At 36.3% G+C, this 144,179-nt stretch overlaps 4 protein-coding genes and 1 long non-coding RNA gene across 6 annotated transcripts in view; 4 read left to right on the top strand and 1 right to left on the bottom strand.

Annotated features, from left to right (window-relative positions):
* The window catches only part of LOC136269037 (ral GTPase-activating protein subunit beta-like), a 26,092-nt gene extending 6,199 nt beyond the window's left edge, over positions 1–19,893 (top strand). The window contains exons 2-10 of the mRNA XM_066064499.1: positions 339–441; positions 843–921; positions 3,910–4,002; positions 11,005–11,076; positions 16,537–16,707; positions 17,255–17,558; positions 18,865–19,192; positions 19,531–19,647; positions 19,705–19,893. Coding sequence (XP_065920571.1) covers positions 377–441; positions 843–921; positions 3,910–4,002; positions 11,005–11,076; positions 16,537–16,707; positions 17,255–17,558; positions 18,865–19,192; positions 19,531–19,647; positions 19,705–19,813 — 1,338 coding nt within the window. The 5' untranslated portion in view covers positions 339–376 and the 3' untranslated portion in view covers positions 19,814–19,893. The remainder of the gene's footprint in view (positions 1–338; positions 442–842; positions 922–3,909; positions 4,003–11,004; positions 11,077–16,536; positions 16,708–17,254; positions 17,559–18,864; positions 19,193–19,530; positions 19,648–19,704) is intronic.
* Positions 19,894–27,067: 7,174 nt separating this feature from the next.
* On the top strand, positions 27,068–46,693 carry LOC136269038 (ral GTPase-activating protein subunit beta-like). Of its 2 annotated transcripts, XM_066064500.1 has the most exons (9): positions 27,068–27,181; positions 27,583–27,661; positions 30,649–30,740; positions 37,893–37,965; positions 43,328–43,498; positions 44,046–44,349; positions 45,656–45,983; positions 46,321–46,437; positions 46,495–46,693. In XM_066064500.1, exons 1-9 carry the CDS (start codon positions 27,117–27,119, stop codon positions 46,601–46,603), a joined length of 1,338 nt encoding a protein of 445 aa, XP_065920572.1. In that variant the 5' UTR covers positions 27,068–27,116; the 3' UTR covers positions 46,604–46,693. The 2 variants fall into 2 exon arrangements, with proteins under 2 accessions (XP_065920572.1, XP_065920573.1); XM_066064501.1 differs by lacking the exons at positions 27,068–27,181; positions 27,583–27,661; positions 30,649–30,740 and adding an exon at positions 37,401–37,462.
* Positions 46,694–69,879: 23,186 nt separating this feature from the next.
* LOC136269039 (ral GTPase-activating protein subunit beta-like) lies at positions 69,880–72,316 on the top strand. The gene is made up of 4 exons (XM_066064502.1): positions 69,880–70,021; positions 71,287–71,612; positions 71,967–72,083; positions 72,135–72,316. Exons 1-4 carry the CDS (start codon positions 70,010–70,012, stop codon positions 72,241–72,243), a joined length of 564 nt encoding a protein of 187 aa, XP_065920574.1. The 5' UTR covers positions 69,880–70,009; the 3' UTR covers positions 72,244–72,316.
* Positions 72,317–84,262: 11,946 nt separating this feature from the next.
* On the bottom strand, positions 84,263–87,994 carry LOC136269042 (uncharacterized). Its single transcript, XR_010707202.1, has 4 exons — positions 86,191–87,994; positions 84,669–84,785; positions 84,531–84,618; positions 84,263–84,463 (listed from the first exon to the last, which is right to left on the bottom strand). It is a non-coding gene; the product is annotated as an uncharacterized lncRNA (long non-coding RNA).
* Positions 87,995–93,475: 5,481 nt separating this feature from the next.
* Positions 93,476–123,952, top strand: LOC136269041 (ral GTPase-activating protein subunit beta-like). Its single transcript, XM_066064503.1, has 7 exons — positions 93,476–93,596; positions 107,167–107,258; positions 115,009–115,081; positions 120,416–120,586; positions 121,211–123,253; positions 123,590–123,735; positions 123,792–123,952. Exons 1-5 carry the CDS (start codon positions 93,561–93,563, stop codon positions 121,253–121,255), a joined length of 417 nt encoding a protein of 138 aa, XP_065920575.1. The 5' UTR covers positions 93,476–93,560; the 3' UTR covers positions 121,256–123,253; positions 123,590–123,735; positions 123,792–123,952.
* The last annotated feature ends 20,227 nt before the right edge of the window (positions 123,953–144,179 follow it).

Raw genomic sequence — 144,179 nt, 5'->3', positions numbered from 1 at the left:
CGCTGTCTGGCAGTTTAGGTGGAGCCATGCCCACTAATCGAATCTAGTCTTACAGCAGGCAACTTCTGTCATGAGCCATACCAACTAGCATGTTTGGAGCCACAATAAGGTGTGTTCAAGTTTGAAAGTATCCACAAAATGGCTTGTCAAAACCAACTTCAAAAGCTTGGACATTGGACACACGGCACAAAAATATAATATTGGCCAAATTCGCCAAATTTAACATTCACCAATTCACTAAATTTAGTTACCATCACAATTTATAATTATTGTTGAATGATTCGTGGTAATGATGATAATGTTGTTCTATTTAATGCAACCTAATTCTCAAAACTTAGCCAGTGTCGACAGACCCCTCCCACAACCAGACGTCACAATGAAGTCTTCTGTGGATCATAAGATGTGGCCTGAAGGGATGGAAGATGAACCAACTGTCATGGCGTAAGTGTTGTGTGTGTAGTGTGAGGTAGTATAACCAAGTGGTTACACCGGCCAGCTATTTGTTAAGGTTCCAGGTTTGATCGTCTGTGATGCCCAGTTGTTGTTTTCTTGAGCAAGAAACTTATTCACATCTTGCTACATGGTAATGGGATCAATGGGTACCTGGTGTTAACTGAGGATGGAAATACTGAACTTTCAGGATGGCTAAGTGGGACTTTAGCCACGTTTCACTTGTGAGACATAGTACAGCTTCCTGCTGGATACTACATTGACTCAAACACATGAGTAGTACACAGTGGAACACAGCTAGAACAACAGCTTTGTATCATGTATTAGCATGTGTATTGTGTATGTTGTTGTGTCATTGTCTTAATGGCAGTCACTAATGGTTCATCTCGTAGGGACTACTCCATTCCTAGTTTGGATGACATACTGGATGAGAAGTCACTAGAACAACACAAGGAATTTGTACAACTGCAGGTTAACACTGTACACTCACTCTGTACCACACAATGGACACCTCAGTACATTTTGTGTCCAAGAAATTTAGGTCCATTATTATTGATTTTCTCTTTCAGAGGAAGAACTGTTTGGAGTCAAACGTGTTAAGACAAAAATATTATTGAGAGGTGTGTCCTTAATTTGAGAGTTTATCCCATTCTATATTATGAAGGAAAACGTTTGTTAGACTCAAACAGTGGCTATATACTTACCTCCAAGTTAGTACTACACACCTACATGTTTGCTGGGACCTGTTCCATTATCCAAACAGTTATATATATCACTAAATTGTTCTGTAAGTGAAGCCCGTGTTCATTTACTCTATTCAACTACTCTAATAGAACATACACCAGTGTTAGTTAAAATACTCTAATAGAACAATCACTTCTGGCATTCAGAGTTTGCTTAATTGTGATGGTCCTGCTGTATGTGAGTGTTGTAGCTACTACACAGCACTCCTACCTGTGGCTGATATTGACAATAACCATAGAAACATCTTATTGTAACATGAATTGTTGCTTGTGAAAATTACATCATGATATACTCTAATAGAGCAGTCAGAATTGGCTGTTTATTAAAGTGTATCTCTGTCCTTCATAGCCAATGGATAACTTTTCCACATACAATTCTTTGTGCCCAGCAGAGCCCATGACTTTATTTTTTGGGTGAACCACTGCTTAATGTTTGTAAACACTCTAGTAGAACAGTCACAAGCTATTTTTATTTTTATTGTGATAATCAAGTGGATAGCAAGTACTCTCATTATTATAACTTATTAGTAATATCTCAAGCATACATGCATATATTAGCTATGCAGGCATGCCATAAGCAAGACTTATTGTCGTCATGGGTGACCATTTGGCCATCACCTTAAGAAATGGAAAGGTCCAAATGCCCTTAGCATTCTCCAACTCTACACTTGTATATGTTGCCTTCAGTATCTTAAATTTTGAAGCCATGTATGTACCCAGAGCCCAGACATGAGCCTGGTTTCCTGATATAGTTTCCATAAAAGTGTGGGTGTCTGTGTCTGTGTGTCTGTGTAGGTGTGTCTGTGTGTGCGTGCGTGCGTGCATGCACACGTGTAGTGTGTGTCTGTGTGTGTGCGTGTAGTCTGTGTCTGTGTAGTGTGTGTGTTCCCATGTACATACCTATAGTATGTTTGTCTGTGCACACCACATGTGAGCGAAACCATCACATTGTAAAAACAACCATCATGCTAGATTTAAACAAGCTATAATAAACTTAAACTTTACTCTGAGGTGGTTTCTCATTGTCAGTTTAAAATGTATAGGTGTAGTAGCTCTCCACAGACTTAGTATTCCCATTGGGCTTAGCAGGTCTGTTATGGCCAAAAATAACAACACATAAAATTGTGCTATCAGGAGTAGGGAAAAGGTGATGAAATCATAGTACAGGAAATATGCACATGTGTTTGACAAAAAGGGGATCAAAGGTTAGTCCAAAATATTATGCAAACAATGAACTGCAAGTTGGCACTGCTGTTGCTGTTGATTGCCAAGTTGTCATTTTCATCCATGTCATCATCTAGGCCAGGCTGCACTTGGGGTGGTAGAGATTTATTCTTGCAGTACACCTGTGGTCATGCTTAAAAGCTTCGTATAGTGCCTGCCTTTGTGCTAAATTTGTTTCCACCTACAGTTCTACAGCCCTATGAACTTGCTTACTAACTTGACTGCGTCATTGAGCTCTTTCATATCGTGCCACAGAACCCTCTGGAGCTGTCAGTCGCTTTGCTTTGGTGTTAATAGTTGGTATTTAGTCTGGATTTGTCAGAGTATCAGACTTTTTCTTGGATATAAAGTGATCCGAACAAAGGCGGTCATCATCCCCTGGTTGCCATGAAGTTCCATCTGGGTTTCGCCAGTCCACAAAAGCTATCCATTGTCTTCGTCGCTCTACGTCGGGTGGAAAATCATAGAAACTAATACCACAACCCTTCAAATGCCGGTTATTATACCCATAAACCACACAAGTGGTTGGCATTGTGGTCTAAACAATACTAGAATTGTCTACTGAAAAAAATGTTATAATTTTTCGTGTAACTTACATGTTACGTGGAAAAGGTCTGTATTCATGTTATATGGGATTTACTATGACCTAGATGATATCAACCTCCTAAACATATTCTCAACAAGCTACATGTAGATTTCAAACTTGCACAATGACTTAAGGCAAAGTGCGATTATTTCAGTGGTACATAGCAAAATAGGGAGCTACCCTGTAGCATTTAAATGGTAATTATAATTAGTCAGTGGGATTTAGAAATACAGACATTACGTGCACACCATTTTTATAAGCTTAAATCTGATGTTCAGTTGCACTTCTTTCCTTTACCCTTTGGTATCCCATAGCTTTTGCTAAGGTTATGAGGAGGTCTTGGTGGCGTATAAGTGTTCCCACTCCTCTGAGATTGAATTAGGAAGCAATTTCAACTGAAACTTGCTAATACAAGTTGTACACGAATGGTATACAAATGATTAACTAACAAGTTGATGTTTTGCTACTTTTAAAAACCAGCTGTCCAGTTAATACTGAATTTAGTTATTACAAAATACATACCAACGACTAGCTAATTATTCTTTGTTATGTGTTAATATGTTCATACAAATATTTAATTATTGTATTACCAATTGTGTGGCATGTCAATTAGGTCCTGCTAAAATGTACTTCATGACCTCATCATAGTACATGGAATTTTGGACATACTTGCCATTCAAAAACCTTCCTCGGTTTTCCTTCTAAATACCTTGGTGGTATTAGTTAAGGCTAACTAACTGATTCCTTTAGCCAAGCATAACTCAACAATGCATAAGGCTACACAGGCTTGATTTTTTCAGACCTCCTCATTTTTATGATTCTATTATTGTGGCTTTCATTAAAGCTCCTATATGTAATTTAATTGTGTATTAATATGAGCAGTTGTTATATCAGATTTCTAAACAGGTGGAGTTAGAACAAGAGATACATGAGAATCAAGCAACCATCATGAGCCAACTGAAGTTCCCTAATCCAGCAGTGGCCTGTCAGCCTCCTGGTGTGTGTGTGTGTGTGTGTGTGTGTGTGTGTGTGTGTGTGTGTGTGTGTGTGTGTAGTGTGTGTGTAGTGTGTGTGTGTGTTCAATTAGAGTATTTTGTTCACATTCTCAGAATCCTGACCATTTTATTTGTTGTCAAAGACATGTTAAACTATTTTTAAAAGCTCTTTTCTCCATACGTTAACACATTGGAATGTTGTTAGCAACGTTAGGGAATGTAAACATTAAGTTAAGCACATTTTAAAACAGTTACTTATCAATTTTTCTAGGAGTTTTTCAAAACAAAGTACATAACTTGAAGCTTATATTAGCCCATTGATGGCCAAATTCTCAGGAACTTCTGGCCGAATTGCCGAATTGCATCATACTGGTCATCCAGTACACTGAGCTACTTAGTAACCATATATCTAAGTACTCTCTATAAACTAAGGAGGTAGACTATGTTGTTTTTATTTACATAACAGTAATCACAACAAAATTATCAAGCAACAAAGTCTAAACTTTGGTAGAAACCATTCTATACAGTTTACTTACAGTGTGATCCATTCCACAGCTGGTTTCTTTGTGATTTGTCCCGTTTCTGCTGTTGTACATGCATATATGCATACGTGTCCACCATACCATGTCTGGTAAGAGCAGCCAACTGTCGACTGTTCTTGTCTCCATCAATTTATAACAATCAAACTTTTCAACTCAAAGCTCATCTATTATGAAAGTTACACTTTACACTATTACATAACAAACGTGCACTAGTCTGGGAAGGATCTGATTATCCCAAAAACAGAACCTCTATGGGTGTGTCTGCTTCAGTAGTAGCGTATCTTGCTATGAAACATGTTTTACAAGTTGTAACATGGCAAAAGTTTATTCTATGGGTGAGTTATGATGCCATGCTTCCACATGGTAGCAGTGGCCATTAATGGGTTAACCTCTGTTTAAAACATTTGAAGTTTGTTTTGTATTGCCACTATTGAGACTCACAAAAATATTAAGTAGAAGAAAGCAATATCTCTAGCTACTCAATGGCCTACTTATCTAATGGTTCAAGACAAAATGGTTACCATGGTAGCAGCTACTGATGACATTATTTTAACAAGCCACATACAACTTTATCAGTACAAAGTGAAAAGATACTTGTGTAAGCTGTTCTAGTACAGTATAGATTATGAGGACCACAACACCAGTGGGACTATGAGGACCACAACACCAGTGGGACTATGAGGACCACAACACCAGTGGGACTATGAGGACCACAACACCAGTGGGACTATGAGGACCACAACACCATTGGGACTATGAGGACCACAACACCAGTGGGACTATGAGGACCACAACACCAGTGGGACTATGAGGACCACAACACCATTGGGACTATGAGGACCACAACACCAGTGGGACTATGAGGACCACAACACCAGTGGGACTATGCATGTTGATAGTATAATATATTGTGAGCAAACTGTCGTAATTGTGATATTTGTGCCACGTAAGCTATTATAAGTATGTGTTGTCTCTAAAACAGGATATCATATTATAAAAATAACTTACTAGTATTTGATCATACCGGAATGTGTAATGTGATATGGACTACACTCCCATAAGTGTAGAGTACAACTGCCATCCTGTATTATAGTAATTATTAGTGTACAACATCCTTTGTGAAACCAACACATCATGATAACAACCTACTGGTAAGATCTCTCTATTGTGAACTGTTAGGTAATATGATTGTGTGGAGGATTTAACACAACAAAAGGTTTTCAATAGTTTCAACTGCTTGACTATATACTAAAGTGGTACTGAACTATAAGCAAAATGGTAATGGTCGGGTTTAGAATGATCCTTTTCTTTACATACCACAAGACCACAGGAGCTACGACACACATTACGCACTATCAAAAGGAATTTGTGTTAATTGCATAATATGAGTTTTAAATAGATGCTTAATTTGGCTTTACAGGACTATGGATACCTTGAATACAATTTCCAGTGCTATCCTCTTTAATTGTTGCCATTTGCCCTCTGTTTTGTCTGATAAACTATTCATCACGCGATGACGTCTCCGATTGCCGTGTATGCTAATATCAAACTACTGGGGTTCACGCATATAAGAAAAGCTTTTGATTAGCACCTAGTTTTCAATGAAACCGTCCTAAAGCTTTTTTTTTTAATAGCTGTATGCAAATTCTATGAGTTCACATGAGTGCGTCATACCTCTTCTGCCATGAGACATGTTGTGTACAATTACTTAATAAGTGCCCACCTACATTTGTAAACCAACCCAGAGGAGTCGAGTCATCAAATATCAAGAAAAATATTCACCATATTAAAGTATCCTACATAATAATGTGAATTGGCAGGTCCGTGTCATATACTGATGAGTAGAGTCCTCAGTTCTCACAAACTTTTCAATACAGGTTAATAGATACAGTGGAGCCTCTCTTAACAAACTCCCTGAATTAAGGACACAATAGAAAAAACCTCCATAATAAGGACAAAAATTTTGGTCCCAACAGGTCTGGTCAAACATTTTTTACCTCTGAAAGAGGTAAACCTCTATATTACAGCAAAAAGTCCCAAAATGTCCACAATAGAGAGGTTCCACTGTATACTAATAAAACATCATAGTGTTCATACTACAGTTTGTTTTAAGAGAAATTGATTCAGTGTAATTTTGATTGATTGTTGAGTTGTGTTTAGTTCTACAAAACTTGGCAGCAACCTCTCATTTTCAAGGAGTTGGTTAACTCTTTGTCCATATGCTAGTTTTTTAAGCCGTTGTCTGTTATTCTATGTTGATGCTTCAATTCAACAATTTGTAGTTTTGTGTATCTTAATTCTGTTTATTAAAAACAACTCAAACTGCAAGGTCACACTTGGAAGGTGAATCAAATCCAACCATATCAATACCCCTAGCAGGTCCATTTTAAGGCAGTTTGTTTTGATCTGGTACACATTTACAAAAATCACATTTGCACTAGTTTGAGAGATAGGGTTTGAGAGATAGTGTTGAAAGGCTGTTAGCTGCTCCATGTTCCATACTTGTTATACAATGAAGGAAGTGTCAGTAAAAGATTGTGAAGTGTTCTAATTGCTTCATATCCTTATCAGATTATAGAATAGTTGATAATAATGTTGTATAGAATTGATTGTCCTATTGTAAGTATTCTCTTTATAAATATTGTAGGTGATGTATTGTGTTTAAAGATGTTATGATGGCTAATACAACAGTTTTGTGTCACCTGTCATAAAATATAGTGTTTTAGATGTGTTATGGCTTCCTAAATTGAGTTATTGTTTGTATTATAATTTGTACATTGTTACCATAAACAGTGAAAGTATAACAGTACTAGTGTTTGGTGTAATTTACCACCTCAAATTGCTGAATCACTTGACACAATGATGTGCTACATATCTTGCTAATCATTTAGTCATTTGTGGTGTGTGATTTCTCCTTGTTATAGGAAATGTATTTGATGTTTTATCATAACCAAATGATGTATTCTCCTAGCTTTAGTCAATCACTAGTGTAGACCTGATGTGTATTGTTGTAAGTCTAAAATTTGGCACGTCCTTAACTACAACTGATTTTACTAATTTTTCATACAATAACAATTTCTCAGAAAAAGAATGTCGAAGTAGACACAAATTAAGTATCAACATTTTTGTCATCTTTTAAGGAATATCATGGTTCACAACAGGTTCTTGTTATGTGCACACATACATATAAGGTATCAAGAATTAATTGCTAAAAATCACAAAGAACTATTATGGTTCCTTCAGTTAATCATTATCAACTATTCTTTTAGTACTAAATATGTCCAGTCTGAAGGAGTGATGATCTCGTATTACCCTATAATGATCTTACTATTATATCACAAATCATCAGCTGCTCTCAAATAACATATGAATCTTGTTGGTCACCTGATACTGAGGAGTACTATGGCTATATAGGAAATTTTTTAGAATAATATATAAGTTACATAAATGCAGGTATTCTAATAATTGGCGAATTGTTTAAATATTGTCAATGATTATAAGGATTAATGTTATTGCAAGGCTTCTATACAAATGAATACATTATAACCATCTTCTATGTGTCGTACTCTCCCATACACAGTGTAGCCATCAGGACAAGTACCTTAATGTTGTGATGTGACAGTTTACCTAGTGTAATATAAGATCATGACTTGTAATGTAATTTATGTACGACATGTCTAGTGAACTGTGTTATCATATGATGTTTAGGATATCTGTAGTTAGTTAAGGATTATGTGATGTGACTGTCGGAGCCTTGAGTATGTCTCAAAGGGACAAGAATATAGTACAGAGGTGTATACCCTAAATGTGATTTAATAGAATATTATAGCCTTTATAGTGGGTTTATTAAAGTCCAAATTAATGTGGTTTGCATGTGGCAGTGAAATAGTTTACTCATTACTAAAATAGTTAGTTTACTCATTATCACTACTTTTAGTGATAATACAATTGATTTATACCCACAAGATTATGGACTTTATCCACAATGATATCATGAACACAAGATGGCCACATTATTTGGGGGACCAATGTACAGGCACCTTGGAGAAATCGTTTGATTGATCATATTTCACTTATGAAGCAATCTAGATATGAGTATAAAGTAACAAAAAATATTACAAACGAACGTTGTCTCCATTTTCCAGCATGTTATACAAATAATTCATTACATTGTCTTGTAACCATACTGTACCTGCTGCTTAGAGCTCGATATCTCCTTCCCTGGCTGAAATATGATCGATCAAAACAATTTCTCCATAGGCGTCTGTACATTGGTCCCCCAAATAACGTGGCCATCTTGTGCTTGTGACGTCATTGTGGATAAAGTCCATTGCAAGATGTCAGTTTTCCTTATAACAGGCATGCAAAAATCAGACAAACGGTGGAACCTCTCTTAACAACTCTTCAAATTATAGACACAATAGTAATACCCCTTATAGGGACACAGATTTTGGTCCCAACAAGTCTGGCTCAAGATTATCTCTGAAAAAAATATAGCTAGGTCTAAAATTCTGTACCCAATGTGTCCTTTATAGAGAGGTTCAGGTCCTACCCTATCATATAAAATTCTGCTTTTCAGAACTTTCATAAATCATTACATGGTGTCTTTCAGTGTTTTAATCATTCGTTAGTTATTCTGTATATATAAGTTGCAACTAGAGTTGTCCAATTAAAGTCATTATATAAAACCTGTTATATGTGATGGCTAATTCCCACATCTGATCACATACAGGACAGACTTTTATTTTAGGCACTTTCATTTGATAGAAAAACTGGTCACTTTACAAGTCCTTCAATTTGGTTGTACATATATGGTAATAGTATAAGCTAACCCATAAATGTAGCTACTGCTATAGTTAGTGGAATTAACTTTTAGTGCCACGTTAGGATGATGATAATGATTTGTGTTCACACTAGATTAATCTCTAATTGTTCCGTTACTTCCATGATCAACCAATAATGGGTACTAACTATGAATTTGACCTAATTTGCAAAAAGGTGGTATTTTTTGAGTATTTTCTCACAATTTGACCCATGTTTTTTTTTGTGTGTGTGTGTGTGTGTGTGTGTGTGTGTGTGTGTGTGTGTGTGTGTGTGTGTGTGTGTGTGTGTGTGTGTGTGTGTGTGTGTGTGTGTGTGTGTGTGTGTGTGTGTGTCACTGCTTTTGTAGTGTGAAGCCAGCCACAGTATAGGATACATTTTGATATCATTCAGTACAAGGAGTCGCCTGCTTTACTTTTCTCAAGTCCAGTCACCAAATTAGGAAATTGCATGTACAAGACACATACTCTGCCTTAGGAGCAATTGAACCCAAACTGGTTGTATTGAATGTTATTAATGAGGTCATGAAGTACACATTGGTGACATTGTGTTCAGTACAAGAACTAGACAGTTTGATACACTGGAGTGTTTTGTTGTATAAATTGGAACTGACATTTGTTGTATATAGTTGTGTATAGTGTTTGTAGTTCTGCTTAGTTTTATTCAATTCTTAGTTTAGTAAGTTTTCTCTGTGTACAGATTGTAGCTAGTGGTGGATTATTAGTGACATTGTTTGTAAGCTGTAACCATACAAAGGCTTTCATCAATGATATCACTGCAGTACCTACACTGGTCAGCAGCCACCACTGTTTGATAATGGCCAGTACTCACAACTTTTGACCTGCACAATTGTTTGTGCTTTACAGTACATGTTGGGATTGTCTATTGTTGTAGTCCATGTTACTAGGATCATTGCTCAGATAATCCTGAGTGCATGGGTATGTATAGACTAAATGTTTTGTCTGCCATCCGGTATAAGCATCATAGACATAACCATCAAATCCTGAACAGTATTAACAACAATAACCCTAACCCTTATATGTGTGGGGTAGTCAATGACCATCTGTTGTTCTCTGGTGTGGAACCATACCATATGTTGTGGTATTGAATCATTAATTGGTCAAAATTATGAGCTATTAAAAACAAAATATTAATTTTATTTCACATGACTGGTCACGTACAGGACTGTATATATGATGCCAAGGATTTAAGGTACTTTTATTGATTTAAAAAAACTGGCCATTTTCTATATATGGCAAGTCCTTCAAATTTGGTATTAGCTACACAGCCACAGCTGTTTATATTGTGAATGGAGTATTAACTGTGTTAATTTGTCCGTGTTAATATGATTGTTCCTTTGTCATAAAAAGTGTTCACAATAGATTAGCTTGTTATATGGTCTGTGGGAAAATTATGCATCTTCCTTTTTTTCTTCTTTTTTTTGAACCTAACTTTGTTTATTTATTGTTTATTATTGGTCATAATTAAACAGTGTACCTGACAATAAATAAATATGTTATGCCTGAGGCATATTTCAGGTTGTTGTTGTTGTAAGGCTCCAGTCAAAGTGATGATATCAGTAAACTTTCCAATATCCTGTAATGTTGTAATCTGCCATGTCATTGTTCCTGTCTTGTTCCAGTATTTGCAGAAGCTACCAAACTGCTCGACTGGTATTGTCTCACTTGGGACTGGCCAGCACTGAAGCCTTACAGGTAACTAACAGGGGATTTTTGTGTAGTTTATTTTATTGAGATATGAAATGTTAATATGTATGGATTTTGAGTTTGGTCAAAATGTTTTTTTGGGGCATTTAGTAAAGTTGTGTTAATTTTTAGGCTATTTTATTTTAAGGTTTAATTTTTAGCATTTGGAAAATTTTACGCAATATATTTTTTTATTGTAATCTAGAATACAAATCTGTGGTGGGTAGCTAGTGAGTTGATAACCTGTGGGAAAGCGACAACCTGTGGTTGTTAACACATTTACCTTTCAATTTTGTAGTGTCAGCACTGCATTGTGCATTAGTGTGTTAGTGCTAATGTCACCTGTCTTGTCCACAAAGTAATCTCCCAGTAAGGCTATTTCATTGTTGGCTTACCATGATTTTTGCTTGATGAATATAGACTAGATTTGGCTCCACTTTGCTCAGGGAAATTTCTAAACACTTAGGCCTGTAGCCTCGGTAATTAAGTTGTGGGTAATAGTGTAGAAAAAACCATGTTGGCTCATTATTTTATACCCAGCTAAATAAAATATCATTGATAGTTTAACATGTAAACAAGGTTAATCCCCAACATGATCCCTAGTATTACAATTGACAATATCAACCACTGAATAAGGTACTTGAAAATATATTTCCTGACCAAATAAAGACAAGTATGCTGGACACACAGCTGTAGTGATAATATATCATGTGAAGACTTTTGAGGCAGTTACATGTAAAAGATTCGCAAGATTTTTATGAGGTGGAATGGCTTCTCTGGACAAACACTGTCACTGAGTATACAGCAAAATTGGAAACAGAATACTCGTGATAACATCAAACTGGCAGAAATCAGCTTCGGATATTGTGATAAGTGTTAGTAAAATCATATCGATGACCCTAACCATCCCATTATCATCGTTATTGCAACCAAACAATGGTGGAAATTTAACTGAAAATCACCAAAACTATATTACTCTCTGGCTAGCTAATCATGCTTCAGTGCATATTTAATTTTTTGGTTCCTACCATGCTAACTTAATTAATAATGATGTACACACATGTAGTCCCTGCCACCTCTCAAGTAAGGATGTTACAACATGGTCCCAACGTGTTTAGAGACAAATGGTTGCACTGAAGTTGAATTCAGTGTAGTCATTTACTGGAATTTGCAGCAGGAAGCTGTAGGTGATTTTTGAACATCTTAATAATAAACATTTATCACAAACCACAGAGAATTCTATGAAGGGAATCACGCTTGTTAATTCTTAGAACATGTTTAACATTGTCTGTTTAGTAACAAGTTATAAGTTGTGGCTACTTTGGAGCTTACCTCAGACTACATGTTCTGGTCTGGCTTTTTTTTGTTGTTGTTAAGCGTCAATCTCAGTGAATTTATGGGTTATCATCATCTTGATGTTTTAATCCTGTGTAACCTGTTGTAATCCTGTGTAACCTGTTATAATCCTGTGTAACCTGTTGTAACCCTGTGTAACCTGTTTGTTACATGATGTTTGCTCTCATTACTGGGTTAAGGGTAGGCAAGACATGTTTATTTACTGATAAAGATTGCTGCACATCAAGAATTGAAATACTTGTCACAGAATTTGTAATAACTGACCTTCCGCACACACCATTGAACCAGTAAAGTGAAGCCATCCACTGAATGATGCTCCACATTATTGGTAGTAGTAGCATGACTACCTCTTCCTCTGTTATGGACATGTACACACATACATACCATTGCAGCTTATATTTCAGCGCTGACCTGTTCCTTCACTAATATACCTTCTAACTACTGAGCTATTCACAAGAAAAGACAAAGATCAAATCAAATCTATAACTGCTGGAGTTCAGACTGTGAAAAATAGTTTGGTGTTTTATCCAGCTGAATTAGAGTGTGGTTTACCATATGACCCTGTACTGATGGTATTGGGAACACTTGGCATGTAGCCGTTATATTTTGGGCCTAGTACCATATACACGGTATTTTTCAAGGTATGTAATTTTGCAAACGCTCACTTTCCATCACTTTTGCACTTTTATTTTCCAGTATGGCACTGCCTGTAGTGTATTGAGATGTCTAGATATTCTAATATTTTAACTATTTTCATGATAAAAGATAATCCACTTGTTAAAAAATACCATATAGACAGTAACATGTTATGTCACTCTTTAATTTACCCACTGCCCACACCACACCTGTATGTGAGTATGACTGATACATAATAATAGTTGTGAATGGCTTGCCTTACCATGCATGAACTCTCTGCTCATAACCAGAGCCCCAGACAAGTTACATGTAACAAATTGGATAATATTTGATGATATTAGTGCTGAAACAAATAGCAATTTTTACTATTCCAATAGTTGTGAACAAAACGACTGATTATTCAATTATTCTTTAAGCATGAATAAATACTGATATCTTTGTTGGGCAAAAGCAGAGCTATTTTTATCTCTTCCAAAAGGAATTTTGTATAATTATGACCATAATACTTATATGGTCTCATGATCTATATGTTAATAACATAATGGCCACTACCAAATTGACACTTGCTATATGAAGTGTTACAATGATTCTTGTCAATGTTACTTGTAGTTATAAGAATTTCTCTGTAATATTTGGGACAAGAAATTTTAGTCCATTTTTGCTGAGGCTTAACTGTGATTGAATGTGACCACTCAACAAGATATTTAGTCATCCCTGCATGGCAGCTTTGTGTACCAATTGTGGCATTTAAATGCATGAATTATAAACAATAGAAATTAGGGCTCTACCTCTCTATCCATGTGTATGTGTGTCAGGCCTGCCAACTCTCACGGGTTTACTGTGAGTCTCACGGTTTCACTACCCTGCTCAAGGGCAGCAGATCGAATCTCACGGTTTTTGAGAAAAGTCGAGACCTTTTTTTTTTTTTTTTTTTTTTTTTTTTTTTTTGGTCTCAGCATAGCATCTACCAGTTTTTTTTTACTACACACTGCAATACTACAATAAAGGTACAGAAATCTCAAGATTTTTTTACTTTCCAGGTTGGCAGGCCTGGTGTGTGTATGTAGTTAGTGCGTGCGTGCGTGCGTGCGTGCGTGCGTGCGTGCGTGCGTGCGTGCGTGCGTGCGTGCGTGCGTGCGTGCGTGCGTGCGTGCGTGCGTGCGTGCGTGCGTGCGTGCGTGCGTGCGTGCGTGCGTGCGTGCGTGCGTGCGTGCGTGCGTGCGTGCGTGCATGTAGTGTGTGTGTTGTCTGCTAGAAGTGGGCCAGTTATAAAGTTGGCTTTTAATATGATGCTGATTTCTAACTTTATTACAATCAAAAATAGAATCCATAGTGCTTGATCAAGTTTAGAGTCTCCAAATAGGAAGTAAATTCCCAATCTAATGTTACCACCCGTTTTATTAAGGCAAGAAGGTTTGACCTGAAACCAGCCTTATAAGGTTTCACTGTATTACTACATCCCTACCCCTCACATGTACACACTATAAATGGTAAAGCGTTCCACCATAGATAATATACCCCCCTGGATTGGAAACTAGTAAGCTCCACTGGTTACAGGCTGGTTTCACGTTCCTTCAATAACAAGACAAGTTTCTCTGGGTGAAACAAGACTCACCACTGGTAAAGAGTTCTTTCTCAAGATGTTTTGGAAGCCAACAGTGAGTTTCGAGGCAAATTGGCTCTTTATTGTGTGAACGGTAGAAGCGAAACTGAACACAAGATGTGATGGTTTGGACACATTCAAGGAAAACATCGAAACCATGTACGCTACACCTTCACACCCAGACCATACCATAGAGCATTATTTGATGACTTTGTAGTATAAATTGTGTGGCGATACTGTTTAGAATCACAGAGAGAATATGCTTCCCGTTTTGCCAAATACACCATCTCAAAAAACTGCCAAAGAAGTTATGGGAAGGCGTATTATTTAGCCAAGGCAATTCTTTATAGCATAGTTAACCTTGTGATACTTTCTTTTTCTACCTACAGCACTTACTTTAGCCAAGAATGTGCTTCCCCCAAAGCATGTAATCCGCCATTGTAAGACTTCCAACCAAAAGTGACGTGAAGTGGTCTAACTAACCAAAGCAATTATCATAACAACACCTTAAGTCATTCTCGTTACAAAATATAGTCGTTAATGCCACCGTTCTGCTGTAATAGGATTAAATTTGAGGTGCGAAACCAGCCTAAGGACACTGGTTCTTGTACAAAGTCTATGGGTGCGCGGTGCAGTTTCCAATCCAGGAGGGTATATTATCTATGGTTCCACTAATGTGTTAGATCATAGTATATTATATAAGGAAATTTATCATCAAGTGATATCATAGGAATACTGGCCTACTACTTCCTATTAACACAGATATGTCTTATTTCATACAACATCAATTTTGTAGTTGTGTATATTTCGGTGAAGTTTCCTTGCTAATTGTTTGCTACATGGCTTAGTAAAGGTCTTGTGGTAATTCTAATTTGGTCATTTCTGAGCTATAGTCATGTTGATAATCCACAATGTCACAGTTATATTTGAGGCTAGCCCACATTCCTGTTCTTTCATGAAATGCATTCATTGTCTACATTATGGCATTATATGGTGACTGTTTGGTGGACGCCATACAAGGAATTGCTGTATGTTTTAAATATTTTAACTACTAATAAGGAAAACATGAGCAGACAGATAACATGTCGGTATTCCCCTACTTATTCAAATGACATTTTATTATCTTCCTCCTGTAGTCTGTAAATCTGATAACTTATTTGTGTATGTCTCTCTAACAAATGTTTCTGCCATATTTGGCATCATGTAATTAAGTGTACTATTATGATGAAGACATTAGCAGTGTATGGTCCAGTTGTTAATATAACTGAGTCATTAAGTATAGGGTAGTTGTTTTGTTTCAGTTTTTGGGATTAGTAGAAAGGTAAACAATAAACTAATTTTATAAAGTCATCTGTGGATTAAGACATAGCGTACTCTTTAGCAGCTTTCCTTAGTACAGTACATTATTGATTTGTGGGTAGCACGTGATAAATTCCTTGTGTTGACTTTCACATGTTGCCATAGTGACTGGATTGATTGCAGAGGCACTTCTCGTACTGTTCTTCATTTGTAGTGCCATATTATAACAGGTGGAACAAAGCTGAAAATGAAGCACAATGGCCACTTCACTTTCAGTAATTGATTGTCAGGACGTGCATTCAGACAAGAAATTAGTGTATCTATTGAAGAATGTACAGGTTCACCAGTCATAACTATGAAATTTACTAAGAAAAGTTATAGAGGGATCATAGAAATAAAAAGCAATGTAACAAGGGAGGTCATCTACACCTGTGACTATACTAGTTGACATAGAGTCTCTACTTCAGTATATTGACAAGCTACATATAAGACTGAAGTTGATTGTTTTGTTATTTTTATTTCTTCTTTTAAAATATCCTTGTAGCTACTTGTACTTGTCATGACTTGTGTTGTAGGCACAACAACCAACAGGACAGCCATCACTGGTGATGTTAGATAGCAAGCTACCAAACTTCTCAGCATCACTTGCCAACCTCGACCGACTACCATCACGTTACACTGACAATGTGTTCATGTTGTATGTGAAGGATGGGGTTACTAAGGTAGATGATATCCTAGCAACACAGGTCAGTAATTCATAAGAGTGCTGTTCATTAAATTATCATATCAAGCAATTACTACCTGAGAGACTGCACTGTTTTACATGATAATTATTGTCCTAAATGGGAAGCCCCTCCTTAATCACCACTGGTCATTGTCGCTATTACTGACAATATTATTACTTACACTCCTTTGTTTCCCATCTTGTAAGTAACCTATACAGTGTAGTGGCTTCACCATTGTTTGGTGATGATTTTCATCTATTCACTAACTGTCATGAAATGGAACTATTGAATACTAACAGACAACAGTGAGAATTTTAAAATAGCTGCCAATTCATGGAAACTTATAAGAGACTTAATGATACAATCTCTATAAGTACTACTAAGAACAGTAAAACAATCTGTGATGTCACATGATGTAGACTTCCTAGTAAATATTATATTGTAATTATATAATTGAGCTACTCACAAATTACTTCTCCTTGGAAAACACATTTTAACAATCCTTTGGTAGTCACTTAACAATGACATACAATATTGTGGTATATGGTGTTCTTCCCTTTCACTCTAGCAACAACAATTGGTAGCTCAACCTAAAGAGTTCCAGAAGTTACTACAAGGTCTAGGTTGGGTGGTGGACCCAGCTACTCACCCAGGCTTCAAGGGGAAACTGCATCCATTAAGTGATGATACTCAGGGTAGTAAGCCCCTGATAGTACAGGCTCAGATACCACATACTCCGTTCACTTATTACACTGACTCCATTCATGAGGTGGCCTTTGTCACTCCCGTGGTACGGAGTTCTGCCTGGAGTAATTCCAATTCCAGTGTCCGTTCCATGGACTCGTCTGATTCTGGTGGAAATGTTGGTTCATGTAAGTATCATCATTGTAGTCATATAGACCAAAATGATTAAGTGAACAATTTTTGTACAATTCATAATTTCTGCAGCTGTGCTCCACTGCTTGTTTTCATGTTACTAATAAGGCAAATATTATGGTCTCATTCTATATTTAGCATGATGTGTGTGCATTCTGTTGCACTATTTATAGAAACACTTACACTGCCATATATTACAATTAAAACAAATACACACCTAATTACGAACGTCCAATAGCAAAAACTTAATAAATAAATAATGATAGTTCCATACATGTATGGCTATATATCAGTATAAAGAATGGTTGCTAGGTAATACATATGGTTAAAAACTAAACAAAGCTTAGAATAGTCACATCCAGTAACTATCACAGATTAAGATGGTCTCTAAACCCCATAGTGCCAGGCTCATGGAGTGCTAGTTTCACACACAGGGTTATATGTAGTTTAGGCCCATTGGTAGCATCCTCATTTTCACAACACAAGAACTTTTGGGTTAATAATATTCTATAGAACTTTGTGTTTTGAAGAAGTCCAACTATATAGTAAGCATGTGCCATCATTATGTGGTGTAGGGATTGTATCATCATCATGATAGTACCCACATTAGGGGAAGTGTATCTGATAACATTTATAGAAAACTTGTAGTGTACTATTTCACTGGTTGTAGCTTCATACCAAACCTGTTAGATGATGTGGTAGTTTATAATTTTATAAGGAACTGTATTTTCTGCAAAGTGAGCAGAGTTAGTGGTTTATGGAGGAGGCAAATGTGTATACAATTACAGAACAATTATATAGCTATACTGCTAGTTAAAACCTGTGATATTCACCTTGTTGTAATGGCATCCATTTGTTACAAACAAAACAAATCGTAAGTGCTCGTTAAGTGTATGTGATACCTGGTTGTTGTTGTCGTTTCCTTGAGCAAGAAACTGTACTCATGATCAGTTGTATAAATGAGGACATGTTATTTGGCCCCAATTGTGTTAGGGGGACGTGGTGTTGACTAGGAAAGCTAATGCCTTCTGGTTGTATAATGGGCGAGGTTCAGGTGAGACTTCAAATGTTCACACCTTCACCCAGGACACATGCTGCCGCCTCTTGTGGGGTACTTCAGTAGTCTAGAATTTTACTACACTGACTCATAGCACTGGATTAGTACACAGGAGTCCCATTGCTCCATTGGGTATACATGTACACTACCAAAAGATTTTCTGGTTTGCTTTGTTTGCATATCTGTGTGTTTAGCAGTACCACTATTTGTACCACTGATGTTTGTCCTGTTTGTATATCTCACAGCCATGGTCCGTGTACCAGACTCTGGTGATCCCTCTCCAGCACGAGCAACAAAAGTCAAGGGTACAGAACAGTTGGAGACTCCAGCACGTCGTAGAGTCCACCGGCCACAAGACTGTGCCGTTATTGTTGCATGGTTGGAGAGGTTTGAAGATCGACTGGAGTTCCCTGTAGCTGAACTAACTGCCTCACTCCATTCACCAGTAAATGTCTCATCTGGTTACTTCTCAACACTGACTAAAAAAGGATCAGACTTCACCCTACCTGTTATATTCATTCATCCATTGTCATCAGGACTGTATCGTATTAGTACCCGTATTACATCTTATAGGTTAGAGGAACATTTGTTATTACTTTATTTATGGTCTAGTGTGCATTAATGTTTTTACTAATGATGGCTTCTGAGTATTTGACTTTGAAAACTTGTACATCTTCATAAAAGTCCCCAAGGTTGATGTTGTTAAGTTATTTTATTACTTCAAAGAAAACATATAAAAATATTTACTATTAAATTACCCAACAGAATCACCACATCATTCTAGACAAGGTGGTGTTTCTCACTTATCCTCATTGCTATAGTAATGTTATGACACCTACCCCCCACCCCCACATCTGGTTTATGATGTCATTGTTAAGTGAAGGTGTGACCAAGTGTTGTTTTTCATGTAGACACCATTATGTGGGCCCATTGTGTGATGGTATGATAGTCAGCCAGAGGATCCTTGCTCCACTAGTGAGACAAACTTGTCTCAACATTTGTAGTCGACACAGAATGGAGACAGAAGGGTAATTAAGATAACTCTTGGTTGTCTTGTTTACTTATTTGATTTCCTTCCTGGGCAGATATTCACCTCCTCATGTTCTAAGGAAGAAGTTGATTGAAGAAATAGCATTGAATTTTGCAAAGCCTCTGGATCCTTCAGACTTCTTTACTGAACTGTGTAATAGTTAAAACTTTACTATGACCACATGTCATGTATAATGTGTACAGTGAATACATTAATACTAGTTGTTACATATAGGATATAAGGAATGGTGGTTGAATGTTTGGTAGAAATGGCAGGATTTCCCTCTTCAAATCTGGTAATTATGGACAAGTCAAAATTAATGTTTTCTAGTAGATGATCAATTTTGGTGTTTTAATTACAAACACTATCACCAATCCTGGTTATCACCAATCCTGGTTATCACCGATTACCATGTAAGATTCACAGTAAACAATATCTATGTATACCACATAACGATCAATTACTGTACAAGCTATAACCTTATGGGAAAGAAAAAGGGACGAGGAGTGGAAGGAAACATTTCCCTTCTCGCTTTGTAAGATTGGTGGCCTCATATAGAGAAGATTACTATGGTGAGAGGTTCTCTAAACTGGTTAGAGACTAGTGCTGGGCAATATAATGAATATATTCTTTTGTATCGTGATATATATTTATGTCATGATATGATAGCTAGGAGTTATTGTCATATAGAACTGACGTGACCTATGTAAGCTTGTAAAATGGTGTGGTCTAATTTTGGCAAGCCTTGCACTGCATCCTCATTGAGAGTGTAGCTATACCATTAGATATTCTGGTATCATGTACTAGCATATATTATACTTTCTACCATTTTGAAAGGTGCTAAGTAAATACACAGATATGTTTACAATGGTCAATGCAATGCAGTGGGCAGTAGTTCAAAGAGTCAATGTAATTACACTTGTAATGGATAAAGATGACAAAGGTATTATCATACAGTTTCAACCTTAAGACTAAGTATTGTAACTTGTATGCTATCAACTGTTATGGGTATACTGTATATGCCCAGCACTACTGGGGAAGCTGAGGCTTAACTTGATATACTGCATGTGAGGGGTCTACTACTTGCTGTATGAGATTTTAAATCTTAATTCAATGTTTTGGTATAGATATCAGAACAAATGAAATCTTAGTTTCTGGAATTTTTTTGGATCATGTGATGTTTAATATCTGGAAAAATCATCACATCACGAGATTTTAAGTCTCTAATATTTCAGAGCAAGGCTATACAAAATTTGAGATTTGTAGACCTATGAAACAAGAACTGTACAATACTTATGGTAAGCCAACACGGTAGTAAGCCAGGATGTGGCCTTCAGTGCACTATACTCTTCCGTCAACATGTGCCAAAATATTAAAGCTTTTCTGAGACCTTCAAACCCCCCTCCTCATAGTTTTAAGATCTGTAAAATCACAATTCAACTTTTGAAGGATTAAATCCATACAAATTAAATTATACGTGACTCAGTTAAATTACCATAAATTTTTGTGGGACAAAACTTTTGCAACCATTGACAGCTTCTTGATAGTGCTACCACAATATAGAAAAACTCTATATCATATATCACCTATCACCAAAGTGTATGTCACGATATAGAACTAACTGCATGTATCATTTGCAAGACAGTTATATACACACCACACTACATGAACACATAACTTATTAAATGCCAACTGGCCTCTTCCACATCATTATACTAAGCGGCACTACTACTGCACAACATCAATATAACTGATTGACTATAAATTATCATATCACCACCTTGTTATATCGATACTATTGATGTATCGATATATCGTGGCAACACCACTTCTCGAAACATAATCATGAAATGTACAATACATAATAATTATGTTTTCTAGGTAAACAGTTTTGCAAATGTTTCATCCCTTAAAAATTTTGGCTACACAGTTACACAGTCAGCTATATAGTAGTTACAGGACTAATTAGTTATTATGTTGGAGTGCTCTGTTGAACAGGAGATATCAGGTTGATTTATCTGATGAGTATAAAGTAAATTGGTTGATAAAGGTTACCATAGATGGGGTAAACCCTGATAAGTTGATGTTGCTGAAGGTCCATCACTGCTGTTAGATAATAGCTACATCCACATGATGATATTGGGTATCAGAATTACTGCATGTCTAGCCTCTAGAACAATCTTCAAGTGTAAACTCAGAGGATATTGGAGTGGCTTAATCTTCCCTATAATTTGGTCAGAAGCAACAGTGTAAATAGCCTTGTTATCTCACAGTCTTCCTTCCTTTCTTCTCCAGAATATAGGAGCCAATGGTAGGAAAAAACTATCTGGCTAAAGCTTGAGAATCCAAATAACTGCATATGATATATATTTCAAAGAAGTTTTGTAATATTCAGTCGCACCAAAACTGTTATGCATTAGGCAAGCCCACTAAGATAACTTTGTATGTATGGAACTAGTACTCTTGCCTGGTTCACTATTACAGTGCTGTCACTGTAAAGAGGTACCATAGGTGTTAAAGTGCTGGACAGCTGGAAAGACCAGCAATCAAACAAGGCCACTAGACTCCAAGCGATTATAAGGTGGTCTTATTAATGAAGTCATGAAGTACATATTAGCTATGTTTGGGATCTATTTGATGGTCACTATAATGAGGTCATGATGTATACCTTAGCCGTGTTTTGGACTTGATGATAGTCGTACATCACCATACTGAGGAGTAGTGTTCCACCGATAATCAGATCAGTATCAAATCAGAGCTGATATTAGGCATTTTGATATCGATCGATATACTGGTAGGTCTTTTAGGTGTTCTGATACTGATTAATAGCCACTCACCTCAATCGTCATCATCACATCATCACAGAGTAACTGCTATACTAACCTTGTTTGCATGAAAACATCAAAATACTTTAATCAGTCACTGCACAATAAATATCCTAATAGAGCAGTCACACAAGCTAACTTGACACGTGTGTAAATTGTATGGCAATTATCAGTATCTGTATTGGTGAAATTTATTGCTAGGTATCAGATAGGTATGTATCAGTGGAACACTACTGAGTATATACATGGTGTATATAGTCTACATGTTAAGCTAGTTGTCATACATTAGGACAAGCCCAAGTGAACCGATAAACCATGCACTTTGGCAATGCTTTAAAGTATTTCACATGATCCAATGGTTACTGTACAAATTAAATATCAGTAAAGAGGATAGATAAGGTTTAATAGATATTTGATATCTGCTGTGTTTGTACTTTACTATGGTGTGATTTTCATGAAGAAAAACAAAAGTGTTATAAAGAAATCAGCTATGGTGGACATATAATATATTCCTAAAGAGAGATAGAAGAATCCATTTCTTTAGTAGTGCTAAGGGCCTTATGTAATTCCATTTTCAGTTCACATGGGCTTATCGTACCCCCTGGCCATATAATTTTCCCTTAACATCTCCACCAAAAGTAATCCATTTACAATCCATTTACCCAGTCTTGTGTATAAGGAAATAGTTCAATAACACTAGTCTAGGTGCTGGCTGTTATTTTGACTGGTGTGTAAAGGAAGGGGATTTTATGTGTATAGAATTGTTGTTTAACATTTTGAAATCACTTGAGAATTATTCTAATGCTATATGTAAACAGATATGATGTTTAATCCCTACAATAATGAAGTGTGAATATGTTGAAACCTTTTTGTGTGGATAATTCCCAAACCTTTAATCCTACTGTAAACCTCCTCTTATATGGTTTGGTCCCAACCCATTGTGGCCCATATATCATTGCAGCTAATAGCCTATGATGGTGGTGGGTGGCATTTTGCTTCCATTACATCCTGACAATAAGCATAGTCCATGTAGTAGCTATATCTTACCTTGCTAACATGAGCCACCTGTCAAATATTTAATAGTGCTGTGAAGCCCTATAATGTTGTAACTGTTTATTGAAAAGCTCTTTGATACAGCGTGAGAACAATGACCTTTAAAGTACAGTTTCCCATACGTTTTGCTTTAGGGCAAAGTAGGACATGTAAGTATGTAGTGAACATGTTTTTAACATGAAACCATGATTGTTGTGGCTGTTTTTTTGCCATGTGCTCATGGGAACAGGAGCTTTTTTAGTACTGGGTAAAACTGTCGGGGGGTGCATTACTCAGACCTCCCTCTAGCAGACCCATCGTTCCTACTTTATGTCTCCCTCAATTTTTGGTATCCCTAATACACTCTTTCTCTGTTGAGGGTCAGTCTATATCACAAGTAGAACCTGTTAATGGTGGACTGAGATTGTATTGACTCAGTATTGCTGAGGTTTCCTCTTTCTGAGTTTAAAAATGGGAGTGTATAAACAGTGGAATGGAATACTGGAATGGTGGAATACTGGACTATGGTGGAATGGAATTTTTTAAAGTTCAATATCATTTTTTACATCCAAATAAGTACAACTCCTCCCCTTATGTATACAAATAAATAGGATTTCCCTTGAAGTCAGCTTATTTAGCATAATTCATCTCACCATAGACAAAGTTTACCAATATATTGTAGTGTAAAGTCAGTTATGAACATGCGCAATAGCAGTTTATTGAGAATACCAAGAAGACTCCTGACTTTACCCTTGTTCCCAAATGATAAAAAGTTAGTGATTACATGAATGCATTGTAAAAGTACATTCACTGTACAATGAAGTATTCATTTATTAGCAACTTTATCAGTTAGGCACTGGAGGGCTAACACAGAAGGCAGAGCCTGTACAAGGTGTTTACCACTACCCTAGGAACCTAAGCGAAAATCTTTGGGAAAAGTGAAATGCGACTATCTTGTAAGCATTTACAATGAGCCTTTTCCACAATTATGTCAGAAAACAAAATTTAAGCCAAAGTTCATTGTGGCAGTACCACACTGCACACTGAACTGAACCACAGTTAGTTTCACACAAGTAATAAAGTATTGAGTTATAAGTCATACAAGTGTTGTGGTGAGGAAAAGTATGTTGACTTCAAGGGGAATCCTATTTATTTGCATACATAAGGGGAGGAGTTGTACTTATTTGGATGTAAAAAATGATATTGAACTTTAAAAAATTCCATTCCACCATTCCAGTATTCCACCATTCCAGTAGTCCATTCCACTGTTTATGTACTCCCGTTTAAAAAGTATGGAGACAAACTTGTTGTACCAAAGTCTTTGTCCTTATATGGAGGTGTCCATTGATAACATTATGAGGTTTCATATGTGGTATTATGTGTAACAACAAATATTGGCCAAACTAATCAGGAGATTGTGAATATTCAAAAACACATGGATAACAGAAGCAAACGTGATAGTGTTGAAATAGAAGAATTGTAAAAGACCAGTACAGCATGAAAAACAAAGATAACTGTAATACAGAGATAACACAATGGCAATTTTTGCCAATGGAATGTTAGAAAAGCAAACATGTGGTATGTATTTGGATAGAGAAACCATCACAAATTATGAAAATATGCACAAATAAATACGCACGTGGGCCCTCGGTCAACATGCGACCACAAAAAGGGCCTCAAATGGAACTAATGTGGACATGGCAAGGGAAAATACAAAAAAAAATACAATTATATGGATGTTACTTAATTAGGGTTCCACTCCCTACAGTCCTTCGCCAAGAATAATATTCTCCTGGATGCCAACATACTGGCAGAAGCAGCAGTATCTAGAAGTTTCTTGATGGCTGACCTTGATGGTTTCACTACAGGATGGACAAAAGTTAATAAATTCAGCAGATTCGTGACTGTGGATGGTTGGTAATGGCCTAGGACAGATATCTCAATTGCATCATAATAGTTAGAGATGTTTAGACAATCAAATTCAGCTAACAATTGGAGATACTCCACTTTATTCTGCTTCCTATCACGGGCAGCCTGAATATACTGACTGGAGTCCAGAGGGCAGGTTAATTCTAGGAGGGTGATAGATGGGCATTTGGTGTTGTATATCACAATGTCAGGGCGGTAGGAAGTAATTAGAAGATCAGATGGGATTGTCGCCTGGGGGGCATCATTAGCATAAAAATTTGGTAAATCTGCAAACACTTTGACAAATGGAGTATCAGCAAAGATATCAATAAGTGACGAGGCCAAAATGGAAAGGACTTGATTATGCCAGAAAGTATATCTTTGTTGGTTTAAAGCAGTAGGACAATTGCTTAAAACATGAGCTGTTGTAGGACGATTTGAGTCACAAAGAGAGCACTTAGCTTCACATTGAATTGACCACCGCTGTAAATTAACATTAGTGGGCAGAGTATCAGATGCTGCATGCAATAGAAAGGATAGTTGGCCAGAAATATTTGCAGAACACGGAGAAGAAGAGTATTACAGTATTATAAAGTACTGCAGTGTGCCTTTCGTGTTATAATTGTTTATCATCATGTACAAAGTTGCTCGAGGGCGGGTTGCTAAGTGAACATGTGTAGGTGACTAAGTGAACATGTCAGGTGACTAAGTGATTTAGTAAACCTGTAAATGAGCCATATCATAGTCTAATGTGATACTATCAATACATAATTGGATATCCAAATACTAGCAATAATTGGATGACTGCTAGTAATATCGTGATGTAGTAGTTACTGTCAAATCATGATTATGATAGTTGTACTATCGCTCAGCTCTAAAACAGTAATTTGCTAACAAAAAAAAGTTGGTGTAATTTTAATTTTAGTGAAATGTTCTCATAGTCGTGTAATTTCATTTACTGATAAATTGGCAATTGCACGCAAGGTTGTACATGTTGTAAGCTGACAGAAAGACAAGCATGTTTGCTGTGCAATCCTTCTTGTGTGGAAATGTCTACCTTGTGATCTAGCCATGATCAGTCACTGCATGCATCAGTAAGCAGGCTACACCTGGTCACTTTCACAGTTGAAACTAGGTCAGGTCATCTGCCTGCTTTATAGAATATTTGGATCACATGTGTAATGGATCAATTAGTTTGTGTTAGCCTAGTCCTGCTGCAGCCCAGTTTCTTTCATTGTACACGCCCACTTATCAGGATTATGTGTTTCTGTCTGTAGACAAACGTGGAGCCTCACCCATTTATTTATAAATGAGTGTGCACAAATCCGCTGTCTGGCAGTTTAGGTGGAGCCATGCCCACTAATCGAGTCTAGTCTTACAGCAGGCAACTTCTGTCATGAGCCATACCAACTAGCATGTTTGGAGCCACAATAAGGTGTGTTCAAGTTTGAAAGTATCCACAAAATGGCTTGTCAAAACCAACTTCAAAAGCTTGGACATTGGACACACGGCACAAAAATATAATATTGGCCAAATTCGCCAAATTTAACATTCACCAATTCACTAAATTTAGTTACCATCACAATTTATAATTATTGTTGAATGATTCGTGGTAATGATGATAATGTTGTTCTATTTAATGCAACCTAATTCTCAAAACTTAGCCAGTGTCGACAGACCCCTCCCACAACCAGACGTCACAATGAAGTCTTCTGTGGATCATAAGATGTGGCCTGAAGGGATGGAAGATGAACCAACTGTCATGGTGTAAGTGTTGTGTGTGTAGTGTGAGGTAGTATAACCAAGTGGTTACACCGGCCAGCTATTTGTTAAGGTTCCAGGTTTGATCGTCTGTGATGCCCAGTTGTTGTTTTCTTGAGCAAGAAACTTATTCACATCTTGCTACATGGTAATGGGATCAATGGGTATCTGGTGTTAACTGAGGATGGAAATACTGAACTTTCAGGATGGCTAAGTGGGACTTTAGCCACGTTTCACTTGTGAGACATAGTACAGCTTCCTGCTGGATACTACATTGACTCAAACACATGAGTAGTACACAGTGGAACACAGCTAGAACAACAGCTTTGTATCATGTATTAGCATGTGTATTGTGTATGTTGTTGTGTCATTGTCTTAATGGCAGTCACTAATGGTTCATCTCGTAGGGACTACTCCATTCCTAGTTTGGATGACATACTGGATGAGAAGTCACTAGAACAACACAAGGAATTTGTACAACTGCAGGTTAACACTGTACACTCACTCTGTACCACACAATGGACACCTCAGTACATTTTGTGTCCAAGAAATTTAGGTCCATTATTATTGATTTTCTCTTTCAGAGGAAGAACTGTTTGGAGTCAAACGTGTTAAGACAAAAATATTATTGAGAGGTGTGTCCTTAATTTGAGAGTTTATCCCATTCTATATTATGAAGGAAAACGTTTGTTAGACTCAAACAGTGGCTATATACTTACCTCCAAGTTAGTACTACACACCTACATGTTTGCTGGGACCTGTTCCATTATCCAAACAGTTATATATATCACTAAATTGTTCTGTAAGTGAAGCCCGTGTTCATTTACTCTATTCAACTACTCTAATAGAACATACACCAGTGTTAGTTAAAATACTCTAATAGAACAATCACTTCTGGCATTCAGAGTTTGCTTAATTGTGATGGTCCTGCTGTATGTGAGTGTTGTAGCTACTACACAGCACTCCTACCTGTGGCTGATATTGACAATAACCATAGAAACATCTTATTGTAACATGAATTGTTGCTTGTGAAAATTACATCATGATATACTCTAATAGAGCAGTCAGAATTGGCTGTTTATTAAAGTGTATCTCTGTCCTTCATAGCCAATGGATAACTTTTCCACATACAATTCTTTGTGCCCAGCAGAGCCCATGACTTTATTTTTTGGGTGAACCACTGCTTAATGTTTGTAAACACTCTAGTAGAACAGTCACAAGCTATTTGTATTTTTATTGTGATAATCAAGTGGATAGCAAGTACTCTCATTATTATAACTTATTAGTAATATCTCAAGCATACATGCATATATTAGCTATGCAGGCATGCCATAAGCAAGACTTATTGTCGTCATGGGTGACCATTTGACCATCACCTTAAGAAATGGAAAGGTCCAAATGCCCTTAGCATTCTCCAACTCTACACTTGTATATGTTGCCTTCAGTATCTTAAATTTTGAAGCCATGTATGTACCCAGAGCCCAGACATGAGCCTGGTTTCCTGATATAGTTTCCATAAAAGTGTGGGTGTCTGTGTCTGTGTGTCTGTGTAGGTGTGTCTGTGTGTGCGTGCGTGCGTGCATGCACACGTGTAGTGTGTGTCTGTGTGTGTGCGTGTAGTCTGTGTCTGTGTAGTGTGTGTGTTCCCATGTACATACCTATAGTATGTTTGTCTGTGCACACCACATGTGAGCGAAACCATCACATTGTAAAAACAACCATCATGCTAGATTTAAACAAGCTATAATAAACTTAAACTTTACTCTGAGGTGGTTTCTCATTGTCAGTTTAAAATGTATAGGTGTAGTAGCTCTCCACAGACTTAGTATTCCCATTGGGCTTAGCAGGTCTGTTATGGCCAAAATAACAACACATAAAATTGTGCTATCAGGAGTAGGGAAAAGGTGATGAAATCATAGTACAGGAAATATGCACATGTGTTTGACAAAAAGGGGATCAAAGGTTAGTCCAAAATATTATGCAAACAATGAACTGCAAGTTGGCACTGCTGTTGCTGTTGATTGCCAAGTTGTCATTTTCATCCATGTCATCATCTAGGCCAGGCTGCACTTGGGGTGGTAGAGATTTATTCTTGCAGTACACCTGTGGTCATGCTTAAAAGCTTCGTATAGTGCCTGCCTTTGTGCTAAATTTGTTTCCACCTACAGTTCTACAGCCCTATGAACTTGCTTACTAACTTGACTGCGTCATTGAGCTCTTTCATATCGTGCCACAGAACCCTCTGGAGCTGTCAGTCGCTTTGCTTTGGTGTTAATAGTTGGTATTTAGTCTGGATTTGTCAGAGTATCAGACTTTTTCTTGGATATAAAGTGATCCGAACAAAGGCGGTCATCATCCCCTGGTTGCCATGAAGTTCCATCTGGGTTTCGCCAGTCCACAAAAGCTATCCATTGTCTTCGTCGCTCTACGTCGGGTGGAAAATCATAGAAACTAATACCACAACCCTTCAAATGCCGGTTATTATACCCATAAACCACACAAGTGGTTGGCATTGTGGTCTAAACAATACTAGAATTGTCTACTGAAAAAAATGTTATAATTTTTCGTGTAACTTACATGTTACGTGGAAAAGGTCTGTATTCATGTTATATGGGATTTACTATGACCTAGATGATATCAACCTCCTAAACATATTCTCAACAAGCTACATGTAGATTTCAAACTTGCACAATGACTTAAGGCAAAGTGCGATTATTTCAGTGGTACATAGCAAAATAGGGAGCTACCCTGTAGCATTTAAATGGTAATTATAATTAGTCAGTGGGATTTAGAAATACAGACTTTACGTGCACACTATTTTTATAAGCTTAAATCTGATGTTCAGTTGCACTTCTTTCCTTTACCCTTTGGTATCCCATAGCTTTTGCTAAGGTTATGAGGAGGTCTTGGTGGCGTATAAGTGTTCCCACTCCTCTGAGATTGAATTAGGAAGCAATTTCAACTGAAACTTGCTAATACAAGTTGTACACGAATGGTATACAAATGATTAACTAACAAGTTGATGTTTTGCTACTTTTAAAAACCAGCTGTCCAGTTAATACTGAATTTAGTTATTACAAAATACATACCAACGACTAGCTAATTATTCTTTGTTATGTGTTAATATGTTCATACAAATATTTAATTATTGTATTACCAATTGTGTGGCATGTCAATTAGGTCCTGCTAAAATGTACTTCATGACCTCATCATAGTACATGGAATTTTGGACATACTTGCCATTCAAAAACCTTCCTCGGTTTTCCTTCTAAATACCTTGGTGGTATTAGTTAAGGCTAACTAACTGATTCCTTTAGCCAAGCATAACTCAACAATGCATAAGGCTACACAGGCTTGATTTTTTCAGACCTCCTCATTTTTATGATTCTATTATTGTGGCTTTCATTAAAGCTCCTATATGTAATTTAATTGTGTATTAATATGAGCAGTTGTTATATCAGATTTCTAAACAGGTGGAGTTAGAACAAGAGATACATGAGAATCAAGCAACCATCATGAGCCAACTGAAGTTCCCTAATCCAGCAGTGGCCTGTCAGCCTCCTGTGTGTGTGTGTGTGTGTGTGTGTGTGTGTGTGTGTGTGTGTGTGTGTGTGTGTGTGTGTGTGTGTGTGTGTGTGTGTGTGTGTGTGTGTGTGTGTGTGTGTGTGTGTGTGTGTGTGTGTAGTGTGTGTGTAGTGTGTGTGTAGTGTGTGTGTGTGTTCAATTAGAGTATTTTGTTCACATTCTCAGAATCCTGACCATTTTATTTGTTGTCAAAGACATGTTAAACTATTTTTAAAAGCTCTTTTCTCCATACGTTAACACATTGGAATGTTGTTAGCAACGTTAGGGAATGTAAACATTAAGTTAAGCACATTTTAAAACAGTTACTTATCAATTTTTCTAGGAGTTTTTCAAAACAAAGTACATAACTTGAAGCTTATATTAGCCCATTGATGGCCAAATTCTCAGGAACTTCTGGCCGAATTGCCGAATTGCATCATACTGGTCATCCAGTACACTGAGCTACTTAGTAACCATATATCTAAGTACTCTCTATAAACTAAGGAGGTAGACTATGTTGTTTTTATTTACATAACAGTAATCACAACAAAATTATCAAGCAACAAAGTCTAAACTTTGGTAGAAACCATTCTATACAGTTTACTTACAGTGTGATCCATTCCACAGCTGGTTTCTTTGTGATTTGTCCCGTTTCTGCTGTTGTACATGCATATATGCATACGTGTCCACCATACCATGTCTGGTAAGAGCAGCCAACTGTCGACTGTTCTTGTCTCCATCAATTTATAACAATCAAACTTTTCAACTCAAAGCTCATCTATTATGAAAGTTACACTTTACACTATTACATAACAAACGTGCACTAGTCTGGGAAGGATCTGATTATCCCAAAAACAGAACCTCTATGGGTGTGTCTGCTTCAGTACTAGCGTATCTTGCTATGAAACATGTTTTACAAGTTGTAACATGGCAAAAGTTTATTCTATGGGTGAGTTATGATGCCATGCTTCCACATGGTAGCAGTGGCCATTAATGGGTTAACCTCTGTTTAAAACATTTGAAGTTTGTTTTGTATTGCCACTATTGAGACTCACAAAAATATTAAGTAGAAGAAAGCAATATCTCTAGCTACTCAATGGCCTACTTATCTAATGGTTCAAGACAAAATGGTTACCATGGTAGCAGCTACTGATGACATTATTTTAACAAGCCACATACAACTTTATCAGTACAAAGTGAAAAGATACTTGTGTAAGCTGTTCTAGTACAGTATAGATTATGAGGACCACAACACCAGTGGGACTATGAGGACCACAACACCAGTGGGACTATGAGGACCACAACACCAGTGGGACTATGAGGACCACAACACCAGTGGGACTATGAGGACCACAACACCAGTGGGACTATGAGGACCACAACACCATTGGGACTATGAGGACCACAACACCAGTGGGACTATGAGGACCACAACACCAGTGGGACTATGAGGACCACAACACCATTGGGACTATGAGGACCACAACACCAGTGGGACTATGAGGACCACAACACCAGTGGGACTATGCATGTTGATAGTATAATACATTGTGAGCAAACTGTCGTAATTGTGATATTTGTGCCACGTAAGCTATTATAAGTATGTGTTGTCTCTAAAACAGGATATCATATTATAAAAATAACTTACTAGTATTTGATCATACCGGAATGTGTAATGTGATATGGACTACACTCCCATAAGTGTAGAGTACAACTGCCATCCTGTATTATAGTAATTATTAGTGTACAACATCCTTTGTGAAACCAACACATCATGATAACAACCTACTGGTAAGATCTCTCTATTGTGAACTGTTAGGTAATATGATTGTGTGGAGGATTTAACACAACAAAAGGTTTTCAATAGTTTCAACTGCTTGACTATATACTAAAGTGGTACTGAACTATAAGCAAAATGGTAATGGTCGGGTTTAGAATGATCCTTTTCTTTACATACCACAAGACCACAGGAGCTACGACACACATTACGCACTATCAAAAGGAATTTGTGTTAATTGCATAATATGAGTTTTAAATAGATGCTTAATTTGGCTTTACAGGACTATGGATACCTTGAATACAATTTCCAGTGCTATCCTCTTTAATTGTTGCCATTTGCCCTCTGTTTTGTCTGATAAACTATTCATCACGCGATGACGTCTCCGATTGCCGTGTATGCTAATATCAAACTACTGGGGTTCACGCATATAAGAAAAGCTTTTGATTAGCACCTAGTTTTCAATGAAACCGTCCTAAAGCTTTTTTTTTTAATAGCTGTATGCAAATTCTATGAGTTCACATGAGTGCGTCATACCTCTTCTGCCATGAGACATGTTGTGTACAATTACTTAATAAGTGCCCACCTACATTTGTAAACCAACCCAGAGGAGTCGAGTCATCAAATATCAAGAAAAATATTCACCATATTAAAGTATCCTACATAATAATGTGAATTGGCAGGTCCGTGTCATATACTGATGAGTAGAGTCCTCAGTTCTCACAAACTTTTCAATACAGGTTAATAGATACAGTGGAGCCTCTCTTAACAAACTCCCTGAATTAAGGACACAATAGAAAAAACCTCCATAATAAGGACAAAAATTTTGGTCCCAACAGGTCTGGTCAAACATTTTTTACCTCTGAAAGAGGTAAACCTCTATATTACAGCAAAAAGTCCCAAAATGTCCACAATAGAGAGGTTCCACTGTATACTAATAAAACATCATAGTGTTCATACTACAGTTTGTTTTAAGAGAAATTGATTCAGTGTAATTTTGATTGATTGTTGAGTTGTGTTTAGTTCTACAAAACTTGGCAGCAACCTCTCATTTTCAAGGAGTTGGTTAACTCTTTGTCCATATGCTAGTTTTTTAAGCCGTTGTCTGTTATTCTATGTTGATGCTTCAATTCAACAATTTGTAGTTTTGTGTATCTTAATTCTGTTTATTAAAAACAACTCAAACTGCAAGGTCACACTTGGAAGGTGAATCAAATCCAACCATATCAATACCCCTAGCAGGTCCATTTTAAGGCAGTTTGTTTTGATCTGGTACACATTTACAAAAATCACATTTGCACTAGTTTGAGAGATAGGGTTTGAGAGATAGTGTTGAAAGGCTGTTAGCTGCTCCATGTTCCATACTTGTTATACAATGAAGGAAGTGTCAGTATCAGCACTAGACACCATATTTGGTTGTGTGGACACACATGCCAGTACATCACAGAGATTGTGAAGTGTTCTAATTGCTTCATATCCTTATCAGATTATAGAATAGTTGATAATAATGTTGTATAGAATTGATTGTCCTATTGTAAGTATTCTCTTTATAAATATTGTAGGTGATGTATTGTGTTTAAAGATGTTATGATGGCTAATACAACAGTTTTGTGTCACCTGTCATAAAATATAGTGTTTTAGATGTGTTATGGCTTCCTAAATTGAGTTATTGTTTGTATTATAATTTGTACATTGTTACCATAAACAGTGAAAGTATAACAGTACTAGTGTTTGGTGTAATTTACCACCTCACATTGCTGAATCACTTGACACAATGATGTGCTACATATCTTGCTAATCATTTAGTCATTTGTGGTGTGTGATTTCTCCTTGTTATAGGAAATGTATTTGATGTTTTATCATAACCAAATGATGTATTCTCCTAGCTTTAGTCAATCACTAGTGTAGACCTGATGTGTATTGTTGTAAGTCTAAAATTTGGCACGTCCTTAACTACAACTGATTTTACTAATTTTTCATACAATAACAATTTCTCAGAAAAAGAATGTCGAAGTAGACACAAATTAAGTATCAACATTTTTGTCATCTTTTAAGGAATATCATGGTTCACAACAGGTTCTTGTTATGTGCACACATACATATAAGGTATCAAGAATTAATTGCTAAAAATCACAAAGAACTATTATGGTTCCTTCAGTTAATCATTATCAACTATTCTTTTAGTACTAAATATGTCCAGTCTGAAGGAGTGATGATCTCGTATTACCCTATAATGATCTTACTATTATATCACAAATCATCAGCTGCTCTCAAATAACATATGAATCTTGTTGGTCACCTGATACTGAGGAGTACTATGGCTATATAGGAAAATTTTTAGAATAATATATAAGTTACATAAATGCAGGTATTCTAATAATTGGCGAATTGTTTAAATATTGTCAATGATTATAAGGATTAATGTTATTGCAAGGCTTCTATACAAATGAATACATTATAACCATCTTCTATGTGTCGTACTCTCCCATACACAGTGTAGCCATCAGGACAAGTACCTTAATGTTGTGATGTGACAGTTTACCTAGTGTAATATAAGATCATGACTTGTAATGTAATTTATGTACGACATGTCTAGTGAACTGTGTTATCATATGATGTTTAGGATATCTGTAGTTAGTTAAGGATTATGTGATGTGACTGTCGGAGCCTTGAGTATGTCTCAAAGGGACAAGAATATAGTACAGAGGTGTATACCCTAAATGTGATTTAATAGAATATTATAGCCTTTATAGTGGGTTTATTAAAGTCCAAATTAATGTGGTTTGCATGTGGCAGTGAAATAGTTTACTCATTACTAAAATAGTTAGTTTACTCATTATCACTACTTTTAGTGATAATACAATTGATTTATACCCACAAGATTATGGACTTTATCCACAATGATATCATGAACACAAGATGGCCACATTATTTGGGGGACCAATGTACAGGCACCTTGGAGAAATCGTTTGATTGATCATATTTCACTTATGAAGCAATCTAGATATGAGTATAAAGTAACAAAAAATATTACAAACGAACGTTGTCTCCATTTTCCAGCATGTTATACAAATAATTCATTACATTGTCTTGTAACCATACTGTACCTGCTGCTTAGAGCTCGATATCTCCTTCCCTGGCTGAAATATGATCGATCAAAACAATTTCTCCATAGGCGTCTGTACATTGGTCCCCCAAATAACGTGGCCATCTTGTGCTTGTGACGTCATTGTGGATAAAGTCCATTGCAAGATGTCAGTTTTCCTTATAACAGGCATGCAAAAATCAGACAAACGGTGGAACCTCTCTTAACAACTCTTCAAATTATAGACACAATAGTAATACCCCTTATAGGGACACAGATTTTGGTCCCAACAAGTCTGGCTCAAGATTATCTCTGAAAAAAATATAGCTAGGTCTAAAATTCTGTACCCAATGTGTCCTTTATAGAGAGGTTCAGGTCCTACCCTATACACATATAAAATTCTGCTTTTCAGAACTTTCATAAATCATTACATGGTGTCTTTCAGTGTTTTAATCATTCGTTAGTTATTCTGTATATATAAGTTGCAACTAGAGTTGTCCAATTAAAGTCATTATATAAAACCTGTTATATGTGATGGCTAATTCCCACATCTGATCACATACAGGACAGACTTTTATTTTAGGCACTTTCATTTGATAGAAAAACTGGTCACTTTACAAGTCCTTCAATTTGGTTGTACATATATGGTAATAGTATAAGCTAACCCATAAATGTAACTACTGCTATAGTTAGTGGAATTAACTTTTAGTTCCACGTTAGGATGATGATAATGATTGTTGTGTTCACACTAGATTAATCTCTAATTGTTCCGTTACTTCCATGATCAACCAATAATGGGTACTAACTATGAATTTGACCTAATTTGCAAAAAGGTGGTATTTTTTGAGTATTTTCTCACAATTTGACCCATGTTTTTTTTGTGTGTGTGTGTGTGTGTGTGTGTGTGTGTGTGTGTGTGTGTGTGTGTGTGTGTGTGTGTGTGTGTGTGTGTGTGTGTGTGTGTGTGTGTGTGTGTGTGTGTGTCACTGCTTTTGTAGTGTGAAGCCAGCCACAGTATAGGATACATTTTGATATCATTCAGTACAAGGAGTCGCCTGCTTTACTTTTCTCAAGTCCAGTCACCAAATTAGGAAATTGCATGTACAAGACACATACTCTGCCTTAGGAGCAATTGAACCCAAACTGGTTGTATTGAATGTTATTAATGAGGTCATGAAGTACACATTGGTGACATTGTGTTCAGTACAAGAACTAGACAGTTTGATACACTGGAGTGTTTTGTTGTATAAATTGGAACTGACATTTGTTGTATATAGTTGTGTATAGTGTTTGTAGTTCTGCTTAGTTTTATTCAATTCTTAGTTTAGTAAGTTTTCTCTGTGTACAGATTGTAGCTAGTGGTGGATTATTAGTGACATTGTTTGTAAGCTGTAACCATACAAAGGCTTTCATCAATGATATCACTGCAGTACCTACACTGGTCAGCAGCCACCACTGTTTGATAATGGCCAGTACTCACAACTTTTGACCTGCACAATTGTTTGTGCTTTACAGTACATGTTGGGATTGTCTATTGTTGTAGTCCATGTTACTAGGATCATTGCTCAGATAATCCTGAGTGCATGGGTATGTATAGACTAAATGTTTTGTCTGCCATCCGGTATAAGCATCATAGACATAACCATCAAATCCTGAACAGTATTAACAACAATAACCCTAACCCTTATATGTGTGGGGTAGTCAATGACCATCTGTTGTTCTCTGGTGTGGAACCATACCATATGTTGTGGTATTGAATCATTAATTGGTCAAAATTATGAGCTATTAAAAACAAAATATTAATTTTATTTCACATGACTGGTCACGTACAGGACTGTATATATGATGCCAAGGATTTAAGGTACTTTTATTGATTTAAAAAAACTGGCCATTTTCTATATATGGCAAGTCCTTCAAATTTGGTATTAGCTACACAGCCACAGCTGTTTATATTGTGAATGGAGTATTAACTGTGTTAATTTGTCCGTGTTAATATGATTGTTCCTTTGTCATAAAAAGTGTTCACAATAGATTAGCTTGTTATATGGTCTGTGGGAAAATTATGCATCTTCCTTTTTTTCTTCTTTTTTTTGAACCTAACTTTGTTTATTTATTGTTTATTATTGGTCATAATTAAACAGTGTACCTGACAATAAATAAATATGTTATGCCTGAGGCATATTTCAGGTTGTTGTTGTTGTAAGGCTCCAGTCAAAGTGATGATATCAGTAAACTTTCCAATATCCTGTAATGTTGTAATCTGCCATGTCATTGTTCCTGTCTTGTTCCAGTATTTGCAGAAGCTACCAAACTGCTCGACTGGTATTGTCTCACTTGGGACTGGCCAGCACTGAAGCCTTACAGGTAACTAACAGGGGATTTTTGTGTAGTTTATTTTATTGAGATATGAAATGTTAATATGTATGGATTTTGAGTTTGGTCAAAATGTTTTTTTGGGGCATTTAGTAAAGTTGTGTTAATTTTTAGGCTATTTTATTTTAAGGTTTAATTTTTAGCATTTGGAAAATTTTACGCAATATATTTTTTTATTGTAATCTAGAATACAAATCTGTGGTGGGTAGCTAGTGAGTTGATAACCTGTGGGAAAGCAACAACCTGTGGTTGTTAACACATTTACCTTTCAATTTTGTAGTGTCAGCACTGCATTGTGCATTAGTGTGTTAGTGCTAATGTCACCTGTCTTGTCCACAAAGTAATCTCCCAGTAAGGCTATTTCATTGTTGGCTTACCATGATTTTTGCTTGATGAATATAGACTAGATTTGGCTCCACTTTGCTCAGGGAAATTTCTAAACACTTAGGCCTGTAGCCTCGGTAATTAAGTTGTGGGTAATAGTGTAGAAAAAACCATGTTGGCTCATTATTTTATACCCAGCTAAATAAAATATCATTGATAGTTTAACATGTAAACAAGGTTAATCCCCAACATGATCCCTAGTATTACAATTGACAATATCAACCACTGAATAAGGTACTTGAAAATATATTTCCTGACCAAATAAAGACAAGTATGCTGGACACACAGCTGTAGTGATAATATATCATGTGAAGACTTTTGAGGCAGTTACATGTAAAAGATTCGCAAGATTTTTATGAGGTGGAATGGCTTCTCTGGACAAACACTGTCACTGAGTATACAGCAAAATTGGAAACAGAATACTCGTGATAACATCAAACTGGCAGAAATCAGCTTCGGATATTGTGATAAGTGTTAGTAAAATCATATCGATGACCCTAACCATCCCATTATCATCGTTATTGCAACCAAACAATGGTGGAAATTTAACTGAAAATCACCAAAACTATATTACTCTCTGGCTAGCTAATCATGCTTCAGTGCATATTTAATTTTTTGGTTCCTACCATGCTAACTTAATTAATAATGATGTACACACATGTAGTCCCTGCCACCTCTCAAGTAAGGATGTTACAACATGGTCCCAACGTGTTTAGAGACAAATGGTTGCACTGAAGTTGAATTCAGTGTAGTCATTTACTGGAATTTGCAGCAGGAAGCTGTAGGTGATTTTTGAACATCTTAATAATAAACATTTATCACAAACCACAGAGAATTCTACGAAGGGAATCACGCTTGTTAATTCTTAGAACATGTTTAACATTGTCTGCTTAGTAACAAGTTATAAGTTGTGGCTACTTTGGAGCTTACCTCAGACTACATGTTCTGGTCTGGCTTTTTTTTTGTTGTTGTTAAGCGTCAATCTCAGTGAATTTATGGGTTATCATCATCTTGATGTTTTAATCCTGTGTAACCTGTTGTAATCCTGTGTAACCTGTTATAATCCTGTGTAACCTGTTGTAACCCTGTGTAACCTGTTTGTTACATGATGTTTGCTCTCATTACTGGGTTAAGGGTAGGCAAGACATGTTTATTTACTGATAAAGATTGCTGCACATCAAGAATTGAAATACTTGTCACAGAATTTGTAATAACTGACCTTCCGCACACACCATTGAACCAGTAAAGTGAAGCCATCCACTGAATGATGCTCCACATTATTGGTAGTAGTAGCATGACTACCTCTTCCTCTGTTATGGACATGTACACACATACATACCATTGAAGCTTATATTTCAGCGCTGACCTGTTCCTTCACTAATATACCTTCTAACTACTGAGCTATTCACAAGAAAAGACAAAGATCAAATCAAATCTATAACTGCTGGAGTTCAGACTGTGAAAAATAGTTTGGTGTTTTATCCAGCTGAATTAGAGTGTGGTTTACCATATGACCCTGTACTGATGGTATTGGGAACACTTGGCATGTAGCCGTTATATTTTGGGCCTAGTACCATATACACGGTATTTTTCAAGGTATGTAATTTTGCAAACGCTCACTTTCCATCACTTTTGCACTTTTATTTTCCAGTATGGCACTGCCTGTAGTGTATTGAGATGTCTAGATATTCTAATATTTTAACTATTTTCATGATAAAAGATAATCCACTTGTTAAAAAATACCATATAGACAGTAACATGTTATGTCACTCTTTAATTTACCCACTGCCCACACCACACCTGTATGTGAGTATGACTGATACATAATAATAGTTGTGAATGACTTGCCTTACCATGCATGAACTCTCTGCTCATAACCAGAGCCCCAGACAAGTTACATGTAACAAATTGGATAATATTTGATGATATTAGTGCTGAAACAAATAGCAATTTTTACTATTCCAATAGTTGTGAACAAAACGACTGATTATTCAATTATTCTTTAAGCATGAATAAATACTGATATCTTTGTTGGGCAAAAGCAGAGCTATTTTTATCTCTTCCAAAAGGAATTTTGTATAATTATGACCATAATACTTATATGGTCTCATGATCTATATGTTAATAACATAATGGCCACTACCAAATTGACACTTGCTATATGAAGTGTTACAATGATTCTTGTCAATGTTACTTGTAGTTATAAGAATTTCTCTGTAATATTTGGGACAAGAAATTTTAGTCCATTTTTGCTGAGGCTTAACTGTGATTGAATGTGACCACTCAACAAGATATTTAGTCATCCCTGCATGGCAGCTTTGTGTACCAATTGTGGCATTTAAATGCATGAATTATAAACAATAGAAATTAGGGCTCTACCTCTCTATCCATGTGTATGTGTGTCAGGCCTGCCAACTCTCACGGGTTTACTGTGAGTCTCACGGTTTCACTACCCTGCTCAAGGGCAGCAGATCGAATCTCACGGTTTTTGAGAAAAGTCGAGACCTTTTTTTTTTTTTTTTTTTTTTTGTCTCAGCATAGCATCTACCAGTTTTTTTTTACTACACACTGCAATACTACAATAAAGGTACAGAAATCTCAAGATTTTTTTACTTTCCAGGTTGGCAGGCCTGGTGTGTGTATGTAGTTAGTGCGTGCGTGCGTGCGTGCGTGCGTGCGTGCGTGCGTGCGTGCGTGCGTGCGTGCGTGCGTGCGTGCGTGCATGTAGTGTGTGTGTTGTCTGCTAGAAGTGGGCCAGTTATAAAGTTGGCTTTTAATATGATGCTGATTTCTAACTTTATTACAATCAAAAATAGAATCCATAGTGCTTGATCAAGTTTAGAGTCTCCAAATAGGAAGTAAATTCCCAATCTAATGTTACCACCCGTTTTATTAAGGCAAGAAGGTTTGACCTGAAACCAGCCTTATAAGGTTTCACTGTATTACTACATCCCTACCCATCACATGTACACACTATAAATGGTAAAGTGTTCCACCATAGATAATATACCCCCCTGGATTGGAAACTAGTAAGCTCCACTGGTTACATGCTGGTTTCACGCTCCTTCAATAACAAGACAAGTTTCTCTGGGTGAAACAAGACTCACCACTAGTAAAGAGTTCTTTCTCAAGATGTTTTGGAAGCCAACAGTGAGTTTCGAGGCAAATTGGCTCTTTATTGTGTGAACGGTAGAAGCGAAACTGAACACAAGATGTGATGGTTTGGACACATTCAAGGAAAACATCGAAACCATGTACGCTACACCTTCACACCCAGACCATACCATAGAGCATTATTTGATGACTTTGTAGTATAAATTGTGTGGCGATACTGTTTAGAATCACAGAGAGAATATGCTTCCCGTTTTGCCAAATACACCATCTCAAAAAACTGCCAAAGAAGTTATGGGAAGGCGTATTATTTAGCCAAGGCAATTCTTTATAGCATAGTTAACCTTGTGATACTTTCTTTTTCTACCTACAGCACTTACTTTAGCCAAGAATGTGCTTCCCCCAAAGCATGTAATCCGCCATTGTAAGACTTCCAACCAAAAGTGACGTGAAGTGGTCTAACTAACCAAAGCAATTATCATAACAACACCTTAAGTCATTCTCGTTACAAAATATAGTCGTTAATGCCACCGTTCTGCTGTAATAGGATTAAATTTGAGGTGCGAAACCAGCCTAAGGACACTGGTTCTTGTACAAAGTCTATGGGTGCGCGGTGCAGTTTCCAATCCAGGAGGGTATATTATCTATGGTTCCACTAATGTGTTAGATCATAGTATATTATATAAGGAAATTTATCATCAAGTGATATCATAGGAATACTGGCCTACTACTTCCTATTAACACATATATGTCTTATTTCATACAACATCAATTTTGTAGTTGTGTATATTTCGGTGAAGTTTCCTTGCTAATTGTTTGCTACATGGCTTAGTAAAGGTCTTGTGGTAATTCTAATTTGGTCATTTCTGAGCTATAGTCATGTTGATAATCCACAATGTCACAGTTATATTTGAGGCTAGCCCACATTCCTGTTCTTTCATGAAATGCATTCATTGTCTACATTATGGCATTATATGGTGACTGTTTGGTGGACGCCATACAAGGAATTGCTGTATGTTTTAAATATTTTAACTACTAATAAGGAAAACATGAGCAGACAGATAACATGTCGGTATTCCCCTACTTATTCAAATGACATTTTATTATCTTCCTCCTGTAGTCTGTAAATCTGATAACTTATTTGTGTATGTCTCTCTAACAAATGTTTCTGCCATATTTGGCATCATGTAATTAAGTGTACTATTATGATGAAGACATTAGCAGTGTATGGTCCAGTTGTTAATATAACTGAGTCATTAAGTATAGGGTAGTTGTTTTGTTTCAGTTTTTGGGATTAGTAGAAAGGTAAACAATAAACTAATTTTATAAAGTCATCTGTGGATTAAGACATAGCGTACTCTTTAGCAGCTTTCCTTAGTACAGTACATTATTGATTTGTGGGTAGCACGTGATAAATTCCTTGTGTTGACTTTCACATGTTGCCATAGTGACTGGATTGATTGCAGAGGCACTTCTCGTACTGTTCTTCATTTGTAGTGCCATATTATAACAGGTGGAACAAAGCTGAAAATGAAGCACAATGGCCACTTCACTTTCAGTAATTGATTGTCAGGACGTGCATTCAGACAAGAAATTAGTGTATCTATTGAAGAATGTACAGGTTCACCAGTCATAACTATGAAATTTACTAAGAAAAGTTATAGAGGGATCATAGAAATAAAAAGCAATGTAACAAGGGAGGTCATCTACACCTGTGACTATACTAGTTGACATAGAGTCTCTACTTCAGTATATTGACAAGCTACATATAAGACTGAAGTTGATTGTTTTGTTATTTTTATTTCTTCTTTTAAAATATCCTTGTAGCTACTTGTACTTGTCATGACTTGTGTTGTAGGCACAACAACCAACAGGACAGCCATCACTGGTGATGTTAGATAGCAAGCTACCAAACTTCTCAGCATCACTTGCCAACCTCGACCGACTACCATCACGTTACACTGACAATGTGTTCATGTTGTATGTGAAGGATGGGGTTACTAAGGTAGATGATATCCTAGCAACACAGGTCAGTAATTCATAAGAGTGCTGTTCATTAAATTATCATATCAAGCAATTACTACCTGAGAGACTGCACTGTTTTACATGATAATTATTGTCCTAAATGGGAAGCCCCTCCTTAATCACCACTGGTCATTGTCGCTATTACTGACAATATTATTACTTACACTCCTTTGTTTCCCATCTTGTAAGTAACCTATACAGTGTAGTGGCTTCACCATTGTTTGGTGATGATTTTCATCTATTCACTAACTGTCATGAAATGGAACTATTGAATACTAACAGACAACAGTGAGAATTTTAAAATAGCTGCCAATTCATGGAAACTTATAAGAGACTTAATGATACAATCTCTATAAGTACTACTAAGAACAGTAAAACAATCTGTGATGTCACATGATGTAGACTTCCTAGTAAATATTATATTGTAATTATATAATTGAGCTACTCACAAATTACTTCTCCTTGGAAAACACATTTTAACAATCCTTTGGTAGTCACTTAACAATGACATACAATATTGTGGTATATGGTGTTCTTCCCTTTCACTCTAGCAACAACAATTGGTAGCTCAACCTAAAGAGTTCCAGAAGTTACTACAAGGTCTAGGTTGGGTGGTGGACCCAGCTACTCACCCAGGCTTCAAGGGGAAACTGCATCCATTAAGTGATGATACTCAGGGTAGTAAGCCCCTGATAGTACAGGCTCAGATACCACATACTCCGTTCACTTATTACACTGACTCCATTCATGAGGTGGCCTTTGTCACTCCCGTGGTACGGAGTTCTGCCTGGAGTAATTCCAATTCCAGTGTCCGTTCCATGGACTCGTCTGATTCTGGTGGAAATGTTGGTTCATGTAAGTATCATCATTGTAGTCATATAGACCAAAATGATTAAGTGAACAATTTTTGTACAATTCATAATTTCTGCAGCTGTGCTCCACTGCTTGTTTTCATGTTACTAATAAGGCAAATATTATGGTCTCATTCTATATTTAGCATGATGTGTGTGCATTCTGTTGCACTATTTATAGAAACACTTACACTGCCATATATTACAATTAAAACAAATACACACCTAATTACGAACGTCCAATAGCAAAAACTTAATAAATAAATAATGATAGTTCCATACATGTATGGCTATATATCAGTATAAAGAATGGTTGCTAGGTAATACATATGGTTAAAAACTAAACAAAGCTTAGAATAGTCACATCCAGTAACTATCACAGATTAAGATGGTCTCTAAACCCCATAGTGCCAGGCTCATGGAGTGCTAGTTTCACACACAGGGTTATATGTAGTTTAGGCCCATTGGTAGCATCCTCATTTTCACAACACAAGAACTTTTGGGTTAATAATATTCTATAGAACTTTGTGTTTTGAAGAAGTCCAACTATATAGTAAGCATGTGCCATCATTATGTGGTGTAGGGATTGTATCATCATCATGATAGTACCCACATTAGGGGAAGTGTATCTGATAACATTTATAGAAAACTTGTAGTGTACTATTTCACTGGTTGTAGCTTCATACCAAACCTGTTAGATGATGTGGTAGTTTATAATTTTATAAGGAACTGTATTTTCTGCAAAGTGAGCAGAGTTAGTGGTTTATGGAGGAGGCAAATGTGTATACAATTACAGAACAATTATATAGCTATACTGCTAGTTAAAACCTGTGATATTCACCTTGTTGTAATGGCATCCATTTGTTACAAACAAAACAAATCGTAAGTGCTCGTTAAGTGTATGTGATACCTGGTTGTTGTTGTCGTTTCCTTGAGCAAGAAACTGTACTCATGATCAGTTGTATAAATGAGGACATGTTATTTGGCCCCAATTGTGTTAGGGGGACGTGGTGTTGACTAGGAAAGCTAATGCCTTCTGGTTGTATAATGGGCGAGGTTCAGGTGAGACTTCAAATGTTCACACCTTCACCCAGGACACATGCTGCCGCCTCTTGTGGGGTACTTCAGTAGTCTAGAATTTTACTACACTGACTCATAGCACTGGATTAGTACACAGGAGTCCCATTGCTCCATTGGGTATACATGTACACTACCAAAAGATTTTCTGGTTTGCTTTGTTTGCATATCTGTGTGTTTAGCAGTACCGCTATTTGTACCACTGATGTTTGTCCTGTTTGTATATCTCACAGCCATGGTCCGTGTACCAGACTCTGGTGATCCCTCTCCAGCACGAGCAACAAAAGTCAAGGGTACAGAACAGTTGGAGACTCCAGCACGTCGTAGAGTCCACCGGCCACAAGACTGTGCCGTTATTGTTGCATGGTTGGAGAGGTTTGAAGATCGACTGGAGTTCCCTGTAGCTGAACTAACTGCCTCACTCCATTCACCAGTAAATGTCTCATCTGGTTACTTCTCAACACTGACTAAAAAAGGATCAGACTTCACCCTACCTGTTATATTCATTCATCCATTGTCATCAGGACTGTATCGTATTAGTACCCGTATTACATCTTATAGGTTAGAGGAACATTTGTTATTACTTTATTTATGGTCTAGTATACATTAATGATTTTACTAATGATGGCTTCTGACATTTGACTTTGAAAACTTGTACATCTTCATAAAAGTCCCCAAGGTTGATGTTGTTAAGTTATTTTATTACTTCAAAGAAAACATATAAAAATATTTACTATTAAATTACCCAACAGAATCACCACATCATTCTAGACAAGGTGGTGTTTCTCACTTATCCTCATTGCTATAGTAATGTTATGACACCTACCCCCCACCCCCACATCTGGTTTATGATGTCATTGTTAAGTGAAGGTGTGACCAAGTGTTGTTTTTCATGTAGACACCATTATGTGGGCCCATTGTGTGATGGTATGATAGTCAGCCAGAGGATCCTTGCTCCACTAGTGAGACAAACTTGTCTCAACATTTGTAGTCGACACAGAATGGAGACAGAAGGGTAATTAAGATAACTCTTGGTTGTCTTGTTTACTTATTTGATTTCCTTCCTGGGCAGATATTCACCTCCTCATGTTCTAAGGAAGAAGTTGATTGAAGAAATAGCATTGAATTTTGCAAAGCCTCTGGATCCTTCAGACTTCTTTACTGAACTGTGTAATAGTTAAAACTTTACTATGACCACATGTCATGTATAATGTGTACAGTGAATACATTAATACTAGTTGTTACATATAGGATATAAGGAATGGTGGTTGAATGTTTGGTACAAATGGCAGGATTTCCCTCTTCAAATCTGGTAATTATGGACAAGTCAAAATTAATGTTTTCTAGTAGATGATCAATTTTGGTGTTTTAATTACAAACACTATCACCAATCCTGGTTATCACCAATCCTGGTTATCACCGATTACCATGTAAGATTCACAGTAAACAATATCTATGTATACCACATAACGATCAATTACTGTACAAGCTATAACCTTATGGGAAAGAAAAAGGGACGAGGAGTGGAAGGAAACATTTCCCTTCTCGCTTTGTAAGATTGGTGGCCTCATATAGAGAAGATTACTATGGTGAGAGGTTCTCTAAACTGGTTAGAGACTAGTGCTGGGCAATATAATGAATATATTCTTTTGTATCGTGATATATATTTATGTCATGATATGATAGCTAGGAGTTATTGTCATATAGAACTGACGTGACCTATGTAAGCTTGTAAAATGGTGTGGTCTAATTTTGGCAAGCCTTGCACTGCATCCTCATTGAGAGTGTAGCTATACCATTAGATATTCTGGTATCATGTACTAGCATATATTATACTTTCTACCATTTTGAAAGGTGCTAAGTAAATACACAGATATGTTTACAATGGTCAATGCAATGCAGTGGGCAGTAGTTCAAAGAGTCAATGTAATTACACTTGTAATGGATAAAGATGACAAAGGTATTATCATACAGTTTCAACCTTAAGACTAAGTATTGTAACTTGTATGCTATCAACTGTTATGGGTATACTGTATATGCCCAGCACTACTGGGGAAGCTGAGGCTTAACTTGATATACTGCATGTGAGGGGTCTACTACTTGCTGTATGAGATTTTAAATCTTAATTCAATGTTTTGGTATAGATATCAGAACAAATGAAATCTTAGTTTCTGGAATTTTTTTGGATCATGTGATGTTTAATATCTGGAAAAATCATCACATCACGAGATTTTAAGTCTCTAATATTTCAGAGCAAGGCTATACAAAATTTGAGATTTGTAGACCTATGAAACAAGAACTGTACAATACCTATGGTAAGCCAACACGGTAGTAAGCCAGGATGTGGCCTTCAGTGCACTATACTCTTCCGTCAACATGTGCCAAAATATTAAAGCTTTTCTGAGACCTTCAAACCCCCCTCCTCATAGTTTTAAGATCTGTAAAATCACAATTCAACTTTTGAAGGATTAAATCCATACAAATTAAATTATACGTGACTCAGTTAAATTACCATAAATTTTTGTGGGACAAAACTTTTGCAACCATTGACAGCTTCTTGATAGTGCTACCACAATATAGAAAAACTCTATATCATATATCACCTATCACCAAAGTGTATGTCACGATATAGAACTAACTGCATGTATCATTTGCAAGACAGTTATATACACACCACACTACATGAACACATAACTTATTAAATGCCAACTGGCCTCTTCCACATCATTATACTAAGCGGCACTACTACTGCACAACATCAATATAACTGATAGACTATAAATTATCATATCACCACCTTGTTATATCGATACTATTGATGTATCGATATATCGTGGCAACACCACTTCTCGAAACATAATCATGAAATGTACAATACATAATAATTATGTTTTCTAGGTAAACAGTTTTGCAAATGTTTCATCCCTTAAAAATTTTGGCTACACAGTTACACAGTCAGCTATATAGTAGTTACAGGACTAATTAGTTATTATGTTGGAGTGCTCTGTTGAACAGGAGATATCAGGTTGATTTATCTGATGAGTATAAAGTAAATTGGTTGATAAAGGTTACCATAGATGGGGTAAACCCTGATAAGTTGATGTTGCTGAAGGTCCATCACTGCTGTTAGATAATAGCTACATCCACATGATGATATTGGGTATCAGAATTACTGCATGTCTAGCCTCTAGAGCAATCTTCAAGTGTAAACTGAGGGGATATTGAAGTGGCTTAATCTTCCCTATAATTTGGTCAGAAGCAACAGTGTAAATAGCCTTGTTATCTCACAGTCTTCCTTCCTTTCTTCTCCAGAATATAGGAGCCAATGGTAGGAAAAAACTATCTGGCTAAAGCTTGAGAATCCAAATAACTGCATATGATATATATTTCAAAGAAGTTTTGTAATATTCAGGCGCACCAACGGCACTGTTATGCATTAGGCAAGCCCACTAAGATAACTTGTATGTATGGAACTAGTACTCTTGCCTGGTTCACTATTACAGTGCTGTCACTGTAAAGAGGTACCATAGGTGTTAAAGTGCTGGACAGCTGGAAAGACCAGCAATCAAACAAGGCCACTAGACTCCAGGCGACTATAAGGTGGTCTTATTAATGAAGTCATGAAGTACACCTTAGCTATGTTTGGGACCTATTTGACATGGTCATTATAATGAGGTCATGAAGTATACCTTAGCTGTGTTTTGGACTTGATGATAGTCGTACATCACCATACTGAGGAGTAGTGTTCCACCGATAATCAGATCAGTATCAAATCAGAGCTGATATTAGGAATTTTGATATCGATCGATATACTGGTAGGTCTTTTAGGTGTTCTGATACTGATTAATAGCCACTCACCCCAATCGTCATCATCACATCATCACAGAGTAACTGCTATACTAACCTTGTTTGCATGAAAACATCAAAATACTTTAATCAGTCACTGCACAATAAATATCCTAATAGAGCAGTCACACAAGCTAACTTGACACGTGTGTAAATTGTATGGCAATTATCAGTATCTGTATTGGTGAAATTTATTGCTAGGTATCAGATATGTAAGTATTTTTCTGTATCAGTGGAACACTACTGAGTATATACATGGTGTATATAGTCTACATGTTAAGCTAGTTGTCATACATTAGGACAAGCCTAAGTGAACCGATAAACCATGCACTTTGGCAATGCTTTAAAGTATTTCACATGATCCAATGGTTACTGTACAAATTAAATATCAGTAAAGAGGATAGATAAGGTTTAATAGATATTTGATATCTGCTGTGTTTGTACTTTACTATGGTGTGATTTTCATGAAGAAAAACAAAAGTGTTATAAAGAAATCAGCTATGGTGGACATATAATATATTCCTAAAGAGAGATAGAAGAATCCATTTCTTTAGTAGTGCTAAGGACCTTATGTAATTCCATTTTCAGTTCACATGGGTATATCGTACCCCCTGGCCATATAATTTTCCCTTAACATCTCCACCAAAAGTAATCCATTTACAATCCATTTACCTGGTCTTGTGTATAAGGAAATAGTTCAATAACACTAGTCTAGGTGCTGGCTGTTATTTTGACTGGTGTGTGTAAAGGAAGGGGATTTTATGTGTATAGAATTGTTGTTTAACATTTTGAAATCACTTGAGAATTATTGTAAACAGATATGATGTTTAATCCCTACAATAATGAAGTGTGAATATGTTGAAACCTTTTTGTGTGGATAATTCCCAAACCTTTAATCCTACTGTAAACCTCCTCTTATATGGTTTGGTCCCAACCCATTGTGGCCCATATATCATTGCAGCTAATAGTCTATGATGGTGGAGGGCGGCATTTTGCTTCCATTACATCCTGACAATAAGCATAGTCCATGTAGTAGCTATATCTTACCTTGCTAACATGAGCCACCTGTCAAATATTTAATAGTGCTGTGAAGCCCTATAATGTTGTAACTGTTTATTGAAAAGCTCTTTGATACAGCATGAGAACAATGACCTTTAAAGTACAGTTTCCCATATGTTTTGCTTTAGGGCAAAGTAGGACATGTAAGTATGTAGTGAACATGTTTTTAACATGAAACCATGATTGTTGTGGCTGTTTTTTTGCCATGTGCTCATGGGAACAGGAGCTTTTTTAGTACTGAGTAAAACTGTCGGGGGGTGCATTACTCAGACCTCCCTCTAGCAGACCCATCGTTCCTACTTTATGTCTCCCTCAATTTTTGGTATCCCTAATATACTCTTTCTCTGTTGAGGGTCAGTCTATATCACAAGTAGAACCTGTTAATGGTGGACTGAGATTGTATTGACTCAGTATTGCTGAGGTTTCCTCTTTCTGAGTTTAAAAATGGGAGTGTATAAACAGTGGAATGGAATACTGGAATGGTGAAATACTGGACTATGGTGAAATGGAACTTTTTAAAGTTCAATATCATTTTTTACATCCAAATAAGTACAACTCTTCCCCTTATGTATGCAAATAAATAGGATTTCCCTTGAAGTCAGCTTATTTAGCATAATTCATCTCACCATAGACAAAGTTTACCAATATATTGTAGTGTAAAGTCAGTTATGAACATGCACAATAGCAGTTTATTGAGAATACCAAGAAGACTCCTGACTTTACCCTTGTTCCCAAATGATAAAACGTTAGTGATTACATGAATGCATTGTAAAAGTACATTCACTGTACAATGAAGTATTCTTTTATTAGCAACTTTATCAGTTAGGCACTGGAGGGCTAACACAGAAGGCAGAGCCTGTACAAGGTGTTTACCACTAACCTAGGAACCTAAGCGAAAATCTTTGGGAAAAGTGAAATGCGACTATCTCGTAAGCATTTACAATGAGCCTTTTCCACAATTATGTCAGAAAACAAAATTTAAGCCAAAGTTCATTGTGGCAGTACCACACTGCACACCACAATTAGTTTCACACAAGTAATAAAGTATTGAGTTATAAATCATACAAGTGTTGTGGTGAGGAAAAGTATGCTCCTAGAATCCTATTTATTTGCATACATAAGGGGAGGAGTTATACTTATTTGGATGTAAAAAATGATATTCAACTTTAAAAAATTCCCTATTTATTTGCATACATAAGGGGAGGAGTTATACTTATTTGGATGTAAAAAATGATATTGAACTTTAAAAAATTCCCTTCCACCATTCCAGTATTCCACCATTCCAGTAGTCCATTCCACTGTTTATGCTCTCCCGTTTAAAAAGTATGGAGACAAACTTGTTGTACCAAAGTCTTTGTCCTTATATGGAGGTGTCCATTGATAACATTATGAGGTTTCATATGTGGTATTATGTGAAACAACAAATATTGGCCAAACTAATCAGGAGATTGTGAATATTCAAAAACACATGGATAACAGAAGCAAACATGATAGTGTTGACATAGAAGAATTGTAAAAGACCAGTACAGCATGAAAAACAAAGATAACTGTAATACAGAGATAACACAATGGCAATTTTTGCCAATGGAATGTTAGAAAAGCAAACATGTGGTATGTATTTGGATAGAGAAACCATCACAAATTATGAAAACATGTACAAATAAATACGCATGTGGGCCCTCGGTCAACATGCGACCACAAAAAGGACCTCAAATGGAACTAATGTGGACATGGCAAAGGAAAATACAAAAAAATACAATTATATGGATGTTACTTAATTAGGGTTCCACTCCCTACAGTCCTTCGCCAAGAATATTCTCCTGGATGCCAACATACTGGCAGAAGCAGCAGTATCTAGAAGTTTCTTGATGGCTGACCTTGATGGTTTCACTACAGGATGGACAAAAGTTAATAAATTCAGCAGATTCGTGACTGTGGATGGTTGGTAATGGCCTAGGACAGATATCTCAATTGCGTCATAATAGTTAGAGATGTTTAGACAATCAAATTCAGCTAACAATTGGAGATACTCCACTTTATTCTGCTTCCTATCACGGGCAGCCTGAATATACTGACTGGAGTCCAGAGGGCAGGTTAATTCTAGGAGGGTGATAGATGGGCACTTGGTGTTGTATATCACAATGTCAGGGCGGTAGGAAGTAATTAGAAGATCAGATGGGATTGTCGCCTGGGGGGCATCATTAGCATAAAAATTTGGTAAATCTGCAAACACTTTGACAAATGGAGTATCAGCAAAGATATCAATAAGTGACGAGGCCAAAATGGAAAGGACTTGATTATGCCAGAAAGTATATCTTTGTTGGTTTAAAGCTGTAGGACAATTGCTTAAAACATGAGCTGTTGTAGGACGATTTGAGTCACAAAGAGAGCACTTAGCTTCACATTGAATTGACCACCGCTGTAAATTAACAGTAGTGGGCAGAGTATCAGATGCTGCACGCAATAGAAAGGATAGTTGGCCAGAAATATTTGCAGAACACGGAGAAGAAGAGTATTACAGTATTATAAAGTACTGCAGTGTGCCTTTCGTGTTATAATTGTTTATCATGTACAAAGTTGCTCGAGGGCAGGTTGCTAAGTGAACATGTGTAGGTGACTAAGTGAACATGTCAGGTGACTAAGTGATTTAGTAAACCTGTAAATGAGCCATATCATAGTCTAATGTGGTACTATCATTACATAATTGGATATCCAAATACTAACAGTAATTGGATGACTGCTAGTAATATCGTGATGTAGTAGTTACTGTCAAATCATGATTGTGATAGTTGTATTATCGCTCAGCTCTAAAACAGTAATTTGCTAACAAAAAAAAGTTGGTGTAATTTTAATTTTAGTGAAATGTTCTCATAGTCGTGTAATTTCATTTACTGATAAATTGGCAATTGCACGCAAGGTTGTACATGTTGTAAGCTGACAGAAAGACAAGCATGTTTGCTGTGCAATCCTTCTTGTGTGGAAATGTCTACCTTGTGATCTAGCCATGATCAGTCACTGTATGCACCAATAAGCAGGCTACCGCCTGGTCACTTTCACAGTTGAAACTAGGTCAGGTCATCTGCCTGCTTTATAGAATATTTGGATCACATGTGTAATGGATCAATTAGTTTGTGTTAACCTAGTCCTGCTGCAGCCCAGTTTCTTTCATTGTACACGCCCACTTATTAGGATTATGTGTTTCTGTCTGTAGACAAATGTGGAGCCTCACCCATTTATTTATAAATGAGTGTGCACAAATCCGCTGTCTGGCAGTTTAGGTTCAGCCATGTCCACTAATCGAGTCTAGTCTTACAGCAGGCAACTTCTGTCATGAGTCATACCAACTAACATGTTTGGAGCCACAATAAGGTGTGTTCAAGTTTGAAAGTACCCACAAAACGGCTTGTCAAAACCAACTTCAAAAGCTTGGACATTGGACACACGGCACGAAAATATAATATTGGCCAAATTCGCCAAATTTAACATTCACCAATTCACCCCCATTTAGTTACCGTCACAATTTGTCATACACTACATTAGTACATATAATTATTGTTGAATGATTCAGTATGTGGTAATGATGATAATGTTGTTCTATTTAATGCAACCTAATCCTCAAAACTTAGCCAGTGTCGACAGACCCCTCCCACAACCAGACGTCACAATGAAGTCTTCTGTGGATCATAAGATGTGGCCTGAAGGGATGGAAGATGAACCAACTGTCATGGCGTAAGTGTTGTGTGTGTAGTGTGAGGTAGTATAACCAAGTGGTTACACCGGCCTGGTATTTGTTAAGGTTCCAGGTTTGATCGTCTGTGATGCCCAGTTGTTGTTTTCTTGAGCAAGAAACTTATTCACATCTTGCTACATGGTAACTTTCAGGATGGCTAAGTGGGACTTTAGCCACACTTCACTTGTGAGACATAGTACAGCTTCCTGCTGGATACTGCATTGACTCAAACACATGAGTAGTACACGGTGGACCACAGCTAGAACAACAGCTTTGTATCATGTATTAGCATGTGTAGTGTGTATGTTGTTGTGTCATTGTCTTAATGGCAGTCACTAATGGTTCATCTCGTAGGGACTACTCCATTCCTAGTTTGGATGACATACTGGATGAGAAGTCACTAGAACAACACAAGGAATTTGTACAACTGATAGAGAAGCAGGTTAACACTTATACACTCACTCTGTACCACACAATGGACACCTCAGCACATTTTGTGTCCAAGAAATTTAGGTCCATTATTATTGATTTTCTCTTTCAGAAGAAGAACTGTGTGGAGTCAAACGTGTTAAGACAAAAATATTATTGAGAGGTGTGTCCTTAATTTGAGAGTTTATTCCACTCTATATTATGAAGGAAAACTTTTGTTAGACTGAAACAGTGGCTATATACTTACCTCCAAGTTAGTACTACACACTTACATGTTTGCTGGGACCTGTTCCATTATCTAAACAGTTATATATATCACTAAATTGTTCTGATAAGTGAAGCTACTCTATTCAACTACTCTAATAGAACATACACCAGTGTTAGTTAAAATACTCTAATAGAACAATCATTTCTGGCATTCAGAGTTTGCTTAATTGTGATGGTCCTGCTGTATGTGAGTGTTGTAGCTACTACACAGCACTCCTACCTGTGGCTGACATTGACAATAACCATAGAAACATCTTATTGTAACACAAATTTTTGCTTGTGAAAATTACATTATGATATACTCTAATAGAGCAGTCAGAAGTGGCTGTTTATTAAAGTGTATCTCTGTCCTCCATAGCCAATGGATAACTTTTCCACATACAATGTTTTGTGCCCAGCAGAGCCCATGACTTTATTTTTGGCTGAACCACTGCTTAATGTTTGTAAACACTCTAGTAGAACAGTCACAAGCTATTTGTATTTTTATTGTGATAATCAAGTGGATAGCAAGTACTCTAATTATTATAACTTATTAGTAATATCTCAAGCATACATGCATATATTAGCTATGCAGGCATGCCATAAGCAAGACTTATTGTTGTCATGGGTGACCATTTGACCATCACCTTAAGAAATGGAAAGGTCCAAATGCCCTTAGCATTCTCCAACTCTACACTTGTATATGTTGCCTTCATATCTTAAATTTTTAAGCCACACGTGTACCCAGAGCCCAGACATGAGCCTGGTTTCCTGATATAGTTTCCATAAAAGTGTGTGTGTCTGTGTCTGTGTGTCTGTGTAGGTTTGTCTGTGTGTGCGTGCGTGCGTGCATGCACACGTGTAGTGTGTGTCCGTGTGTGTGCGTGTAGTCTGTGTCTGTGTAGTGTGTGTGTTCCCATGTACATACCTACAGTATGTTTGTCTGTACACACCACATGTGAGCGAAACCATCACATTGTAAAAACAACCATCATGCTGGATTTAAACAAGCTGTAATAAACTTAAGCTTTACTCTGAGGTGGTTTCTCATTGTCAGTTTAAAATGTATAGGTGTAGTAGCTCTCCACAGACTTAGTATTCCCATTGGGCTTAGCAGGTCTGTTATGGCCAAAAATAACAACATATAAAATTATGTTATCAGGAGTAGGGAAAAGGTGATGAAATCATAGTACAGGAAATATGCACATGTGTTTGACAAAAAGGGGATCAAAGGTTAGTCCAAAAAATTACGCAAACAATGAACTGCAAGTTGGCACTGCTGTTGCTGTTGATTGCCAAGTTGTCATTTTCATCCATGTCGTCATCTAGGCCAGGCTGCACTTGGGGTGGTGGAGATTTATTCTTGCAGTACAACCTGTGATCATGCTTAAAAGCTTCGTATAGTGCCTGCCTTTGTGCTAAATTTATTTCCACCTACAGTTCTACAGCCCTATGAACATGCTTACTAACTTGACTGCATCATTGAGCTCTTTCATATAGTGCCACAGAATCCTCTGGAGCTGTCAGTTGCTTTGCTTTGGTGTTAATAGTTGGTATTTAGTCTGGATTTGTCAGAGTATCAGGATATAAAGTGATCCGAACAAAGGCGGTCATCATCCCCTGGTTGCCATGAAGTTCCATCTGGGTTTCACCAGTCCACAAAAGCTATCCATTGTCTTCGTCGCTCTACATCGGGTGGAAAATGATAGAAACTAATACCACAACCCTTCAAATGCCGGTTATTATACCCATAAACCACACAAGTGGTTGGCATTGTGGTCTAAACAATACTTGAAAAAATTAGAATTGCCTACTGAAAAAAAATGTTATAATTTTTCGTGTAACTTACATGTTGCGTGGAAAAGGTCTATATTCATGTTATATGGGATTTACTATGACCTAGATGATATCAACCTCCTAAACATGTTCTCAACATGCTACATGTAGATTTCAAACTTGCACAATGACTTAAGGCAAAGTGCGATTATTTCAGTGGTACATAGCAAAATAGGGAGCTACCCTGTAGAATTATAATTAGTCAGTGGGATTTAGAAATACAGACATTACGTGCACACTATTTTTATAAGCTTAAATCTGATGTTCAGTTGCACTTCTTTCCTTTACCCTTTGGTATCCCATAGCTTTTGCTAAGGTTATGAGGAGGTCTTGGTGGTGTATAAGTGTTCCCACTCCTCTGAGATTGAATTAGGAAGCAATTTCAACTGAAACTTGCTAATACAAGCTGTACACGAATGGTATACAAATGATTAACTAACAAGTTGATGTTTTGCTACTTTTAAAAACCAGCCGTCCAGTTAATACTGAATTTAGTTATTACAAAATACATACCAACGACTAGCTAATTATTCTTTGTTATGTGTTAGTATGTTCATGCAAATATTTAATTATTGTATTACCAATTGTGTGGCATGTCAATTAGGTCCTGCTAAAATGTACTTCATGACCTCATCATAGTACATGGAATTTTGGACTTACTTGCCCTTCAAAAACCTTCCTCGGTTTTCCTTCTAAATACCTTGGTGGTATTAGTTAAGGCTAACTAACTGATTCCTTTAGCCAAGCATAACTCAACAATGCATAAGGCTACACAGGCTTGATTTTTTCAGACCTCCTCATTTTTATGATTCTATTATTGTGGCTTTCATTAAAGCTCCTATATGTAATTTAATTGTGTATTGATATGAGCAGTTGTTATATCAGATTTCTAAACAGGTGGAGTTAGAACAAGAGATACATGAGAATCAAGCAACCATCATGAGCCAACTGAAGTTCCCTAATCCAGCAGTGGCCTGTCAGCCTCCTGGGTATGTGTGTGTGTGTGTGTGTGTGTGTATGTGTGTAGTGTGTGTGTGTGTGTGTTCAATTAGAGTATTTTGTTCACATTCTCAGAATCCTGACCATTTTATTTGTTGTCAAAGACATGTTAAACTATTTTTAAAAGCTCTTTTCTCCATACGTTAACACATTGGAATGTTGTATAGCAACGTTAGGGAATGTAAACATTAAGTTAAGCACATTTTAAAACAGTTACTTATCAATTTTTCTAGGAGTTTTTCAAAACAAAGTACATAACTTGAAGCTTATATTAGCCCATTGATGGCCAAATTCTCAGGGACCTCTGGCCGAATTGTCGAATTACATCATACTGGTCATCCAGTACACTGGGCTACTTAGTAACCATATATCTAAGTACTCACTATAAACTAAGGAGGTATTTACATAACAGTAATCACAACAAAATTATCAAGCAACAAAGTCTAAACTTTGGTAGAAACCATTCTATACAGTTTACTTACAGTGTGATCCATTCCACAGCTGGTTTCTTTGTGATTTGTCCCGTTTCTGCTGTTGTACATGCATATATGCATACGTGTCCACCATACCATGTCTGGTAAGAGCAGCCAACTGTCGACTGTTCTTGTCTCCATCAATTTATAACAATCAAACTTTTCAACTCAAAGCTCATCTATTATGAAAGTTACACTTTACACTATTACATAACAAACGTGCACTAGTCTGGGAAGGATCTGATTATCCCAGAAACAGAACCTCTATGGGTGTGTCTGCTTCAGTAGTAGCGTATCTTGCTATGAAACGTGTTTTACAAGTTGTAACATGGCAAAAGTTTATTCTATGAGTGAGTTATGATGCCATGCTTCCACATGGCAGCAGTGGCTGTTAATGGGTTAACCACTGTTTAAAACATTAAAGTTTGTTTTGTATTGCCACTATTGAGACTCACAAAAAATATTAAGTAGAAGAAAGCAATATCTTCTAGCTGCTCGATGGCCCACTTATCTAATGGTTCAAGACAAAATGGTTATCATGGTAACAGCTACTGATGACATTATTTTAACAAGCCACATACAACTTTATCAGTACAAAGTGAAAAGATACTTGTGTAAGTTGTTCTAGTACAGTATAGATTATGAGGACCACAACACCAGTGGGACTATGAGGACCACAACACCAGTGGGACTATGAGGACCACAACACCAGTGGGACTATGAGGACCACAACACCAGTGGGACTATGAGGACTACAACACCAGTGGGACTATGCATGTTGATAGTATAATACCATTGTGAGCAAACTGTCGTAATTGTGCCACGTAAGTTATTATAAGTATGTGTTGTCTCTAAAACAGGATATCATATTATAAAAATAACATCCTAGTATTTGATCATACCGGAATGTGTAATGTGATATGGACTACACTCCCATAAGTATAGAGTACAACTGCCATCCTGTATTATAGTATTTATTAGTGTACAACATCCTTTGTGAAACCAACACATCATGATAACAATCTACTGGTAAGATCTCTCTATTGTGAACTGTGATTGTGTGGAGGATTCAACACAACAAAAGGTTTTCAATAGTTTCAACTGCTTGACTATATACTAAAGTGGTACTGAACTATAAGCAAAATGGTAATGGTCGGGTTTAGAATGATCCTTTTCTTTACATACCACAAGACCACAGGAGCTACGACACACGTTACGCACTATCAAAAGGAATTCGTGTTAATTGCATAATATGAGTTTTAAATAGATGCTTAATTTGGCTTTATACACTATGGATACCTTGAATACAATTTCCGTGCTATCCTCTTTAATTGTTGCCATTTGCCCTCTGTTTTGTCCGATAAACTGTTCATCACGCGATGACATCTCCAATTGCCGTGTATGCTAATATCAAACTATTGGGGTTCACGCATATAAGAAAATCTTTTGATTAGCACCTAGTTTTCAATGAAACAGTCCTAAATTTGCTTTTTTAATAGCTGTATGCAAATTCTATGAGCTCACATGAGTGCGTCATACCTCCTCTGCCATGAGACATGTTGTGTACAATTACCTAATAAGTGCCCACCTACATTTGTAAACCAACCCAGAGGAGTCGAGTCATCAAATATCAAGAAAAATATTCACCATATTAACGTATCCTACATAATAATGTGAATTGGCAGGTCCGTGTTGTATACTGATGAGTAGAGTCCTCAGTTCTCACAAACTTTTCAATACAGGTTAATAGATACAGTGGAGCCTCTCTTAACAAACTCCCTGAATTAAGGACACAATAGAAAAAACTTCCATAATAAGGACAAAAATTTTGGTCGCAACAGGTCTGGTTAATACATTTTTTACCTCTGAAAGAGGAAAACCTCTATATTACAGCAAAAAGTCCCAAAATGTCCACAATAGAGAGGTTCCACTGTATACTAATAAAAGATCATAGTGTTCATACCACAGTTTGTTTTGAGAGAAGTGTAATTTTGATTGATTGTTGAGTTGTGTTTAGTTCTACAAAACTTGGCAGCAACCTCTCATTTTCAAGGAGTTGGTTAACTCTTTGTCCATATGCTAGTTTTTAAGCCGTTGTCTGTTATTCTATGTTGATGCTTCAATTCAACAATTTGTAGTTTTGTGTATCTTAATTCTGTTTATTAAAGACAACTCAAACTGCAAGGTCACACTTGGAAGGTGAATCAAATCCAACCATAACACCCCTAGCAGGTCCATTTTAAGACAGTTTGTTTTGATGTGGTACACATTTACAAGAATCACATTTGCACTAGAGATAGTGTTGACACTGTTAGCTGCTCCATGTTATACAATGAAGGAAGTGTCAGTATCAACACTAGACACCATATTTGGTTGTGTGGACACACATGCCAGTACATCACAAAGATTGTGAAGTGTTCTAATTGCTTCATATCTTTATCAGATTATAGAATAGTTGATAATAATGTTGTATAGAATTGCTTGTCCTATTGTAAGTATTCTCTTTATAAATATTGTAGGTGATGTATTGTGTTTAAAGATGTTATGATGGCTAATACAACAGTTTTGTGTCACCTGTCATAAAATATAGTGTTTTAGATGTGTTATGGCTTCCTAAATTGAGTTATTGTTTGTATTATAATTTGTACATTGTTACCATAAACAGTGAAAGTATAACAGTACTAGTGTTTGGTGTAATTTACCACCTCAAATTGCTGAATCACTTGACACAATGATGTGCTACATATCTTGCTAATCATTTAGTCATTTGTGGTGTGTGATTTCTCCTTGTTATAGGAAATGTATTTGATGTTTTATCATAACCAAATGATGTATTCTCCTAGCTTTAGTCAATCACTAGTGTAGACCTGATGTGTATTGTTGTAAGTCTAAAATTTGGTACGTCCTTAACTACAACTGATTTTACTAATTTTCCATACAATAACAAGTTCTCAGAAAAAGAATGTCAAAGTAGACACAAATTAAGTATCAACATTTTTGTCATCTTTTAAGGAATATCATTGTTCACAACAGGTTCTTGTTATGTGCACACATACATATAAGGTATCAAGAATTAATTGCTAAAAATCACAAAGAACTATTATGGTTCCTTCAGTTAATCATTATCAACTATTCTTTTAGTACTCAATATGTCCAGTCTGAAGGAGTGATGATCTCGTATTACCCTATAATGATCTTACTATTATATCACAAATCATCAGCTGCTCTCAAATAACATATGAATCTTGTTGGTCACCTGATACTGAGGAGTACTATGGCTATATAGGAAAATTTTTAGAATAATATATAAGTTACATAAATGCAGGTATTCTAATAATTGGCGGATTGTTTAAATATTGTCAATGATTATAAGGATTAATGTTATTGCAAGGCTTCTATACAAATGAATACATTATAACCATCTTCTATGTGTCGTACTCTCCCATACACAGTGTAGCCATCAGGACAAGTACCTTAATGTTGTGATGTGACAGTTTACCTAGTGTAATATAAGATCATGACTTGTAATGTAATTTATGTACGACATGTCTAGTGAACTGTGTTATCATATGATGTTTAGGATATCGGTAGTTAGTTAAGGATTATGTGATGTGACTGTCGGACGGAGCCTTGAGTATGTCTCAAAGGGACAAGAATATAGTACAGAGGTGTATACCCTAAATGTGATTTAATAGAATATTATAGCCTTTATAGTGGGTTTATTAAAGTCCAAATTAATGTGGTTTGCATGTGGCAGTGAAATAGTTTACTCATTACTAAAATAGTTAGTTTACTCATTATCACTACTTTTAGTGATAATACAATTGATTTATACCCACAAGATTATGGACTTTATCCACAATGATATCATGAACACAAGATGGCCACATTATTTGGGGGACCAATGCACAGGCACCTTGGAGAAATTGTTTGATTGATCATATTTCACTTATGAAACAAGATACTGACCAGTAGCCAATAGATATGAGTATAAAGTAACAAAAACCATTACAAATGAAGACTGTCTCCATTTTCCAGCATGTTATACAAATAATTTATTACATTGTCTTGTAACCATACTGTACCTGCTGCTTAGAGCTCGATATCTCCTTCCCTGGCTGAAATATGATTGATCAAACAATTTCTCCAAGGTACCTGTACATTGGCCCCCCAAATAATGCAGCCATCTTGTGCTTGTGACGTCATTGTGGATAAAGTCCATTGTAAGTTGTCAGTTTTTCCTTATAACCGCATATACATGCAAAAATCAAACTAACAGTGGAACTTAACAGCTCTTCAAATTATAGACACAATAGTAATACTGCTTATAGTAACCCTAACCCCTTATAGTAACCCTAACTCCTTATAGTAAGGACACAAAAATCTTGGTCCCAACAAGTCTAGCTCAATTATTTAAATTCTGGGTCCCAAAGTGTCTTTTATAGAGAGGTTCGGGTTCCACTCTATACACATATAAAATTCTGCTTTTCAGAACTTCATAAATCACTACATGTTGTCTTTCAGTATTTTAATCATTCGTTAGTTATTCTGTATAAGTTGCAACTTATACAACCTGGATAATTCCCACATCTGATCACATACAGGACAGACTTTTATTTTAGGTACTTTCATTTGATAGAAAAACTGGTCACTTTACAAGTCCTTCAATTTGGTTGTACATATATGGTAATAGTATAAGCTAACCCATAAATGTAGCTACTGCTATAGTTAGTGGAATTAACTTTTAGTTCCACGTTAGGATGATGATAATGATTATCATTATGTTGTGTTCACACTAGATTAATCTCTAATTGTTCCATTACTTCCATGATCAACCATTATGGGTACCAACTATGAATTTGACCTACTTTGCAAAAAGGTGGTATTTTTTAGTATTTTCTCACAATTTGACCCATGTGTTTTTTGTTGATTATTATTATTACTGCTTTATGTAGTGTGAAGCCACAGTATAGGGTACATTTTGATATCAGTCAGTACAAGGAGTCAACTGCTTATTGTGTTTTGCATCTAATATGTGGAAGTATCTTTACAGGACACATACTCTACCTTAGTAGTCCCAACTGGTTAGCTACAAAATACACTATGATCTTATTCATGAAGTACAGTTTGGGACCCACTTGACATGGTCACTATAAAGAGGTGGTCTTATTAATGAGGTCATGAAGTACCCCTTGGTGACATGGTCACTATAATGAATTATGTTCAGTACTAGAACTAGACAGTTTGATATACTGGAGCGTTTTGTTGTAATTTTGTAACTGCTTTTTGTTGTATAATAATAGTATCATGTATAGTGTTTGTAGTTCTGCTTAGTTTTACTAATTCTTAGTTTAGTAAGGTTATCTCTGTGTACAGATTGTAGCTAGTGGTGGATTATTAGTGACATTGTTTGTAAGCTGTAACCATATATCACTGCAGTACCTACACTGGTCAGCAGCCACCACTGTTTGATAATGGCCAGTACTCACAACTTTTGACCAGCACAATTGTTTGTGCTTTACAGCACATGTTGGGATTGTCTATTGTTGTAGTCCATGTTACTAGGATCATTGCTCAGATAATCCTGAGCACATGGGTATATAGACTAAATGTTTTGTCTATTAAAGTGTATAATATTAACAACAATAACCCTAACCCTTATTTGTGTGGCCATATGTGTGGGGTAGTCAATGACCATCTGTTGTTCTCTGGTGTGGAACCATACCATATGTTGTGGTATCGAATCATTGGTCAAAATTATGCAAAATTTTGAGCTATTAAAAACACAATATTAATTTTATTTCATATGACTGGTCACATACAGGGCTGTACAAGGTTTTTATTAATAAAAAACTAGCCACTTTTCTATATATGGCAAATCCTTCAAACTTGGTATTAGCTAAACAGCCACAGCAAATTGACACAGTTAATACTCCATCCACAATATAAACAGCTGTGGCTGTTTATACTGTGGATGGAGTATTAACTGTATCAATTTGTCTGTGTGTTAATATGATTGTCATAAAAGGTGTTCACAATAGATTAACTTGTTAAATGGTTTGTGGGAAAATTACGCATCATCATTTTTTTAAACTTTAAGCACATATTATTAAGATGTTTATTATTGTACATACTAACAGCAAGAGTACAATTATTTACTCTTGCTAACGACAACAACAACAACCTGAAACATGCCTCAGACATAACATGTTTATTTATTGTCAGGTACACTGTTTAATTATGACTTGTTGTTGTAAGGCTCCAGGCAAAATGATGATATCAGTAAACTAACTGCCAATATCCTATAATGTTGTAATCTGTCATGTCATTGTTCCTGTCTTGTTCCAGTATTTGCAAAAGCTACCAAACTGCTTGACTGGTGTTGTCTCACTTGGGACTGGCCAGTACTGAAGCCTTACAGGTGTAGTTTATTTTTATTGAGATATGAAATGTTAATATGTATGGATTTTGAGTTTGGTCAAAATGTTTTTTGGGGCATTTAGTATAATTATAGTCATGTTAATTTTTAGGCTATTTTATTTTCAGGTTTAATTTTTAACACTTGGAAAATTTTATGCAATATATTTTGTTATTGTATTCTAGATTACAAATCTATGGTGGATTACTAGTGAGTTGATAACCTGTGTGACAACCTGTGGTTGTTAACACATTTACCTTTCAATTTTGTAGTGTCAGCACCGCATTGTGACATTAGCATGTGTTAGTGCTAATGTCACCTGTCTTGTCCAAAAAGTAATCTCCCAGTAAGGCTATTTCATTGTTGGCTTACCATGATTTTTGCTTGATGAATATCGACTAGATTTGGCTCCACTTTGCTCAGGAAAATTTCTAAACACTTAGGCCTGTAGCCTCGGTAATTAAGTTGTGAGTAATAGCTTAGAAAGCACCTTGTTGGCTGATTACATCACTTTATTTTATACCCAGCTAAATAAAATATTATTGATAGTTTAACAGGTAAATCCCCAACATGATCCCTAGTATTACAATTGACAATATCAACCACTGAATAAGGTGCTTGAAAATATATTTCCTGACCAGATAAAGACTAGTGCACTAGACACACAGCTGTTGTGATATCATGTAAAGACTGTTAAGGCAGTTACGTGTAAAAGATCCGCAAGATTTTTATGAGGTGGAATGGCTTCTCTGGATAAACACTGTCACCAAGCATGCAACAAAACAAAGACAACTTGTAACCACAATACTATATGTTTTGCCTGATAATATCAAACTGGCAGAAATCAGCTTTAGATATTTGTGATAGATGTTAACCATGCCATTATCATCGTTATGGCAACTAATGGTGACAATTTAACTGAAAATCACTAAAACTTTGTTACTCTCTGGCTAGCAAATTATGCTTCAGTGCATATTAATAATGATGTACACACATGTAGTCCCAGAAACCTCTCAAGTAAGGACATTCAGTGTAGTCATTTAGTGGAATTTGCAACAGGAAGCTGTAGGTGATTTTTGAACATCTTAATAATTTGTCGTTAAATGTTTATCGTAAACCACAGAGAATTCTACGAAGGGAATCACACTTGTTAATTCTTATAACATGTTTAATATTGTCTCAGTGCTTTGTAACAAGTTATAAGTTGTGGCTACTTTGGAGCTTACCTCAGACTACATGTTCTGGTCTGGCTTTCTTTTTTTTTTTTAGTTAAGCATCAATCTCAAAATCAAGTGAACTTGTGGGTTATCATCATCTTGATGTAACCTGTTTAATTCTGTGTAACCTGTTGTAATCTTGTGTAACCTGTTGTAATCTTGTGTAACCTGTTGTACCCCTGTGTATGTTTGTTACAGCGTTGAAACCAGGTCGGGTCATCAGGGTCACATTTTCTCCGGGTCATCCGGGTCAGACCTGGATAAATTGTAAACCGGGTCAGACCCGGTTTACAATTTATCCAGGTCTGACCCGGATTGGATCACGTGAGAAACGAAATTGTTCGTTTGATGACGTGGAACTTATTAACGCTATCGCGTAGTTCTTTCGTGAGCCACGCCCACTTATCGCATTACCAACATATGCTCAGCCACGCCCATTTGTTAGTAAGTGCAGTATGTAGCACGAAACTGAGGGTATCTATGGTGAGGGGTAGCTATTGTCAGTAGGTGAAGACCTTTTTTTTTTTTTGGTCTTCAACCTACAGCTAGGCTGAAGTTGCAATATTTACTCAACACGAATCGAACGCTCAAAATGTAGACTCGTTCGCTCGCTCGAGACTAGCTGAAATACGTCTCGGCTTTAATTAAACCGGGTCACATCCGGGTCAAATCCGGGTCTGACCCGGATTGCTATCCGGGTCAGTGGGTCATCTGGGTCAGCAGTAGTGACCCGGTTTCAACGTTGGTTTGTTACATGATGTTTGCCCTGATTACTGGGTTAAGGGTAGGCAAGACATGTTTATTTACTGATAAAGATTGCAGCACATCAAGAATTGAAATACTTGTCACAGAATTTGTAATAACATACCTTCCTCACACACCATTGAACCAGTAAAGTGAAGCCATCCACTGAATGATGCTCCACACTATTGGTAGTAGTAGTATGACTACCTCTTCCTCTGTTATGGACATGTACACACACACACATACATACATACACACACACACACACACACACACACACATACACATACACACACACACACACACACACACACACACATACACATACACACACACACACACACACACACACACACAAACACACACACCAATTGAAGCTTATATTTCAACACTGACCTGTTCCTTCACTAATACACCTTCTAACTACTGAGCTATTCACAAGAAAAGACAAAGATCAAATCAAATCTATATCTGCTGGAGTTCAGACTGTGAAATAGTTTGGTGTTTATCCAACCGAATTAGAGTGTGTTTTTCCATATTCTATAGCTTACCATATGACCCTGTACTGATGGTATTGGGAACACTTGGCATGTAGCCATTATATTTTGGGCCTAGTACCGCGTACACAGTTTTTTTCAAGGTATGTAATTTTCACAAGCACTCACTTTCCATCACTTTTGCAATTTTATTTTCCAGTATGGCACTGCCTGTAGTGTATTGGGATGTCTAGATATTCTAATATTTTTAACCATTTTCATGATAAAAGATAATCCATTCGTTAAATTTGTAAAAATTATGCCCCTCAAAAAATACCATGTAGACAGTAACATGTTATGTCACACTTTAATTTACCCACTGCCCACACCACACCTGTATGTGAGTATGACTGATACGTCAATTCAACCACATGAGTTGAAATTAATAATAGCTGTGAATTTGAATCACTCAACAAAATATTTAGTCATCCCTGCATGGCAACTTTGTGTACATCAGTTTATAACCAATTGTGGCATTTAAATGCATGAATTATAAACAATAGAACTTAGGGCTCTACCCATGTTGTGTGTTTGTGTGCGTGTTGTCTGCTAGAAGTGGGCCAGTTATAAAGTTGGCATTTAATATGATGTTGATTTCTACATTTATTGCAATCAAAAATAGAATCCATAGTGCTTGATCAAGTTTAGAGTCTCCAAATAGGAAGTAAATCCCCAGTTTAATGCTACTACCTGTTTTATTAAAGCAAGAAGGTTTGTCCTGAAACCAGCCTCATAAGGTTTCACTATATTACTACATCCCTACCCATCACATGTACACACTATAAATGGTAAAGTGTTCCACTAATGTGTTAAATCATAGTATACCACAGGTAAAGTTACAGTAGAATAATACTACAATACGTTTAGTTGCTCTGTAAAATTAATGCCAAATTGAACAAACTGTAATAACAGGAATAATCTAGCATAATTCTACAGAACAAAAAACCTATTGTAGAGTTTTTATGTATAATTTCACTGTGCCTTTTCCTGTGTACAGACTGAACCCTTATATAAGGATATGATATTATATAAGGATACCATAGGAATACTGGTCTACTACTTCCAATTAACACAGAGATGTTTTATTTCATACAACCATCAATTTTGTAGTTGTGTGGATTGATCCGATTATCGGTACAACTCTACTGTGATAATTGGTAGTTTCTTAGGTGGTGGACACCATATAAGGAATTGCTTTATGTTTTAAATATTTTAACTCCTAATAAGGAAAACATGTATGTAGATGAGCAGACAGATAACATGTCGGTATTCCCTACTTATTCAAATGACATTTTATTATCTTCCTCCTGTAGTCTGTAAATGTGATAAGTTATTTGTGTATGTCTCTCTAACAAATATTTCTGCCATATTTGGAACCATGTAATTAAGTGTACTATTATGGTGAAGACATTAGCAGTATGGTCCAGTTGCTACACTGTTATTATAACTGAGTCATTAAGTATAGGGTAGCTGTTTTGTTTCAGTTTTTGGGATCAGTAGAAAGTAAAACAATGAACTAATTTTATAAAGTCATCTGTGGATTAAGACATAACGTACTCTTTAGCAGCTTTCCTTAGCTACATACAGTACATCATTGTCACGTGTTGCCATAGTGACTGAATTGATTGCAGAGGCACTTCTCGTACTGTTCTTCATTTGTAGTGCCATATTATAACAGGTGGAACAAAGCTGAAAATGAAGCACAATGGCCACTTCACTTTCAGTAATTGATTGTCAGGACGTGATTCAGACAAGAAACTAATGTATCTAACATCATTCTTTTGAAGAATGCACAGGTTAACCAGTCATAACTATGAAAAAGCAAGTGTATTTACTAAGAAAAGTTAGAAATTTACACGAGTAGGGATCATAGAAATAAAAAGCAATGTAACAAGGGAGGTCATCTACACCTGTGACTATACTAGTTGACATAGAGTCTCTACTTCAGTATGTTGACAAGCTACATATAAGGACTGAAGTTGATTGTTTTGTTATTTTTATTTCTTCTTTTAAAATACCCTTGTAGCTACTTGTACTTGTCATGACTTGTGTTGTAGGCACAACAGCCAACAGGACAGCCATCACTGGTGATGTTAGATAGCAAGCTACCAAATTTCTCAGCATCACTTGCCAACCTCGACCGACTACCATCACGTTACACTGACAATGTGTTCATGTTGTATGTGAAGGATGGTGTTACTAAGGTAGATGATATCCTAGCAACACAGGTCAGTAATCCATAAGAGTACTATTCAGTAAATTATCAAATATCAAGCGATTACTACCCGAGAGACTGTACTGTTTTACATGATAAGTATTGTCATGAGCAATTCTATAGAGGGAAGCCCCTCCTTTCTCCTTGTATGTCAGCTCTATAATCACCACTGGTCATTGTCACTATTACTGACAATATTATTACTTATACTCCTTTGTTTCCCATCTTGTAAGTAACCTATATATACAGTATAGTGGCTTTGCCATTGTTTGGTGATGATTTTCATCTGAGAAATTTAAAATAGCTGCTGATTCATGGAAACTTTAAGATTTGATGACACGATCTCTATAAGTACATAATGGATGTACTAAGAACTGTAAACACTGAACTGTGATGTCACATGATGTAGACTTCCTAGTAAATAGTATATTGTAATTATATAATTGAGCTACTTACAAATTACTTCTCCTTGGAAAACACATTTTAACAGTCACTTAACAATGACATACAACAGTGTGGTATATGGTGTTCTTCCCTTTCACTCTAGCAACAACAATTGGTTGCTCAACCTAAAGAGTTCCAGAAGCTCCTACAAGGTCTAGGTTGGGTGGTGGACCCAGCTACTCACCCAGGCTTCAAGGGGAAACTGCATCCATTAAGTGATGATACTCAGGGTAGTAAGCCCCTGATAGTACAGGCTCAGATACCACATACTCTGTTCACTTATTACACTGACTCCATTCATGAGGTGGCTTTTGTAACTCCTGTGGTATGGAGTTCTGCTTGGAGTAATTCCAATTCCAGTGTCCGTTCCATGGACTCAACTGATTCTGGTGGAAATGTTGGTTCATGTAAGTATCATCATTGTAGCCATATAGACCAAAATGATTAAGTGAACAATTTTTGTATAATTCATAATTTCTGCAGCTGTGTTCCACTGCTTGTTTTCATATACTTGTTACTAATAAGGCAAATATTATGGTCTCGTTCTATATTTAGCATAATGTGTGTGCATTCTGTTGCACTATTTATAGAAACCTTACTCTGCCATATATTACAATTAAAACAAATACACACCTAATTACGAACGTCCAATAGCAAAAACTTAATAAATAAATAATGATAGTTCCATACATATATGGCTATATATCAGTATAAAGAATGGTTGCTAGGTAATACATATGGTTAAAAACTAAACAAAGCTTAGAATAGTCACATCCAGTAACTATCACAGATTAAGATAGTCTCTAAACCCCATATAGTGCCAGGCTCATGGAGTGCTAGTTTCACACACAAGGTTATATGTAGTTTAGGCCCATTGGTAGCATCCTCGCTTTCACAACTCAAGAACTTTTGGGTTAATAGTATTCTATAGAACTTTGTGTTTTGAAGAAGTCCAACTATATTGTAAATATGCACCATCAGGGGATTGTATCATCATCATCATGATAGTACCCACATTAGGGGAAGTGTAGAGAACTTGTAGTGTACTATTTCACTGGTTGTGACTTCATACCAAAACTGTTAGGAGATGATGTGGTAGTTTATAACTTTATAAGAAACTGTAGTTTCTGTGAAGTGAGCATAGTTAGTGGTTTCTGGAGGAGGCAAATGTGTAAACATGCAATTACAGAGCATGCAATTATACAGCTATGCTGCTAGTTAAAACCTGTGATATTCACCTTGTTATAATGGCATCCAATTGTTACAAACAATAACAAATCATAAGTTTATGGTTGTTGTTGTTGTTTCCTTGAGTAAGAAACTGTACTCAGTTGTATTAATGATAACCTGATGTTATTTGGCCCCAGTTGTGTTATAGTATGGGAACCTGGTGTTGACTAAGAAAGCTAATCCCTTCCACATAATGTGTGAGGCTCAGGTGAGACTTCAAATGTTCACACCTTCAGCCAAGACACATGGTACAGCCTCTTGTGGGATACTTCAGTAGTCTAGAATTTGACTACACTGACTCATGGCACTGGATTAGTGCACAGGTGTTCCATTGGGTATTCGTGTACATAGCTACCAAAAAAACGTTTTAATTTTGCTTTTTTTTGTGTTTGGCAACCACTATTTGTACCACTGATGTTTGTCCTGTTTGTATATCTCACAGCCATGGTCCATGTACCAGACTCTGGTGATCCCTCTCCAGCAGGAGCAACAAAAGTCAAGGGTACAGAACAGTTGGAGACTCCAGCACGTCATAGAGTCTATTAGCCACAAGACTGCCGTGATTGTTGCATGGCTGGAGAGGTTTGAAAATCAACTGGAGTTCCCTGTAGCTGAACTAACTGCCTCACTTCATTCACCAGTAAATGTCTCATCTGGTTACTTCTCAACACTGACTAAAAAAGGATCAGACTTCACCCTACCTGTTATATTCATTCATCCATTGTCATCTGGACTGTATCGTATTAGTACCCGTATTACATCTTACAGGTTAGAGGAACATTTGTTATTATTTTATTTATGGTCTAGTGTACATTAATGATTTTACTAATGATGGCTTCTGATATTTGACTTTGAAAACTTGTACATCTTCATAAAAGTCCCCAAGGTTGATGTTGTTAAGTTATTTTATTACTTCAAAGAAAACATAAAAATATTTACCATTAAATTACCCAACAGAATCACCACATCATTCTAGACAAGGTGGTGTTTCTCACTTATCCTCATTGCTATAGTAATGCTATGACACCTAACCCTCCCTCCTCCCCCCCCACCTTCTACACACATCTGGTTTATGATGTCATTGTTAAGTGAAGGTGTGACCAAGTGTTGTTTTTCATGTAGACACCATTATGTGGGTCCATTGTGTGATGGTATGATAGTCAGCCAGAGGATCCTTGCTCCACTAGTGAGACAAAATTATCTCAACATTTGTAGTCGACACAGAATGGAGACAGAAGGGTATTAACTCTTGGTTGTCTTGTTTACTTATTTGATTTCCTTGCAGGGCAGATATTCACCTCCTCATGTTCTAAGGAAGAAGTTGATTGAAGAAATAGCATTGAATTTTGCAAAGCCTCTGGATCCTTCAGACTTCTTTACTGAACTGTGCAATAGTTAAAACTTTACTATGACCACATGTCATGTATAATGTGTACAGTGAATACTTTAATACTAGTTGTTACATATAGGATATAAGGGTTGAATGTTTTGGCAGGATCTCCCCTCTTCAAATCTGGTATAGAGGTGAAGTGTTTGTATAGTTACAGTTACTCAACTGTAAAATTAATACACCAAAATCAATCATCCACTATTTGTTTATTTGGTTGTCAAGGTTTCTTATGGTTTCAATTGTTGTTTCAAAAAAATCATTGCTTCAAGTGTTTTCCCTAAACCTCAACAGTTGACACAGGAACCAAACACAGAGATGTTACATACTTAATAGGGTGTGACAGTTAAAGATTCAAACTTTAAGATTTACTTCAAATGATGTATATACACAAGTGGTGTCTGGTATCAGAAATTTCTCATCATAGATGATGTCACAATAAGAGCCCACATGTAGTAATAAGGTCATATACATGTATGACAATCAGTTGGAATGAATCAAATCATCAACAAAATACATAAAATGACTTGCAACTTATATAATTTTATGAATTTTAGTGTGTTTATGTCTATATGGAATTATGGATATATATATATATGGCAGTTGTGAATCATTTTATAAATATGCACTAAACTAGTTCAGCTTAATTATTCATTTGCAACTACCATGTTGCTAGTCAGCTCTTCAATTTCATATAATTCATTATCAATTAACTCATAGTTTAGTGACATTTGGTTGCATCAACCTTTGATACAGTTTTACTGATCATGCATGATGTCTTGAATCAGTTTACATTGAGTACATACATCAGCTATGGCCCTACATGTCTGTATAGTTTGTGTGAGAGTTGTGTTATATGCATAATAGTAGGGTAGCTTAACAAAATTTTTGTTACGGAGCGGATAAAAGCACCATTTTTGGTATACAAGTTTTTTATGGTGTACTTATCAATATTAGAAGGGGTGCCCACCAAACCTAATTATGTGTGGGCTGAAAACAAAATGGCCATCAGCAGCCCCAATATAGTACATTCACGGTATATATATAGAGTGAAATATACACTTAATAAGCCACTCCAAGAAAATTCATTGTTTCCCATTTCCCACCAACATACAGATTCTCTTCTGCATGGTCATTCATTATTGGTGTCAACTGAACATTTTATTCATTATTTATCCTGTGATTGCATAGCAGTCAGCAACTAGTTTAGCATTCAGAAAGCCCATTTAGCTAGCTTTTCACTGTTTCAGGTTCTTAGTTTAAATATTTCTACTGTATTCTTACCTGTATACCATCCACCCGCATGTATTTTGAGGTCAATGAAATGGGAAACAAGAAATTTTCTTGAAGTGGCCTGACGTAGTTTTCCTATTATTTTTATATTTTGCGTTCAATATATACAGACTTGTCAAATGAATTAGCAAATGACACTGTAATTTTGCATGTGTGCAATTTGAATAGCCTTCTTAGACCAGTTAGTGACCAATGTTTAAGATCTTGTTCACAACTGTGCTGTGGTCAATGCATCAACAGGCATTTGGACTATGTAACACACAATTTTTGTCTCAAGCTACAGTGTATAGCTCATGCACACAGTGCAGTTTGGTGAAGACTGTTAATGTTAGACTCATAGAGAAGACTACTCATTGCAAATTGCATACATGCTAAAGATAACTTACACTACAAGTTACTGATTCATTTGACAAGTTTGTACATATTGAATGCCAAATACAATTCAATAAAATAGGAAAACTATAACTCCACATTGTATGGCATACCATTAATGTACTATGCCGGGGCTACTTGATGACCATTTTGTTTCCAACCCACACATAATTAGGTTTATACATCATTCCCAGCACCTTTTAAAGCTTCGACCAATGTAAAAGATTTATAATTAGTATTGTCGTTATGATAAGAATGCAAGGGTAGATTTGCTGAACCTTGCATCTTTAAACTTAGTCTCGCCAGCCAGCCTGTATTTTTTCTTTTGTCATTTGGTCGAAAATAGACCAAATCCCAAATCTTTTTCCCAACCAAATGACAAAAGAATGAAAATACAGGCTGGGCTGACAAGACTACTTTGAAGTAGAGACAATACTAAATCTTGAAAACTTTAAAAAGTGCTGGGAGAGATGCACGAAATTTTAGACAGCTTTCTTGGATGACTATTATAACTACACTTGCCACCAAATATACATTCTTGCTTTCCCTTTGCTTTTTAGGTTGTGGAAAAAAGTCTGTAACATATAGGCTTTTTTCAAAATTCCCTTAAAATTTTAGAGAATGTGTCAGCACCAGCCCCTAAGCAAACTAATAACATATCAATGTTTGAGTCACAACTGGCTATACGTAGCTAATTAGATGCACTATACTACAATATTACATTTCAAGCATTTGCCTTGCATTGGTCTGCAAACCTATCCTGTCTGCATGTTGTATTATTACCATGTAACATATTAAGCACCACAGAGCCACCACCACTTTAGAATAGATTGTCATGATACAATGTTCACTAGTAAACTTGCTTGCATGGAGGATCATAAGCTCTGACGTAACCACACGGACAATTCAGCCTGTTTACTACTTTTCATTTCAAGTACAGTGAAACCTGGTCACTGCATAAAGAGGTCACCTGTCTAAACTGGCCATTATAAAAATCCCCACATGTGCTAACTTTGTACAAAGTGACCTGTTTAATGCAGCCACCTCCTTAATGAACTAAGAAATTTTTGTCCCTATGATGACCAGAATAGACAGGTTTCACTGTACCTCCATTATTATAACCAGGTATGTAGATTTGTTTGCTGAGATATACTGTATGTTTCTGCATGCATCTTTTTGAATCTTGGGTTACCATGTAGACTGTCTATTCAAGTGACACTCTATCGTGTCATCTAAAATTCCATGGTAAAATTGCATTCTGTACAGTCATAACAGGGTGGACCAACTCCAGGAAGTTGTAATCAATTACTACGCTATTCATGACATGTATTAGCTGAATGTAATTTTAAAAACTCAAAAAAATGCTTATAAACTAGACTCCCCAGCATGATAGGTTTCTAGATCATCAATGTGATTATGTCACATATAAACGTTAGTTGTAAGCACTGACACCAAAGATGTAAACTGTTACAATATGCTGTCCTACCATGAGATTGGCAAGTTTAGGGGCAAACAGGTTGAAAATTAGACTTACTGTACACTTAACAAACAACTTAAGAAAAGCCAAAGAAAGTGTTGTTTTCCTTATCCTTGTATTTGTAACGTGCAGCGTGGGGATAGAGTAACTTTGAAAATGAAATTACACAGTGAAGTTTGAATAATACAGCACATTTGGATGCCATTCTGAGGTCTAGGGTTATCTTCCCCAGGAATATTATAGATTATAGAAGATCTGCTATGACAATTTAGGCTGTTTTTATTGTGATAAATTATTAGCTACAAGCCTACAGCTTATTAAAGGAGATATTTACAATATATCTGTTAGTGGTTGACTGCTCTATTAGAGTATTTAGATTTTTTTGCGATAAACAGTGACCAATAATAATGAGGGCGTGGCACCCCTTCTAAAAATGGTCCAAATGCTTCAACAAACTTTCAGAAAAAATTGGTGCTTTTATCCGCTTCGTGATGATTTCCTCAAAATTTGATGCTAAGCTACTCTACTATAATGAGACTTTGGGTGACACCTGTGAGACATAGTGCAACTTTATTTTATTCCTGTGAGGTTCCCGTAGGACTGCACTGACCTTTAGTACCTGTGTAGTACACAGATGACATTGGGAAAAGAAGTAAACTGCAGCCACAGGCTTGCTTGCTTTTTAAATTATGCCAGTGTATGTATACCAGCTGCAGCACATGTTGCTGCAGACCTTCAGTGCTGGTCACTGTAAAGCATTAATACAATACAATACAATACAATACCACTAATAATATGTAGTTCTCAGATGCTGGTAGACTGCTTCTCAGTTAAAGCCGCAAAATTTTCTGTTCACTTTCTGTATCCATTTACTGTTTGCATTTCTTGCACACTGTTAATAGGAGTCCATAAACACTACAAGAAGTGGCTCTTGTGGGCTTCTGCTGTTAATGTATACAGTCAAAATGGTACATGTCAGTGTGTTAACAAGTTGTCATTACCACAACTTGGAAAGACAAAGCGCAACTGTTTGAGTGAGCTCACTGGTTGCGTTGAAATACAAGCTGAGTCCTGAAGAGAATACCCAAAAGCAATACTTATGTGATAAAACTAGACTACCTGGTGATGCAGGATGGGGGAAACAAACAACCTCACAATAAACATATGTGAAAAATTTAATTCACAGATTTGACCAGCTTTGCATTTTGAAATTAGGTTCTTCCAATTACAGCAGTTTCATGGAGTGTTTGATAGGGTGAAAGATTTTATTCTAGAAATTGCAGATTTCCTGTGCCTTGTGGTAGTAAACACACAACTTCCTGTATGACTTCCTGTATGACTTTCCACACTACATTCCTCCTTGCAACAATAGGTTAATAAGATTGTGTTTGGTCTGAAGGATTGTTATAGTTACCAGTTTACAGAGATAATCAGATGGTACATATATTAATAGCTTGAGCTGGGCCTGGCATATGTACAAGCAATATCACTGATAATTTTATTATAGAACAATAATGACACTCTAATAGCACATTCACTCAATGAACTAACTTGGATATGATGAATGTATGCATTGGTTACGTTATTGTCTAGAAGAGTATTATAATCGTGATGGGGAAATGACTACATAAACATGAAGACGAGATGGTTGTGTATTGTCTTCACTTTCCATAATCTGTTGAGAAGAATATTAGCTATATTAGTTGTACTGAGTTGTTATAAATTGTATGGGTTCCTTTTTAATAGGGTGATTGTAAATATAAACAATGTTCTCTGTAATAATGTGTTAATGTATGTAACATGACATGCTGTGCACTATAAGTGTTGCAGTTTGTAATGTGCGCCACAGTAAGGAATCAACTTGGTTAAAAGGAAAATAATAGCACACCTGCGCGCAGCTTTGATCAGGTGTACAATATGAAAACTATAGTACCTGTGACCTAACCTACTCAATATACAGTAAGTAATGTAGCCATTTCAGATTTATTAAGAAGAGTGGTATTTTTAATTAACCTCAAACTGTGAATGGAAAATGATTTTGTTCAATCATAATATTATGTAGCTTTTTGCTGACTGTCATGTTTTTGCTTTTTCTTTATGTGTTTTGTAATTATACAACCAAGTACTAAGAATAATACGAAATGCGTAAACAACAAGGTAAAGAGTATGTTTCAATGTTTTACTTTTATTGTACATCTTCACTCTTCACCTGGCTTGCTAGCTGGCATTTTTCCACCTTTAACTGCTATAGTCTGTTGCCACTAATCTGCAATCAACAAGAAGATGCAGTGCTGTATGTCGTGTATGCATAATATTATAGACTGTGATCACTAAGCCAACTAGTGCCAATGCCAGACCACTGATTTACTGGCACATCACCAGGGGTTTCTAGTTACAACAGAGTCTATTGGCTTGATTGGGATCATTTATCAGTTGTGTCTTCACCACCTTGTTGTATCACTTCATTGCTGACTCATCTTCAGAGACATGTCACACCTACAATATACACAAATCAATTAATTCCACTATAGCTAACTTAACTTTCTTGTCAAGTTGCATTAATTATTTTTAGTATTGTGATTTTGTGATGCCAGTTAAACTCCCTTGCCTGTGTACGTATGCTATAGTATCATTTCCATAGGCACACACACTGCTCTGAGTGCTGATACCCAATCGGGTTGCAAAAGTTGGTGCATGTACTTGGCTCAATGTTTGTACATCGTGTTTCCAGGTTGCACAGCGAGTCCCAAGTTGCTGCAAGACAATTTCATCCTTCACCTGGCCTGCTAATAAAATGATTTTCCACCATCAGTGTTGCTAATAATACAGTACATTGCTGCATACACTACTGCTTTAATGTGTATCTCCAGTATGTCTTCTATGGCTCAGTATGTTGTGTATGCACCTAGTGTGTACATGTCAGCTACACCACTGATGTACTGGCGCTTAGCTACTGGTTGCCTTTAGTCTGTGCCATATTGGGATCATATGCTGATTGTGCTGGCCTTTACCACTTTGTCATGCGTAGTGGCCTTACTTTTTGATTGAGTCTCTTTAGGTAAACAAATCACTTAATGTCACTATAGTTCGCTCGTTTTTACATTTTAGTATTGTGATTTTCTGATGTCAGTTAAACTCTTTCCTGTGTATGCATGCATATTATTTCTGCAGGTACGCCCTCTGCTCTGAGTGCTGGCTATGGCATTGTTTATACATTCCCTAAGGGTAGGTTGTCACATTGGTGTATGTACTTGGTTGTATGTGACCCAAATAATAATAATAAGAATAATTAAACTATAATACATACATAAGAAATAATTATTTGAGAGTTAGTACCAGCTTAGTGTTACTGAAATTATGCTAGCAATGTATTTTGTTCTTTGACCTGGGACATAATTTTGAAATGGTTGTAATGATGATAATCAGTTCACTAACTAATTAATAACCTGTATAGCTACAGTTGACCATAAAATATACTATGCAGAAACTATGGAATTTTGTGTATTTTTCAGCTAAAGTTTTGTAGTCATCAAACTTCCAGGGTGACATTATCATATCATATACATGTTCAGAATTATTTTATTCTGTGTAGTTCAACCAAAATGTAAGCAGCATGCTACTGGAATTTTCTTAGTAACACTCTAACTAACTAATTACATATTAGTTAAACAAATGTAACCAACTAAGCAGTAGATAAGATAGTCCAGTCTGAATGAGTGAGGATCACATGTGACCCTACAATAATCGAGTATCTAGTTATACACTAATCTGAAAAGATTAAAAGTTAGGGCTAGATGTCATGTACCATAATCCAGTCGGTTAGTACATGACGACTGGTCATTAATGTGCGTTAAAGTTACTTGGGAAAACAACTGTTGTGTGTATTTTTAGCAGCTGGGATGATCATCCCTTTGTCATTATTCTTTATGTCCACACCAGATTAATTCCTAACTGTTCTGTTAACTGATCCTGAGTTCCTTCCTTCATTAGTGATCAACAATAGAGGAATAGACAGAGTATCATGTTACAACATTTCCCAAAAGATTTGTATAGCTATCATTGTTTATTTTGTTGCTAAGCAATTCTTTAGGATGTTTGTAATTTTAATTTGTATTGTTATCAAATACAATCAGCTCACTATATCATTAGTATGCTATGCCATGGTCTAAAAATGAGGTCATCTTGTTGTGGATATAGTAAGACATACTGAACATGGCTAATGGGCTGGTCATCATAAAGGTTTAGTATTCCCATAAGGAATTTTGACTATTTCAACTTCCATACTGTTTGGTTAAGGAACTACATCATCCACTAACATTCTATATGGCTCCTCTTTATTTGGAGTTCATATACACACAGATGTGACAATGATTTGAATGTTCAGTACTAGAACTAGACAGTTTTGTATGGTAGGATATGACTGGAGTTTGTGATATAAATTCTGGTACTTTTGTATCACAACTGAACTTTTGTTTATTTTATAATAAATTGTTGGTTCAAACTTAATAAGGTTTTTCTGCAGGATAGTGGGCTACAGTTAGTAGGTAGTGAGATTTTTTATGTTGATAGCCATGTGTGGCATATCAGGGCTTCGATGGTGTAAGTGTTTTGGCTGTTGAATTGAGGTAATTGGTTGGCTATATTTTTCTCTTGGCCAAGTCTGCACTACTGTCATTATTTCGCATTGCTGGTGCTCTTTGAAGAATTATACAGGTAATTTCTTTACCGCGTGTAGTATGTACAATATTTGGTGAAAGAGTAATTTTCAGTAGATTCCTTGCATTGTTTCACAAGAGCATTTTAGCAATGTTACATATCCTGATGATGCACTTTAACTGAGATTGTTGTAAGGCTCCAATATCAACAAAGCACATCCTGGGATGTTGCAATCTACTCCATGCCACGTCATTGGTTCCTGTCTTTTTATATATAGTGTTTGTAGAAGCTACCAAATTTGCTTGACTGTCAGATATGGAAGCTGCATGTACGGGTATCAGGGAATTTTTGTGCAGTTTATTGAATTGTGTCTTTGTTTAGTGTTAATAGTAACTCACACAATCAATGTTCAATGCATGGTAAGGGGAAACTTTAGCACTTCAACTTTTAAACTGAAAAAGTAGGTAAAAATTCCCAACTTCTGTATATCACTATAGGGTGTTTTGTGTATAAGATTTATTACTTGAAAGTAAATAGCAGAAACAAATAGCATTAACAAAAACTTTATTACCAGACACCATTGCTGGAAAACTCTCTCATAATAATTCAAAATTTTAAGCTAGCTAGCTACATGCATATTTTGTGTATAACCACTATAGGCTTGCTATAACATAATACCAGTAACAATTCACTAGTGGCTATTGAGATAATTATATATCAACCATCTCTATGGAACTGTAATGGGCACTGAGAACAGCACTGAAAATGAAGTGGCTCATATTACGTACCAACATTACTCTTACTGCAGTGCATATAGCATTTCTGTGCCACTATAGCTAACTGAATGTGATAAAAGGTATATAAATTTATTGATGTTATACAATTTTCTGTAATTTTAAAACAATATCGTGCACCACTCCAGCTTGTTTCAGTACTTTTTATCATCAAGTCATCCACAACTAGTTGTTGTGATAACAAAGTTTATTAAGGCTTTCAGAGTGTGACTTGCAGAACTTTTGTATCTTGTATAAGGTCTCCAGTTCTACAGAAAATTTTCCCACATTGACATGTGAAAGTTCCACCTTCAATTTAATTGTTGGCAGCGCACATATTCTCTCCAAATGCTGTGTGCTGTACACACACACACACGTGTCACCCCACACATATACACACACATGTTCACCGCTCCACCCCACACATACGTATACACGCACATCACACATTTACTGAGTCACAAGCTTGCTAGCTCTGTTGCTATCATTTAACAGTTAAGCAAGCCAAAACTGGCCACTATACCCGTCATAACTTCATGTGGACTGCTAGGCCTCTTCATTCTGAAGTATCTTAAACACTGAATTGAGTTTTGGCAACTCAACAGCCTGTTGGACAATCCATTAGAGGTCCTTCAGTTGCTCTATGCAATGTTCATCTCCAGTTTCATTGAGTGGGCTTATAGAGTAGACAATATACATGTTTGAGGTCATCTGTTTGCTATACTAACATTGCATCAATGCAGAAAAACTCTTTGAGTAAGTATGTACGTGGGTTAAATAAACTACTTCCTAATATAAATGCTTACCCTGTTCTATATATAGAATAGGGATGATGCTGTAACTGTGCATGTGTATGTCATGAGGTAGAGAATACAGTTAGCTGCAATAATTAGACAATTCTTTTTACCTGTTCTGTGACCCCTCCTTTGGCAGCAACACCCACAACATCTACTCTATAACATTGTATAAAATTTGAGAACAAAAAATTCCTAACAATCTTATTAAGATTTAACACAGTGTATGCTATTATTACTGTCTGTGCTATATACCCTTATAAGGTATTTCATATTCTTTACACTTTTGCTACCATAGTAACCATACAGTGGGTTAACTATGCGTAGCTATATGTGCAAAACAGCCAAAATGGCCTCTAACATAATTTCTGTCATTGCTAAATCTAATTATATGAGTCACAAACCATTTCTCCGTATAATTTATTATGGCATTATGATGAAAATTTTAGAATCAATATGTTGGCAAATTACTGTTCACCTAATCTTCCAGCAGATATTTTGCAAACTCTTGAGACTTTTGGACCTCATGGCTTGCATGCCTAACTGGTAAAGTAGATAAAAACAACAAACTCCCCTACTTAGCTGGCCTCCCTGGTTTGACCACCAAGTGTGACACTTAGCCAGTATCCAGGTGGCCTGTGGATTAAACTCAGGCTAGGGTTGGATTTTTTCAAACCCCTAGAAGTATTTGTCAGTTAAAGATTTTTGCTTAGGTTTCTTGGCTTGTGGTAATTAAGCACCTTGTATGGGCTGTGTTCACCTTCCATTGCTTAAAACAAACAAAAACTCAGCCAAGTATGTCAGTGATCACATGATATCTATGACAAAAATAATAAAGCACCCCTAAGATAATAGCACGCTTTATATAACTGAGTTAGGGTAATACATTCATTCTTTTGAAATTCCTTATTCTTAACATTCTTGTGTACCGTACATGCATGGCTACATACACTATTGGACACATGACTTGTGGGTATGTTCTGCTGATAAGATACAAATCACTAGTAGTGACAGGAAAGTTTAATACAACCAGAATCTATATATAGCTACAATAATTAACTACATACAGCTACACATAGTACATGTACCCTCAATGGCAGCCATATGCATCATTTGTATGTGTGTTGTCTGATAGTTTCAGTGGCAGGTCTAAAAATTTTCAGAGTGGGTTTCAGATTGAGGAAATTTTTGATAACTGTCAGGGGTGGATCGAGACTTTTTGAAAGGGGAGTTCCACTCTGGAACTGCAACTTCAGCCTAGCTTTAAGTCAAAGACCAAAAAAACAAAACAAAACAAAAAAAAGGTAACTACCTGCTGTCGAACACTGTAATGGTGATTTCAAAGACGAAAGTATGACGTTTTACCAGTTGAAAGTCCTAATATAATACACCATGTATAACTCTGACCCACATGAATTGTAAATAAATTAGGGATGTGCACACTATTTCAGACGGGTTTCAGCTAAACCATTGCAACCCCCCTGTATCCACCACTGAGTTTTCAATATTTCTGTAAAAGACATAAGAATATAGTAGGAAAGAAGACAAAATCAACTAGAGGAAACACCAATAGCTACCAGATGTTGATGAAATATATGCATAGCGAATTCCAAAAATTTTTGCTGTGGAAGATTACTTGAATAGCTCAGTGATGGTAGACAAGTACATGTAGTTATGCAGTAGTCACAGTTGCATATGCACATATTACACATATGTACATACAAACAGTTTGTGTAGATCTGCCTGTAATCAGTTGCAGAACTATGTGCCCTACTGTATAACTTGAGATGATTTTTATGTATATAGCTACAGTATGTATCTAATTATGGTAGCTTACTACAGTATGTATCTGACTATGGTAGCTTACTACAGTATGTATCTGACTATGGTAGCTTACTACAGTATGTATCTGACTATGGTAGCTTACTACAGTATGTATCTGACTATGGTAGCTTACTACAGTATGTATATGACTATGGTAGCTTACTACAGTATGTATCTGATTATGGTAGCTTACTACAATATGTATATGACTATGGTAGCTTACTACAGTATGTATCTGACTATGGTAGCTTACTACAGTATGTATCTGACTATGGTAGCTTACTACAGTATGTATCTGACTATGGTAGCTTACTACAGTATGTATATGACTATGGTAGCTTACTACAGTATGTATCTGATTATGGTAGCTTACTACAATATGTATATGACTATGGTAGCTTACTACAGTATGTATCTGACTATGGTAGCTTACTACAGTATGTATCTGACTATGGTAGCTTACTACAGTATGTATCTGACTATGGTAGCTTACTACAGTATGTATCTGACTATGGTAGCTTACTACAGTATGTATCTGACTATGGTAGCTTACTACAGTATGTATCTGACTATGGTAGCTTACTACAGTATGTATCTGACTATGGTAGCTTACTACAGTATGTATCTGACTATGGTAGCTTACTACAGTATGTATCTGACTATGGTAGCTTACTACAGTATGTATCTGACTATGGTAGCTTACTACAGTATGTATCTGATTATGGTAGCTTACTACAATATGTATATGACTATGGTAGCTTACTACAGTATGTATCTGACTATGGTAGCTTACTACAGTATGTATCTGACTATGGTAGCTTACTACAGTATGTATCTGACTATGGTAGCTTACTACAGTATGTATCTGATTATGGTAGCTTACTACAGTAAATTTGTTTGGCCGGAATTAGCTACTGATGTCACATCAACACATATGAGGTGAATTTAGTTAATGTGATGATTATGATAAAAGAACTGAAACCATTGGGAAGATTCCGATGGCATGTGTTGAGACGAGGCAGATAATTGTTGTACATCTGTGACTAGAGAGATAGATCATATAATAATCTGATGTTCATCACTTCTGAACATGTGACTATAGTTACATACCTGTTAAAATTTGAATTTCATTTGAATGAGTAGGAGTCAGAATACCAACATGTTGTCAGTCCATGTATCTGCATGAATACATGCTTTCCTTATAAGGAATAAACATAATTAAAAGATTAGCAATTCCTTATATGGTACCTTGTTAAGTGATCACAATGTGTGGGAAATTCCTGAAAGTAGTAATCACCATAGATAAAGAATATTCTTTTATTAGTCCTCAATCAGATCACATAGTTGCAACCTGTATAGCTATGGCTGTAACAAAATTATTACGTACAAATGTTAGTGTGTTATCCAATATATCAATCAAGCATACAAATACTTTCTTCGAGTCTGGTATGACAAGTGTGCAACTCACAATGTAGGTATATGTAGTGTGTGTATGTAGGAGGAAACAGGGGAATATATGTATACATACCTAATGTGATCATGAGGGCAGAACACACTGAGCCCTCATGATCACATTAGGTATGTATACATATATTCCCCTGTTTCCTCCTACATACACACACTACATATACCTACATTGTGAGTTGCACACTTACCAGACTCGAAGAAAGTATTTGTATATGTATTGGTGTGTGACTGTCAGTTGTTATCTATTAGTGTACACATGAACTATATGTCCAGACCATGATAGGATATCTAGCCCACAGACACTGCTGGTGTATACAGCAATAGCTGCAGATTTAGGATTTGTCAAGCAAACAAATCAATGATATAGTATACTAAAACCATTCTGTGATGGACACTGAGTCAGTGTTTTACTTTTCCTTTCACAATATTGTTGGTACTGTAGACTTTAGGGAGAAAGTTTCAATATTTACTCTGTACATGTACACTACAGTCCATCACTACATTTAGATATACAGTAGAAACCTTACATATTAAACGGAGGAGACATCATGACATGTACCCAATATTGCACTAGCCCATATACTCTACTTGACATAACTTAATTAGCTGAGACATTTATGTCTCTTATTTGCATGCAAGTGATTCTTCCATATTTGGTGTATCCTTTATGGTGTACTGCGAGTCTGCTGTGTCGTCAGCAGTTAGTATACAGAGCCAGTATGTGTTATGATGTGTAGCATGCTGTGTCAGTCTTTAAGTTTCTTAAACTGCTGATTATGTTTTATCTCAGTTATTGGGTTGACATGACTGCAATATTGTGGAGAGTCACTGAAGAAACCTGGCATGAAACATGTTGTGGCATGTAACTTTGTTGACCTGTCTGTACTGTGATATCAATGTTGTTTGATATTGGAGATGACCTGCTAAGTGGATCTGTAAGGTTAGGTGGTGTTGTGATGCGATTCAAAATTTAAGGAGGGAGACTTCAAAGCATGCCAATATGATGTATCCAATTATGCACATCATTTATGTTAAAGACAGGTGGCTTACAATACCATGGTAACAAGATGATGCAATAGGTTTAGTACATCTTCATCATTAACTGTGGTACAGTCCCTACAGCTGCCATTTCTTAGCACTTACCCACAGTAAATATTAAGATACTAGTAACTATCATTACATCTGGTAACACAAAACAGATTTAGCTATAAGAAATTGGATAAGTAGCTATATAGTCAACACTTCAATATAATTTCCAAAGAACATTACAGACAGCTGAGAAGATAATAATGAGAAACATCACCTTAGTGTCCAGAGTGATCTAGTGATTCTGTTGGGTAATTTGATATCGGTGATAGTAGCTGCTTCCCCAATGCCTCTATAAATGTGTCTGTAATTTAAAAAAAATGCAAACCAGCAAGTCTTCGTAAAATCCTTAAGGGTAATAATGTAATAAACTGGCTGTTATTTATTATTATACACTTCAAAGAAAGTAGTAACTGATATGTATGAGAAGTCTTATCAGAAAACCATAAACAATGCACATTGTCTCTAATGTAATATAGAGAGATCAGGTGAGAATGAATCAATGGATGAATAATCATAACAGGTGGGTGAAGTGTGATCCTCCTTGGTCAGAAGAGACGTTGAACATTGGCAGCTATGCAACAGTCCAGTGTTTATTCTAGGATTTCTCGAGAATCAGGAAGTTGGAGGGGGGGGGGGGGGGGAATCGCATTGACCATCATTGTTTGATACCACAAAGCACTAGCAAATTGCATGAGTGGATGTCTTCCAAGAAACAATTTAAAACTTAGGCTATTTGAAATTGAATATTGGGTCCTTATGTAGCCTGAGTAAAACAAAATAAAATTTAAATCAGGCTAGTTTCTGAGATTAAATCTGAGGTATTTTTTCTGGCTGTACATGCCATTTTGAAAGTAAACTGGCTAGAATTTTTGCAAAATTAAAATACACTCTCTGGGTTGAATTTAAGGATGAGTTAAGCATACTATTTACTAAGAAGCACTGAATATAAACTTTGACTCTCAGATATTGAATAGTCATCACTTTATGTAGGAATTTTTGTGAGTCGTGTACTGTATATAGGATGAGATTTAAAAAAAATAATGGTTTGATACTGTAATTAAGAGTATCTTTAAGGTTTTACTTGCAATTTTAAACCTGGCTGTGAAATGTTTACTTATTTAACACTCTGAGATTGAATCTGAGAGCATTTTTGATAAGTTTTGTGCTCAAGTATAGTGTAGTAATCACTCACAATTTTAGGGGATGAGTCTGAGATTTTAGGGGGGCCCTAGAATAAACACTGCAGCCGCATTGAATCACAGCACAGTCTTGTGGTTCACAGTGGTTGGTTGACTCTACAATGTTAAAGAGTCTGTACTCTTGACTACATTGCTGTTACTGAGAAGGTATAATTATGGGCACTTGAGTCTAGCTACCCAAACTTCATCTGCTATGTGAAACATGGACAATTGGAATTGGAATTTGCTTCCCCACTTTCATTCTACACATACGTACGTAATCATACACACACACGCGCGTGCACACATGCACACACATAGTTCAGTTAACATGAGTACTGTATAATTTTATTTCATCTTTTGTAAGAATTGGATGCACTTTAGTCAATATCATACCACCACCAGCATAGCTTAATAATTACTCTGTAATTGTCTACACATTTCTCTCTTCCATAAACCACCATCAACTTCACAGAAACTACAGTTCCTTGTAAAGTTATCAAATATACCACATCATCTAACAGTTTTGGTATGAAGCTACAACCAGTGAAATACTCTATAAAATGTTAATCAGATAAATATTACACTTCCCCTAATGTGGGTACTACCATGATGATGATACAATCCCTACGCCAGATATTGATGGTACATACTTGGTAACATAATACACAACAACTAATCTGTGATAGCTAGTTACCAGATATGTGAGCTTTTTCTAGTTCTCAACTGTGTATATTGCCTAGCAACCACTAGCAACCATTCATTATGGAACTCTCATTATTAAGTTTTAGCTAATGGTTCTTTGTATTAGATGTGTATGTATTGTTTTTACTGTAATGTATACATTATATAGCTGTATACGTGTTTCTATAAATAGTACAATACAATGCATACATCATTCTAAATATAGAAGCAGACCAGCTAACTGAGAAAAATGAATTAGCTAGCATAATAAGTGTACATTGGTAAACTTGATGACAAGTATATTGAACATAATATGATTACCTTACATACGTCATGTCCATGGAGCAGACATTGGAAATGGAATCACTTTAAGTAAAATTCTGTTAGCCCTGTCTGTAATTTCTCATTTCTCATTTGGCTAAAATAATTTTTCTCAATTAAATGGCAAAAGAAGAAAAAATAATATAGCAATAGGATGGCTAGCACTCCACACCACAGGAGTGACAAAGGCCTCCTCATGGAGTCTGAACGGAGTGTGTGGTATCTGAGCCTGTACTATCAGGGGTTTACTACCCTAAGTATCATCACTTAATGGATGGAGTTTGTTGTTATCTCCAAGTTAACAATCCACCAGCTGCAGTGCAGGATTTAAACTAGTGTGATTACCAAGGGCTCTATAGCTATCAGATATAGAATTCAAGTAGGTATCTGATTATAGGCATAGCTATAGTCCTGTTGATATGTGTACAGTTTCTGATCTAGTAAAACTGATGTGTAATATCTGTAAGGCTTACAGAGATCACATATCATATGTTAAATCAGAAACTATGTGACAAGTCATACATTATAAGTCTATGGTCAGACATTTGACATTTTGTCATCACAAAAGGTATCACAGCCATGTATGTTATTACATGTTCTTACATAAAGGATTTTCAGAAACCACACATGCTTCACTATAACAGCTACTACACATATTTAAGAGATTCCATCAATTGGGATGGCTTTAGATGTCGCAGTTATACATTATTGTGGTCTTCCTGTATCACTCTAGTAACAAGAAAATACCTGAAAATGAAGCTTATACATTTGGAACCAATGCACATGTACAACAATAATTACAGTATAGTCAGTACATGACACAGTCTAAATGACAACATATGGGATCTACAGGGAATGGACATGAGTGTTTCAACTAATCTAATATGGACATGTTGCTATAGAGACCAGTGAACGGGCACAACAAAATTATATCAAAACTAGCCCATTTACCAAGTGTTCCTTTTAGTGAGAAATATTACAACATTGTATTCCTTTATATATATATAATGCATTACACATCATCAGGTAATAATGGAATTGACTATCCATACCAATTAAAATTTCATGGCATTTTCTTGGCAATATTGTTGTGTTATGTATATATGCACATTCAGTATAATTTCTGCTCAAAAACACAAACTGCATATTATGCTATTATATACCATTCTTTTGTGCTATACTTGTACCTACTGGTCACCACTCGGCCAGTGCTTTTCAAACATTACACCACCATATTTGTGCATCATGAACTGAGAAAACTCAGCAGCAGTTTTTAATTTTGCTATAGCTAAGTATATAGTTAGCTATGATCGTGTGAATATAGCCGGTGTGCTCTTTATGGAGGAATGTTTTATGAATACACATTGTAGCTAACTTTTATCCAATACAATAGAAGTTGCTGCCCAACTTCCTCCTAGTCATATACTCCCTGACTCCCTTGTACAACTTTCCCAGGGGTAACATTACCTGAGCATAGTCACTGTATTATGTAATTCAAAAGCAACTTACACAATTTCTAAACACATCCTAAGTTTCAGGAAAATTGTACAATACAACAAAGTTTGCTACATGTGTTTACAATTGAAATGTGAACTTTAGTTAATTGCAAGTATGTTCCATGTACTAATTGGTTAAGTTCAGTTATAACTTTCTATTGTTTCACTATACCAGTATGGGTGCTTCATATCAACTAAAATATGGTATGATTAAGTCATGATTCATCATCAGCTAATAGTACAAGTTACCATGTAAGATTCACAGTAAACAGTAACTAACTATCAATTACTTCCAATAGATGTACAGGCTAGCCTTAAAAGGGACGAGGAGTAAAAGGAAATATTTCTCCTCCTCAACAATATTGCTATGTAAGATTGGTGACCTCATATAGAGAAGATTCATCACCAAGTTTAAAGATTCATTATATATACTACATCATCAAGGTTGATGCTCTTCCATTATAATTGCTATTACAATAATCTGGGTTCACCAAATGCCAGTGAACGTAAACAATGCATCCTATATTGTAAGTCAACAAACTGATTAAATATTTTTAACATTATTTTTTCTCCTATTAAACACTGTTAATAATTATTTAATCAGTACTTATTTCATCAATTAAGAATGTAGTTACAGATCTATTCATTCATAGAACCTTATGAGTGCTATGGTGTTATGACACATTCAATGACATCATCTTTATTGTATGAGTGACTGAGTCGCTCAATAATTGTGAGAATTTATATACTATGTCACTATACATGTGCTTAAAATGGTGTTTACAAAGACTTGAATTGTGGACACTTCATAGTTTGCAGCATTTAGACCCCTATACCTCAGTAATGTGGACACCTTGATAATCAGGACACTTTTCCATGGTCCCATTTGTATTAGTGTACACATATTTTAGACCTCCAAAAATCAGGACACCTCACTAATAAGGACATGCACCTTGATAATCAGGACACTTGTCCATGGTCCCATTCAGTTTGTACATACATATTTTTACCCATGAAATCAAGATCGGTGCTTCACTACTAGTACAGCACAATACCAAAGGATCTGGAATCCACAAAGAGTCAGAGTTTCTGTATAACTGGACATCAGAAATGGAGAATGATATAGTAAATATAGTGTACCTAAGATGTACAGGACTTTTTCATGCAATGATCATTATTCATGTACGTATACATATTGGCTACACTACACTGCATGGAGCATGTTCCACTTTGACTGATTCTTTGTTAGATCATTAGTTTTGTGATTATAGAAAACTAACACATGAAGGTAGCTAACTCTTTGATGATGTGGATAGTACCTGATCAAAGAACTAAAAGTGATAATTGCTACATTTCAGAGGTCAACATCCTAACATACTATAGTGGTGATATGTACACTCCTTAACTACAAGGATACACATGTAGTTGAAGAGATTTGAGGTCATGTTATTACACTGGATGGAGTATAGGACAGATGATTCATATCATTACGTATAGATGTAGCTACATATACAACTATATGATAATTATTCCTATGGTAACTTAACTATTCCTCAACAGAAATTTGTGACAGGAATGAAAAAGGTACATTACATCACCAACTTTAATTTCTGGTTCATCAGTACATTGTTATGCTACTAGTTTATCTGTTGGACCATGAGATAGCTGAAATATCTCAGTTATGCAGGAAGATATGTAGCTAGCAAACACTTCAACTATGAGAAGGGATATTAGCTACATGCGTGTCTATACATGCATTTTTTTTCAGAGTTGTGTGATCTATGTATACAAATGGCTTCTGTGTAATGACTGACAAGTACTCCATATTAGGAAATTAAGGTAACATGTTTAGTGGCAATTGTTGGTGATATCATATTAAAGTTACTAGATCACTGTATAGATACTGGAGAGGTTCACCCTCTACAATTATGTACCAGACATAAGAGACTGAAGGATGGTATAGTAGCACATGAGTGTATACACACAGGAACATGCTGTGTGTCAAATCAGTAGGTTTTTAAACACAAAATCTTGAGAGATAGCTACACACTCGACAAGTTGGAATACGTATTAGTAGATTTTAGAATTTTCTGCATCAGCATATCCTTAATTAGCTAAATACTGTATTACTACTATTCAGTGAGGAGCTGTGCGAAGGTTAGCTAATGTCTATGACAGCATACATATGTGTAAATGGCATGAAAACAGAAAATTTAACTTTCTGTCTGTAATGGATCACAGGGGCTGATCCAGGAGCTGGCAGGGGGAGGGACACAAACAGGCTGATTTGTAAGTGGTTCAAGAGAACAGATTCTCATGTTAGTTGCTTTATATTTTAAGTAGGAGTGATCACTTCTTAGTAGGTTGATTTTTTTGACATTATGGCCTTTTGTAGATGGTTGTGAAGTCTTAAAAAGCTGTAAAAGGCTATAAAGTATTAACACCAGCAACACGATGATTATTTTTAGAGGGGCTTAGTACGTATGAAGGTGCTGGATGACACTTTGACAGCTGTTTTAATTTTAGTTTCAGGTGAGTTAGCAATTAATAGTGGTAGCTAATATGCAGTTTTCATGAGTATGATTGATTTTGGTCTGACAAGGTGTATAGTATTTTTATCAAAAGAGTAGCTATAGCTCTTCAGAAATGGAGGGAAAGTGGGGAGGGAGGCACCATTGGATCATTGAGAAGATAGGGCAGGACACAGGGCAGTATAGAAGATAGGACACAGGGCAGTATAGTTGCAGGAGTGAAGCCTTAAGATATCTAATGTATGTATGGACATCGGCTCTATTTACAATTGTGCACTTTGTTTTCAGCAGTGAATAGTTCTTAAACATACAACCAACTCTTTAATCTACATGCCTATCTGGGAAACTTTACACTAGTGATGTCATATCCATGGGTAAATACATCGAATTGTGGACACTTATGTACTGAACAATAACACAGTAACTATGACCATACAAAGTGTAGATTGAGAATCACAGATTATTCACTGCAACGGTTTCACTATAACTATGGGAGGGAGTTTAAACTAACTGTTTATGATAGCGTAAGGCATCACTCCCAAGCAATTTTAAATAAGTGCAAATTCCCTTCCTATACAAGGGATAAATAACAGCCTACCTAAATGGGTTGTTTATTAAGTAGCTTTTGACTGTTACAAGACATGATGAGCTTAAAATCACCTGCCTTTGTTTATCGATGCGTGTGTGTGTGTCACACATGTGCATAGCCAAGTAGCCATAACCAAGTGGCCATAGAGCACCAGTTTGGCAATCAAAAACACACACATGCCTGCATACACACACACGCACTTTTTACTAATTTACTTCTTCTGAATGTTCCTAATTACCTAAATGGCTGTCCAACATTCTGTCCAACCCCCATGAACTGGGCCACCAACCTACTCATTTACAAACCAGGTGAGGAAAGCTCCAGGACAGTGGGTATGGTGGCTTTTACTGGATCATTGATCTGGTCTGACTCCTTCTGTAAAAGTGCCATTGGAGTGTATGTGTGATGTAATTCCACATTACTGGCTTGTGAAGGCCAACATGGCAGGAATTCCCTGCCCCACCTGGTCACATTAGTTTCACTATCAACAGGTAACACACACACCTTCAGTTCTGGTCACTGTAAAGCTTTAATAACAATAACACACACAAGATCCAAGACCCGCCAGTTTTGAGTTTACGGAAAATTACTGAGATAGCAATAAGTGTACAGCAAGTCTTACTTTGTCTCGTGCCCAGACTGCTTTTTTTCTTTTTGTGTGGGGGCGGAGAAAAAAAAAACTTTTTTTTTCCGCCCCCACACAAAAAGAAAAAAAGTGGTCTGGGCACGAGACTAAGTCTTACTCACCTGACACATGTGACGCCGGTCCACCAGACGACAACTATATGTTAATTGTGTCCACACCAGACAAACGCGATGATGTAAGTAATATTTGTTCGTATACTTTACTATCATACTTCGTCATGTACTCCATATTTCGACTACTTGCGGCTTGTCAACAGTTAGTACCGTGACACGGAACTTGCGGCAAGTTGGGCCAGTGGAGTACATTTATGAGTGGAGTGTGCTGCCATAACTAAACGCCCACGTTACACAGCGGGTAAGTCCCTGAGATTCTGCACCATAGTGTAGAGTTAATTAATTCTGATACAGAGTATCTAAGACAGGGGCGTAGGAAGATATGGTGCCCAGTGGTAAAACTGAAGACCAAAACAAAACAACAACAACAAAAAAGGTCGCGAGTGTAACTACTTCATTAGAGTCATTGACTGCTCTATTAGAGTATTTCGATCTTTTCAGTAATATGCTGACACCCATTAGTTACGCCACTGGAAATATTTATGGGTGCCCAAGCACCCATGCTTCCTACGTCCCTGTAAGATATACTTTAACTTCGTCAGCAGCTAGTTAGCCATGTGATTTATCTGGCTTTTCAGCTTCACCGTGACGCAAACAGTAGGGCCATTGTACATAGAACTGATATAACCAGTCTAGCCAGTGTTTAAATTATTGTGAGGTATAGGTCAGATTACATATATGAAAGCTCCATCAAGAGCTCACACCATGTGTCCATAACTTATGTATATACTGATCAACGTTAGGCCACTCCAAGAAAATTCCTTGTTTCCCATTTCATTGACCTCAAAAATACATGCGGGTGGGTGGTTCATCATCCATTATTCATTATAGATATTTCCACTAATTTTTGAAATTCATAACTAACTTACAGCATTACAGGTAAAAATACAGTAGAAATATTTAAACTAATAACCTGAACAGTGAAAAGCTAGCTAAATCGGCTTTCTGAATGCTAAACTAGTTACTGCTATGCAATCACAGGATGAATAATGAATAAAATGTTCAGTTGACAGCAATAATGAATGACCATGTGAGAAAAGAATCTGCATGTGGGTAGGAAATGGGAAACAATGAATTTTCTTGGGAGTGACCTTGTACAGGTTGATCAAAGTTACTTGAGAATGTGTTATGTAGGGTGATATGTAACAACACGATAACTGCAAGAACAAAAATTAAACTAATCTATAACAAATAGCTATATACTAACTTAACTACGAGAACTCTTGCTTATAAAACTTACTTTACCACCTATCCAAAGTGATATTATAGTGATGACATACAGGGTGGGAGCAGCATGGATGCTGTTGTATGGCTGTAGTATCAAGTAGCATTTCAAAGGGTCTGTGGTGCACCGCCCAGAATCTGCAGGCTTTTGCAATTTAAGGTTTGAAAATGGATGCTGAAACAAAAAATGAAAATGGATGCTGAAACAAAAAATGCTAAAACTACGAAACAGTGCCAATCTATACTGCAACTTTTCCCTAAGACGTACCCCCATGTACACTTATCATATATGATCAGGTTTAGAAAAATTTGTCTTACTGTATATTCATTCCCCTGCTGGACAGAAGGTACCATTGAATTTCTTTTTGATGTAACCAAAGTTGTCACCTAGTTCATGATTTGTGGCTTGGAATTCCTTTGTTTCTTTTGTCACCCTTGTGTATTTGCCTATCTGTTATTGATCAATCTAATGACTATCTCCTACGTAGGTTGCTCCTAAAGCCCCCCATGTATCCAGCGTCATAATGTACTGGTTTCTGTAGTACACAATCCCTTACTTCAAGATCACTCCTGGTGTACTCCGGGAGCAAGGTAGTGCATCTTCCAACTGTTCTAGTCCATGGGACATTTACCATCTGGATATCCATCTCAGTCATCCTGCTTATTTTGACCTTTCTGTCAGATGTTACTGTTATTGCCTCTGCTGCTTTTCAAGCTGGGGTGGCTGCTGCCACCAGTGAGGAGGTTAAAGGCAGTCGTTACAATGTGAACAGTCAAGGAGGGGATTTGTTTCCTCTAGGTTGTGAGCCTTTTGGAGCTTGGTCTCCATTTGCCCTATCAACTCTATGCTCTATTGCTGATTGTACCACAATAAAGAATGGTTTACCCCCAAAGTTAGCTAAGTGTCAGCTGCTACAATATTTGTCTGTGACTTTATGGCATTAGAATTCTAGGATGATCCTCAGACATTATGCTCTTTTGTTCAGAGGTGTATTCTCTAGTAACTATATGACAGTCCTTCAAAATAAACATATCCACAGGCTGTTATTTAACTATAAGGAGGAATGTAGTTCACAACTTCATACAGGAAGTTATACAGGAAATTGTGTTTACTACCATCAAGTCAATAATAAGGTACATTTCCTGGAATAAAATTGTTGCACAGAATAGTCTGCTACATGTGAATTCTTCATATCCCACATTTCTTTGGTTAAATGCCATACCTTCAGCACTTGAGTGGTGCCACAATTGATTTTGAAAATAAGGACTTAAGCATTATATTTCAAGCATTGAATAGAGGTCAAGTTTGAATAATCACGTACCACATCGATTTTTTGATAAACACTGTGGCAGTACCTTTCTGCACTATTTTAAGTATAGAACATTTTTCCTCATGTACCTATTGTAATTACATCAACACTGCTTTTTATTTTTGGGCTAATGTGTATATAATGCTATACCTCACCCAACCCCAGGTCAGGCAGTGGGAGAGGATGTTTGCAGTAATCATAGTTGTTGGTGATTCCCAAGTAGGGGAGAAAACTGTCCCCAGAATTAGTCTTGGATTGTTAAGAAGTTGTCTTCTTTTATGGGCTGCTTTTATGGGCTGCTTCTATGGGCTGCTTCTATGGTAGGCCGTGATGGAGCTTTAGCCAATTTGGAAATAGCCCATTTATTGGCAACTCTGTGGAGTTGATTAAAAACTATTCAAGTAAATCTTTCATGTTGTTAAGTCTATATAGTTGCCCACATTTTTGCATAATGCACTTCAACGTCTTCTTCTTTTTCATTAAATTACACCTGCCCTTCCATGTGAATAGAGCTTGTTTGATACATACAACCTTACCAAAAGTATCTATGTACCTGCACAGTGAAATAATGCCTTGTAAAATACCTAGTACACATATTCCAATCATGATGAGTCAGAAAACACTGAAAAATGTTAGGAAACAAATGATAAGACCAGTTTCCAAGAGACAGTCACATCATAGCCGGGATGTCCTCTTCCTTTGCTGATATAATTACCCACAATAATATAACCACAGCCTGTCTACATATTTAACATTGACTGAATAGTTATGTATGCTCCTACTATAATAATCACCTATGCAACAATGCCAGTGACTATAAACATCATTGTTACCTTACAGTTCCCAGCTCTGTCCACTCACAGTAAGTGTATGTCTTCCGCCATTTGATGAACTACTAATCCATATCATGTGCGATTCTACTGTTCTATAGCGTTATGTATTGTTTATAATTTGATACATTAACTAGAGAGTATTAAATTATTGATCAATAAGTACACTAAACTTTATAGTACATACACTTTAATAAATTAAATCTGTTACTAAAATTAGTATGCTGCTAATGTTATATAATACCCTTAACTACACCTGAGATATATTTCAAATTGTTTAAAGGCTCACTAATTCATCAAATTGGTGATATCATTATAGTAATGATAACTAACTACCAATATCCTGTATACTGGACTGTCCATAAAAATTGTGCAGTTCATATAATTCCCTGTGAGGTATCTACCTAAGTTGATATTGAACATGCAATTCCAGTTAACAGCAGCTGTAGAATTTGGTTGCTTTATCTAGCTGTATCAGGAATGAAGATGTTATGACTGCACATTTGAGACAAGTAATTCACTACTCCAAAATAAATGTGGCTCTCCCTTTGGTTAATAACAGACATCATTTTACAATAGTGTTCTCTTTCTTGTTCCTAGAGTGCTTAGGATATGACAGAGTAAATAGTTATACTCTTAATTGTTGTTTCAGGTTCTTACAAGATTAAATGGTTGGAACATTTCATGGAAAATAATTCATTCTATATAGAATAGAAAATTGTTTATTGTTTGCATGCTGAAAATTGTTGTTCAAAAGTCCAAACAAAGAGTGCAACAACGAATAAAATAAAATATTTCTATAACTAAAATGGGACCAACATGATTTTGGGGATCTTCATTGCTAACCAACTAATTAACCAATCAATAAACAGCACTTGGTTTCTGATATTATATAGATCACTAATTGTTGGTGTTATATCATCTCATCAAAATGAGTAATATATAGCTGAGATCATTACTCATAAATTCTAGTGGAGTAATCAATGATGATGTCTACCTTGGTTAAATGAAGCGAAAAGTTAAATGTTTCGATGTACAGTTAGTTTATAAAATTTTGAAATTCACCTGGATTTCGTCTGCTTGCCTGCTGTAAGACCCAGATGTGCTAGGTGTATGGCTCAGAAATTTCAGACAGCCAAGGTAATGACGGCAGATTCACAAATCTGTTGTTCCGATTATGTTCTGTTTACTGCACCATACTGTTAGCTTTCGCCTCTTTGTTCTTCTCGAAGGATAATTAATAGTTGTGACGCTAATCACAACCCAAACATGTGATTTTATGGAAGTGTGAGTATGTGTGCGTAAGACAAGGATGAACGAGTGTAGTACCCAAGGAGTTGTCTTTAGCAAATAATGCTGGGTAGTCGTTTTATAATCTTACAAATTTAGCTTTTTTTTGCGAGGTAGTTAGCTAATAATGCCTTTGAGGGGCGGATCCACCTCGGGATCCAGACTTCTAAAAGCGAGGGTTCCACTCTTAATGGTGGACTCTCCAGCAATGTTCTCCTGTTAAATCATCAACATTTAGGCCATTAGAAATGCAGCTGAAACCTTTAACAGCTGCTGTAATAGCTTTAAAAGACAAAACGATTATTTTTAGAGGCACTTATTGCGTACGAAAGTAAAAGATACCATATAGTCTAAATATTTTGAGGGATAAATTTTTTGATATTGAGCAATGTTGCTAAAAATAAAAATTTCGCTGATTTGCAAAATGTATTAGGCTAAATGGAGGCCTAAAAAGTTTTCGCTGATAACACCCAAAACCACGAATCAGCAAAAATTTTCCTCCTTGAAATATTTAGGCTATACAGTAGCTGCTTCAAGTGATCTTATACTTATGACATGCGAGTACGCAACAAAACTTGGTGGTGTTAGGCTTCTTTAGCTGGGAAAACAATATGTTGCACTAGCTAAGAAGGTTTATAAGGGCCCTGGAACACATTTAACATTGATATACAATCTGTCTTTTAAAACACTTGGCATTGATAAATGACACGACATTGTTGAATTAGCTCACAAGATGAATTATTACGAGTGACCAACTTCTTTTGATTTGTAAGCTAATGTTTCCATTTCAGATGAGTGAAATCAACGACAACTACACAAATAGTCAACTGTTTCATTCACCAGCCCACCAAACAGTAGTTTATCAGACCAACAACACTAACTAATCTGTAAAACACGTTACTCTTTGTTTTCCACATAGTATAAATATACGTGACCAACCTCCTCTACTGCTTTTAAATAAAGTTTGGGTAATGTACTACAACCCATCAAACTGCAAATTTTTGTAACATATTTTAGCAGTGCTTAAGTGCTATGATAAAGCCAACAAGTCACTTATCTATTTATTTGTACTGTTAATGCATGCACTTTATGTGGTAGGTGGTTCAGTTGCCTTTATCATGTGTAGCTGTGTTTATACTATCATACATATACACTTCATGTGGGGGCAATTGGAAACAGTGGAAATGGAAAATGTAAATGGAAAACGTAAACGGTCAATCATTATATGTGTCATATCCTAGAGTAAAAGCCTTCCTTAAGTTGTAACCACTTTCTTACAAAGACCACCGCTGTACTTGTAATTAGATGGTTAAGGCATACTTAATGACCCTATTAATTAGACTACTTCATGGTCACCTTTATAAAGACCACCCTCTTAACAAAGGCCACCTTTTTACATTGTAATAATAGCTAAGTTCATTTCATGACTTTATCAAAACAGCTAGGTCAGCTTCAAAACAGCTAGGTCAGCTAAAAGGCTGGCTCTTAAGGTCATCATTTTCCATTTTCACTGTTTCCAATTTCCCGTCATAGTGGCCTCTATAATAAGATCACTCATTGGTCATTTTAAGCCATTCATGATCTCTTTGACATACGTAGCCATCATCAATATACTGAAGTGACCATCATAAGATCTGTGACTATATCAAGGCCTTGCTCATAACAATTTCTACCAGTCAACATAATTCCCCTGTCTCATAGCACATTATTACTCATGGCAAGTGTTATTATGAGTCCCACATTAGTACGATTGTCCCTTTGTCTATTATTGACCTTGTGTTTGCAATAAATTAATCCCTGACTGTTCTAACTGACCCTTCCTTCAATATAATGGTCAACAATGGACTCATATCATGTAATGGACATTTCTCAGAACATGTATATAGTTTGTTTCATTGGTTTAGCAGAACCTTATCCTAAGATGTTTGTGATTTTAAGCCAATTTTGCAGGTGTTTTCTCACCATCTACTGTCGTTGCCACAATTTTGTATGGTTATCAAATACAACAAACTACACTTCCGTTACCTCATTAGTATAGCTACCTGTATGAAACATGGCATCAACAATGAGGTGGTCTTATTTATGAGGTCACAAAGGACATGTACTATAATTGATATGCATGGCTGCTGCTGCTGTAGTGGCTAGCAATAATAAGGGTTTAGTGCTTCCCATAAAGAGTTTTGACTATTTCAACTTCCATACTGTTTAGTAAGAAACCAAATCATTCGTAACCCACTAACTGGCTCCTCTTTATTTGGAGTACAAATGTGACAAGAATTTAAATATTAACTAGATGTTAGGTGGACCTTGTAATACAAGTGGTGGTACTTTTTGTACTGTTGCTTTTAACCTTATAAATCTGGGCAAATTGTCGGTTCGAACTTAGTAAGGTTTTTCTGCAAATTTACAGATTGTGGTTAGGCCAGGTGTGATTATAACTAGCCGCAATGGAAGCTGTATAGTCACATTTAATGACCTATCAAATTTGCTGTTAGGCAATAGACTGGTATCATTTTCTCTTGGTAAATTTGAGAATGTGTAAATCTGCCTTAGTCATAATTATTCTGCACTGCTGAAACATTTCATATTCTCTTGCATGGTAAGAAACTGTAGGTATACCAGTAATCTTTGATGGAAAAGAAATATTCAGCAAATTCTTTTCTGCTTAAGTAAATTTCTAGAAATTTAGATAATATATTTTGACATGTTAGTCACCACTTACATGTCTAGTTTCTTTCCTGTCCGCTGGCATATAATACACTATTCTACCTGAGCCATATTTCAAATTGTTGTAAGGCTCCAGATTGATTTCAACAAAGTGATGATATTAGTTTTGTAATAACTTCTCTGTCTCCTGCCATGTCATTGTTCCTGTTATTGTCTCACCTTTGTCTGGAGCCTTACAGTTAACTAACGGGATATCGATATTTCGTAACCTAGAAGTGTGTCTTTGAGTTTGGCCAGTAGTGTTACATTAAGTGTGCAGTGGTGGATCAGGACTTTCAAAAGAGAAGTTATATATGTGACCAGATTTTACAGAACCGATCCAAATCGCACATCAGGCAAAATCAAACTAACACCACCAGTGGATAGCTACACTATCGTACTACAAGTTTTGACCCTCAGCACTACTCAAACTACACGAGGCTGGTTTTTACACACGTCTTTTCTGGGTGGTGTGGAGTGCTCAAATGGCGGTTTCAGGCCTTGTGAAGGACCTGGCTTGGCAAGAGTCAGTGGTTTACTGGTGGACAGCCTTATAATGTTGGCCAGACGTGTTCTCTGCTGATTTTGCTACATATCAGCCACTAAGGAGCCAGCACAGCCCTGTAATCTCGTGTCTGGACTCCAATCGTGGTCTGCCTCCATTGCCTCCATTTTGAGGTCTAACTTTTGCCCTCCCCGCCACCCCCCAGCCTCCACCCCTTTGTGAGCACTCGTGATACTACTTCGCTCGTCCAACTGCTCAGAGTTATTTATTATTTATTTATTTATTTATTGTTAATCAGCAGGACCCTCCAGGGGTATAATGCTGATGTGCAATTACATGTGTACAATTTCAATTAGTTACTTAACTATATAAGTATGTACAATTACGACAAGTTACTTAATTATATACATATGTACAATTACAGTAATAAACTATAAAAATATATACAATTACGATAAGTTACTTAATTATATACATATGTACAATTACAGTAATAAACTATAAAAATATATACAATTACGACAAGTTACTTAATTATATACATATGTACAATTACAGTAATAAACTATAAAAATATATACATTTACGATAAGTTACTTAACCATATACATAAAAGGGGCTAATTTTTGCTTAAATTCTTCAACACAGTCAGTCTCAATAATCTCAGCATCTAATCTATTCCATTCTGGTACAGTTCTTGGGAGGAAGGAATATTTATATACATCAATTCTTGATTGGTAAGGTACTAGTTTAAAGTTGTGTGAGTGTCGGGTCCGTAATACAGTAGATTTAAATGGGTGATAACAGTTCGGTATAATTAATAAATCATGTTGTACTTTATATAGTAAAACTAGTCTAGCTGATTTGCGACGTTCTTGTAGTGTAGGCCATTGCAAGTTTTCAAGGATGTTAGTGATGCTGTCTCTATTATTTCGTCTCCATGGTTGACCTGTGACAAAACGAGTAGCTCTATGTTGGACCATCTCTACTTGATTTATGTTGGTTTGGTGATATGGATCCCATATTGGGGAACAATACTCTAAAATAGGCAAGACAAATTGTTTATATGCTAGCTCACGTAGATGGCTAGGACAATGCTGTAGATTTCGTCGCAAAAAACCAACAGCTCTGTTTGCCTTATTGCAGATGTAATCTATATGTGGCTTCCATGAAAGTCTGTGATGTAACTTTACTCCAAGATACAAATGTTGTTCTGTAACTGCCAGTGAGGTGCCATTCATTACATACGAAAATAAACTTTTCTATCTTATTTGGCGGGAAACTGTACAAGCAGCTACAAGTACTGGAAGTGGCTTGAAAGGTAACAGATTGATGCATCTTTTGTGTAAATTTCATACGCGTGCTTGCTATCCTTGGAGAGTTATGCTGGCTTCAATTCTTTAAAACCGTTTATCTCGGAACTTCTAATGTGCGATTTGGATCGTTTTTCCAAAATCTAGTCACATATACAGGCATGGTGTGTGTTATTTAGGTTTTTGAAAAAGTAAAGGTGCTTACATATCACGTATGAAGACATTTAAATAGGTACCAGTTTAGAAGTGGTTTTGCTACAAAGAGAGCTTTGCCACTACAATAGCGTACTTCTTTGAGTGATAAACTGATTCAGTTGGTTTCAAATACTTCAGTGAGTAATTCAGCAAGTGATACTGGAATGTATATCATGTATGGTGATTTAAAATATTTTGTTAAGTGTTCATGTAGGGAAAGTTTACACTCAAACTTTTAAGCCAAACAAATAAATAATAAAATGTTAACATAGAAGTCCCCAACCTAATTGCTACTGGTATTTCTGTTAATAGAGTTATCATTATTATAGTGGTAAGATCCCCCATACAAATATTATGAACTGTTGGTAGCTAGCTACAAAGGTTACAATATTCTGCCAATGGTAACCAGTGAAATCAAATCAGCTATGTAATCCAGATGTTATGAAATTTTTAACAGTACTGCCAGTGATGATACCATAGTAATAGCTAAATGATGCAATCATGTCATGATTAACTTTTAAACATTTGTTGAGAACTCACTGCCTGAAAATTCCTTGTAGGATATCACTAATAGTTATTCCAAAAACATGTTCAGGACTCTTTTGATTACTTAAGTTATGCATGACAACTGCTAACTAGGTAGTAAAATGTATAAATAATAATAATCTATTAAAGTTATAGGTATACTGTCTAAGAACTGGTCCAGTGATGTGTAATAAGAAATGTCTCCATCACAATAATGTTATTGTTTTATTGTGTACAAATATTCACACACCATACTAGTGATGGGCGATATTGATATTTTGCTATACGATTATTGCCATGAACAAATATCACGATTATTGTCAACTCAATTCTTGTGATGAAAAAACACTAAACGCATCATGGACTGTTGATTGAATGGTTAAATTACATTGAAAATTTACAAATATTTCTCTGATTACCAAGATTATTGCCGATAATAATTTCGATTATCACTAGTCTATGAAAAGTACACGATGTCGATTATTTCCAATAAAATAATCACGATTATCACGATAATTGAATAATTGCCCATCCCTACACCATACACATAAACATGTTACACTCACACACCTATAATATATTTTGTGCCTGATTGATACTGCTATGTATAATTTCTGATAGTTTATAGTTTTATTTGGTGTGATGTGTCTTGTGTAAGATCTTCTGTCTAGTCTGTTGTACCGGTAGAATGTTCCTCATATATAGCTAACCTGTTTCACATGTTGCAATTCATCCATGTGGTAAAGAATTTTAACGAATATTATTGCATGAAATCAGTAGTGCAGGTATTATGGCTATAGGTGAAATAGTTTATGGTATATGTGTGCTATACTGGGGGACCAGTGATAGTACAATAAATGTTGATGTCATTCATTCACTATATAAACACTTTATCAATGGCAAAAGCTTTTTTACTAGTTAGAAATTGACTTCCTTGTATATAATTTTTTACTTACCCTATGTTACAGAGCCTGAAATTATGGTCAGATATCTGCCATTTTCCAACCATTTCTGGCTAATGTCTGAACACTTTTTGAAAGTTGTTTGTACAGTACTATTGAGTATGTCTGACCACATAACAGGATTTGTCAGATCATTTCAAAAACATACCCTGTGTATTCTGTTACATGTAATAATATTTAGCAAGGTGTTCATAATGTTTATGATAACAAAAGTTTTTAACAAGTCAATAAAGGGCTGTACTATAAAATCCATTTACCCAGTCTTGTGTATAAGGAAATAGTGAAATAACACTAGTCTAGGTGCTGGCTGTTATTTTGACTATGGTGTGTAAAGAAAGGAAGGGGATTTTATGTGTATAGAATTGTTGTTTAACATTTTGAAATCACTTGAGAATTATTCTAATGTTATTGTAAACAGACATGATTTAATCCCTGCAATAATGAAGTGTGCATATGTTGAAACCTTTTTGCATGGATAATCCCCAAACCATTTCCTTATATGGCTTGGTCCCAACCCATTGTGGTCCATATATCTTTACCTCCAAATAGTTTATTTTTTGGTGAGGGGAGGGTGGCATTTTGCTCCTCCTATATTATATCCTGGCAATAAGCATAATCCGTGAAGTATATCTTAACGTGAACCACCTGCCAAAAATTAATATTATTTTTAGTAGTACTGTGAAGCCCATAGTGCTGTAACTGTTTATCGAAAAAACTTTTTGATGCAGTGAGAGGACAATTGAATTATGAGGCCTTTAACCACCTTTTCAAACACACTTTCTGTAATAACTTTAAACAGGCTGTAGGACCAGGTGTCCTACAGGCCTTCAGCACTTGTGCTGTAAAGCTTTAATAAAATAAAGTACAGTTTCCCATACATTTGGTGTAGGACATGTTGTGTGAAGTGAACATGTTTTTAACATGAAAACATGATTGTTCCAGTATAAAACCACACTTATGATGTTACTGGTTTTGCCATAAGAACATGAGCAGACCATAGCCTTTAGTACTCGATAAAACTGTTGATCCAATTTGGGTATGTTCCAAAAAATAATTCTTTGTTGGAGGAGGGGGATGTGTTACCAAGACCTCCTTTTAGCAGGTGAAACACTCTTGCCTTATGTCCCCTTCAACCCTAACTAATGCACTCTCTCTATGTTGAAGGTCAGTCTATATCATTACATATATTAGTCAGTTAAAGTAGAACTTCTCAACGAGATTGTTTTGACTCATTATTGCTACAATATAAAGAGGTTTTCCTCTTTCTGAATTTAAAAGAAGTATGTAGCCATTGAGATGATCCTGATATCATTTAAATGAGGTTTCATAAGTATTAAATTGGTGTGATAGATACATAATTATTATCATTGAATGGTGCAGTACGTATATGGTAAGGATGACAATGTCGTTCTATTTAATGCAACCCAATCCTCAAAACTTAGCCAGTGTCGACAGCCCTCTCCCACAACCAGACATCACAATGAAGTCTTCTGTGGAGCATAAGATGTGGCCTGAAGGGATGGAAGATGAACCAACTGTCATGTGCAAGTGTTGTGTAGTGTAGTGTGAGGTAGTATAGCCAAGTGATTAGAGCACTGATCTGCTAATGTTAAGGTTCCAGGTTTGATTCTCTGTACAATCTCTTGCAGGATACTAGTTCTGAACATTTGCCTGCATTGACTCAAAACACGAGTAGTGCACAGTGGAACTTAGTGAGTGTTAGATATGAACAACAGTTTCTTTGTATTGTATGTGTGGTATGTTATGTTGTTGCTTAATGCCAGTCACTAATGGTTCATCCCCTAGCGACTATTCCATTCCTAGTTTGGATGACATACTGGATGAGGGGAACAACATACAGGGTTTGTACAACTGATAGAAAAGCAGGTTAACACTCATCAATATTATACCTGTACACAATGGACATCTCAGTACATTTTGTGTCCAAGAAATCATCGAGTTTTCTCTTTCAGAGGAATACAGCGCCTGAAATTATGTTTTGGAAATGATCTGACAAATCCTGTTATGTGGTCAGACGTACTGTACAAAAAAATTCTAAATGTGTTCATTAGCCAGAAATGATCAGAAAATAGCAGATACCTGACCATAATTTCAGGCTCTGAAAATATTTGTCCTTATTATGGAGGTGTATCCTTAATTTGGAGAGTTTGTTAAGAGAGGTTTCAAGGAAAACTTTTGTGAGACTTAAACGGAGGCTATACACTCGCCATTCTTAGTACCACACACCTACATGTTCTGCTCCATTATCCAAACAGTTCTATCATTAAATGTTCAGATAAGTAGTTCTGATAAATGAAGCCTGTATATTTTCACATGTCAAATAGGTCCCAAACCAGTGATGCACTGGACCGATTAATCGATAAATAATAGGAAATCGGTTTATCAGCCAAATTTCAGCAATATTGGTATCAGTAAATATTAGCAGAATATTTAGTCGATTAATTTTACTGACCCTGATGTTATTGTTTTCATAACAATGAGACAAAAAAATAATGTTTAAAATGACAATTTTGTAAAATACGTATGAAATTTTGGTAAACACAAACATCAGATCATTTATAGGTATTGACCATTATGTGAATTTCAATATCGGATAATCAGCAAAATATCTTATCGGTACATCACTATTCCAAACACAGCTAAGGTGTACTTCATGACAAGACCACCTCATTATTGAAGTCACATTCTATTATTGAAATTAATCCAGTTGTGTATTGATATGAGCAGTTGTTATATCAGATTCCTTAACAGGTAGAGTTAGAACAAGAGGTACATGAGAATCAAGCAACCATCATGAGTCAACTGAAGTTCCCCAATCCAACAGTGGCCTGTCAGCCTCCTGGGTGTGTGTGTGTGTGTGTGTGTGTGTGTGTGTGTGTGTGTGTGTGTGTGTGTGTGTGTGTGTGTGTGTGTGTGTGTGTGTGTGTGTGTGTGTGTGTGTGCTGTTGTTGTTGTTGTTATACTATGTTATATTAGAGTATTTTGTTTATCACTCTCTCAGAATCCTGGCCATTTTATTCGTTATCAAAGACATGTTTTAAAGCTATTTTTAAAAGCTCTTCTCCAGTAAAGTATATTAACACATTGGAATGTTGTATAGCAATGTTGTTTCTAAAGAAAATGTACTGATTAAGCTAAGCACAGAAAAGTTATTTATTAATTTTTCCTAGGAGCTCTTTCAAACAAGGTACATAAACTTGAAACTTACATTAACTTCTATCTAAAACATCTGTACCTGGCCTTAGTGAACTTTGTTTTGTATTGCCACTAGTACAACTCGCATATCTTCTAGCTGCTTGATGGGTTTATTAATTCAAGACAAAATGGTATTAATGGTAGCAGCTACTGACAACATTTTTTAACAAGCCACTGGTACTAGTACATAGTGAAAAGATACATCATTCCTTGTGTAAGCTGTTCTAGTACAGTATAGATTGTGAGGACCACAATACCAGTGGGACTATGCATGTTAATAGTATAATACATTGCGACTGTCACAATTGTACCACATAAGCTGTATAGTAGGGGTTGGTAAGAAATCATATGGTTTCGTGGATTTTCGCACCTTAAAAAACGGCCTTGCAATAAGTTTTACCCGAAAATAAAACACCTGGAATGCATTAGTACTGTTATAATGATGCTGTACCTTGGGTAACGAAGCGAAAAGTTGAATATTTCGATGTACAGTGAGTTTTAAAAATTTAAAAATTCACCTATGTTTTGTCTGCCTGCCTGTCTGCTGTAGTATGACCCGGTAACGCTAGGTGTACGGCTCCAGAAACTTCAGACAGCCAAGGTAATGACGGCGGATTCACGAATCTGTTGTTCTGATTACATTTTGTCTGCTGCACCATGCTGTTTACTTTCTTCACTCATTTGTTTCTTTGTTCTTCTCGAAGGATAATTAATAGTTGTGGCGTGCACCACAACCCAAACACATGATTTTAACAAAGTGTGAATATGTGTGCATAAGATGAGGGTGAACGGGTGTATTACCCAAGGAGTTGTCTCTAGCATTTATTAATGCTGGGTAGTTGTTTTATATAGTCTTAATTACCAGCTTAGCTTTTTTTGTGAGGTAGCTAGCTAATAATGTCTTTGAAGGACGGATCCACCTCGGGATCTAGGTTTCTAAAAGTGAGGGTTCCACTCTTATAATGGTGGACTCTCCAGCGATGTTTTACTGTAAAATCATCAACATTTAGGCCATTAGAAATGCAGCTGAAGCCTTAAACAGTTGCTGTAATAGCTTATGAGACAAAACGATAATTATTTTAGAGGCACTTATTGCATACGAAGGTAATAAGCTAATATTTATACCATGTGGAAACAAAAAGAGTATAATATAGCTAGCTAGGTAGACAAAAAAGTTAACAAACTAGCTATTTAAAAAATTAAAAATTTCAAAAGGAAGTAGGGGTTGATATAATATACTATGAATATATACGCTACAAAAAATACGGAAACAAGTTTTAAAATATTACAGCTGAAATGAGAAATGATCCAGCAGTAAAAAGCAAAGGAACAGCATTAGACGACTACTTGCTAAAATGAGACACACTTTAATGCCTACTTTTGGCTAGCATCTTGAAATGAACCATCAAATTAGCCAAAAGTAATGATGGAGTTTAGGATGACCTGGCTTTGTGTATCACGAGACGTGTTACCTATTAAGTGCCCACTTATGTACATAAACCAACTAAACCCAGAAGAGGTTTGCCTTGACTCATTAAACATCTTGTTGTCTAAAGAAACAAGTTGCAGATGTTGTGCTACTTCTAAAAACCAGATGCCATGTGGCTCAGTTATATAGCTAGAATCAATCAACAATGTTATTTATTTTAACTAATAGGGTTCTGTTTTGTAATAATCCAATTATGCTTACTGAATTATCAAGTTATTGTAATTTCGTAGGTGAATAATTCTCTAATTATGTTGCTATATGCATTGCTAAGGAGGCACTATTCGAACAACCGTTTAAACAGCATATTATGCACATAAGTATCTTCTCAACTGTTTTATAGTTTGTCTATTGTGTTTTTTTGTCCACAAAAATCTCTACAAACTCTCAAGACTGCCCCTTCATTTTTGTATGCGTAAGTATGGGTTATGCCCCCTTTCAATTGGATGGATACACTATCCTACAAGGCCTGCAGTGTTGTTTTTCAGTTACTGTAGGGCAAGAAATTTTTGTGGTAGCTATTAAATTTTCATAAATTGCTGAAATGTGGCAAAATCAATTTTTGTGGAACAAATTTTTGTTGTTTAGATGTCAATCTCCATACAACTTGTACATAGACTGTAAAATATGAATAAGTTGCCCACAAAATTCACGAAAATTTGTATCCCACGAAAATTTCTTGCCCTACGGTATTAAAAGCCTGAAATCCCAATGGGAAGGCCACTCACAATTGTAGAGGGTCACTACACCCGTATTTTACACTGGGAAATGAAATCACTTTTCAGCCATAACTTGAAGTATAATACAGGCCTTATTTCTCACATACTGGCTGTTTTTACCATTTCATGGCTTTGCTCATGTGAGTGTGTACAGACAAACATAGTAGATAAGTAGATAGATAGGTACACACACACACACGCACGCACGCACGCACGCACGCACGCACGCACGCACGCACGCACGCACACACACACACACACACACACACACATACACATACACACACACACACACACACACATTTTTATGGAAACAATTTCAGTAAACCATAAGCGTGCCCATAGCCGGCAGGGGCGGATACAGGAAGGGGTCAAAGGGGGCTCTTGACCCCCCCTCCAAAACTTTTTAGTATGCCAAGATCAAGATACTCTAATAAAGCAGTCACAGTATTAGAGTAGTGTGTAGTGAGCTATGTAAGGATTTTTATGTACTTTATCAGCGATAAACGTGTAGCTGGTGGGGTGGGCGGCTATTGTCAGCTGGCTGTAACCTTTTTTTTTTCTTTTTTGGTCTCACCTTACCAAACCAGACAATGTAGTGCCTCAGTTCATTTTGACCCCTCCTTTCCATAAGTCTGGATCTGCCCCTGATAGCCGGCCTGCCAGGTTTAAAAATATTCACCCTATTAACCTAACCTACAATATGTGAAGTCTAGATTCAGGTAGAGTCCTCAGTCCTCACAAACTTTTCAATACAAATTGATACTGTTGATTCTCTTATCAGCTGGTTCATACTACAGATTGTTTTAAGAGAATCAACTCAGTACAATTCTGATTGATCACTGTGTTGTGTTTATACTACAAGGCTTGGCAGCAGCCTCTCATTTCCAAGGAGTTGGTTAACTGCTAATTCATATGCTAGTTGTTAAGTCCTTGTGTTGTTCTTGAGTCTGTTTCTCTATGTGTTTGTCTAGATACTTTGCTGTTGCTCCAATTTAACAATGTAGTCATTTTACGAAGCTGTATTTCTTCGTATCCTCATTCCATTTATTAAAACTTCATAGCAGCAGCTGTTTATATGTGGAAGTTGGAGTGAACCAGACCCACATTCCACTTTAATACAGCTCAGTTCAAATTGGTACTAAGTAGAAACTTCACTTGTTTGAGAGAGTTTGAAATAGAGGGATAGTGTTGAGAAAGTACTAATACTTGTTAGGAAATGTCAGTATCAAAACTAGGGCTGAGCGATACTACCGTTTTAGCGATATATCGCGATATTTTGGAAGTATCGATATCGCGATATTTTGTTACTAACTATCGTGATACCATGCCTGTACATTATTGTCATTAAAATTCATTTGTTATGCTGTACTAGCCTCAAGAATCCTTGTAAATCATAACCTGGTTACCCCTGCAGAGAGGTGTGAACACCGTAACATAACTTCAAAGCATGTGTTACGATAACTGTTACTGTAAATAAGGTTGACAGTGGCTAGTTTGATGCTACTTTTAAAGACTTCCTGCAGGAATACTGAGGAATACACTATGTAGCACCAGCTATGATTGACATATTTGTAAGTATCGTGAATAGTTCAGTATCGTGAATAGTGGCTTTAGTATCGATCGTGATACTAAAATGGCAGTATCGCTCAGCCCTAATCAAAACTAGACACCATGTTTGGTTGTGCAGGCACACATGCCAGTACATCACAAAGATTGTGTAGTGTTATCAACTTCCTCTAATTCTTTCATATCCTTGGGGAATTATAGAATAGTTGGATAATACACTATTTTTGTATAGAATTGCTTGTCCTATTGTAAGTTTTATAAATAATGTAGGTTATATATGGCTCATTACAAGGATTAATGTTAATGCAGGGCTTCTATACATTAGTCATTTTCACCTGAGAGGTACTCTCCTAGGACCATGGTATAGCCATCAGGCTAAGTCGGTTGAGCAATACATATTTATAGTCAAGTACTTGTAATTATTGTACACCCACAATGTGGTGGACTATTTCATTGCTTGGAATAGTTAATTTGCGTGACAGTTTACATACTGTAGCGTAGTAATATAAGATCATGACTTATTATGTAATGTATATACAATGTGTCTAGTACAATTTTATGAACTATGTTATCATATGATGTTTAGGACAGCGTTGAAACCGGGTCGGGTCATCCGGGTCACATTTTCTCCGGGTCATCCGGGTCTGACCCGGATTGGATCACGTGAGAAACGAAATTGTTCGTTTGACGACGTGGAACTTATAAACGCTATTGCGTAGCTCTTTTGTGAGCCACGCCCACTTATCGCATTACCAACATATGCTCAGCCACGCCTATTTGTTAGTAAGTGCAGTATGTAGCACGAAACTGAGGGTATCTATGGTGAGGGGTAGCTATTGTCAGTAGGTGAAGACCTTTTTTTTTTTTTTTTTTTGTCTTCAACCTACAGCTAGGCTGAAGTTGCAATATTTACTCAACACGAATCGAATGCTCAAAATGTAGACTCGTTCGCTCACCCGAGACTAGCCGAAACACGTCTCGGCTTTAATCAATCCGGGTCACATCCGGGTCAGTGGGTCATCCGGGTCAGCAGTAGTGACCCGGTTTCAACGTTGGTTTAGGATATTGGTAGTTAGTTAAGGATTATGTGATGTGACTCTCGGAGCCTTGAAACATTGCAAAGTATGTCTTGAAGGGGCAAACAGGGGTGTATACCCTAAATGTAATATTAGTGAGCTTATTAAAGTTCAGATTAATGTGGTTTGCATGTGGCAGTAAAACACTGTTCATCAAAGCTAGTCGCCATTTTAGTGGTAAGATCAGATAAGACATCGCTGTACATGACCTTATACCCACAAGATTATTGCAAGATGTCTGTATTTCCTTATAATATACATGCAAAAATCAGACAAACAGTGGAACCTCTCTTAACAGCTTTTCACACAGTAGAAAACACCTCCATAACAAGGACAAAGGTTTGGGTCTCAACACATCTGACTCCATACATTTTAGCCTCCAGAAGAGGACAACCTCTAGCTATATTACAGCTAATTGGTCTAACATTCTGTGTTCCAAGGTTTGGGTTCCACTCTATACACATATTAAATTCTTCTGCATTTCAGAACTTTTACAAATCGTATACTTAGCGGAAAGTACTTTAATTGTGTTTCGGTATTTTAATCATTCGTTAGTTATTCTGTATAAGTTGCAACTTATAGATTTATCCAATTAAGGTCATTATATACAACCTGTTATATGTGATAGGGTAATTCCCACATCTGATCACATACAGGACAGACTTTTATTGTAGGTACTTTCATTTGATAGAAAAACTGGTCACTTTACAAGTCCTTCAATTTGGTTGTACATATATGGTAATAGTATAAGCTAACCCATAAATGTAGCTACTGCTATAGTTAGTGGAATTAACTTTTAGTTCCACGTTAGGATGATGATAACAATTGTTGTGTTCACACTAGATTAATCTCTAATTGTTCCGTTACTTCCATGATCAACCAATAATGGGTACAAACTATGAATTTGACCTAATTTGCAAAAAGGTGATATTTTGAGTATTTTCACGAATTGAATCTATTTTTAACTTGAATTGTAACTTTTATATCATTGCTTTATATTTTTGTGAAGCTACAGTATTTGGCTACATTTTGATACCAGTTAGTTCAAGGAGTCAACTGCTTTAACGCTTTGGTTGCTGGCATGTAAAATATGTGGAAAGTACCTTTTCACAAACCCGGTCACCAATTAGGAAATTATATGTACAGGACGCATACTGCAATTGAACCCAAACTGTTTGGATTGCAATACAGAATGGTCTTATTAGTGAGGTCATGAAGTATACCTTGGGACCTACTTGACATGGTCACTATAATGAGGTGGTCTTATTAATAAAGTCATGTAGTACACCTTAGCCATGTTTGGGAGCTACTTGACATGGTCACTGTAATGAGGTGATCTTATTAATGAGGTCATGAAGTACACCTTAGCTATGTTTGGGACCTACTTGACATGGTCACTATAATGAGGTGGTCTTATTAATGAGGTCATAAAGTACACCTTGGTGACATAGTCACTGTAATGAATTCAGTACTAGAACTAGATGTTATATAAACTGGAGTGTTTTGTTATATAAATTTTGTAACTGAGTATGTGTATAGTGTTTGTAGTTCTGTTCTCATGTAATAATTCTTAGTTTAAATTTAGTAAGGTTTTCTCTGTGTACAGAATGCAGTTGTAACCATACATTAATAATAGCATTGTGGTACCTACACTAGTCAGCAGCTACCACTGTTGACCAGCGCTGTTGTTATATTTATCAACATTTGAAGGGTTGTTTGTGCTTTACAAGTACATGCTGGGATTGTCTATTAATATAGTTCATGTTACTGGGACCATCACTCAAATTTGTAGTCCTGAGTATAGACTAGATGTTTTGTCTGTTGAAGTGTACAGTATCAACAACAAACTCTAACCCTTATCTGCAGGTCATATGTTTAGGATAGTTAAGGAATAGGTTCTATGATGGTTTTGTTTGCTCTTTAGTGTGGAACCTTATATGGTGGTATTGAATCATTGGTCAAAATTATGCAAATACAGTTTTGAGCTATTACTAACACATAAAATAATATTTTCCATTTGAATTATTTCACATGACTGGTCACATACAGGACTGTACATATGATGCCAAGGTTTTAAGGTACTTTTATTGATTTAAAAAAAATATATTAAAAAACTGGCCACTTTTCTATATATGGCAAGTTCTTCAAATTTGGTATTAGCTACGCAGCCACAGCTGTTTATATTGTGAATGGAGTATTAACTGTGTTAATTTGTCCGTGTTAATATGATTGTTCCTTTGTCATAAAAAGTGTTCACAATAGATTAATCTCTAACTTCATAATTGTTAAATGATCCTGTTCAGGGAAAATTATATCTACGCATCATCAAGTTTTGCTTTAAGCACCTAACTTTGTTTATTATTGTATATACCAACAGTCATAAGTAAACATTATGCCTGACAATAAATAAACATTATTCATATTATATGCAAGGCATATTTCAGTTTGTTGTTGTAAGGTTCTAGTAAAAGTGATGATATCAGTAAACTAACTGCCAATATCCTGTAATGTTGTAATCTGTCATGTCATTGTTCCTGTCTTGTTCCAGTATTTGCAGAAGCTACCAAACTGCTCGACTGGTGTTGTCTCACTTGGGACTGGCCAGCAATGAAGCCTTACAGGTAACTAACATGGGATTTTGTGTAATTTATTATTAATGAAATTTGTAGTGTTAATTAATACATAGTGATATTGAAATGTTGTTATACTATTTGTTGGCACATTTAGTATAGTCGTGTTAATTTTTATTTTAAAGTTTAATTTTTAGCAGTTACAAAATTTTACACAATATTTTCTTTAGTTGTTATCTGGAATACAAACCTGTGGTGGGGTTATAACTAATGAGTTAATAACCCTGTGGAGCAACCTGTGGTTGCTAACAGATTTTAGTTATAGTGTCAACACCACACCATGACATTAGTATATCAGTGCCAATGTCACCTGTCTTGTCCACAAAGTAAGCTAACACTAACAGTAATTTGTTGGCCTTGCCGATTTGATGAATATAGCAAATTACCATGGGCTAGAGATCTGGCTCTTTCTTTATCCATTTTGCTCAGGGAAATTTCTAAAATGCTTAGTAAAAGCTGGCAATATTTCTACATGATTTAGAGCTCTTCATGAGATGTGGGCTCAACTATCCATAATTAATTACCTCAGCCTGTAGCCTTGGTAATTAAGTTGTGGGTAGTAGCATAGAAACTTTGTTGGCTTATTACTTAATTTTATATACCCAGCTAAATAAGATGATAAAAAACAAGGTAAATTCCCAACATGATCCCTGGTATTACTATTGACCACTGAATAAGGTGCTTGAAAATATATTTCCTGGCCTAATAAGTGCACTGGACACAGCTATAGTGGATATCATATAATTTTAAGGACAGTTACATGACCCATGTTCACAAGATTTTTGTGAGGTGAAATGGCTTCTCTGGAAACATTGTCACTGAGCATATACCAAAACTAAGACAATGTGCAACCAGAGTACTATAAGGTAAGTGTTTTGCCTACAAACCAGCAGAAATCAGCTTCAGAAATCATATCGATGACCCAGCCATCTCATTAGGCAACTACACAAAGGTGTCTATTCATAGCAATTTAACTGAAAATCACCAAAATTTTATTACTCTCTGGCTGGTTAAGTAACTATCTAATGCCTTCAGATAAGCAACTCAAAATTGACACTCTAAATGTCATTTTAGCCAAGACATGTTACTACGTGCTGCAAGAGATAATGCTGTACCCATTGTGGATGTACATATCTTTATAATGTAATTTACAGTAGGGATCATATCTGGGCTAAGATGGATAAGGAGTTAACAGATAACACTCATGCTTCAGTGCATATTTTAATTTTTTGGTTCCTACCATGCTAACTTAATTAATATTAATGTGCACACATGTAGTCCCTGAATCAGGACACCTCTTAAGTAAGGACGTTACAATGTGGTCCCAACATGTCTAGAGACAAATGGTCGCACTGAAGTTGACTTCAGTGTAGTCATTTACTGGAATTTGCAGCAGGAAGCTGTAGGTAATTTTTGAACATCTTAATAATTTGTCGTTAAGCATTTGTTACAAACCACAGAGAATCATTAATTCTTAGAATATATTTAACATTGTCTTCTTGGTAACAAGTTATAGGTTGTGGCTCCTTTTAATACTACATGTTGCTGAAGGATCTGGTATGGGATTTTTTTAGCAAAGCATCAATCTCAATTTTATGGGTTGCTTATAATAATGCTAGCACAGTGAAAATATGAAAATGCCCCCTAGTAGGTGAAAGGCTGACTTGAGATACTCTGATACAGCAGTCAACTTGTAATCCTGTGTAACCTGTTTGTGCATAAAGCCTGTTATTACAAATTCTGTGACAAAGTATTTCACTTCTTCAAAAGTCCTGGATGTGCTGCAATTTTATCAACAAATAAACATGTCCTTAACCCAGTAACGAGACCAAACATCAATTAGCCTGAAAACCATTAAAGTGAAGCCTGAATGATAACTTTTCCTCCCTTGTGGACATGTTGTTTAACACTTGTGTCTGGCGATGTCTTGTCTCCTCGAATTTACAATGGCAAGTTTCACAAGTAAACTGCACAGAAAGCACACATGTGCCCACACACACCAATTGAACCTTATATTTCATCTGTTCCTTCACTTTCTAACCACTGAGCTGTCCACAAGAAAAAGCAAAGGTTAAATAATAATCAGAGATATCTCAGACTGTGTGACATTCTGATGGTTTCAGCCACCCAAATTAGGGTGTGGTTGGCTTGAATCCTATTCTACAACTTACCACATGACTGATGTACTCTCTCCTGTCTGTACTGGTGGTATGGGAACACTTGGCAGCCATTATATTTTTGCGCCAGGTAACACGTTATGTCTTGCTCTTTAATTTACCCACTGCCCACACCACACCCATGTATGTGAGTATGACTGATATGTCCATTCAACTACACGAAAATTTATTGAAATTAGCAGTGGATGGCTCACATGAATTCTGTGCAAATGGTCGAGCCCCAGACAAATTACATGTAACAAATTGGATAATATTTGATATCTTATTTTTGTGAGTGGAAGATCTTTCTTTGCCGGTCACAACATGCATATGATACCTTGTCAAATACTATTTTTATTATGATGTAATGTGATAAGGTAGTTACTAAACTGTAATAAGGAAACTGAAGTTGTTTACCTAACCCAACAATGTTCTCACTAGCAAAAAAGTTTTTGTCATTGATATAAAGAAGGAAAACGTTTTAACATGTCAGCAAAAACCTGTCAAACAGATTTGTGTATTTAGTTGGGGTAATTTATTGAAATATACTTTTGAAATTCCTTTTTTGGTAGAATTACACTTGCATGGGAGGAATGTACCAGAGCAGGAAGTTATATTTATAGTACTTATATGGTCATATGTTATACTTATTTCATAGATCTGTATGATCCAACATAAAGCATTCCCTCCTGTCATAATACAATGATGCTTGCTACACCTCACTAATATTTGGGACAAATAAATTTTTAATGCATAAAAACCAGACCAGTTAGTATTTAATCCTCTTTTAGAGATTAGAAGGTAGGGACCAAAATCTCTGAGGAGGTTTTTAATAAAGACTTAACTGTTTAACATTGGGAGCTGTAGTACTGGGGAGGGGGGGGGGGGGGATGTCTTCCCAAAAAATCCTTTTTTTATAACTAAACTATAAGAAATCATGAACACTCAAGATACTACTCTAATAGAACAGTGATTACCAATAGATTGACTACTAACAATTTCTACTGCATGGCATCTTTGTGTACATCATTTCACAATAAAGTCCAATTGTGGCATTTGGATATGACTGGTTGTCAGTAATATAGTTAGCCTTATAGAACTTTGGGCTCTCCCCCATTCATCTTGTATTGGTGTGTCCTAGCAGCTCATTTTACATGATAAGTATTCTAGTGGTAGGAGATGGATGTGTTTGTGCATGGTAAATCGAACAGATACATATATAAAATGTTGAAAACAGAAACCGCAATTATTTAGTGTATTCATGTATAATCCATTGCATTAATTGGCAGTGTATATTTTGTTTACAGTGATGAGTAGCTGTGTAGTGTGTGTTTGTGTGTGCGTGCGTGCGTGCGTGTGTGTGTGTGTGTTGTCTGTTGTATGTTAAAAGTGGGCCAATCAAAGTTTGCATTTAACATTAATAAGAGCTCGATCAAGTTTAGAGTCTTCAAATAGTAAGGATTTCCCAGTCTAATACTACCACCTATTTTATTATGGCAAGCGTTTGACCTAAATTATAAAGTTTCACTGTATTGATACATCCCTACCCATGACATTAACACTATATATGGTAAAGTGTGTCCACTATTGTGTTAGATCATAGTATATAGACTGAAGTTAATATTATAATGCTCCTAATAAGGAAATTTATCATCAAGTGATAACATAGGAGTACTAATTCCAGCATTACTTCCAGTTAACACAGAAATTCCTTATTCATAAACTAGAATAAATTTTATAGTTGTATGGATTTTGGTGATAAGTTACCATGGTTACCATGGTTTGCTACATGAAGAGCTTGTGGTAATTCTAATTTGGTAGTTTCTGAGGTATACACTTATAGCAAGAGTACATAATATATATATATATATATTATGTACTCTTGCTTATAGTCATGTTGATAAATCCACAGTATTATACTTGAGGCTCACAGACAGAATTACAATGGCTATTACAATATACTACAGTGGAAGGTACTTTGATATGTGAACTGGTCACTTTTGGGCCAACATTTATTAAAGAGGAGACAGCTGAATTAGACAGGTAGATTACTGTATCAATTTCTCACTTAAGGAGGTTTGCCAGTTTTGAGATTTGGCCTATCTAAACAGGTGGTCACAGTAATATGGAACTTCTCAGATATTCCATTGAGGTACAGAGATCTCACCTGTTATATAGTGAGGTGTAGTTAGTGTACCACGTTCCTGGCCTTTGTGTGCCCAACCATAAAATGTATTTATGTCTACATATTATTGTGGTAACTTGTTTGGTGAAATGCTTGATGGAGACACCATACAAGGAATGTTTTTAAATTTGTTAACTCTAACAATAAAGAGTATGTAGATAAGCAGATAGATAACATGTAGGTATTCCCCTACTTATTCAAATGACATTTTATCGTCTTCCTCCTGTAGTGTGTAAATGTGATAAGTTATTTGTGTATGTCTCTCTAACAAATGTTTCTGCCATATTTGGCATCATGTAATTAAGTGTGCTATAATAGTGAAGACATTAGTAGTGTATTCACTTTGTGTAGTGAAAGCATATATACCTGTAGTAGTTTTATTTCAGTTTTTGGATTAGTTTAAAGAAACGCAACAAGCTAACTTTATAAAGTCATCTGTGGATTAAGACATAGCGTACTCTTTAGCAGCTTTCCTTAGCTACGTACAGTACATTATTGATTTGTGGGTAGCACATAATAAATTCCTTGTGTTGACTTTCACATGTTGCCATAGTAACTGGATTGATTGCAGAGGCACTTCTCATTCTGTTCTTCATTTGTAGTGCTGTGTAATTGGTGGAACATAGTTGAAAATGAAGCATAATGTTTCAGTAATTGATACTCAGGACATGCATTAAGACATGTCTGGCATCCATTCTTTCCTTTGATGAAAGTATGCACAGGTTCACCTGTCATAGTTGTGTTATTTAAAAAGTAAAGAAGTAAGTTTAAGAAAAAAAATCACATGAATAGGGATCATAGAAATAAAAAGCAATGTAACAAGGGAGGTCATCTACACCTGTGGCTATACTAGTTGACATAGAGTCTCTACTTCAGTATATTGACAAGCTACATATAAGACTGAAGTTGATTGTTTTGTTATTTTTATTTCTTCTTTTAAAATACCCTTGTAGCTACTTGTACTTGTCATGACTTGTGTTGTAGGCACAACAGCCAACAGGACAGCCATCACTGGTGATGTTAGATAGCAAGCTACCAAATTTCTCAGCATCACTTGCCAACCTCGAACGACTGCCGTCACGTTACACTGACAATGTGTTCATGTTATATGTAAAGGATGGTGTTACTAAAGTAGATGATATCCTAGCAACACAGGTCAGTAATTCATAAGAGTGCTGTTCAGTTTTGTGATTACTACCTGAGAGACTATACTGTTTTATGTGAGGATTATCATCATGAGTGATTCTAAAAGGAGAAGGCCTTCCTTTCTCCTTGTATGTCAGTTCTATAATCACCACTGATCATTGTCACTACTAATGATGTTTATTGACAATATTATTACTTACACTCCTTCGTTGGACAAATGATATTAGTGTTGGGCCCATCTTGTAAGTAACCTATCTATACAGTATAGTGGCTTTGCCATTGTTTGGTGATGATTTTCATCTATTCACTAACTGTCATGAAATGGAACTATTGAATACTAACAGACAACAGTGAGAAATTTAAAAAAGCTGCCAATTCATGGAAACTTATAAGAGACTTAATAACACAAAATCTCTATAAGTACATAATGGATGTACTAAGAACTGTAAACACTGACTAACAATCTGTGATGTCACATGATGTAGACTTCCTAGTAAATAATATATTGTAATTATATAATTGAGCTACTTACAAATTACTTCTCCTTGGAAAATACATTTTAACAATCCTTTGGTAGTCACTTAACAATGACATACAATATTGTGGTATATGGTGTTCTTCCCTTCACTCTAGCAACAACAATTGGTGGCTCATTGCAGAAGTTACTACAAAATCTAGGTTGGGTGGTGGACCCAGCTACTCACCCAGGCTTCAAGGGAAAACTGCATCCATTAAGTGATGCTACTCAGGGTAGTAAACCCCTGATAGTACAGGCTCAGATACCACATACTCCGTTCACTTATTACACTGACTCCATTCATGAGGTGGCCTTTGTCACTCCCGTGGTACGGAGTTCTGCCTGGAGTAATTCCAGTTCAAGTGTCCATTCCATGGACTCATCTGATTCTGGTGGAAATGTTGGTCCTTGTATCACCATTATAGCTATACAAACCAGAGTTATAAAATGGTTAAGTGGACAATTTTTGTACACTTCTTTAAGTAGTCTTTGAATAATTTCTGCAGCTGTGCTCCACTGCTTGCTTTCATATACAATGTGTATTTGTGTTACTAATAAGATGACTAGCTTCTATATTTAGCATGATGTGTGCATTGTGTTGTTCTGTTTATAAAAACACTTGTACACTGCAATACATTACAGTAAAAATAATACACACCTAATTACAAAGGTCCAATAGCAAAAACTTGATAGTTTCATACATATATGGCTGTATATCAGTATAAAGAATAGTTGCTAGGTAATACATACAGTTAAGAACTAAACAAAGCCTAGAAAAGTCACATCCAGTAACTATCACAGATTAGATTTCAATAGGTTTGATACTGAAATTTGATTGGCTAAAAAAACATAGTCTCTAAAGCCCATAGTGCCAAGCTCTGTAGAAACCAAGCCAAAATATCACACACACACACACACACACACACACACACACACACACATACACACACACACACACACAGAGGGTTCTATGTAGTTTAGTAACCGTCAAGCACCCGCTCACTTTCACAACACAAGAACCTTTGGGTGAATGATTGTATTGAAGATGTCTAACTATTGTATAGTTGCTGTGTATTATGTTACTAAGCATGTACCATCATTATCTGGTGCGGTAAGGATTGTATCATCATCATGATAGTATATACCCACATTAGGGGAAGTGTAATATTAATTTTATCTGATTAACATTTTGTAGAGAACTTGTAGTGTACTATTTCACTGGTTGTGACTTCATACCAAAACTGTTAGGAGATGATGTGGTAGTTTATGACTTTACAGGGAACTGTAGTTTCTGTGAAGTGAGCATAGAGTTAATGGTTTATAGAGGAGGCCAATCTGTAAACAATTACAGAGCAATTATACAGCTATGCTGCTGGTTAAACCACCTAATATTCACCTGTTATAATGGCATCCAATTGTTGCAAATGATAACAAATCATGAGTTCTTGTTAAGTGTAAGTAATGCCCAGTTGTTTTCTTGAGCAAGAAACTGTACTCAGTTGTATTAATGAGAACCCGATGTTATTTGGCCCCAGTTATGTTATAGTCATGGGGAGCTGGTGTTGACTAGGAAAGCTAATCCCTTCCACATAATGAGTAAGGTTCAGGTGAGACTTCAAGCGTTCACACCTTCACCCAGGACACATGCTACAGCCTCTTGTGGGGTACTTCAGTAGTCTAGAATTTTACTACACTGACTCATAGCACTGGATTAGTACACAGGAGTCCCATTGCTCCATTGGGTATGCATGTACATAGCTACCAAAAGATTTTCTGGTTTGCTTTGTTTTGCATATATATGTGTTTAGCAATACCACTGACATTTGTCCTGTTTGTATCTCACAGCCATGATCCGTGTACCAGATGCTAGTGATCCCTCTTCGGCAGAAGCAACATAAGTCAAGGGTACAGAACAGTAGACTCCAGCATGTTGTAGAGTCCACCGGCCACAAGACTGTGCCGTGATTGTTGTATGGCTGAAGAGGCTTGAAGGTTCCCTGTGGCCAAACTAACTGCCTCACTCCATTCACCAGTAAATGTCTCATCTGGTTACTTCTCAACACTGACTAAAAAAGGATCAGACTTCACCCTACCTGTTATATTCATTCATCCATTGTCATCTGGACTGTATCGTATTAGTACCGTATTGCATCTTACAGGTTAGAGGAACATCTATATTATTATTGTTTGTGGTCTTGCATATGTTGATGTTTTAACTAATGGCTTCTGATATTTTACTTTGAAAACTTGTACATCTTCATAAATGTCCCCAAGGTTAAGTTTATTTCTTTACTGCAAAGAAAACATGTAAAAATATTTACTATTAAATTACTCAACAGAATCACCACATCATTCTGGACAAGGTGGTGTTTCTCACTTATCTTCTATAATATTGCTATGACACCTTACCCTCTCCCCTCCCACCTGTGTACACACATCTGGTTAATGATGTCATTGTTAAGTGAAGGTGTGACCAAGTGCTGTTTTTCATGTAGACACCATTATGTGGGCCCATTGTGTGATGTATGGTAGTCAGCCAGAGGCCACTAGTGAGACAAACTTGCTCCAGACTAACTTGCTTCACTATAGTGAGACAAACTTGTCTCAACATTTGCAGTCGACACAGAATGGAGACAGAAGGGTAATAAGATAACACTTGGTTGTCTTGTTTACTTATTTGATTTCCTTCCTGGGCAGATATTCACCTCCTCATGTTCTAAGGAAGAAGTTGATTGAAGAAATAGCATTGAATTTTGCGAAGTCTCTGGATCCTTCAGACTTCTTTACTGAACTGTGTAATAGTTAAAACTTTAAACCACATGTCATGTATAATGTGTGCAGTGAATACTTTAATACTATATAGTTGTTACGTATAGAATACTATAATATAGTCGTTACGTATAGAATATAAGGAATGGTGGTTGAATGTTTTGTATACAAATGACAAGATTTCCCCTCTTCAAATCTGTAAGTCAAATATTTTCTAGTGGATGATTGGTTTCGGTGTTATTAATTTTACGGTTGAATAACTATACAAACATCTCAACAATCTTATTTGTTTATTTGGTTTTCATGGTTTTTATGGTTTCAATTGTGATTTTTTTTTAAATCATTACTTGAGAAGTACCAAGGTTGCTTGGAGTGTTTTCCCTAAACCTCAACAGTTATTATACCAATAGTGTGACAGTTAAGGATTCAAACTTGTTTACTTCAAAATTAATGATGTACATTAGCAGTGTCTGGTTTCATTTAATTATAATTACGTGTATTTATTTCAAAAGGAGATTTTAATATTTTCTTATAATTGGTGTGTACATGCACAACACCAAGACAGCACCAGAAATTTTACGTAATGATGGTGTCAATCAGAGCCCGTGTGCAGTAATAAGGTGTTTATACAATTATACATGTGTGTATGTCAGTTGAAATGAATCGAATCACGTTATATAATAATTCCAAGTTACATATAGCTAATAGAAACTAATTAATTTTAGTGTAATGTTGTGTCTATGAATATTATATTATATAATACATCAGAAGCTATATATTATATAGTCCATTACAGGTATGCACTAATCTATATAGTTCAGCTTAATTTCTTCATTGTACATGTTTATAATCAGCCCTTTTCACACTTTACTTCACATCATTCATCGTCAACTGATAGTATGTGTTTAATGTATCAACTTTTGATACAATTGTTAACATGTGTATAGTTTGTGTGAGAGTTTGTGTTATGTATTATTGTTATGTGTAGTTAGCGGTATACTATACACATACATACACTGGCATATCCTCAAAAACAAGCCTTGCCAAATTAAGTGACACTTCACAACAAATATTACTTAACTTGTGCAACTGACTTTTAATACTCGTGAAAAATTTAATTCATGACTTAACCAGCTTTGTGTTTTGAAGATACCTAGAAACAGATTCTTCCAATTACTTACTTAGTTCCATAGAGTGTTAGTTAGTTAGTTAGCAGGGTTGGAAAATTAGATTGTACCTCATTACTGACATCCTGTAGAGGAATTTGTAGTAAACACACAACGTCCTGTATGACTTCCTGTATGACTTCCTGTATGACTTTCCACACTACATTCCTCCTGGTAATAATAGGTAATACAGTTGTATTTGTTTTGAAGGACTGTCATAGTTAGAGATAATATTAAGGCATATGTACTAGCAATAATACAAGATACTTACCATTATGAAATTTTGTTTTAAAACAGTCTAATAGTACACACAGACACATTCAAAACTCAATGAACTAACTTGGATATGATGGACCTGTTGGTTACATTATATCTACATACTAGAATATTATTACTAATTATGATAGGGAAATGACTATAAACGTGAAGATGAGATGGTTATAGTTTCAAAATTGTCTTCACATTCCATAACCTGTTGATAACAATGGAACATCCATATTAAATTGTTTATAATTTGTGATTATTGGTAATTAATATAAACCATTATAAAGTGATGATGTAATATGACATGCTGTGGTAGACTATATAGTATTGTAACCAAAAGGAAACTGTAGCACATGTACACCTGCAGCTTTGAAGTGTGTGGACAGGTGTACCTGTGACCTCACCCACTCAAATGTACAGTAAGTGCTGTAGCTATTTCAGATTTATTTATTAAGAAGAGTGATTCTTTTACTGTGAATGGTAACTGATTTTTGTTCATGTACGTAGTATGTAACTTTTGCTGAATGTTTTTGCTTTTTTTGTCCGTGTGTTTTGTTGTAATAATAATAATAATAATAAGCATATAATGATAAAATGAATAAAACTTATATTATAAGTTAGGACCAGCTACTGAAATTAGTAATTATGCTAGCAATGCATTTTGTCTTTTGACGCTACCCCTGAAACATAATTATAAATTGTTGTAAGACTCCAACAAAATTATGACATTAGTTCACTAATTACTCATCAATAACTTGTACAATGGACCAAATAGTCAATAAAATTGTATGCAGAATGCTATGAAATTTTGAGAATTTTTCAGCTAAAGATGTACAAGAACATGTGTTTTGTAGTCATCAAACTTCCAGTGTGACATTATACCATATACACGTTCAGAATTTTTTTTGTTCTACATAGCTTCAACCATAATTTATAACCAGCATGCCACCTGGAATTTTCTTGGTGCTAACCAACTAGTTAACCAACTAAGCAGTAGATAACATAGTCCAATTCGAATGAGTGATGATCACATGTGACCCTACAATAATCGAGTATCTAATTATACACTAATTTGAAAATATTAAAAGTACCCAGCATAATCCAGAGTTTTCTATGGATTGGTTAGTACATGATGACTGGTAATTAATGTGCCTTAAAGTTAACGCTTGGCTGGTCATTGTAAAAGTACTACTTGGAAAGACAAGTGTTGTGTGAATTTGTAGCAGGCTGATCATCCCTTTGTCATTATTCTTTATGTCCACACCAGATTAATTCCTAACTGTTCTGTTAACTGATCCTCAGTTCCTTCATTCATTAGTGATCAACAATAGAGGAATAGACATAGTATCATATTACAATTTCCCAGAAGATTTGTATAATGCCATAGTTTATTTTGTTGCTAAGCAAACCTTTATCTTAAGATGTTTGTGATTCAAACCCTGCAGTTAATTCTCACAATCTACTGATGTTGCAACATAATTGTTATCAAATACAACCACCCTCAATGTCTCATTAGTAAAACTACTGTATGACATGGTCTCAACAATGAGGTGGTGTTACTGTGGATATAGTGAGACATATACTGAACTCGGCTGCTGTATATAAGCAGATGGTCTGTAATGGCTGGTCATCATAAGGGTTTAGTTTTCCCATAAGGAATTTTGACTCTTTCAACTTCCATTCTGTTTGGTTAAGGAACTACATCACCCACTAATATTCCATATGGCTCCTCTTTATTTGGAGTTCCTATACACACAAATGTGGCAAGAATTTAAATATTTATAGTATTCAGTACTAGAACTAAACAGTTTTGTACGGTAGGATACAACTGGAATTTGTGATGTAAATTTTGGTACTTTTGTTTATTTTATAAATTGTTGGTTCAAACTTGATAAGGTTTTTCTACAGGTGTGGGCTACAGTTAGGATGAGATTATAGGATTTTTGATGTTGTATAGCTATGTGTGGCATATCAGGGCTTCAATGGTGTAAGTGTTTTGGCTGTTGCATTGAGATGATTGGCTGGTAATTGAGAAAATGCAAAGTCTGCATTATTGTCATTATAATTTCGCATTGCTAATGCTCTTTACCACATGTAGTACGTACAATATTTGGTGAAAGAGTAATTTTTCACTAAATTCCTTGCATTGTTTCACAAGAGCATTTTAGCAATGTTGCATATCATGATGATACACTTTACACTATTCTAACTGAGCTATTTCAGATTGTTGTAAGGATCCAATATCACCAAAGCACATCCTGGAGTGTTGCAATCTTCTCCATGTCATGTCATGTCATGTCATAGGTTCCTGTCTAGTTATATTGTTTGCAGAAATTGCCAAACTTGCTCGACCAGTGTTATTGTCTTACTTGCATCAGTTGCATGGGTCTGGTCAATATTGAAACTGTACGGGTATCAGGAAATGTTTGTGCAGTTTATTGAATTGTGTCTTTGTTTAGTGTTAATAGTAACTCGCACGGTCAATGTTCAATGCATGGTAAGGGGAAAATTTAGCACTTCAACTTTTAAAACCAAAAAATATTGAAAACGGAGTAAAAATTCCCAACTTATGTAAATTATACTATAGGTGTTTTGTGTATAAGATTTATTACTTGAAAAAACAAATAGCAAAAACAAAATATTACCAGACACCATTGCCTGAACATTCTGTCATAATAACTCTAAACAATTTAAAATTTAAGCTAGCTATGTACATGCATATTTTGACAAATTCTGTATGACCACTGGGCTCGCTATAACATAATACCTATACCCCTAACAGTTCACTAGTAGCTACTGAGTTTTATATTTACAATCTCAATGGAACTGTAATGGGCAGAACAGCACTGAAAATGAAGTGGCTAACTGGATACTACATACATTGTATAGCATTTCTGTTCCACTATAACCGAAAAGTACACAAATGTATTGATGCTATACAATTCTCTGTAATTTAAAAATGAAAATGTTAGCAATGATGGGAGCAAGAAGAAGAATACATACCACAGTTCACTGATTATACTTCACACAAACATCCCTACTGGTCTTAAGACAATTGAAGCAATTAATTCTAACAGTTCTAACTGGTGTGAATTTTGGCTTAGTATGTACTACAAATGTGAGTAAACACGAAAACAGCAATAGTATGTAGTTTAATTGAGCTCGTCAGCTGCTCAGTGTAGTCTTGATTTTACCATTTACCATGTACTAACAGGAAATTGCAGATTAACTTTTAAACATTCGTCATTAAACATCATTGTGGGAATATGCAAACCAGCGTTGTAAGTGGGTCAGTACTGTTGGCCCGTTTGACCCACTCAGACCACTGACCCGAATAGTAATCCGGATGGGACCCGGATCTGATCCGGTTTAATTAAAATAGAGGCGTGCCCCAAGACTAGATTAAAAGTCCACAAGTTCCACTAGTCAGCCCTACATTATAGAAAGGAGATTGTCTGCAAGAAGTGGGTAGCTACGTATTCTCAAGTAGGTGTGGCTCCACGTACGTATTATCAAGTGGGTGTGGCTCCACGTAAGTTTACATGCCAAGTAGCAACACAGATCTGGTGATGCCATGCATGTCAACAGAGCACAGCTGATACAATGGGCGTGGCTCTACATGCCCCGCACAGACAGCAAAACATATTCTTGAATGGTGGGTGTGGCTCCACGTAAGTTTCTTGGGTGTTTACAACTGCATTTCCACCAATACAATAGAGCTTGTTAACTTATCGTCACACGTGATTTCATCCGGGTCAGACCCGGATATTCAGTGAAGTGGATAAGACCCACTTGACCTGTGACCCAAATGACCCAGGATAATCCGGATGACCCAGCCCACTTACAACGCTGATGCACAGTGTTGGGAGTAACGCGTTACATAAGTAATGCGTTACGTAATATTATTACTTTTGTGGTAACAAAGTAATATAACGAAATACGCTATGAAAACAGGTAATATAACGCAAGATACTTTACTTACAAACGTAACGCGTTACCTAAGTAATGTAATTACTGTAACGAGTCTAATATGACGTAATATTATTACTAAAAGTGACGAAGTTACTGATCTCGTTAGTAATCCTCTGAGTAACGCCTAACCACAACGAAGTAACGAGGCCTACTGAACGAAGCTTATTCACTAGCTTCTTACTTATAACCAAGATTTGCACATTGTCCAACAACGCAATCATGTCACGTGATAAGGTGGTAGTTTCACACGTGACAGCTTAAGGCTGTGGACACGAAGTAATATAATATGTAATATTATTACAGTTACTTTATTTTATGGGTAATATGTAACTGTAACTAAATAGTTCTGTTGTAAGTAATATGTAATATGTAACTAGTTACTTTTACAAAGTAACTTGCCCAACACTGCTGATGCAAACCTTAATCATCACTTGAAGTCTTAATCTTAAAGTCACAGTAGTTGGGATAACAAAGTCTATTAAGGTTTTCAGGGTGTGACTTGCAGAACTTCTTATGTCTTGTAAGGTCTCCAGTTCTATCTCCCACATTGACATGTAAAGGTTCCACCTTCAGTTTGATTGTAGGCAGCAAACATATTCTCTCCAAATGCTGCGTGCTGTGCCACACACACACATGCACACACACACACACACACACACACACACACACACACACACACACACACACACACACACACACACACACACACACACACAAAGCAGAAGCAAAAAAACAAAGCCTTCAGCTGCCACTAAGTGGTCACACTGCCCAGTGGCCAGCACTGGGGCACCTGCGTGCTACTCAGGCACTATGAGTCAGTGCAGGCATGCCCTCCTGGGGCAGGACTAGTAACCCACAGGAGGCTGTAAGGCTGTACCATTATTATTATTATTATTGTTTACTGTGCAAAACCTCTTACAAAGAGTATATACAAGCACAGATAATAAATCAGCAAAATTAATTATGTGGTTAATTGATGTTCAGCTAGCCTTGCTTTGAATTGGTCTAAACTTGAACAGGTGATGAGGTCGTTGGGTAAGTTATTCCAAATCTTTATACTTGAAGGGAAGAATGAGTTAAGGTATGAGTTTACTCTTGTGTTTGGCTGTAACAGCCTCATTGAATGACCCCGTAGAGAGTAGTTAGATGGAGCTGGTATGAGTATGGTATCAGCCGGTATATCTATTAATTGGTGCATGATCTTAAACATTGTGATCGCTTTCAGCTGGTTTCTGCAGTGAGCAAGAGGTGGCCAATTCAAATTTTGCAACATGTTTGTGACACTCGCACATCGTCTTTGAACTGATTCAATAGCTAAGATATCCTTTTGTGTATAAGAGTCCCAGATCACACAGGCATACTCTAGGATTGGTTTAATAAGTGACTTGTAACAACTCACTTTGACCGAGATTGGGCAGCTATGAAGGTTACGTTGTAAAAATCCTTTGATACTGTTAGCTTTGTTAGTTATCTGTCTAATGTGTTCAGACCAGGATAGCTTCGAGTCAATAGTAAGACCTAGGTACTTGGTGTGCTCACAGTTGAAGGTGTGGGCACCCAAAGTCCCACCTGGACCTTCAACTACTATATGAGACATGGACAGTTGAGCATTTACACACGCACGCACGCACGCACGCACGCACGCACGCACGCACGCACGCACGCACGCACGCACACACGCACGCACGCACGCACGCACGCACGCACGCACACATTTACTGAGTCACATGCTTGCTAGTTTTGTTGCAGTTAAGCAAGTCAAAAATGGCAACCAATAAAAAAACCCGTCATGACTTTTGTGTGGACTGCTAGGCCTATTCATTCTTGAACCATTTAGCTGTATCAGTGTATGATGACCTGTAAGTGAGCAGGTTTGTGTCTCTTTCACATCTGAAGTAAGTTTGACACTGTATTGACTGCAAGTTGGGGCAACTCAACAGCATGTTAGACAGTTCATTAGAGGTCCTTCAGTCAGTTGCTCTATGCAATGTTCATCTCCAGTTTCATTGAGTGGGCTAAGACTAAGAGTAGGCAATACATTTTTAGGTAATCTGTTTGTTGTAACAACATTTCATCAATGCAGAAAATCTTTTGAGTAGGTGCGTACGTGGGTTAAGTGAACTACTTCCTAATACAAGTGCTTACCCTGTTCTAGGGGATGTCACAATAGCTTATCATGATATAGCATGATGCTGCAACTGTGTATGTGTATGTCATGAGTTAGAGAATACATTCAAAGTTGCAGATAATTCTTTTGCCTGTTCTATGACCCCTCCTTTGGCAGTAACACCGCAACATCTACTCTATAACATTGTATAAAATTTGAGAACAAAAAATTCCTAACAAATCTTATTAAGATTTAACACAGTGTATGCTATTATTACTGTCTGTACTATATACCCTTATAATCCCTACACTTTTGCTACCATAGTAACCATACAGTGGGTTAACTATACATAGTTGTGTGTGAAGCAGCCAAAATGACCTCCAACATAAATTTCTGCCATTGCTAACTCTAGCTGAGTCACAAACCATTATGGTATTAATATTGTGAGGAAAATTTATTAGGATCAAGATCACTGTTCACTTGAGTCTTCAAGCAGATAACAATTATTTTGTAAACTCTTCGATTCCCAGAAATTTTGGACCTTGCAGACATAACTTGCCTAATCGGTAAAGCAAATTAAAAAAAAATTAGTCTGCCTACTTAGCTGGTCTCCCCACTGAGTGTAGCACTTGGCCGGTATCCAGGTGGCTTGTGGATCAAAGTCAGGCTAGGGATGGATTTTTTCAAACCCCTTCTAGGTATTTGTCCCTTTCACTTTAGTTAAAGATTTTTGTTTAGGTTTCTTGGCTAATGGTAAGCACCTCGTACAGGCTGTGTTCACCCTCCAGTACCTAAAAAAAAACTTGCTCTATGGTAGCCAAGTTATGTCAGTGATCACATGATATGGCCTATATGCTTTGACATCTATGGCAAAAATAGTATATATGCTGCGACATCCCTAAGATCATTAATAGCACTGCTTATGGGCTATATATATTTGATAGGAAAAGTTTTATATAACTGAGTCAGGGTAACACATTCATATCCATCATTCTTTTGAAATTCCTTATTGTTAGCACTCTTTGTATGACATATATGGCTATACACCATTGGACACACTAGTACTGCTAAGATACTGATAAATCACTCAGTAGTTTTATTTGTTTATTTGTGGTAACAGGAAAGTTTGATACAACCAGAACTTATATATAGCTACAATAATTAACTACATATAGCTACACATAGCAATGGCGGATCCAGGATGGGACATTTGGGGCAAATGCCCCCCTCTTTCCAAACTCTGGATCCGCCCCTGCATAGTAAGGATGAGTTACACTCTCAGAGGCAGTCATTTAGCATTTGTATGTGCCGGTGTTGTCTGATAGTTGTCAATATTTCTGTAAATGACATAAGAATATAGTAGGAAAGATGACAAATAAACTAGAGGAAACACCAAACATCATTTAGCCACTGACTGTTGATGAAATACATTATTTGGTCAATATTTGCATTTTGGACTAGAACAAACAAAACTTTGGCCGGTGGGATTAATATTTTGTTAATTTAGTGAATTAAGGTAAATTTACATTGGCGGTGAATTCCACTACTTGTTGGTGTGGAAGATTACTTGAATAGCTCAGTGATAGTAGACAAGTACATGTAGTTATGCAGTAGTCACAATTCAATGCAGTTACATACATATACATACAGACAGTTTGTGTAGATCTGTCTGTAATCAGTTGCAGAATATATCTGCTCTGCTGATTAGATGATTGTTATGTATATAACTATGTATTTGTGATTATAGTAGCCTAGTACAGTAGATTTGTTTGGCCGGAGTTGACTACTGATGTCACATCAACATATATGAGATGGATTTAGTTAATGTGATGATTATGCCAAAAGAAAACCATTCGGAAGACTCAGATTACATGTGTTGGGATAGATAGATAATTGTTGCACATCTGTGACTATAGGGAGATAGATCATAGTTACAATTTGGGGTTGGCCCATAATTAGTTTTAATTGCGCATATGTAGTTTGATGTTCATCACTTCTGAACATGCAGCTATAGTTACATACCTGTTAAAATTTGAATGAGTGTCAGTGTGTTCTTTATGCATTGGTGTGTCACTATCAGTTATTATTTATCAGTGTACACACCCCAGGTAAGCCACAACTATACTTGTCCAGACAATGACAGGATATCTAGCCCACTTAAGGCCACAGAAACACTGTTGGTGTACACAACCTGTATTAGCTGCAGATTTAGGATTTGCCAAGCAAACAAATCAATGATATAGTATAGTAAAACCATACTGTGATGACAGTGTTTCCCAATATGTGCTTCTCCTTTCACAATATTATGTAACTCTGTAGACTTTAGGGAATATATAATTTTACTCTACACATGTGCAGTTCATTAAGAATCATCTCATCACAACATTTAGATATACAGTAGAAACCTCAGTAGCATATTAAACAGTCACAACTGAGAGGAGACATCATGACATGTACCCAGCCCATATGCTCTAACTTAATTAATTAGCTGAGACATTTATGTCTCTTTGCATGTAAGTGATTCTTCCATATTTGGTATACTCTTTATGGTGTACTGCTCTTGGAGTCTGCAGTGTTGTCAACAGTTAGTACATAGAGCCAGAATGTGTTACGATGTGTATAAGAGATGAGGCATGCTGTGTCAGTTTTGAGGTTTCTTAAACTACTTGCCTTAGCCATATTATGTTTTATCTCAATTATTGGGTTGACATGGCTGCAATATTGTGGAGAGTCACTGAGGAAGCCTGGCATGAAGCATATTGTTGATGTAACTTGTTGTGCTGTTTGTACTGTGATATCAATGTTGTTTGATAATGGAGATGACCTGCTATGTACAGTATGTGGATCTGTAAGGTTAGGTGGTGTTGTGATGTGATTCAAAATTTAGGAGGGAGGCTTCAAAGTATGCCAATATGATGTATCCAATTATACACATCATTTATGTTAAAGACAGGTGGCTTACAATACCATGGTAACAAGATGATGCAATAGGTTTGGTACATCTTCATCATTAACTGTGGTACAGTCCCTACAGCTGCCATTTATTTGTACTTGATCAAACTAAGATACCACAACTAACTATCATTACATCTGTCAACATAGAGACATTTAGCTGTAAGAACGCTTATAGTCAACACTTCAATACAATTTCCAAAGAACATTACAGACAGCTGAGAAGATAAGTGAGAAACATCACCTTAGTGTCCAGAGTGATCTAGTGATTCTGTTGGGTAATTTAATATCAGTGATCGTAACTGTTTCCTCAATGTCTCTATAAAATCTATCTATAACTTTTTTCAAATTCAGACCAGCAAGTCTTCATAAAATCCCCAAAGATAATAATGTAATAAACCGACTGTTATTTACATTTCAAAGGAAGTAGTAATATGTGTGAGAAGCCTTATCAAAAATGTTACCCATAAACAACTGAAATGCACATTTTCTCTAAATGTTGAAGGTGACATAATATGGATAGAGATCAGGTGAGAATGAATCAGTGGATGAATTAGGGCAAAGTCTGATCTTCTTTGGTCTGAGTTAAGAAATAAACAGAAGGGTCATTTAGTATTGACAGCTATGCAACAATCACAGTACAGTCTTGTGGTTCACGGTGATTGGTTGACTCTACAATGTGCTAGAGTCTGTAGCCTTGACTATATATATTGTTGTTCCTGGATCATCATGCAGTGTCTGGTACTTGGACCATGGTTGTATTATACAAAAAATTATGCATACATTTACGTAGTGTCAAGTACGTATCATAACCATATGGCTGTCTTGTTCCAGTGGAGTACTGGATCACCTGAGCATGATTCAATGTAAGCAGATCTTACTGAGAAGGTGTGAGTACTTGAGTCTAGCTACCCAAACTTCATCTGCTATGTGAAACATGGACATTTGGAATTCGAATTTGTTTCTCCACTGTAATTCCAGGTCTCCATTAAGATGGCTGCATGCATAGACTGGAGCATCACACATACACACACGCACATATGCACACCTTCATGGATGTACACAATACGTAGTTTAGTTAACATGAGCACTAAATAATTTTATTTTTCATCTTTTGTATAAGAATTGGATACACTTTAGACAACATCATATCATGGGTTTTCACCAGCAGTATACATATAGTACTCAGTAGGGTTGGGCAGTACTGGTAATTTCTACTTGCGATTATTGTGACAAGGTGACTGTGCGATAATTGCAATTATTGCCATGTCTGGTAAGAGAAACAAAATATGTTATCAATCAAGATTATTTAGCGCATTTTTATTGGGCCTACAATATCCAAATAAGATACTGACATGTAATTGTAGTACAAGTTGCTGTCAGACCTTCAGGTCCAGTTCTCTGTGTCTGTATCAGTCCTGTAGTCACCATAAAGTGCTAATAAGTAATAATAATTAAAGCTTCTCTAGCATAGTCATTATGGTTTTTTACTAAGCAATTATGCAATAACTGCAATAATATTGCACAAACGGTATTGCGGCATTTTCAAAATAGCCTGCGGTACTCAGTATTGCACATCATGATATTGCATACAGGCGATAACATTGAAATATTGCCCAACCTTAGTACTCAGCATAGCTGCATAATTGTTCTGTAATTGTCTACACATATATCTCCTCCATAAACCACACTTCACAGAAACCTACAGTTCCTTGTAAAGTTATGAACAACAATATCATTCTAACAGTTTTGGTATGAAGTCACAACCAGTGAAATAGTACACTACAAGTTCTCTACAAAATGTTAATCAGATAATATTACACTTCCCCTAATCTGGGTACTATCATGATGATGATACAATTCCAGATAATGATGGTACATGCTTGATAACATGATACACAACAACTAACCTATGATAGTTACCAGATATGTGACTTTTCTAGGCTTTATCTAGTTCTCAACTGTGTATATTGCCTAGCAACCACTAGCAACCATTCATTACGGAACTCTCATTATTAAGTTTTAGCTAATGGTTCTTTGTATTAGATGTGTATGTATTGTTTTTACTGTAATGTATACATTATATAGCAGTATAAGTGTTTCTATAAATAGTACAATACAATGCATACATCATTCTAAATATAGAAGCAGACCAGCTAACTGAGAAAAGTGATTGGCGTAATAAGTGTACATTGGTAAACTTGATGACAAGTATATCAAGCATAATACGATTATCATTCAAACCCTACATGCCAATTTACATCATGTAATAGAGTGATACTTACATGACTTCCTACAGAGTCCATGGAGCAGACACTGGAAATGGAATCACTTTAAGCAAAATTCTGTTAGCCCTGCCTGTAATTTCTCATTTGTCATTTGGTCAAAAACTTTTTCTCAATTAAATGACAAAAGAAGAAAAATATAGCTATAGGCTGGCTAACACTCCATACTACAGGAGTGACAAAGGCCTCCTCATGGAGTCTGAACAGAGTATGTGGTATCTGAGCAAGAACTTACTACCCTAAGTATCATCACTTAATGGTTGGAGATTCCTTTTGAAGCCTGAGTGAGTATCTGGATCCACCACCCAACCTAGACCTCTATAGTAGCGTCTGGAACTCTTTAGGTTGAGCCACCAATTGTTGTTACTAGGGTGAGGGGACCCATTTACCACAATACTGTATGCCATGCATCATTCTGTTAGTGACTGCCAAAAAGAGCATTAATGAATTTTCCAAGGAGAAATAGCTCAATTATATAATTACCATTGTTGACATCAACATCATGTAGTATTAGGGCCACCATGTTAGTAGAAGAATGATTTGTCAGTATTTAATACCCCAAATCAGAAGATGGATTGTGTACTAGTAGAAGTGGTGCCACTAAACTAGTGGCTTAAAGTTTCTACGAATTGGCACTGAGTGTCTTTTAGTTTATGACAGTTAGTGGAAGATAATCTACAGCAGTATCATTTGCCTAACAAGGGCGTACATAATATCATCAGCAAACGTATAGCTATCATTAGTTTTGACAATGACTTTCACATGACAATGTATAGAGCATGGTCCTCCAAGTATGTAGTTAACTGCAGTAATCAGCTGACATACAAGGGGCTTCCCCCTTAGAATTGCTCATGACAATTACTCTTACGTAAAACAATACAGTCAGTAATCATGAAACACATGACATGATAATTTACTGAACATGCAGCACTCTTATGGATTACTGACCTGTGTTGCTAGGATATTATCTACCTTAGTAACCCCATCCTACAAGCCCTGCCCCAGGAGAATTTACTTGCACAAGGCTCAAGTGCCTGAGTGGTGCACAGGCAACCCAGTGCTGGTTTATGGGCTGCAACAGCTGTGTTTCACACAGCTACTGTAGACTTTTTTTGCTTTGCTTTGTGTAGTGTGTATAGTGTGTTGTGTGTGTGTGTGTGTGTGTGTGTGTGTGTGTGTGTGTGTAGTGTGTGTGTGTGTGTGTGTGTAGTGTGTGTGTGTGTGTGTGTGTGTGTGTGTGTGTGTGTAGTGTGTGTGTAGTGTGTGTGTGTGTGTGTGTGTGTGTGTGTGTGTGTGTGTGTGTGTGTGTGTGTAGTGTGTGTGTGTGTGTGTGTGTGTGTGTTGTGTGTGTGTAGTGTGTGTGTGTGTGTGTGTGTGTTGTGTGTGTAGTGTGTGTGTGTGTGTGTGTGTGTGTGTGTATGAGGCAGCAGTAGCTAAGTGCCCCAAATGCTTAATTAATATTGTCGTTTTCTTGAGGAAGAACCTTTAACTCATATTGCTATAGACAATCCATGCATGCAGCTACATAAAGGAGGGAATGCATTATATATCAACTGGAGAAGCAGTTTCCATATCAATGGCTGAGAGAACTTCAGATCTCCACATGCATCAAGCATGGTACATACTTCAAAGTTTTAGTTGTATTCTTAAAAAGGATTCAATTTGTACAGACCTTCACTTAGCAAAAGTTACCTGTTACCCAGTTTCAGCATTATGTGATATATAACAGTGCCTGCATGGAGTGTGCATGGGCTTTCAGTTGTTATCTCCAAGTTAACAATACACCAGCAGCAGTGCAGGATTTAAACCAGTGTGATTGGCTCTATAGCTATCAGACCATACCAATTAAAATTTCATGACACTTTGTGGCAATATTGTTCTGTTATGTATTATGGACATGCCAGTACAAATTCTGCTCAGAAGCATGAACTAGCCGCATATGTTATTATGCCATTCTTTTGTGCTACACTTGTAACTGCTTTTGATCACCAGCCCAGCCAGTGCTTTTCAAACATTACACCACCGTATTTGTACATCATGAACTGAGAATGCTGTTAACCGTATGCTTTTAAATCAATAATATAGTGACTATACTCAGGTAATGTTACCCCTGGGAAAGTTGTGCAAGGGAGTCAGAGAGTATATGACTAGGAGGAAGTTGAGCAGCATTTCTACTGTACTGAACTTTTTTTAAATAGTTAGCTACAATTTAATTGTATTCACTAAAGATTCCTCCACCGGCTATATGCATACAATCATAGCTAACTATATATGTAGCCCATGATTCCTTTTGTAACGAAATGTCTGACTATAGACATATAATGTATAATTTGTCCCATAGTTCTGATCTAACACATGATGTGTGATTTCTGTAAGCCTTACAGATATTACACATGTTCAGATTCAGTTTCAATAGATCAGAAACTGTACACATATCACCAGAAGCCATACCTATACAATCAAATACATGCAGACTTGAATTCTATACCATGTTCATACATAAAGGATATTCAGAAATCACACATGCTTCACTATAACAGCTACACGTATTTAAGAGATTCCATCAACATGACTAGTATTCTGAGTGGGGATGGCTTTAGACAAGCAGTTATACATTATTGTGGTCTTTCCTGTGTCACTCTAGTAACAAGAAAATACCTGAGAACGAAGCTTGTACATTTGAAACCAATTCATTTGTACAACAATAAAGATAGCATAGTCAGTACATGACACAGTCTAAATGACAACATATGGGAGCTATGGGGAATGAAAGTGTGTTTTGTAGTTAGTAACAATTGGTATTCCATGAGTATATATGTATTAATGCATTACACATCATCATAATTGATTGATAATAATGGAATTGAACTTACACAATTTCTAAACACATCCTAAGTTTCAGGAAAATTGTACAATACAACAAAGTTTGCTACATGTGTTTACAATTGAAATGTGAACTTTAGTTAATTGTATGTTCCAGGTACCAACTGTTTAAGTTCAATAATAACTTTCTATTATTTCACTATACCAGTATGGGTGTCATATCAACTAAAATATGGTATGATTAAGTCATGATTCATCATCATCTAATAGTACAAGTTACCATGTAAGATTCACAGTAAACAGTAACTATCAATTACTTCTAATAGATGTACAAGCTATAGCCTTATGGTAAGGAAAAAGGGACGAGGAGTAGAAGGAAATATTTCTCCTCCTCAACAATATTGCTATGTAAGATTGGTGACCTCATATAGAGAAGATTCATCACCAAGTTTAAAGATTCATTATATATACTACATCATCAAGGTTGATGCTCTTCCATTATAATTGCTATTACAATAATCTGGGTTCACCACTTGAAATAAAAATAAACAAGATATTCTATATTGCAAATCAATAAACTGAATAATTATTATCTGAACATTTATTTAACCTTAACTGATCACCATTCTCTCCTGTTAAACACTGTTAATAATTATTTAATCAGTGTTTTTCATCAATTAAGAATGTACTATACAATCATAGAACCCGCAATGAGTGTTATACACATTCAATGACATCATCCTTATTTGGGTATGAGTGACTGAGTTGCTCAATAATTGTGAGAATTTATATACTATGTCACTATACACATATGCTTAAAATGGTGTTTACAAAGATTTGAATTGTGGACACCTCATAGTTTGCATTAGTGTAAACATTCAGACCCTTTAAATCAGGACAATTATTCATGTATACATATTGGCTACACTACACTGCATGGGGCATGTTCCACTTTGACTGATTCTTTTAGATCATTAGTTATGTGATTATAACATGAAGGTAGCTACCTCTTTGATGATGTGGATAGTACCTGATCAAAGAACTAAAAGTGATAATTGCTACATTTCAGAGGTCAACATCCTAACATACTATAGTAGTGATATGTACACTCCTTAACTACAATGATTCATGTATAGTTGAAGAGATTTAAGGTCATGTTATTACACTTGATGGAGTATAGGACAGATGATTCATATCATTACGTAGATGTATGTAGCTACATATACAACTATATCTTAACTATTCCTCAACAGAAATTTGTGGCAGGAATGAAAAAGGTACATTACATCACCAACTTTAATTTCTGGTTCATCAGTACATTGTTATGCTACTAGTGTATCTATCGGACCATGAGATAGCTGAAATATCTCAGTTATGCAGGAAGATGTGTAGCTAGCAAACACTTCAACTATGAGAAGGGATATTAGCTACATGCGTGTCTATACATGCATTTTTTTTCAGGGTTGTGTGATCTATGTATACAAATGGCTTTTGTGTAATGACTGACAAGTACTCCATATTAGGAAATTAAGGTAACATGTTTAGTGGCAATTGTTGATGATATCATATTAAAGTTACTAGATTACTGTATAGATACCGGAGAGGTTCACCCTCTACAATTATGTACCTGATGTAAGAGACTGAAGTATGGTATAGCTGAGTGTATACACACAGGACCATGCTGTATGTTAAAATGGTAAGCTTTTAAACATAAAATCTTGAGAGATAGCTACACACTCGGAATATGTATATAGTAGATTTTGATTGTATTAGAATTTTCTGCATCAGCATATCCTTTATTAGCTAAACACTGTACTAATACTACTACTCAGTGAGGAGGTTATATATTCCAGCATACATATGTGTAAATGACATGAAAATAGAAAATTTAACTTTCTGTCTGTAACAGATCATTGAGAAGATATCCCTTCTTCTGAAAATGTTGCGGTCCATGAACATGAAATTCATACCATGGTGTGTGTATAGACAAACAATGACACAGGGCAGTGTAGGAATGTTAAGATATCTAATTACAAATGTATGGACATCTGTTCTATTTACAATTGTGCACTTTGTTTTCAGCAGTGAATAGTTCTTAAACATACAGCCAGCTATAGTCTACATGCCTATCTGAGAAACTGTACACTAGTGATGTCATATCTACGGGTAAATACATGAATTGTTACTGAACAATAACACAGTAGCTATGACCATACAAAGTGTAGACTTGAGAATCACAGATTATCGGTTTCACTATAACAATGGGAGGGAGTTTAAACTAACTGTTTATGATAGCGTAAGGCATCACTCCCAAGCAATTTTAACTAAGTGCAAATTCCCTTCCTATACAAGGGATAAATAACAACCTACCTAAATGGGTTGTTTATCAGTTAAGTAACTTTTGACTGTTGCAAGACATGATGAAGCTCAAAATCACCTGCCTTTGTTCATCAATGTGTGTGTGTGTGTGTGTGTGTGTGTGTGTGTGTGTGTGTGTGTGTGTGTGTGTGTGTGTGTGTGTGTGTGTGTGTGTGTGTGTGTGTGTGTGTGTGTGTGTGTGTGTGTGTGTGTGTGTGTGTGTGTGTGCGTGCATAGACAAGTGGCCATAGAGCACCAGTTTGGTAATCAAAATCGCATACACATGCACGCATGCATGAACACACACACCTTCTACTTCTTCTTATTGTTCCTAAACGCCTGTCTGACAGTCCCTTCGACCCCCATGGAGGCCACCAACCTACTCATATACAAGACCAGGTGAGGAAAACTCCAGGACAGTGGGTATGGTTGACCTCTTTGGCATTTTTACTGGGTCATTGATCTGGTCTGACTCCTTCTGCAAAGTACCATTGGAGTGTAGCTATGCATGATGTAATTCCACAGTACTGGCTTGTAAGGCCAACATGGGAATTCCCTGTCCCACCTGGTCTCCTAGTCCACCAAATGATAAGAGCTGTCATTGGTTTCACTACCAATAAGTAACACACATCTACACACTGGCAAACTCAGAGCCTTTGGCTGCAGTGTAGGGCTGGTATGTATATCAACACTGTATGATATCCTCAACAACAGAACATCTCTTAACTTTCATGATTACTATCGCTGTAATACTTCCTGCACCAGAGCCCATGAACTGTCTATTGTACATTTACTATCTTCTATCAACAGTCACCGTTATTCTTTTTTTGTGAATACTGTATTTTTGTGGAACACTGTATCATTTGATACACTCATTATTAAATCTGTAAATTATTTTCGTCGCTCCATTTATCATCTTTTTTGTATGTAACTTTTTAAGTCTCTGTGTGTGTTTTGCTCATTGTAACTATTGTTTCTTTTCTTTGTAGTGTACTTTTGTGTTGTTATTCTTTGTCCTTGTAGTGTTATTTTTGTAATGTATGTGTTTAGGGAAGCACCCTTGTACAGGCTATGCCTTTTGGTGCCACCCTGTCATTTTGGCAAATTAGATAAATAATAATAATAATAATATATGATTGAATCATATTACTGTATGTGCTTGTAGCTATAATGTGTTTCCTTGGCCAAGGAGATCAGTATACCAACTGACCTTATAAATCAAGTAATATAGCTAGCTCTACAATTATGTTAGAATGGCTTATGAAGTGATTTTAACTTTTGTGAGACACTAAAATCAGAAAGACCCACCAGATTTGAGTTTACGGAAAATTACTGAGATATAAGTGTACAGTAGGTCCACCAGACGATGCACGAGTTGTACGATATGCAAATTGTGCGCTCACCAGACAAACACGATGATATAAATGTGAGTTAAGCAATCCGTATTTGTTCGTATACACTCTATGATCCATATAACCATATTCCAACTAACCGGAGATCTTTTGGCTGTAAAGCACTTTCTACAACTGAAACTTGCGGCTTTTTAGTACACGGAATTTGCGGCAAGGTAGATCAGTGGAGTATATTTTATGTGAGTGGAGCCGGTGTGCCGCCATAACTAAACGCCCACGTTACATAGGGGGTAAGTCCCTGGTATTCTGATGGGTCACAGTGTATTGTAAGAAAGAAGTGATTAAGAGTAACTAGTGAAAGATCTACTTTAAACCTTGTTAGCAGCTAGTTAGCTATATGGGTTTTCAGCTGTGATACAAATGCATTTGGGCCATTGTACATAGAACTGATAGAAACGGTCTTATTTTAAGTAGCCAACATTTTAATTATCCTATAGATGAGATTCCATATTTAAAAGCTCCATCAAGAGCTTAGACCATTGTCTATGAATAAGTAACTGATGTGCTAATCAATGTTGTGACAGTTAGGCCCCTATTTGGTGATTATTAATTTCTCATCCAGTCTTTCTGAATATTATGATGCAGGCGGGAGGGCATTACCATTAGCCCATTACCATTAGGCCATTATAATATTAATACACTGATGTACAGACCTTGACCAAATTTTTGTTCTTCCTCCCACAAATTAACATTGGTTTTTAGTTGCAATCGTGCTCTAGCAACTTCATCATAGCAGGATTTTACTTGACTGCTGAAAAAACAGTCGAAAATAGAATCCAAACAACAGTTCTCCTGGCGATGTATCAGTGCACTGTAGCGTTAAATTTATAAAACGTCATCGTGTTTCAATACAAATTATGACAGCTTGGTATCACGTGTTCTTCTTAGGATGTCAGAGTAAATAATGGCTTATCATGCGGTAGCCTAAGAAGGATGAGGGCGGTGGATGAGAAACTAATAATCACCAAATAGGGGCC

The sequence above is a fragment of the Dysidea avara genome, chromosome 10 (assembly GCF_963678975.1).
Source record: "Dysidea avara chromosome 10, odDysAvar1.4, whole genome shotgun sequence".
NCBI classification, from domain to species: domain Eukaryota; kingdom Metazoa; phylum Porifera; class Demospongiae; order Dictyoceratida; family Dysideidae; genus Dysidea; species Dysidea avara.
Note: the sequence above shows the minus strand (reverse complement) of the source record. Positions and strands in the feature narration are given on the sequence as shown.

Coding starts and splice junctions, on each gene's coding strand:
- LOC136269038 (XM_066064500.1), top strand. CDS start 27,117: ATGAAGTCTTCTGTGGATCATAAGATGTGGCCTGAAGGGATGGAAGAT. Junction 27,662..30,648: donor AGGAATTTGTACAACTGCAG/GTTAACACTGTA, acceptor ATTTCTAAACAG/GTGGAGTTAGAACAAGAGAT. Junction 37,966..43,327: donor CCAGCACTGAAGCCTTACAG/GTAACTAACAGG, acceptor CTTGTGTTGTAG/GCACAACAACCAACAGGACA.
- LOC136269039 (XM_066064502.1), top strand. Junction 71,613..71,966: donor ACCCGTATTACATCTTACAG/GTTAGAGGAACA, acceptor TTTTTCATGTAG/ACACCATTATGTGGGTCCAT. Junction 72,084..72,134: donor CACAGAATGGAGACAGAAGG/GTATTAACTCTT, acceptor CTTGCAGGGCAG/ATATTCACCTCCTCATGTTC.
- LOC136269041 (XM_066064503.1), top strand. CDS start 93,561: ATGTTAATTGTGTCCACACCAGACAAACGCGATGAT. Junction 93,597..107,166: donor CACCAGACAAACGCGATGAT/GTAAGTAATATT, acceptor ATTCCTTAACAG/GTAGAGTTAGAACAAGAGGT. Junction 115,082..120,415: donor CCAGCAATGAAGCCTTACAG/GTAACTAACATG, acceptor CTTGTGTTGTAG/GCACAACAGCCAACAGGACA.